Here is a 144,179-nt window from a genome sequence, read left to right as displayed (position 1 = left end):
ACCTAAACATTTAATTTATTTGCTTAAATTTGAATCAAATTAATTATAATGCAGACTAAGCTACAGGTATCAGAATTCAGGAGCATCAGGGAGTAGGCAGAAGCGTGTGAAGTTGTCATTACTAGGGAGAAAGTGCCTGAGAAACTGTAAAGGTCTGAAGGTAGATAAGTCACTTGGACCAGATGGTCTATACCCTAGGATTCTGAAAGAAGTGGATGAAGAGATTGTGGAGGCATGGTTGATAAGTTGAGTTAATAAACTGTAAGACCATAAGATATAGGAGCGAGCAGAATTAGGCCATTTGGCCTATCGAGTCCTATTCACCATTTCATCATGGCTGATCCATTTTCCCACTTAGCTCCAATCACCTGCGTTCTCCCTGTACCTCTTCATGCCCTGACTAGTCAAGAATCTACCAACCTCTGCCTTAAGTATACAGAAAAACTTGACCTGTACAGATCCACAGTAGCAAAGAATTCCACAGATTCACCACGCTGGTGATAAAAAATATTCCTCCTCATCTCCATTCCAAAGGACTCCCCTCTATTCTGAGTTTGTGTCCTCTGGTCTTAGACTTCCCCCACCATAGGAAATATCCTCTCCACATCCACCCTATCTAGGCCATTCACTATACTATAGGTTTCAATGAGGTCACCCCTTATTCTTCTGAATTCTAGTGAGTAGATGCCCAGAGCCAAATATGACTAGCCTTTCAATCCTGGAAGCATTTTCGTGAATCTCCTTTGAACCTTCCCAATATCAGCACATCCTTTCTTAGATAAGGGGCCCAAAACTGCTTACAATACTCCAAGTGAGGCCTTGCTAATGCTTTTAATGCCACAATATTACATCCTTGATTTTATATTCTAGTCCTCTTGAAATGAATGCTAACATTGCATTTGCCTTCCTCACGTAAATCCTGCACGAAGACTTACAAGACCTTTTGCACCTCAGGTTCCATCTGCCACTTCTTTGCCCAAATGGCCTAATTCTGCTCGCTCCTATATCTTATGGTCTTATGGTCTTACAGTTTATTAACTCAACTTATCAACCAGATCAAGATCATTCCAAATAACTACTACTGAAACACCAGATATTAATTCTCAAACCTCCCCAGTAGCTTTAATGAAGTTGGCCTTTGGTGCCATATTTGACTCTGATATTGAACTGATCTTCAGAACGCCATAATTCAGAACACTAGTTTAACAAACTAAATCTGTCCTGTTTTGGATTGGAAATTATAATGTATCTTTTCTCTTAGTCTTTTTTTTGGCTGTACTTATACTGTGGAAGCTGACTGTGATTATAAAGCCACCAGCAGAGAACAGGGTTATCAAACTGATCTATTTTCAGCAGTTTGCTTTGTCTTGTAGTTAATTAGTAATGGACAATCAGACTTCAGTGATGCACGTATACCGAACTATTTTCTGACTGTAAATAAGTCTACTTTAGTTAATATGTTAAACCATTCAGTTGCAGAGCATAGTGCCATTCCAAAATCTAGAAACTGGACATGTGCTGGGATTTTCATGAGCACAGCAAACCAGAAGTTCCCATGCACTGTTCTAGGGGAATTGAACAATGAGCGAGGTACCTGAGCATAATCAGTCATGTAAAGCTCCACAGTCGATGAAAAGTAGATCAAATGGTTTTAATGTATTTCACTACCTGAAGGATCTGGAGGTGAAGGTGTCTCTGCAGCTGAGACTTTACACATCATGAATCCTGTGAGACTCAATGCTATATTTGCAGCCGGTGATCTGACATTGCATCAAACATATCTGCAATGCACCATTTATCAAGGCTGACAATTTTGTTTAATGCCCCATGGGCAAATGTTTCTTTTAAATGTAAGAAGGATTTTGGCTTGTCCAGACTGGTAGGTTTACAAAGTGTTGCCTTCATGTTGTTATCAGCACATATAGAAAGTGCAATGACTTAGATCTGCAAAACATATGTATCCAATAAGTGACCAGAGGTAAATGAGTGTGCACATAAACCAAGATAATCTAGCAGACGACATTCTGTTCAGATGGAGGAAATCCTCTGTCTTTGCTCCTTTTACCACTTGAAAACTAGTTGCTGGGTGTTTCTGGTAGATATGGGGCAACAAACACAAGTCCTGTGGGTGCAGATGTGCAAGTTCCAATCTCAGAGATCTGACAGATCAATTCACAGGGCAAAGATTTCTCCATGGAGACCATTAGGTGCATTCTCTGGTTTGGTAATCAGCAACAAAGACAGCAGAACGAATAGTCTTAGTTAGAACTGGGAAACTATTTTCTGAGAATCTGTCCTGTGCTTGCTCAGCAGAATACTAAGTAGCTCCTTAATAATTATGTAACAGTCCAGAGATGTTAATGTGTCAATGAACACAGAGTTGATCTTTAGGGACTGCAGCAGTGAAAAGGATGCCTCCCCTTTAACAATGATGACTTCCTTCAATAAAATACAAAGAAGACAATCCCTGGTGTCTGCATGTGGATTTTATGCTTAATGGTCAACTTAAATTTGCATCCAAAAGCTCTCCACAAGATCTCATGCTATGGCCCTTCTCCTTTGTTTCTTCTTCCTAGTCAGATGTGAATAACAAACCATCTGATAGCATGAAAGATTTATTCCCACATGGCACTTGTTAATGATGGAATGCAGACTTTCTCTGTGCATGTGATTTTGTTGAAGCAGGACACATACAAAAACTGAATTCATCAGATGAACCTGGAGGAATTTTATCTGGATGTAGGGCAGACGAACTGCTGGATGAACTCAGCAGGTCGGGCAGCATCAGTTGAAAGAAGCAGTCAACGTTTCGGGTCAAGACCCTTCATCAGGACTAAAGAAGGAGGGGGCAGGGGCCCTATAAAGAAAGTGGGGGGAGGGTGGAAAACCAATCAGAGGAAAGATCCAGGGGTGGGGGAGGGGAAGCAGGGAGGGGATAGGCAGGAGAGGTGAAGAAGGAATCTAATGGGAAAGCACTATGGGTAGTAGAAGAAGGCAGAGTCATGAGAGGTGATAGGCAGCTAGAAGAGGGGACAGTGAAGGTGGGATGGGGGAAAGGAGAGGGAGGGAATTACTGGAAGTTGGAGAATTTAATGTTCGTACCAAGGGGCTGGAGACTACTCAGACGGTATATGAGGTGTTGTTCCTCCAGCCGAAGTTTGGCCTCCTCATGGTAGTAGAAGAGGCCATGTGTGGACATATCCAAATGGGAATGTGAAGGAGAGTTGAAATGAGTGGCAACAGGGAGATCCTGTCTGTTTTGGTGCTCGATGAAGCCATCCCCCAGTCTGGGTCAGTTCTCGCCGATGTAGAGGAGGCTGCACCGGGAGCACCAGATGCAATAGCTGACCCCAACAGACTCATAAGTGAAGTGTTGCCTCACCTGGAAGGACTGTTTGGGGCCTTGAATGATGGTAAGTGAGGAGGTGTAGGGACAGGTGTAGCACTTATGCTTGCAGGGATAAGTGCCAGGTGGGAGATATGTGGGGAGGGACGTGTGGACCGGGCATTCGCAGAGGGAATGATCCCTGTGAAAAGCAGTGAGGGGTAGATGTCCTTAGTGGTGGGGTCCTGTTGACGGTGGCGGAAGTTGCGGAAGATAATATGCTGGATCCGGAGGCTGGTGGGGTGATAGGTGAGGACAAGGGGAACACGGTCCCTGTTGTGGTAACGGGAGGATCGCGTGAGGGCCAAAGTGCGGGAAATAGAGGAGATGCAGGTGAGGGCATCATTGATGACGGCAGAAGGGAAACCATGATTCTTAAAGAAAGAACAAAAGACCTTTCAGTGGTGAGCTACAACTGGAGTTAGTTTGCTGAGGGAATGGCTAATGCCTCAATGTCTCAACATCTTCACCTCTGAACACGTGCTGTAGTGTACCCTGTGTGCCCATCTTTCCAATATTAACCCCTTCTTTTATAGAAGGTCTACAATGCTGAGTGCCTTTCATTTGAATAGAAGAAGGTCAAATCTCTCAGTTATATACATTATCATAGAAAATAGGTGCATGAAAATTTGAAGAATCATAACAGAGGCAGAGATTGGGTTGACAGTGGCAAACTCAATGGGAAATGTTTTAGTATGTTGTAGAACAGAAATGTTGATGGAGTGACAGCTGTGTGCAAGACGTTCAGTGTTGCAAGATTTTGATACTAATAGCAGAGGAAGCATTAAAATATTGTTGAAAAACAACATATTTCTTACAGTATTTTTAACAGAAAGCATTTGCATTAACTCTTGAAATGATCAATGACGCAATTTAATAACAAGGTAAATTTCTAACCTAGAACTTACTGTATATCATTTTAGCCCTTTCAGGATTTACATTAGGTCCTACTTCTTCAAGTGTTATTTAAAAAATAAAGGGATGTTGTTGATCTGTGACAGAATTTGCTGTATGTTAATAATAATGATTTCATCATAAGGGTTGAAATGATACTATGACTAATCTAGATTAGCCACTGATTTATGGAAAACAAGCTTATGATTTGATAAGTGGAATTAGTTCCAAGAAGAAACATAATGGAATGATGGTTGCACACTCGGAATGAAAGGGGCAAGATTACAGATACTCTGAGAAAAAATTGTTATTACTTTCACACTAATTACTTTCTATTCTAATTGCCGTCAGTAAGTTAATTGTATGTTCTGGCTCCAGGTAGTCACTATAAATCCAGGGAAATAAATGTTGATTTTCATTTCTATTTCTGCAGGCAGTGATTTCCTACTGAAGAGCAGTCTCCATTTCATCCACAGCTCACTAGTGATAGAAGACAGGATATTTGATCAAAGGAAAGTTGGGTCTCGTTATATCAGTTCAATTTACACATGCACTGTTCCAAAGGTCACTGAGCTTCACAAGGAATGAGAACCCTGGACGTCCTTCTGTTTCGCTCAGTCATTGCTATGATCCTACCATTATCTCAGCTGAAACTTAACTCAGCACAGATCAAAGATCGAGCCTTTCTGAACTGCGTGGTGTCGTACTCAGAGGGAAAACACAAGTAGCCAGGAGAATCTGAGGATTTTATTTCTGCTGCTGGTAAAATTGTTCAAATGATGTAAGGATAACTGTGAAATCCAGTTCAATTACCTCGAGAGCTCAGCTTAGTGTGATTAGCATGGTGAAATTTTACCATTAAATAGCTACTGACTATGTTTCAAGTACCTCATCCGTTTAACAGGAGAAATACATTCAGATAAGCTCTGTTATTGAATAATAATCAAAGTGACAAAATCAGTTTTGGTATTTCTTTCATTTCCATTTATTTCTTGCAGAATCCTGGCAAGCACATGGTGAATTATATGGACTGCTAATGTTATAGTTTCCTTTTGTGTCACTGCAGCAGTTGCCTTGCAAAATGGGACATGAAAGCAAACAGAAGTGAAAGAGATAAATGAGTATCTGTTTGGTGTGGGAAGAACAACTTGTTTTCGACTTGGTGTGTTTTCCAACTACACTGGTTAGCAAAATAGAACTGCAATTCAAAGTTGCTGAAAAAATGTTTTCCCCTTGTCTCTCTATTTTAGCTGTAATAATGCAGTACCCTGAGCATTATTGGACATAGCATTATTAGCATTGTTATAGGGGGATTGCTATTATATAGGGGTAGCTTATACTTGTTGTGAAGTAAGCATGCCCTGGTGTGCAGAATGCACAGCATCCTGATGAATGGGTGTACTGTATATTTTCTGACAGTATGAGAATATCCATGCTTCAGCTGATTTCTTTAAAGCTCCAAGCATATACGCCTTGGTCCTCATTAACAACAAGCACAAAGAAAATTCCCAATGGTAGATATCTAGCTACGACATAGCAACCCAAGAAGATCTGAGCAGTAATAGGCCACTTAGTCCCTTGCATCTCATCTACCTTGCAGCAAGATCGTGCTTTGCTGAAAGATAAGTACCAGGGACTAAATCAGATGTAGGGCTGATCTACAATTTGTTCCAAGTATCCTCTTATCCACTTTTGCTCCATTTCTGTTAACATCTTTGGTTAGCAAAAATCTCAAAGTGACCTGCAAACAGCAGTGCACACCCTCCCCGCTCCCTGCCATTCACATAGAGTTGCTTCTTAAGTTCTATTTCTGAATGGCTTGACTCTAAATCTTACTCTGTGTCATCCAGTCTGCACTTCAAATAGATGAGATTGTGTAGGTGGACAGCAAACATCATTCATCCAAATATTTAGAAGAGGTTAGGGACATTGCTGCAGCAATTCTGAAACATCTTCTTCCATGTAGATTCCATTATTTTCTGTTACTATTGATCAAATAGCACCCACAACCTCATTGCTGATGTCCTCAGACCACCCCAGTTATCACCACCCAATGTCACTGATCTCTCCACATACAATCATCACTGTACCCTGCCTGCTTTATGTGTGCTCTAAGATCCCGATTCCCACCAGCTTAATCATCCCTATCTCCCATGGGATCCCACCACCAAGCACATTCGTCACTCCTCTCCACCTCCTACTTTCTGCAGGGATTGCTCCCTATGCAACTCCCTTGTCCAGTCATCCCTCCCCACCAATCTCACTCCTGGCACTTACCCTCGCAAGCAGAGCAAGTGCTTAACCTGCCACTACACCTCCTCCATCACTACTATTCAGGGCGCCAAACAGTCCTTCCAGGTGAGGTGACACTTCATTTGTGAATCTGTTATGGCCATCTACTATGTCCAATGTTCCTGGTATGGCCTCTTGTATATCAGCGAGATTCAATGTAGATTTGGAGACTGCCTTGCTGAGCATGTTCTGTCCACCAGAAAAAGCAGAATCTTTCTGTGACCACCCATTTTAATTCCACTTCGCATTCCTATTTTGACATGTCCATCCATGTCCTTTTCTACTGTAGTGATGAGGCCACACTCCACTCAAGTTGGAGGAGCAACATCTTATATTGTCTGGGTAGCCTCCAACCTAATGGCATGAGCATTAATTTCTCGAACTTCCGGTAATGCCCCCCACCCCCCTTCCCCATTCCCTTTTCCCTCCCTCACCTTATTTCCTTGCCTGTCCATTGCCTCCCTCTGGTGCTCTCCACCTTTTCTTACTTCCAGGGTCTTCTGTCCTCTCCTTTTAGGTTCCCACTTCTCGAGCCCTGTATCTCTTTCACCAATCAACTTCCCAGCTGTTTACTTCACCCTTCCCCCTGCCAGTTTCAACTATCACCTTGAGTTTCTCCCTGTCATGCCTCCATCTTTTAAATCTACTCGTCTATTTTTCTCCAATCCTGCTGAAGGATCTCAGCCTGAAACATCGACTGCAGTCTTTCCATAGATGCTGCCTGGCCTGTTGAGTTCCTCCAGCATTTTGTGTGTGTTGCTCAGATTTCCAGCATCTGCAGATCTTCTCTTGTTTTTTTTTATTGATCAACCCTTTCACCTATTGTTGTCTTCAAAGTTCAAAGTAAAATTTATTATCATAGTGCATACATGTCATCACATACAACCCTGCAATTCTTTTTCCTACTGGCATAGTTACAAATCTATAGGACAGCAAATGTAAACAGATCAATGAACAACAAACTGTGAAAATACCAAATATAAGTAAGTAGCAATAAATAACAAAAGCAGGAAATAACAAGATAAAGAGTCCTTAAGTTAGACTATTGGTTTGTGGGAACACCAGAAGTAGAACAAGTGTAGTCATCCCCTTTTGTTCATGGACCTGATGGTTGAGGGGTAGTAACTGTACTTGAACCTGGTGGTGCGAGTCCTGAGGCACTTGTACCTTCTACCTGATGGCAGTTTTGAGAAAAGGGCATGGCCTAGGTGGTGAGAATCTTTGATGATGGATGCAGCTTTTCTACGGCAATAGTTCATGTAGATGTGCTCAATGGTTGGGAGGGCTTTACCTCTGAAGTACTAGGCAGAATCCATTACTTTTTAACCTAATAATCTGTTTTTTCCTAATAACCTAAATTTTTCTCCTTCCTATCATCTCTACTCATCCTGCCTCCCTAAGTATTTCCACCCATATCTCATAGTCCTGAACTGTGCAACGCCAGTTTCCTCTCCTTTATCGTTACTACCACCTCCATCAGGTGCGCACACCCTCCCCCTGGCAATACTTGCCCCATTCCCATAGCCCTGGTCTCATTCTTGATCAGCTCACTTGTCCTACACCCCATTTAGTTTATAAATGCAATCTGTGATCTGCAGTTTCTGTAATGAGAAAGTTGGTGGAGTTTGTCTGAATTTAACCACAGGAGATCTTTGCTATCTGGCTGTAGCCTCGGGCACGATAGAACATTACACCAGTGGCCTCCGTACAAAAGTGGTACAGAGCCCTAGTGAGCCATTAGGCATGATGCAATTTCCAGTTTCTACTGATGTTCCCTGTTTCCCACCTTTCCCTTCACATAAATAAAGTCTCAACTCTCCTGAAGTAGTGGTAGTGACAAGATTTTCTGTGAACTAAAATCATCTTCAGAAAATGTCTCCCAAAAGTGCATGAATTTAAATCTGTGCTCAAAGCAGGATACTCACTACTGGTATGGAATCACTGTCACTGTCTGCAAAAAGTGTGACATTAAACACTCCCCTGAACTACAGTACCTGTTGCCAAATGGCAAAGGTTCAAGACTCTCTCATCTTCCTGCTTGTTTTTGTGGGAATAATTATGACATTAGTGAGTGAGACTACTAATGTATGTCAGTGCACGATGGAAGGCTTGACAAATAAATCCTGCTTTTATTTCCTTTGTAACATCCAATTGTATCAAAATTCAAAGCAACCTGTCAGCCAGTGACATTTAAAGCTATCCCTGTCCTCAAAATAGTTTCCAGGTCTGCTGCAAAGCATCGTGCTGACCTTGGTCTCTTTTGGATTTGATACTTTCTGGGTGGAGAAGCCCTTGCAAGTGTCGAAGGCTGATTTAATCAGCTTGTACCTTCTGTAGCAGTGGCTTCTGTCTTGCCCCAGCCTAAGCTAGAGGTTCCACAAAATTCAAAGGTTTGAGGAATTCACAAGGTTTCTTTACCGTTACCGTTTTGTTAGAAACACAGGCTGAAATTCAATAAATAAACCAACCTTTACGTTTTTATCACTCAGAATGGATGAAGATATTGAATACTAATTAATCTTGTCTTAACCTGAAATATTACCTCAACAGCTGTTCAGTCTGTAGGTATTGCCAAGCAGTTTTTCCTTATACTTTGGAAATTGAAAGGACTTGTAATAAAATTCTCTAGACCACAACAGGGTGTAAGAACCAGAAACGGCGTGGAGAAAAAGGGTGAGGATGTGGATTTGGGTAACACTGAATGAATGATTTTTGCATGTGTCTGTCAGAAGATAGCTAGAATGGATACAAATGACTGTTTCCATGGCAACGCTATCTATCTGATAAAATGACTGCTGTGAAAAAGAAGCTATTGAGAATTCCAAGCTCAGTTGTGGGATGGAAATGGCAGTAGGATTGAATCCCACACGGCACTGTTGAAATGGTTAGAGGTACACAGTCTACCCATGGCAAATGAAGAAACCATTCAGAGCAGGAAATGTGGAACATCTGAAGCAAATGCTGAGACAAGAGACTGGAGATTCTGGAACTGCAGCAAAATACCGAACAAGTAAATGCTGGAAGAACTCGGTGGAACTCACACATAACTCCACAAACTTTCTCATCACAGAAGCTAAGTACTGGAGGAAATCATGCAGCAACTCTGAAAGGGTTTGAATTGCCAATGCTTTGGGTTGAGACCTTGCACTGGGACTATCCTGATGCAGGGCCTAGAACTGGAATGTGAATGATTCCTCCTTCACCACCCGTCCTCCCCATCTTAATGAAGTTGCTCAACCTGCCGAGCTCCTCCAGCTGTTTGCTTGTTTTTTTTTTTTGCATAGATGAATGCTCAATCATAATTCAGCCCGGCAACATTTATTTTCTGGAAAATGCTAAATGATTTGTATCAAATAAAAATGCTCAGTTGCTCAACTGTGATAGTTTTTATTATTTTCTCCATTGTATAGTATAATGCCATAAGCCCATTCTTAAACTGCCACTTTTGCAGAAAAGTGTAATATCCAGCGAGATATTTAAATACTCCATTCAATTCAACATCAACATTCAACACTCAACACTTGAATTGGAATCCAAACACTTAAAATAAAATATCAATGCTTATCTCATATACAGAATGTGGTTGAATGCACAAGTAGGAAAAATTTAACAAGCCAAAACAAGCCTGAACAGCACTCAGTTGAAGTTTAGGGGCAAAAAGTAACCGTGTCTTCACTCAGGTAAAGGAGGAGGCTTTAAAAATCAATGCTTCGTAGCAGATATTTTGGAGCTTGAACAGCAGCCAATTGGAGTTCTGAGGCAAAAAGTAATGGTGTCTTCATCCAGGTTGAGGAGGAAGCTTTAAAAATCAATGCTTCGTAGCAGATTTTTTTGGGAGTTTGAACAGCCGCCAATCAGAGTTTGGGATTCATTAGCAAGGTCAAATAGCAAAAGGTGGCGCAAACAGAGCAGCCATTGCTGGAGTGGGGCAGTGTTAGAGTGGGGAGGCATTTGGCTCTGGCTCAACAGGCTTGGATGAAAACATGTGTGGGTGATGTACATATCTGGTAAGATGTTTTGAATTCATTGTTCACCTGTAAGTGTATAGTTAAGGCAGTAAGAATGGCTCCAGGTCCAGTGTATGGTTCTTTGTGTGAGATGTGGGAACCCTGGGTGAATTCCAGCCTGCTGGATAACCACATTTGCATCAGGTGCACTGAACTGCAGCTCCTCAGAGAATGTGTTTAAAAACTGGAGCTGCAACTCAATGACATTTTGCTCATAAGGGAAACTGAGGAGATAACAGGAGCTACAGGGAGGTGGTTTCCCCTAAGTTGCAGGAGGCAGGTGAATGGGTGACTGTCAGGAGAGGGAAGAGAAATAAGCAGCCAGCACAGAAGACACCAGTGGCTGTTTCCCTCAATAACAAGGATACTGTTTTGGACACTGTTGGAGAGGACAAAACCAAGGGAAGCAACAGCAACTGAGTCTCTGGTACTGAGTCTGGTACTGTGGCTCAGAAAGGAAGGTGACAGAAGAGGAATTCAGTGGTGAGAGGAGATTCAGAATCAGAATCAGAATCAGACTTTTATCGCCAAGTACCTGTGCACATACAAGGAATTTACTTCTGGCAGATGTTGTCTCTCTGCTCATAACAATAATAATGATAAATATAAATGAAAATATAGATTATACATACAAGTAGTGCAATCCAAGTAATAGTTAGCCAACAGTTAACCGGCAGTTAACTGTTCAGCAAAGTGACTGCAGTAGGGAAAAAACTTCTCCAGTGCCTATTAGTCTTAGGCTGGAGGGATCTGAAGCGCCTACCAGACGGAAGCAGTTCAAACAGTCCGTGCGCAGGATGGGAGGAGTCCTTTATGATGTTCCCTGCCCTCTTCTTCAACCTGGAAGAGTACAGGTCCACAATAGAGGGCAGGGAGGCTCCAATGATGCACTCGGCAGTCCTCACTGTGCGCTGTAGTCTGGTTCTATCCTGCTTGGTGGCGGCTCCAAACCATACAGTGATGGAGGTGCACAGGACAGACTCAATGACTGCAGTGTAGAACTGCAGCAGCAATTCCTGAGCCAGACCATATTTCCTCAAGAGCCGCAGGAAGTACATCCGCTGCTGGGCCTTCTTCAGGATGGAGCTGATGTTCTGCCCCCACTTCAGATCCTGAGAGATGGTGGTTCCCAGGAACCTGAATTTCTCCACGGTGAACACAGGGCTGCCGAGGACTGTGAGGGGGGACATAACGGCGGGATGTCTCCTGAAATCCACTATCATCTCCTTTGTCTTGAGTGTGTTCAGCTCCAGATTGTTCCGACTGCACCAGAGCGCCAGTTGGTCCACCTGCTGTCGATATGCAGACTCATCACTGTTCTGGATGAGTCCGATGACGGTGGTGTCGTCTGCAAACTTCAAAAGCTTCACATAGAGGTTGGAGGAGGTGCAGTCATTGGTGTAGAGGGAGAACAGCAGTGGAGAGAGGACACGCCCCTGGGGGGCGCCGGTGTTGGTGTTTCTCCATAGTTAGAGAAGTAGATAGGAAAGTGTGTGGGCACAATAGAGAGAGCCAATATGGTATGTTGTGTCAGGGACATCTCAGATCAAATCCACGCCATTCTAAAGGAGCAGGGTGAACTGCCAGATGTCTTCATACATATTGGTACCAAGGACATAGGAAGGAAAAGAGAAGAGGTCCTAAAGAGAGAATTTAGATACCTAGGTAGAAAACTGAAAAACAGGACGGGTCTCGGTCCAAAACGTTGACCGTGCTTCTTCTTATAGATGCTGCCTGGCCTGCTGCATTCCACCGGCATTTTGTGTGTGTTGCTTGAGGAGAATGTTCTTCAGCCAGAGGGTGGTGAATCTAGGAATTCATTGCCACAGGCGGCTGTGGAGGCCAAGTTATTAGGTATATTCGAGGTGGAGGCTGATATCTTAGTCAGGATTAGTCAGGATTAGTCAGGATGTGAACGATTTGGGGAAAAGGCAGTAGAATAGGGTTCAGACAGAAATGGATCACCATGATGAAATGGTGGAGCAGACTGAATGGGCTGAATGGCCTAATTCTGCTGCTATGTCTTTTGGTCTTACAGTTCTAAAGCTGCACTAGCTGCCCAGATTACCTTTAATAAATAAACACCTTCCACTGGGATCATTTTAAAGCATTTACCTGAATGTAATTGTATGGTGAACAAGAACTTGTATCAGTTGAAACTGAAGTGTTATACCCAGTTCACTTTGCAACTCTGCCAGATTAGTGGAGCATTTCACTCTAATAGTTCTTTAGTAAAATCTGAAGGGAAGTAAAATCCTCAAAGTGATTGCAGTAGACTAGACTTAGAAATGATGACAAAACTATGATAAATTTAACTGGTATCATTATTCCTTTCTGTTAACCAGAAGCTTATTTTTTCAATTTACTTTTTCTCCAATTACTTCTTCAACAGAGATAAGGAGGCATTTCTTTAGCCAGGGGATGGTAAATCTGTGGAATTCATTGCCACAGAGAACTGTGGAGACCAAGCTATTGATTATATTTAAAAAGGTTAGTGAGAACATCAAAGGTTACGGGGAGTAGGCAGGAAAATGGGATTGAGAGGGAAAATATGTCACCCATAATTGAATGGTGGACGCCTTGATGGGGTGAATAGCCTAATTCTGCTCATATGGTCTTTCTTAGGCTAAATGGAAATGTATGCTTGTTAATTTCCTCTTTTTGAGAGGGAAGAATGCGATAAATATACTTACGAGGAAGAGGGTGTAATCTAGGAATATTCTGATAGGGTTATAAGTGGAAGAATTTAGTTAGAAAGTACTAACATTAAATAAGTTATCATGGTGTGCAGCATCCTCTTAAATCTAACCTAGTAGTTTGCCAACTTAACTTGTAACATTATTTAAATAGTTGTTCTTTAGTTAGCTAATTTTCCACGTGTATTTATTACTATTCGAACAAGCAAGGCTCTGTTGGCATTCCTCCTTGGTGGACAAAACCCATCTTAGAATGAGTTCAGAACTATCATCATACATATCAACAAGGACAGCAAACATCAAATGCTTCTGCCTTTGCAAAGATTAAAAGCTGAACAGTGGCAGATGGTCGCAGAATTTAGATCAGAGTTATAAAATGTCTGATCCTCATTAAAAAGCATCTAGATGCAGATCCCTGAAATTGTTCCAATGTATGTCTAGTGCTATATGAATGGTTAGTTAAAAGAGTGGAAGAAATCAAACATATCCCTCACTGCATTACCGTCATATGTCATATAATAAACCTATAATTATTCTGTTTTCCATAAAACATTAAAAATATAAGATGGCCTTTATATTTATTTTTATTAGTCCTTGCATTTTGTAGAAAACAGAATCTGAATATATCCATTTTATAAGACCCTTCTTTTTCCCTACCTGCACAGTTTCAGCATTGGATAAAAGTCAATTTACAACCCTACAACCTAGTAAAACATTATGGTGGGTATTTTCATTGAGCTATGAGGGAAAAGGGGGAAAAAAAAGAACATATTAGAAATGGGTGCTGACCATATAGTGTGCAATGAGATATTTGCTCCTTTCCAACAACTGAGGTGGACACTTATTATGAAGCAATAGGAGGTGACATCCGAAGATGGCCAGTTACTGGCTGCTGTCAAGCATCAAATTATTATCTTAATTCCCTGGCAGCCAACTTGTTAAATACTATACAACCTGTTTTATCTATATTTAGTCACATCGTGCAGATATCATTGGTTATTCCACAGATGGTTTAAGAATCAGTCTTATTGCAGACAAATTTAGATAGATTTACTTCTATGAAAAATATGAATGAACCAATTAGGTCTTTATGAAAATCCAGTAATATTATGGTGACTATTTTTATTTTATGCATTTGTTCATTGGATGAGGACGCCACTTGCAATTCTGGTAAGTTTTCCTGAATTGAGACAATTCAGAATAAACTGCATTGCTGTTGCGGTCAAATGAAATCCCTTAGAGATTCAAAGTACAAACCAGGTAAGTATGGAGATTTCTTTCCCAGAGAGGCTTCAGCGGGGCTGATAGGCTTTTGCAGCAATCCACTAGTTTAGTGCTTACCATTACTGAAGATAACTTTTTATCTTTATTTCCAGATTTTTACTTGAGTTTAAGATATTGGAATTGAATTTAATTGAATTTAAATTCCACAGACCCCACATAGGAATTCAAGTCTCTCAGTATCTGTATCAGTGGACCAGAACCCTGACAACTAGCCTGGGATGACCCCAGTGGACTCTACATTTCTAATTCTAAATTTATTGACTTTTGTAAATTTAAATTCCTTGCTGTAGTGGTGGTACTCAAACCCACCTTCAAAGAATAATCCAGGCTACCAAATTCTAATTCATTAACTGAACAACATGTTATTAAAAAGAAACTAAAATATCATAATATGATAAAATCCCTTAAAGGTTCAAGATTCAAGATTGCTTAATGTCATTTCCAGTACACAAGTGTAAAGGAGAACAAAATAATTGTTACGCTGGATCCAATATGGCACAAAAAAACACAAGATACAGAACCCAATAATAAAAACTACAATAAATATAAATAGATAAGACTGCTTACATACATAGATTGGCTGTAGAGTCGATAAAGTGACACTAGGCACAGGATTCCTTGTACATAAGGAGACTGACAGGAAAGGATCAAGTAGTGGTGGCAGGGGATGTGGAAAAGTGGGTCATTGATGGCGGGTTGGCTGGTGCCAGTGATGCATTGGTCAGTTTTGACTGCACGTTGAGAGCCTTCCTGTGCGGTTTCCGTACCATGCAGTGATGCAGCATGTTAGGGTGCTCTCTACTGCACATCTGTAAAAGGTCATGAGTATCAATCTGCATTGTCCACACTCTTCATCCTCCTCAGAAAGTAAAGGTGTTGGTGAGTTTTCCTGATTGTGCAGACTGTGTTCTGAGACCACGAGATGTTTTCTGAGATGTGCACCCACACAAGTTTGAAACTGTTGCAGTTCCTACTACTGTGCCACCATTGTAAAGAGGGATGTGATGGTGTGAGTTTTTCAGAAGTCTCCTGAGGTTATTTGCCTGGTGCCAGGCCTTAAGCTCTCCTACCTCCTCTCTGTCGAGCATTTCATTGTTGTTGATAGTGAACTGTTGTGTTGTCAGTGATCTTGACAATGTGATTACTCGGGTGTTTGGCCACGCAGTCATGTGTGAGCAGACTGTACAGCAGTGGGCTCAGCACACAGCCCTGGGGGTGGGGGACACCAGCGTAGAGGATACTGAGGAGGGAGGAACAGTTGTGCATTCTGATTATCTGAGGTCTGTTGATCAGGAAGTCCCACACTCAGTTGCACAGTGGAGCATTTAGACCAAAGAGCAGGAGTTTCTTCACCACCATCTGTGGGACATCAGTGTTGAATGCTGAACAGAAATTTAGAAACAGCATCTGACATGAATGTTCTTGTTTACTCAGTGCGTCAGGACCCTGTGAATGACAGATGCTATGGCATCTGTCGCAGAGTGGTTCTGTCTGTAAGCATAGAACCATAGAACACTATGGCACAGTACAGGTCCTTCAGCCCTCCATGTTGTGCCAACCCATATCGGTGAGTGTCCAATGTGGCAGGAATGGGGTTTTTGACGTGTGCCATTATCAGCCAATCAAAGCTCTTCATGATGATTGGTGTCAATGCCACCCAGCGGTAGACATTTAGTTCTGAAGGTGTAGAATTCTATGGCACAGAGATAATGGTGGCTGGTTTGAAGCATGTGGGGACAGCAGCCTGGATAAGTGAAGAGATCAGTGAGCTGGTATGCACACTTCCTGAGTACTTGGCCTGGGATATGTTTTGAAAATTTCAGGAAAATAAATTATAATGGACATACCCTGATTAAATTTTTAGCCAAATTATTTTGATAAGCAGTAGTCATGAGTCGATGTTTTCCGATGAAGTTGTCTACTGATGGGTCCTCATGTGGCTGTAGCAGCTGATCCATGATCCACATGTCCTAGTACAGTGTGGGCTCGAGTAAGTGGTGGTTATGTTTAGTGGTTGGGTGTTTTGGTTTGCCAGGCTCTCCTTTTGTAGCTGCCACTTGTTTGTGACACAGACAAGGTTGTTCTCATGTGGTACATCTCCTTTTTTGATAAATAACACTTATTGAGATGGAGCTTGTTAGTTTGACAAGTAAGACTTATGAATCAGAACGTCGGAGCAAGAAGGCTGTGTGTAAATGGCTAAGGATTTCTGCAGTGAAGCTGTTTTACTACTCAGGGTAAAAGAGAGGCAAGACAGTCAGGAGTGTGACATCAGCCAGTAGAGTGGGAAAGGTTTAAAAAGAAGATTGCCATATCCAGCGGGCAATGTCAGAGCGGGCAGTGGAGTGAGAGATAGAGCTTTGGCTGAACGGGTTTAGGCAGTAACAGAACAAGGCGAGGTAGTTTCAACTGTGTTAATTGCGGAAAGGAAGTAGTATGTGTGTGAGGCTAGTTTTCTGTGCTTGGTGTGAGATGTGGGAAGTCCTGGAGTCTCCCAGCCTCCCAGATGGCCATTTCTGCACCTGTTGTGTCGAGCTGCAGCTCCTGAGAGACCAAGTTAGGGAACTGGAGATGCAGCTCGATGACCTTTGCCTGGTCAGGGAAAGCGAGGAGGTGATAGAAAGGAGTTATAGGCAGGTGGTCACACCAGGGCAATGGAAGACAGACAAGTGGGTCATAGTCAGTAAGGGGAAGGGGAAGAGTCAGATACTAGAGAGTGTGGCTGTACCCCTTGATAATAAGTTCTCCTATTTGAGTACTGTTGAAGTGGACAGCCTAACTAGCACAGAGTCCGGCCCTGTGGCTCAGAAGGGTAGGGAAAGGAAGAGGAAGTGGGTCAGACAGGTAATTCTGTGGACGCAGGAAAGAAACTTGGATAGTAGTTTGCCTTCCAGGTGCCAGGGTCCAGGATGTTTCAGATCAGGTCCAAGATATCCTGCAGTGGGAGGGAGAACAGCCAGAGGTCGTGATACCTATTGATACCAATGACATAGGTAGGAAAAGGGAAGGGATCCTGAGAAAAGACTACAGGGAGTTAGGAAGGAAGTTGAGAAGCAGGACCACAAAGGTAGTAATCTCAGGATTATTGCGTGTGCCACTTGACAGTGAGGATAGGAATAAAATGAGGTGGAGGATAAATGCCTGGCTGAGGGATTGGAGCAAGGGGCAGGGATTCAGATTTCTGGATCATTGGGACCTCTTTTGGGGCAGGTGTGACCTGTACAAAAAGGATGGGTTGCACTTGAATCCCGGGGGACCAATATCCTGGCGGGGAGGTTTGCTAAGGCTACTGGGGAGAGTTTAAACAAAATTGGTGGGGGGGGGGGGTGGGAACCGAACTAATGGGGCTAAGGAAGAGGAGGCTGGCTCACAAATAAAGAAAACTTGTAGACAGTGTGAGAGGGAGGATAGGCAGGTGATAGAGAAGGAACGTGCTCAGACCAAAGGTTTGAGATGTGTCTATTTTAACTCAAGGAGTACTGTGAACAAAACAGATGAGCTTAGAGTGTGGATCAGTACATGGAGCTATGATGTGGTGGCCATTACAGAGACTTGGATGGCTTAGGGACAAGAATGGTTACTTCAAGTGCCGGGTTTTAGAAGTTTCAGAAGGACAGGGAGGGAGGCAAAAGAGATAGTGTTATGGCTGCAGAAAAGGTGGACGCCATGGAGGGATTGTCTATAGAATCTCTGTGGGTGGAGGTTAGGAACAGGAAGGTGTCAATAACTTTACTGGGTGTTTTTTTATAGACCACCCAATAGTAACAGGGATGTCAAGGAGCTGATAGGGAAACAGATCCTGGAAAGGTGTAATAATAACAGAGTTGTCGTGATGGGAGATATTAATTTCCCAAATATTGATTGGCATCTCCCTATAGCGAGGGGTTTAGATGGGGTGGAGTTTGTTAGATGTGTTCAGGAATATGTAGATAAGCCTACAAGAGGAAAGGCTGTACTTGATTTGGTATTGGGAAATTAATCTGGTCAGGTATCAGCTCTCTCATTGGGAGAGCATTTTGGAGATAGTGATCATAATTCTATCTCCTTTTCAATAGCATTGGAGAGAGTTAGGAACAGACAAGTTAGAAAAGTGTTTAATTTGAAAAAGGGGGATTATGAGGTTGTCAGGCAGGAAATTGGAAGCTTAAACAGCTGTTCTCAGGGTAAAGTATGGAAGAAATGTGGCAAATGTTCAGGCGATATTTCTGTGGAGTTCTGCATAGGTATTTTCTAATGAGACAGAGAAGTTATGGTAAGGTACAGGAGCCGTGGTGTACAAATGCTGTAATAAATCTAGTCAAGAAGAAAAGAAAAGCTTATAAAAGATTCAGAGAGTTAGGTAATGTTAGAGATCTAGAAGATTATAATGCTAACAGGAAGGAGCTTAAGATGGAAATTAGGAGAGTCAGAAGGGGCCATGAGAAGGCCTTGGTGAGCAGGATTAAGGAAAACCCCAAGACATTCTACAAGTATGTGAAGAGTAAAAGGATAAGACATGAAAGAATTGGAATTATCAAGTGTGACAGTGGGAAAGTGTATGGAACCGAAGGAATTAGCAGAGGAACTTAAAGTATACTTTACTTCAGTATTCACTATGAAAAAGGATCTTGGTGATGACTTACAACAGACTGAAAAGCTTGAGCATGTAGATATTAAGAAAGAGGATGTGCTGGAGCTTTTGGAAAGCATCAAGTTAGATAAGTCGCCAGGACCAGATGAGATGTACCCCAGGCTATTGTGCGAGGCAAGGGAGGAGATTGCTGAGCCTCTGGCAATGATCTTTGCATCATCAATGGGGACGGGAGAGGTTCCAGATGATTGGAGGGTTGCAGATGTTGTTCCTTTATTCAAGAAAGGGAGTATGAACATTTGGAGAGTTATAATATGATTAGGAATAGTCAGCATGGCTTTGTCAAAGGCAGGTCATGTCTTATGAGCCTGATTGAATTTTTTGAGGATGTGACTAAACATATTGATGAAGCAAGAGCAGTAGATGTAGTGTATATGGATTTCAGCAAGGCATTTGATAAGGTACCTCATGCAAGGCTTATTGAGAAAGTAAGGAGGCATGGGATCCAAGGGGACATTGCTTTGTGGTTCCAGAACTGGCTTGCCCACAGAAGACCAAGAGTGATTGTAGAGGGGTCATATTCTGCATGGAGGTCAGTGACCAATGGTGTGCCTTAGGGATCTGTTCTGGGACCCTTACTCTTTGTGATTTTTATAAATGACCTGGATGAAGAAGTGGAGGGATGGGTTAGTAAGTTTGCTGATGACACAAGGGTTAGAGGTGTTGTGGATAGTGTGGAGGGTTGTCAGAGGTTACAGTGGGACATTGATAGGATGCAAAACTGGACTGAGAAATGGCAGATGGAGTTCAACCCAGACATGTGTGAAGTGGTTCATTTTGGTTGGTCAAATATGATAGCAGAATATAGTATTAATGGTAAGACTCTTGGTAGTGTGGAGGATCAGAGGGATCTTGGGGTCTTGACGCTCAAAGCAGCTGTGCGGGTTGACTCTGTGGTTAAGAAGGTGTATGGTGTATTGGCCTTCATGAATTGTCGAATTTAATTCAGGAGCCGAGGGGTAATGTTACAGCTATATAAGACCCTGATCAGACCCCACTGGGAGTACTGTGCTCAGTTCTGGTCGCCTCACTACAGGAAGGATGTGGAAGCCATAGAAAGGGTGCAGAGGAGATTTACAAGGATGTTGCCTGGACAGGGGAGCATGCCTTATGAGAATAGGTTGAGTGAACTTGCCCTTTTCTCTTTGGAGCAATGGAGAACAGGTTTAAGGTTTTGGGGAGGAGGTGCAGAGGAGATGTCAAGGGTAAGTTTTTTACTCAGATGGTGACTGCATGGAATGGGCTGCTGGCAACAGTGGTGGAGGCCGATATGATAGGGTCTTTTAAGAGACTTTTGGATAGGTACATGGAGCTTAGAAAAATAGAGGGTATGGGTAAGGCTAGTATCTTCTAAGGTTGGGACATGTTTGGCACAACTTTGTGGGCCAAAGGGCCTGTATTGTGCTGTAGGGTTTTCTATGTTTCTATGTAATACATATGGTGTCAGTGTGCAGCAGCAGTTAGTGTTGTTGTTACCTGCAACCTGGGTCAATCTTGACTTTGGGTGTTTTTTTATGTGGAGTTTGAGCATGTTGCATGTGGTTACACGAATTTCCAATAGGTACCCTAGGTAATCTGGTAAGTTAAAGAAATCCTGTACATTATGCCCTAGTGTGATTAAGTGGACAAAAAGCATCAGAAAAGAGTCAATAAGCATGAGGGAGGGAATATGCTGAAGTAAGGAGACAGTAAGTAAGGCTGTTACAATTGTTCTTTTAAAAGCCAACATGGACTCAATGTGCCAATTGGATTACTTCTGTCATTATAGTTAACCCCTTATGTCACTAAGAATTTCAGGGTATCTGACTGATTCAGTTATGTGACTGCTTCATAAGATGGTTAAATTAGATGTTAGTTCAAGTGATTTCCTCATGATTGTGAGGGAGAAGACTAACAAATAACACACTCAGACTGAATGTTTAAATGTTGAACTCGTTGTTCTCTTATGGATAGTAAAGCTGACTATTAACAGTTTTGTCATCTACGCTAATGGAAAGTTTGGCCAAGAGGAAGTGAGTGATGTTGGGATGGTTCAATGAAACCATTGTGCTGATATACCCACTGATCCAAGACTTTACAATTGGTTATGCTGACAGGATCAATTAAATCTCAGCAAATATTTTGCATCAGTGACTAAATATGTGATAATTGGAATGTATAACACAATGATTATTTCAGCAAGAATAGCAAATCAACCAACAATTGTAAAGAGAAAAAAAAACATGTTAAGTAACCCAATTTCTAGTGAAAAAAAATCAAATAAGTTGTGCAAAAGTTTTAGAAAATATCAAAATAACTGACTACATATAACTTAAGGCAGAGGTGTGAGAAAGTATTGTTCTAACAATTTTTTTGATGGGCAAGTATTGTTTGATAGACCTTCACTTGTCTCAGGGACTTGTTGGAAATGCCAGCTACCATTTCAATTCCTGATACCTTCCAGATTTTCTCTGATAAAATCATTTGGCCATGACACATCTTATTATACTACTGACCTTTTGAGGAGACTAAGCTTTCAATGCTTGACTAATGGCATTGTAGATAGTGGCCTGTATTGATCCGTGCTGAGAAAGGACTGAAAAAAGATAGGCTCCTTGTGTTGTAACTTAATCTCTAACTGCAATCAATTTAAATGAAGATTTATTCCTGCATAGAGTGACTAACATAAATATTGTATTTTCATACTTAAAACACTTATAATACTGTAAGTAATCAATCTGATTAATTAAGGCAGAAATAACACAAGGACTTAAAAAGCCTTACATGTATGATATGAAAGGATTGCTTCTATCAACCTAAAAGTAGTCATTTCGAAGTGGCTCGTCATAAACACAACAGATTTTGAAGGCACTGGAAATCTTGAGCAACACAAAATATTAGAGGAATTCAGCAGGACAGGCAGCATCTATAGAAGGGAATAAACAGTTGATGTTTCTGGCTGAGACCCTTTATCCTGACTGCAACGCAAGGGGACAGAAGCCAGAATAACAAGGTGGGATGGCGTGGGTGGGGTGGGGAACGAGTATAAGCTGACATGTGATCGGTGACACCAAGTGAGGGAGAAGGTGGGCAGCTGGGGGAGGGGATGATGTAAGAAGCTAGAAGGGGATAGGTGCAAGAGATAAAGGGCTGGAGAGGAAGAGTTCTGCTAAAAGAGGACTGTAGACAATGAAAAAAGAAATGGAGGAGGGGAAACAGAGGGAGGTGTAGGCATGTGAGGTGAAGAGAATGGGTGAAAGTGAAACCAGAATGGAAAATAAAAAAAGAAGAGGATTGGGGTTGATTACTGGAAGTCTCCATCCAGCTTTTACTTCATTTTTACTTCATCCCATCTCTGCCAAACACTCACCTTCCCTTCACCTGGTTTCAACTATCACCTACCAGCTTGTTCTCCTTCTCCTTCTCCTCCTTCCTACTCTGGCTTCTGCCTTCTCTCCTTATGGTTGTGATGAAGGGCCTTAGCCTGAGTGTTTGTTCCCCTCTGTAGAGGCTGCCTGACTTGCTGAGGTTCTCCAGCATTTCAAAGCAGCTAACACAATTGTTGCCAGCTACGTGTTTCAAGTTTTAGTCATAACGGTCCAGGACTTATTCATTAGTAATTTAGTTCAGTAATAGAGAAATCAGGCAGGAGGTGCTGTGCTATATTGAATAAAAATAATTAAAGTCAGCCAAGTTCTAATTTTGTTTCAGTTAATATTTTATAGGTGAATGTAACTTTTCATTTAATGAATCTTAAGTACAGAAGAGAACATTTCCTTTTAAATTTGAGTTTTCGGTGAAAATTACAAACTTGAGATAAAAGTTTTCTTAGCATAAGTTGTTCAGCTGAAAATATTAAAACTATGTTTTGTTCAAGAAATTGGCCCATAACTATTATGTGATTAGAAGCTTTCAAGATCCTTTGGTAAGCACGAGACCAGTCAGTGAACTTCAGTACATACAAGGGCTGACACTAATGATTTTGGAGATGGACATGTGGCATATCATCTTTAGCTGTCCTTTGTATGGTCAGTGATTTAAAATAAGCACAGAGGAAGAAAAACAATGCCTTTTATTTAATATAACGTACATGCAATCCTTCTAAACAAGCCCTCTACCTGCAACAGAAGGCCTCCAAAGGAACTTTCCTAAAAAGACAATTAGTAAAACTCCACAACATCTGTCTACATTTCCATTTTCATTGTTCATGTCTGGTTAAGAACCTTTTTTGCACAGCGTATTTCCACATTTACTGTATTTCATTAGTTTCAATTATATTCCCATTTCGTAAATGACCTGGATAAAAATGTAGATGGGTGGGTTAGTAAATTTGTGGATGATACGAAGATTGGTGGAGTTGTGGCTAGTGTGGAAGACTGGAAAAGAATACAGCGCAATATAGATCAGTTGTAGATGAGGGTAGAGAAAAGGAAGATGGAGTTTAACCCAGATAAATGTGAGATGCCGAGCCTTGGTCGGACAAATGCAAGGAGACAGTACATTGCTAAGGGCAAGATCCTTAACAGTGTTGCTGATTAGAGAGATCTTGGAATCCAAGCTCATAGCTCCTTGAAAGTAGCGACACAGGTCGATAAGGTGGTTAAGAAAGCTCATGGAATACTTGCTTTTATTAGACTATGCACTGAATTCAAAAGTCAGGAGGTTATGTTGCAACTTTATAAAACTCTGTTACAGCTACATCTGGAGTGTTGCGTACAGTTCTGGTTACCTCAATATAGGAAGGATTTTGATGCTTTGCAGAGGGTAAAGAAGTTTTCCAGAATGCTGTTCGGTTTAGAGGGCAAGTGCTATCATGAGTTGTTGGATAAACTTGGGCTTTTTTCTCTGGAGCTTTGGAGGCCTAGGGGAGAACTGACAGAGATTTACAAGATTATGAAAAACATAGATGGAGTGGGAACACAGAGTTTCTGTTCATGCTTTGATGGTGAGAGAGGGTATGTTCAAGGGGGATGTGAAGGGTAATTTTTTTTACCCAGAGTCACAGATGCCTGGAATGCACTGTCTGGTGTAGTGGTAGAGGCAAATACATAAGAGGTTTTTAAGAGACATTTGGATAGCGACATGGATGTAAGGAAGATGGAGGGATATAGACATTGTGTAGATAGGAGAGATTAGGGTTTGGGTGTTTTTGATTTGTCTTTAGCTGGTTCAGTGCAACATTATGGGCAGATGGCCTTTTTCTGTGCTGAACTCTTCTATGTTCTCTGTTCTATTATGGGGAAAAGGCCAGAGAAAGGGGTTAAAAAAGTCAGCCATGATTGAATGGTGGATCAAACTTGATTGGTGTAATGGCCTAATTCTGCTCCTACGTACATCTTATTAATTATTTTAATTAGCTGAGTTCTCATTGCTGACAACATTTGAGATATTTTATTTTTGTCCTTCGTTTCTAATTTTCAAACTCGAAGTAAATAATCTACTAGCATTTATACTACCTGGACCTTGGAATGTTGAAGGAAAATGTAATACCATTTCCATCAGAAACAAACTCATTTAGTCTGTAGGAGCAATTATGCGACTCTAGAAGGCATTTATTCTGACAATGTCAATTCAATTCAACGTCAAGAAAGGATATTGTCATTACCCATTGGACTATAAAATATCAATTTTTCATTCATGTAATGACATGCAAAGATAGCATAACTGACTACTTCTAAGCTATTAGACCTAAGAGTCCACAAATCTGATCTGAGAGCCCAATCTTTTGTTTATAAACCACCTCAGGAGATCCATGAGGGGTTGTGTTGATACCTATTCTAGATCAGCACTGTGGTGCTGTGCTCTCTTGCAGTTTCCAGTTGCTCATCTGAGAAAGGTGTTCAGGTTACCCACTATGTAAATCAGGGGCTTATTTTCTAACTGGACATCCTTCAGTGACATCAATATGCTGCATGCAAGCTGTGCCCAGTTACATCAGATGCAAAAAAAAACAATATAGAGTCATGAAAACAGTGATGTCATGAAAATACAAACCTCAGCCAAGAGAAGCAGGAATATGTTCTGACTCTTCTTTCAATTGTCTCCCTAGCCAAACGTAACATTCTCTCCATTGTCTGTCTACCCTGACAAGTCTTGCCATCTAACTCACCAACAGCCTCTGGATTAGTTGCAATAAGGCTTGTTTGGTATAATCATGCAGTTGGCATTGGCACACCAAACTTCCCTGGCATTTCCCCTTTAAGCAAGTGATATGTTCAAAACACTAGCCTGATTTAAATTCAGCCTTTCAGTCCTTCTGTCACTTGAACATGACTTTTATTGTTAATTAGACCAAGTTGGTGACTGAGGTATGTCTGTTCCAATGATTATCTATTGATGTTGGTGAGCATAAGAAGGCAGGGCTAAGAGCTTTATGGAAGAGAAAAATGACAGTGTGAGTAATAAGATTTAATGAAACAAATTAATCAAATGTTTCCTTGTGTAGGAACTAATCTGTCGTAATGACAGTTGTTTTGTATGGAATGATTAAGTTGGAATTTAAAATCAATGAGATGATAAACCTATGACTTTGTAGCTAATTGACTTACTGATCAATTTAAGAGTAAAACAATGTCCTGCACGCCCAACACCTTCTTAAGTACATCATAAAACTTTATGCCTTAGAGTAGCATGGCACACTGACATTATGGACATATTTAGAACCTGTCAGTTTATTTCCATTACTATTTCGATCTATATGCTTAATTTTTAGCAAAAAACAGAATGCTCAAAACACTCAACAGCTCAGGAAACTTCTTCATTGAGAGAAGTGATTTGGTTCCAGTGAAGTGTGCATTGAGAATTTGATACTTCTATAAACTGGGAAAAGGTAGAAAATAAACAAGTTTCATGATACGAGAGATGTAGAGAGGGAAAAAGAAAAAAAAGAAATAGAAACCATGGAAGGTGAACAAAATCCTGCTGGAGAGAGAAGAAAATCTTCTTCTGCAGGCACATCTATTGCTGCAAGAAACCTTTCAGTTACTCTCATTAGTGATAATTCATATGAAATGATGGTCCATTGTAAAATTCTCACAAGAACATAAGGAATAGAGGAAGGAATAGGATCCTGGCTTGTTAGGGGACATTCTGGATTTATGTAAAAACATAATTATGAATTAACTAAAAATGAGAACCAGTCTTCAGGAATTAAAACCTGTACCGAATTCAACTTCACAACTGATACATTGTGGCTTGTGAAACCAGTCATTGGGTATAGGACATTCTGAAAATGTCCCATTGAAACAAAGAAAATAAATGAATGTTTCTGCTATAGTACATTGTATAAAAGGTTTGTCCCTGCCACTTGATGCATAGATCTGTTTTGTCAGGTAACCACCTTCTTAGTAGTATATTCAGAAAGCTATCATTGAACACTATAATAAGAAGAGTATATTTTGGGTGTCTGGAGTTTGACCTCAAAAGGCTTATAGAACAAACACCAGTATTAAATATTCAAAGGGATTCTATTAAATGGGATTTGCTACAATTGTAAATATGTAATCCTGTAAATTTACCTGACTGTATTCAAAATGTTTGAGTTAAGTAGGTGATAGTAGCAATTGAAATCGTAACTAATCATTTATTGTTACCTTTGTATTGAAGACGCATACACCCATTGAGATATCTTTTGGGTTCTCCTGGACTCACTCCTCAAGATTTGATGTATGAATAAAGACTTTTAGACATTTAGTGGCCACTTTATTAAGTACACCTGTACACCTGCTTGTTAATGCAAATATTTAATCAGACAATTACATGGCAACACCCCAATGCATAAAAACATGTAGACATGATCAAGAGGTTCAGCTGTTATTCAAACCAAAAACCAGAATGGGAAAAAAATGTGAATGATTTTGAATGTGAAATGATTGTTGGTGCCAGACTGGGTGAATTAAGTATCACAGAATTCTTGATCTCCTATGATTTTCATGCACAACAGTTTCTAGAGTTAAAGAGCATAACTCGAAAAACAAAAAAAAAATCTAGTGAGTGAAAACACCTTGTTAATGTGAGAGGTCAGAGGAGAGTGGTCAAACTGGTACAAGCTAATAGGAAGGCAACAGCAACTCAAATAACCAAATGTTCTGTGCTTTTGTTGCTGCAGAAGAGCATCTTTGAACACACAACACATTGAACCTTGAAGTGGATGCAAGGTTCAGAAGACCACAAACGTACGATCAGTGGATACTTCATTAGCCATTGGAGTTCCGTAATAAAGTGGCTACTGAGTGTATAAAGTGCAGTTCCAGTTTCCATGTGCTCAATTTTAGTTAGTGGCAATGTGGCTGTGGTGAACTACATATACCTGTCTGGACATGCCCCCCCTGCTGACTGCTCCTGTGGCTCCTCCCACAGACCCCTGTATAAAGGCAATTGGAGGCCCTGCTCTTCCCTCAGTCACCAGGATGTTGTGTGATGGTCTCTTGCTGCTGATGGTGCTTTCTTCCAGCTAATAAAAGCCTACCTCAACTCACATCTCTGAGAGTGATTGATGGTGTATCAGTGGCCCACTGGGCCTAAAGAACCATTCAATATGATTCTAGTTGATCTGGCCAGTATCAGCTCTACCTTTCTGCCTTTTCTCCATAGCCCTTAATTCCCCTTCTGTGCTAAGATCTATTCAATTGTGTTTTAGTTATATTTAATGAAGATGGTTAAAGGATTCTTTACCTTTTCAATCAAAACTAACTCAGTGAATGATGTGATGAAGGGAAAAATCATTGGTTCATGTCCATTTACATACAAGAGCAAAAGATGCGCACAGAATGAAACTAATTAAATTTCTATCGACAATTATTCTTAGGCTTCATTAAAACTAACCATCTGAGACATCAGTCAGCTTTCCGACTGCTGTGTATTGGCAATGCTCAGAGGAAGATCAACCAGCTCAGGTTTTGGCAGTAATCCTCCAGTAAGTCTTAGAATCAGAGACCAGCTTTTGCACTCAGTTCATTCCCTTCTCTTCAGAAGTCCCCATTGATCACTTTAAGGACCACTTGCTAAATGATTATAGAGCTCAAGTTGTCTGGAGGTTGAGACCAAATTTTTGAGCATAGATTCTTAAACTGCACTTGAGTATTTCATTATGTGGTATCAATATTCCTTGGTGTATGATGACTCAATTTGTTCATCCATTTCTCTTTAAATAAAATATATTGGAAAATACATGTCCAGCAAAATTTATGACTGAGAATTTGAAAATAATTTTAATACATGTGGAAACATTTGTGCCTGTTGAATGGATGGAAGAGTGTCAGGTGTAGGGAACAGATGGTTAGTTTTATCCTGAGTAGGAAAGGACGTTAATGACTGATAATCTGGTGGCATAATGGTAGAAATGCTTTGTACTTCACTTCTAATCGGCACCAGACACTTCTTTTTTTAAATTCCGGCAGCCTTAGAGGTTCTGATTTTAAAAGAGAAATACGCCTGATTCCCAGGAGTTCATTATTGAGTGTATCAGAGTCCTGCCAATCTAATATAGGATGTATCTATATTCCCATTCAATCTGGAGCACCTTCTGCTAGTGCATATTAACAAAAACAAGGTTCAATTTTTTGAACACCTATCTTCGAAGACCTGCAAATGATAAGCAAAGACACCTTAAATACAGAACGCTGAATGCTGCTACGCTGAACAGAGCCACAAAACGAAAGGCTGTAAGACTTCATAATGGTTATAGTCAGAGTAATCCCCTTCCTATGAGACACTGCACACAATGTGCTTGGTTCCAATAAGAAACATGACAGATTTGTAAGCTGCTATTTGAATCCAATTTTCACATGGGATTTTGCCACCAGAGTGCCAGTAAAACAGAACAGAAGATTGTAATGAACAGCTGCTCATTGGAAGCATAATTTGTATTCTAAGCCAATAATTCTAATACATGCTCAATTTCAATTGGATATCAAGTGCATTTATAATCCCTTTTTTAAATGAATTTCTTTTAATTGGGGATGGTGGTAGAGGCAGAAACATTAGGGACATTTAAGAGACTTTTAGACTGGCACGTGGAAGAAACATGGATGGCTATGTGGGAAGGATGCTTTTGATTGATCCTGGAGTAGATCAGAAAGTCAGCACAACTTTGTGATCCAAAGGATCTGTACTGTACTCTATTCTATGTTAGTAAGAGGTTCACACTATAGAAAATTTATGTTATTGATTTAATTTTATAAAATATAATAATTTAACTTCAGGGGTGATTGCTGTATAATATTAAAATCCATAATATGTAATCAACTTATACAAATGCACCTGTGAATACAAAACTATTTGTTGACAAATCCTAATCATAACCTAAATGTCTGCAATAGGTACACTTTGCATATTTTCAGTTGAATGGTTTAATAGATCCATCATATCACGCCAGGGAAGCAGTCTGAGACTTTCCTCAAAGCTGGCAAGATCAGTCTCTGGTCTAAAGTGGTATGTTTCTCTGTTAGGTAGTCATAATATTGGCAATGGATTAATCCAGCATGGATTTCATTTAAGAAAATTCAAATGAATTAAACTTTTAAAAATCCTTTTAAAAACTTTAGTATCTTCTACCCAATGAAATGGGAAGAAGAAAGAGTGACTCGGGTGGGTTAGGGTGTATGGTTATGTTGGCTGCTTTCCCGAGGCAGCAGGAAATGCAGAAAGCACCAAAGGAGGAAAAGGCTGGTTTTTATGATAGACTGGGTTGTAATAAATAAAGTTAATAATTTTTAGATAGCCTTTTTATTTTGATTTGTCAACTATAACAAAAATCATGAATATATTTCAAAGCCATTGTTTCCCTGTAACCCCTTTATAAGATTTAAAGTTTTGATTTGATTGAGTTGTTGAAGAAGTAACCACAAAAGTCAATGAGGGCATGGTGATAAATGTTCTATTTGGAATCCAGTAAGGCCTTTGATAGGCTTCTGCAATGATAGGATATATTGTAAATTAGATTGCATGGGATCCTGTGAAATTTGGCTGTGTGGATTCAGAACTTGCTTGCCCACAGATGACCAAGGACGACAGTATATAGAAAAGGATCTGCCTGGAGGTTGGTGCAAGTGGTGTTCGACATGGACTGCTTTGAAACTTCTGCTCCATGTTAAGTGGTGTTCGGCATAGAACTGTTCTGCAATCTCTGTTCTTCATGATTTTTAAAATTTACTTAGATGAGAAAGTGGAAGGGTGGGTTAGTAAGTTTGCGGATCACATGAAGATTGGTGATGTAGATAGTGTAAAAGGTTGTTGTATGCTACAATGAGACATTGATAGGATGCAGAATTAGGCTGAGAAATGATAGAATGGTATTCAGTCCGGTAAAAGGTGAGGTGATACACTTTGGAAAGTCAAACATGAAGTCAGAGTACAAGGCTAATGGCAAGATTCTTAGCAGTGAGGAGGAGCAGAAGGATCATGAGGCCATTGTCTATAGTTCTCTCAACATTGCTGCACATTTTAATAGGATGGTTAGAAGTTGGCCTTCATTACTCAGGGGATGGGTTAAGTTCACAAGTCACAAGGTAATATTGGAGCTCAATATACTCTGATTAGAACACACAGTTTCTTTATTGTAGAAAACATGTGGAAGCTTTAGAAAGGGTAAGGAGGAAAATTACCAGGATCGTGCCTGGATTAAAAAGTATGTCTTATGAGGATAGGTTGAACGAGCTAGGGATTTTCTCTTTAGAGCAAAGGAGGATGAGAGATGAATTGATAGAAGTGAACAAGATGATTAAGAGGCATAGATAGAGTGGACAGCTCACACCTTTCCCCAGAACAGAAATGGCTAATCCAAGAAGGAATAATTTTAAGGTGATTGGAGGAAAGTATAAGGGGATATAGTTTTTTTTTATATAGAGAATGCATGCAACACACTGCCAAAGGATACCGTAGAGGCAGGTACATTTGGAACACTTAAGAGGCTCTCAGGTAGACACATGGAGAAAAGAATTATGTATGGCCATGTGGGAGGGAAGCTTCAGAATGATCTTGTAGTAGGTTAGAGGTTTGGCACAACATTGTGGGCTGAAGGATATGTACTCTGATGATTGCTCTATGTTTTAATGTTTACTAACAATTGTGCAATGTTTCTTTCCCAGTGCAGTGAAATTGTAATTGTTATTATATGCAAACTAGGTCTCTACAGATCACCAAATTTAATCTACAACAGGCTCTCTTACTTTATGTTACCATGCAGGAAAAAAGATTGATAAAGTTATAACAGGACCTCAACAACTTTACTGGAGCTAGAGCTAGACCTGCAACACTTAAGCACATCAGGCAAGTATATCCAGCACTGCTGCAGTACCACACTCTGCTCTATTCATTTCAATGGGATCACTGACTTTCATTTATCAAATGTAATGGTCAGTGCTTAATGTTTCAATTCAGTTAAGTGAATGTTAATGCTTGTAATTGATTTGCACAAATTGATACTTCTATTGGGAGTCATTTGTTTTTCGTATGTCCCTGATTATCACATGGGGAGAGCGGAGAAAGGCCTCTGGTACCACAAGATGTCTGAAGGCAGCTCAAGGGATACGGCCTCAGTGTGAGCAGCCCATGTTTTAGCTGCAGAATGCTCTGCCTTGTGGAGTAGCCCAGCAGAAATACCACCTGAATATTATGATCAAGGCCAATAAATTTACATGCGACTGCAGGCATCTCACAAAATGCATCGCAAGTCTGGCCAAGCACAATGTGGTCCGTTGAGTCAGGTTCAGAGCGTGAGCATTTGTACTCTGCACTGTGTATACTCTGAGGAGGTTACTGAAATGTGAGCTATCAAAAGTCATAAAGAGTTGGAGAAATCAAGGTAGTTGGGTGCAGGAGGTGGAAAATGATATGGTATTATCCATGTCTGGAATATCTGAGTAGGAATCACATTTTATTTAACCAATATTTTGGAAACATCTAGACATGAATTGTGTCATAAGATGCTTTATTAGTCTCTTCTTTCAGGAGTTCCCAAACTTTTATATGCCATGGGTCCCTGCTATTAACTGAGGGATCCATGGACCCCTGAATGCTGCCTCATCTCTTGCTGACAGCACTATTTGCTTGGCAGACAAAACTGTATTGTGATTGGTCTTAACTAGTTTCTGCTGAGTCTTTTTTGCCTGTTCTTTTCCAAATTTGTAAAGTGTTGCAAGATATAGCAGGCATTGTGGTCAGGCTGTGTTCGTTAATACAAACCACTAAATATCTACTTGAAGATACTAACAAAATATTCAACAATACTGGGCTGTTCCAGTAATGCAATTGCTTAGTTAAAGACCAAAAAAACTGTAATGTTTAAATTGACAGGATTAGTATGAGAATCAGGTTTAATATCACCAGCATAGATTGTGGTTTATTGTTTAGCAGCAGCAGTACATTGCAATACATGATAAATTACAATAAGAAATATACATATATATTAAATTAAATAAGTAGTGTGAAAAGAGAGAGAAATAAATAAATAACTTGTTAGGTACTGTAAATGGATTCATTGTCCATTCAGAAATCTGATAATGGAGGAGAAGAAGCTGTTCCTAAAAAGTTGGGTGTGTGTCTTCAGGCTTCTGCAACTCCTCCTTAATGTGAGCAATGAGCAGAGGGCATGTTTTGGGTGACAGAGGTCCTTAATGATAGATGCTGCCTTTTTGAGGTGTCACCTTTTTAAGATGTCCTTGAACACAGTACCATGCTAAAGCTGGCTGAGTTTACAACATGCAGTGGCATTTTCTGAAACGGTAGTGTCCGTATCAGATGGTGACAGTTAGAATGCTCTCCATGGTTTATCTGTAGAAATGTACTAGTTTTAAGGTCATATACTGAGAGATTATTTCAATTCCTACTTCAAAAATGTATTTGAAAAATTAATTTGAAAAATTATAAAAAACTGAATGAAAAGCCACCAGCATCAATGATGATGAGAAAAATTCTGGAATTTTGGATAAAAATCCTGTTCATTAATAAATGAGATTCTGCAGATGTTGGAAATCCAGAGCAAAACACATGAAATGCTGGTGAAACTCAATAGCTCTCATCTGGAGAGGCATAATATGATTAGGAATAGTCAGCATGGTTTTGTCAAAGGAAGGTTGTGTCTTACAAGCCCTGATTGAATTTTTTGAGGATGTGACTAAAGACATTGACATTGATGAAGGTAGAGCAGTAGATGTAGTGTATATGGATTTTAGCAAGCCATTTGTTAAGATACCCCATGCAAGGCTTATTGAGAAAGTAAGGAGGCATGGGATCCAAGATGACATTGCTTTGTCGATTCAGATTTGACTTGCCCATAGAGGCAAAGAGCGGTTGTAGACGTGTCATATTCTGTGTGGAGGTTGGTGACCAGCGGTGTGCCTCAGGGATCTGTTCTAGGACTCCTTCCCATTGTGATTTTTATAAATGACCTGGATGAGGAAATGGAGGAATGGGTTAGTAAGTTTTCTGATAACACAAAGGTTGGGGGTGTTGTGGATAGTGTGGAGGGCTGTCAGAGGTTACAGTGGGACATTGATAGGATGCAAAACTGGGCTGAGAAGTGGCAGATGGAGTTCAACCCAGATAAGTGAGAGGCGGTTCATTTTGGTAGGTCAAATATGATGGCAGAATATACTATTAATGGTAAGACTCTTGGCAGTGTGGAGGATCAGAGGGATCTTGGGGTCCGAGTCCAAAGTACACTCAAAGCTGCTGCGCAGGTTGACTCTGTGGTTAAGAAGGCGTATGGTGCATTGGCCTTCATCAACTGTGGAATTGAATTTAGGAGGTAATGTTGCAGCTATATAGGATCTTGATCAGGCCCCACTTGGAGTACTGTGCTCAGTTCTGGTCACCTCACTACATGAAGAATGTGGAAAGTACAGAAAGGGTGCAGAGGAGATTTACAAGGATGTTGCCTGGATTGGAGAGCATGCCTTATAAGAATAGGTTGAATGAACTTGGCCTTTTCCCCTTTGAGCAACGGGGGAATGTGTGGTAATCCATGTATATCTGTCTGGACACGCCCCTCTGCTGACTGCTCCTGTGGCTCCTCCCACAGACCTCTGGATAAAGATGATTGTGTCACTGCAGCTCCCACAGTCTTCCAGCATGGAGATGGTCCATTTTGCTGCTAATAAAAGCCTTTCAGTATTTACTCTACTTCCAGTTTTTTTGAGCTATTGATAGTGCATCAGGATGAGAGGTGACCTGATAGAGGCGTATAAGGTGATGAGAGGCATTGATCGTGAGGATAGTCTGAGGCTTTTTCCCAGGGCTGAAATAGCTATCACTAGAAGACACAGTTTTAAGATGCTTGGAAGTAAGTACAAAGGAGATGTCAGGGTTAAGTTTTTTATACGCAGAGTGATGAGTGCATGGTACGGGCTACTGGCGACGGTGGTGGAGGTGGATACAATAGGGTCTTTTAAGGGACTCCTGGACAGGTACATGAAGCTCAGAAAAATGGAGGGCTATGGGTAACCCTAGGGGGTCCTAAAGAAAGTATATGTTCGGCACAGCATGTGGGCTGAAGGGCCTGTATTGTGCTGTAGGTTTTCTATATTCTATGTAGCTCAGGCAGCATCTATAATGAGAAATAAACAATCAACACTTTGGGCTGCGACCCTTAATCCTATTAATTCATAGTTTTTAGGATGGAAAGCTTGGAAGGCTGGAGCAGTTTGACTTGCATGTGACTCCAGACCCACCAGTGGGGGGTTCTCAACTCTCTGCAAAGTGGCTCAGCTCGAAAAACTACTAGCGATGGGCAATAAATATTTGCCTTGTTGGACAACATCCATGTGTCTAGTGAAAAATGTAATAAATGTGTCAGTTGCAAATATAACAAACATTGCAGATATGGTGGGCCTAAGGTTGAGAAAAGGAGGGAAGGTGGTGAATAATATGATAATCAAGCTGACTACACTGCCATAATGTTGTTGCTGGTGTGGTTTGATGCACCATCAATAACTCACTCTGAGACGTAAAGGCGAGATATCGGATTTTATTGACTGGAAGAAGGAACAAGCAGTGGTTGACCACCATACTACATCCTGGAGACTGAGAGCAGGGTTCAGGCCTTGATCGCCTTTATACAGGGGTCCGTGGGAGGAGCCAATCAGCAGGGGGCGTGTCCAGACAGGTATATGTAGTTCACCACATTCACCCCGCCCTTTGTTTTAAAAAAAGAATAGGCGCTCGTGAGGGGTGGCATTGGTGGACGTACATAACAGGGAGTGGATAGAGTGGAGTGCCTCGGGGAGGACCTCCTGCCATCGAGAGACCAGCAACCCTTTTGACTGAAGGGCTAAAAGTGTGGCCTTCCACACTGTGGCATTCTCCCTCTCCACCTGTCCATTTCCCTGGGGATTATAACTCATGGTCCGACTAGTAGGAATGCCCCTAGCTAGCAGATAACAGCGCAGCTTGTCACTCATAAAGGAGGACCCTCTATCACTGTGGATATAGCAGGGATATCCGAACAGAGTGAAGAGCTGGCGCAGGGCTTTTATGATGGACGTGGTAGTGGTGTCGGGGCAGGGAACGGCAAAGAGGAACTGTGAGTATTAATCGATAATATTGAGAAAATAGACATTGCGGTCTGTGGAGGGAAGTCAACACTCAGTCGCTCAAAAGGGTAGGTGGCCTTGACAAGTTGCGCCGTTTCAGGACGGTAGAAGTGCGGTTTGCACTCAGTGCAGATTTGGCAGTCCCTGGTCATCGTCCTGATGTCCTCCAGGGAGTACGGCAGGTACCGGGCTTTCACGAAATGGTAAAATCGAGTGACCCCGGATGGCAAAGATGTGCATGAAGGGCGTATAGCTGGTCGAGCTGTGCGCTGGCACACGCTCCCCGGGATAGGGCATCAGGGGACTCATTGAGTCTGCCAGGCCGGTACAGGATGTTGAAGTTGTAGGTGGAGAGTTCTATTCTCCACTGCAAAATTTTATCATTTTTGATATTGCCCCGCTGTTGGTTGCTGAACATGAACGCAACCAAGCGCTGGTCGGTCAGCAAGGTGAACCTTTTGCCGACAAGATAGTGCCTCCAGTGCCTAATTTAGCTTCCACTATGGCCTGGGCTTCTTTCTCCACCGCGGAGTTCCGAATTTCAGAGCCTTGAAGGGTATGAGAAAAGAATGCTACTGGCCTGCCTGCCGGATTGAGGGTAGCAGCAAGCATGAACTCGGAGGCGTCACTCTCTACTTGGAAGGGATTGGTCTCGTCCACCGCATGCATCGTTGCTACTCCCCAAACCCGACCACGGCTGCGGTCAGGCGAGAGCCTGAGCTGTGTTATTTCTGCGGACTCGAAAAGCACCCCTGAAAACACTGCCCAGCCCGAGAAGCGACTTGCTCCAGCTGCGGGAAGAAGGAACAAGCAGTGGTTGACCACCATACTACATCCTGGAGACTGAGAGCCGGGCTCAGGCCTCAATCGCCTTTATACAGGGGTCTGTGGGAGGAGCCACAGGAGCAGTCAGCAGGGGGCGTGTCCAGACAGGTATATGTAGTTCACCACAGTTTATCCAGCTAAGTCTTCCATCAGATCCTGACTTCTGCCTTGTAGATGGTGGAAACCATTCATTGATCATCTTTTTCATCTACAGAGCCATTATCAGACATGCCTGTCTTTGCAGGGGACTCCCATGTCTGATTTCTGGAGTGTCTCAATTTTATTCATTGACATTTAGTTCAACGTGCTGCCTAAGGTTTCTTAAATCCTCATGTTTTTGAATTTGTGATTTGAATGTGCATACACTTTAGGGCCATCTTTATTGTAGGACAGTGGAAATTGATCGTAGTCAATTGGCAGCTCATTTTATCCCTTTTTGAAATTAGACTGTCATTTCCATGTCAATGACCCCTATTGTTCAAAGTCCAAAGCAGCTTTCCCCTAAACCCCACTGATAGATTCCTGAATAAACAATTATATGCATTATAAGCTTTAACTCTATGCCAATTGAAAGAAAAGAAAACAAAATATATTTATTTATCAAGAGCAGTCAACAGTATTTAAGTCAGTTTTATTTTTTCTACCTTTTTTGATATCTATCAAAACTCAGTGTTTTGGAAGTAATGCCCTGGATTTGATGACCTCTGCAACCAGAAAGCAAACAGAGCAAGTGATATGAATTCACGCTGACAGCTGTACAGTTCTTTGAATAATGCACTATTCTCAAACTGATACTTGAGGTGATTTATTGGGCCCTAATAAATCACTACTATGAATTACCAATTCTTACATCTATACTTCCAAATAAGCTTCCATGGAACAAGAGAAACAGACTCTTAATTTGAGAAAATAGTAAGAACCTGATTAGACGGCCATTAGGAACGTGCCAGCATTTTGGTCTAAGGAAACGTAATTTTTCAGTGAAATAACAATATTTGTCAATTTTTGTTTTCAAATGTTTTCTACATCTCATCCGCACTCACTATAAGCACAGATGTAGCACAGAGCTGTGTCCTTACCCCTGCTCTACTGTCCTTATACTTATGATTGTGTGACAAAGTATGGATCCAATGTTGTGTTTAAGTTTGGGGACGAATCATCATATTGGAGGGAGATTGGATATCTGGTTGAATTGTGCCACAACAACAATGCTTCACTAAACATCAGCAAAATCAAAGAGCTGATTATCGAATACAGAAGTAAGAAGACAGTTTTCCATGAGCCAGTCCTCAGTTGGGGAACAGAGCCAGAGAGAATCAGTACCTTTAAACACTTAGCATGATCATATCAGAGGGTCTATCCCGAGCTCTGTACATAAATGTCATCATAAAGAAGTTTGTATAGATTTGTCATGTCACCAAACACCTCGAAAAATTTGTATAGATGCACAGTGGAGTGTATCTTAATTGGTTGCATCAAGTCCTAGTATGGAAACACCAATGCTCAGGAACATAAAAGTCTACAAAAAGTGGAGCACACAGCCCAGTCCACCACAGACAAAGCCCTCCGCATCACTGAGCACATTATTTAAGGAGTACTGCCACAAGAAAGCAGCATCCATGATCAAAGAACTTCACCACCCAGACCATGCCCTCTTCTCATTGCTAGCATCGGGAAGGAGGTACAGAAGCCTGAAGTCCCACATGGCAGTTTCAGGAACATTTAGTACCCAACAATCTTCAGACTCCTGAACCAGTATGGACAACTTCTGCTCTGAACTGATACTATGCCCTACTGATTCATTTTCAAGGACTCTTTACAACTTAGGTTCTCAGTATTATTTTTATTTGAACAGTTGGTATTATTTTGATTATTGGTTGTTTGACAGTCTTTTTCTGTTGATGTATAGTTTTTCATAAAATTCTATTGCAAGAAAATGAACCTCAAGGTAGTATATATGTACTTTGATAATAAATTGACTCTGAACTTTCCATTTAGTAAAATATGATATCATGTATGATGGGGTTAATTTGAAAACTTGACAGTGAAGTACAACTAGCAATCCACTTTAAAACTTGGCTTCACTATTTTCTCAGGAATGAGGATGATTTGCTTCTACTCTAATTACGTATGTTATGTGGTCATTGATGTGGGAATAGCAGACTCTTCTACAGATAGGGCAGGTGATACCTGATGTGGGTGGGTGAATAGTTTCCATGGAGGTGTATCCCTTCTGTTGTTTACGCAAATCTTCTGTGTGCACCTTCAAGATTCTGGACGCTATCCCAAATGCTCATCCCTCACTTTGAGAAAACATGGACCAGGGATTACCAAGACCTAGTGCAAATGTTGCATTTAAGGAGGCTTTTAGAATACCTGAATCTCATCATTTTTATTTTTCAGAACTCACAACTGTTAACCTGCACCAGAATGTGGTCCCTTATCTTTAATGAACCTCAGAATGGTTATGGCCTAGTTTATCATTTCGTAATTGGACAAGTGAAATGATATGACGTGATGCAGCAAGTATTGCATATATTGAGGAAGTAAATACCTGCCTGACTGTTAAACCCATAGCTGCAGAAAACAATGCAGCCGGTATTGAGAAACACATGTTCATACCGATCAGCAACTTTTAGTGAACAAAATATATGGTACTTAGTGGCCTTGAAACAGAAAGAGAAACACAGATTGTATGGCTGCATTGAACACATGAGGAAGAATACATAAACAGCAGGCACTGTCATCTCCTGGAAGAAAGAGTGCAACAGTCAAGTGAACTGCTTTCTCTCTATACTTTGCTATTTGTGATGGTGTTGTTTCATTCTCTCTCATCAGTGGGCTCTGAAAGGGACACAGATGCAGCAAAAAATTATTTATTTCAGGAAGGAATTTCATAAAGCAAAGTCTGGCAGCTTCAGGTTGTGCAGTTGAAATGGCAAGAGATGAGCCAGAGAAGAGCTGGCAATAATCAGTGTACATATCACTACTCAAACATTGAGAAAACTTTAAACAGAAAATATTAGTATCAATTTTATTCTTTTTAAGTTTATTGTTAGGATTAACATTTTATAAATTATTACAATTAATGATATTCTCAAAAAAATAGTCCAAACCCACAAATACTACAAAATCCCTGGTTTCTTCTGATGTACTGAGATGTTTTCATTCTCGTCCAGGATTAAAAATTACTCTTGACCTTACACCTTCCAACATCTCACTAAGCAACTAGCCTACTAAGATCATAGGAAGCATACATGGTCAAATATTTCTTCCTTAACATCCAGAAGGTACACCTAACTTACCAGAAATGCATTTGTAAAATGCATGAATTTTGTGTGTGTAGTCATTTTAATCATATTAGTTTCAGGAAACTGGCCACCTTCAGCACTGTAACTTTCAATTATATTTCCCAGACATTGATCAAAAGATTGATGATAATGTTACACTCCAGAAAAGAAAAGATTGCTGTTGAGACAGGAATTATCTGTGACTGCTGCAAAGGGTTCAAAAGAAAATTGGTCTGAGTGGACAAGTTCCCAGTGGACAGTCAGCATTGTGCTTTTTTCAGGACTAATTTTACAATCTAGTTCAAAAGAAAGTTGGAAGAGTTGTTGATGAGAGAAAGGGTGCATAGACCTGTCAGCCATCATTAGTTTCCTCAGTCTTCAGTAGATCAAAGGGAACTCAGAGGCCACTTCCTTTTAACCTGAAATTGTTTACAAGGCTTCTTACAAAAATATACTTCCTAACATTCAAGCAACGCACACAAAATGCATTTCCAGCACCTGCAGATTTTCTCTTGTTTGTACTTGACTTCCTAATGTTCATTCACCAGTCATTGTTTTCCCCAGTCAACACAATCACTAAAGGGAATCCTGTACCATTTCTTTCTAAGGGGGGTGCTGTCGTAGTCTAGTGGACTGACTGCTACCTTGCTGAGGCAAGCGGCAACTCTCAAACACCTCCTCTTACTTACCCCTTGGAAAGGAACTCACTCAGGACCATCAGGCCATTGTCTCCTGCATTATCACCAATCTCGTCAGCTTTGGAGATCTTCCATCCACTGCCATTAACCTCATAGTTCCCTTATCTCATACTGCTTGTTTCTACCTACCCAGGATCCACAAACCTGACTGTCCAGATAGCTGGTCCTCCAGGGATCTTATGTCCACTTACCTTGAGTCTATTTTATTTCCCTTGTTTTAGTTCATTCCCACTTGCGTCCATGACAGTTAATATGCTCTTGCTCTGTTCAAAACCTTTTAAATCCTTGACCCTGTTCATCTCATTTTCACCATGGATGCCCAGTTCCTATATATTTCTATCACTCACCAAGAAAGCCTTAAAGCTCTCTGATTCCTTCTTGACAACAGACCTGATCTGTTCCCCTCTATAACTACGGTCTAGCAGAACAAGTCCTTACACTCAACAATTTCTCTTTCAGTTCCTCCTATTTTCTCCAAACCCAAGGTGTAGCCATGGCCACCTGCATGGACCCCAGGTATGTCACCTTTTTCGTTGGCTATGTGGAACAGTCCATGTTCCAAGCCTTCCCTGGTAACACTCTCCAACTCTTTCCATGCTAGATTAATGACTGTATTGGTGCTGCTTCATGCAGCTATGCTGAGCTTGTCAATTTCACCAACTTTGCCTCCAACTTCCATCCTGCAATTGAAATCACTTGGTCCATTTCTGACTCCTCTCTCCCCTTTTTCAATCTCTCTGTCTCCATCCCAGGGGATAAACTGTCTACCAAAATCTTTTATAAACCTACTAACTACCGTTGCTATCTTTACCATGCTTCTTTCTATCCTGTCACTTGTAAAAATGACATTCCCTTTTCTCATTTCCTTCATCTCCACTGATCTGTTCCTAAAATGTGACTTTCCTTTCTGGAACATCAGGGATGCCCTTCTTCAAAGAATTGGGTTCCCCTTCCTCCACCATTGATGCTGTCCTCACCCACATCTCTTATCTCCCTCCTGGTAATTAGACCAGTAAGCAGAACATTTGCTACACTTGCCCATACACCTACTCCCTCATCTCCATTCAGGGCTCCAAACAATCCTTCCAGATGATGCAACAATTCATCTGCGAATCTGTTGGGGTTCTCTACTATATCCAATGTTCCTTATGCAGCCCCTTCTCCATTGGTGAGGCTCAAAGTAGGTTAAGGGACTACTTTGTCAAGTGCCTTTGCTCTATCCACAAAAGCAAGACTTCTTGGTAGCCAAACATTTAATTCCAATCTCTACTCCCTTTCCGACATGTCAATTGATGGCCTCCTCTACTACCACAATGAGACCACTCTCATATGGAGGAGCAACACCTCATATTCCACCTTGGTAGCCTTCAATTTAATGACATGAACATCAAATTCTCTAACTTCCATTAATGTCCCATCCCCATTCCCTCTTCTTTAGTTCTCCACTCTGGCTGTTATCTCATTTCTTCTCCTCACCTGCCTAACCCTTTCCTCTTGTGCCCCTCCTCCTTCCCTTTTTCCTATGGTCAACTCTTCTCTTCTATCAGATTCCTTGCTCTTTTGCCCTTTACCTTTTCCACATATTATCTCCCAGCTTCTCACTCCATTCCTCTCCACTATCTACCTTGCTTCACATATCACCTTCTAATGTATTTCTTCCCTTCCCCTATCTGTTTATACTGGCTTCTTCTCCTTCTCCTTTCAGTTCTGATGAAGGGGCTCAGGTCGAAATGTCAACCGTTCATTCTCCTCCAAAGTTGCTGGCAGACTCACTGAGTTCCTCCGGCATATTGTTTGTGCTACTCTGGATTTTCAGCATCTGCAGGATCTCTTGTGTTTAACTTTTCTTTCTATTATACTTATTTTCCATCCTGTAAAATCTCTTCCAGTACTGCCCACTGCTACAATCAGAAACACACCAACTACAGCTTTAAGAGTCTCTTGTTCACAGATTTCTTCTTGTTTAAGGGCAGCCAACAGAAAAACCAAACCACCTACTTAATGAGGACATCAACTGGGCTTTCTTAAAAGATGGTTGTAGACCTCATTGATATTTAAAATTTGAAGTCCACTAATGTTCTTAACACAATTGACTTGTGAAGATGTATCACTTTCAACAGACCCACTACATGTTGACCTATACTTCCAGAAATTACATAGGTCCTGCTTTGATGAAAAAAGCCCTAGGGAAGTGAACAACTGTCAAATATTTCTTCTTTAACATCCAGATGGTACGTCTACTATATCAGAAATTTATTTGCAAAAGACATGAATTTTGTATGTGTGGTCATTTTAATCATATTAGTGTCAGGAAACTGTCTGCTTTCAGTACTACAGCTTTAAATTATATTTGAGGGATATTGCTCACACAGAGGAGATACATTTAATATATGGGTTTACTGTCAGGGAATATCTATGCTTGGGGCCTTTGTGAAATGCTGTCTTAGAACATTTAGGCTTCTGGAAAAAATTCAAACTTGTTTTCAGGAAATGAAATGAAGATCTCCTGATACAGCTGCTAGGGTCTGAAATAAAATTGATCTGAGTCTCCAAGTTCCTAGTGAAAAGTCTACATTGTGCTTTATTGAAGACTGACTTTGCAAGCTCAGTCAGAAAAGCCAGTGTTGTGAAACTGGAAGAGTTTCCTTGTGTAGTAATAAACATCATTCAGTATTTGAGCTAAAGGAAACCCAAAATTCAAAGAAGTTCATCTAAATATCACCAGAAAATACGCGCTAATATTTCATCAGTTAAAAACGTACCAGAAATGAAAATAACTGGCATAAAAGGTGGAACAAGAATAATTAGTGAGTTTCAGAAATAATTCATTACCACCTCATTAATTAATAGGATTAAAGCCAAACTATTCATGAATAAAATAATTTTTCAAAAGGAATAACTAACTTAGAATTTTCACTGCTTGTAGGCTGTTGATTCAGTGCCAATTAGAATTTTAACAATTAAACACTGATAGTTTATTCTTAACTTGGGCCTTTGAGGAATGTAGAACAAGACCTGACTAATGCATGACATCATGTTGAGTCCTAACCTTAAAACTAATCATGCCCGGACTGAATGGTGGAATGGAGTTGAGGGAGCACCACTATGTCTAGACACAGTATTGTTGAGGAATGGTCTAAAAATGCAGAGCAGAAGTGAATTAAATGATAAGGTCCTCTGCTGCATGCAATTGTTAAAGTGAATTTTAGCTTAACTCCACCTGCGAAAGATAGGAAAGGTTAGGATATTCTGAATTTCAAGGAAAACGAACAGAAGACGCTCAGAGACCTCATTAACTTTAATAGTTGAAGTCTGCAACAGGGCTTAACTTTAACAGTGAGTGGTGGCGGTTAGACCCATTGCATGATTCAAGCCAACAAGTTAAAGGCTGCAAATACCAAAATGTCAAGAGAAGTGCTGAAGATAATACTCTCCTTTTAATGGAGTGTGAACCTGGAGGATTAAGAGTACTCCCTGTGGGCCTCAGCAGGACACATGGTCTTTTCTCAGTCCAGGTCAACGATCTGAATTTATTTCCATTCACTGTTCCCTCTCTGCAGCTTAATTGTTCACTCTGCCTCTTCCAATATATCTGCTCTCATCCTGTCTGCTCCTTCCTTCCTGTAGTGACCATCAGAAGGGTAGCAGAGATTATAGAACCACATAGCATTTGACCCATTTAGTCTATGGTGATCATTTACACTAATCCTTAGGTGATCCTGATTCAAGGGATTTTTGGAGCATCACTATGGCCTGGACTGTGACCAGTGCCAGGTGACCTTGATGCCTCTTCATGTATTGTCAAAGTGTTGGGGCCCTCTGGCAGCTAAAGACTCAGTGGCTAAGAGTATATGAGCAGCGCTGCTAATTGTTCATTGCTGATAATGGTTATTATAAGTTTCAATAGGTACATTTAATGTCAGAGAAATGTATACAATATACATACTGAAATTCTTTTCCTTCACAAACATCCATGAAAACAGAGGAGTGTCCCAAAGAATGGATGACAGTTAACCGTTAGAACCCCTAGCTCCCCCCTCCAATGCACAAGCAGCAGCAAGACCCCCACCACCCCACCAGCAATAAAGCAGTTACACTCCCCACCGAGCACTCAAGCGTGCGGCAAAGCATCAATAAAGACATGGACTTGGAGTACCCCAAAGACTATTCATTCACCCAGTAATTCGACATCCCACAGGCTCTCTCCCTCCCTAGTAAGGGAAAAAGAGATGTCCCCGCTTCACAGTGAGAGGGGAGATATTACAAACAACTGGCTGATTTACAATGTTAAAAGTCTGTTGTGTCGCTTTTTCCGAGCTCTGCGCCCAGAGAGCTCACACAGCCCACAGCAGCGAACCTGCTGCTCCTGATGTTCCTAATATGACACTTCAGTCACAGTCACCAGCCTCGAATCAGCCCGTTTCCAGAGCCATGGAAATCTAGCACCCTGAAGGTCATGTCCTTGGGATATCAAAAAGCAGCAGGTCCTGGGGCTCCGAGAGCAGGTCCCATTCCTAGAGTGTAAATCCAGGTCCGGGTCTTCAAAAGAACCTTGAAAAGGAAAAAAAGAGATAACAAAGACAGAAATAGAGCTATTTCTGAAGGTACAAGCAAAGGAGTCCCCATTTAGCAGCAGCATCACTTTTCAGATAACTTTCAGCTCGATTTACTTACAGTGAATCAAATAAAGAAGTCAAAGATTTGTTCTTTTATTTGATGTAGTCTAGATTTGTAGCTGTAGTTAGAAGTTGAATTAGAGCTTAAAAGTTAAACACAATTACTAGAGTTACTAATTTATTTGATCTTTAGATAAGAGTTAAATAAAGTCAGACAAACTATCAGCGAAGATGTGTCTTTCCATTGCAACTTGTTCCCTCGAGCAGAATGAAAAGAAACCTGATCTCTGTTTTGAGACACACTTATCATATTCCTGGTCCAAACCTACCGTTGCCATTAAGGCATCATTTGATTGCACGTTCAAGGCACCCTTGTAAAACTGAACTCAGTGGGTATTATGCAGAAAGCACCCCAATGTATGGAGTCACAGCTTATAAGATTTAAGATGGTATGGTTATTATCAGCCAATTATTCCAGCTTCAAAGCATCAGGTCAGAATCCTAGACCCAAAAATCTTCAAATGCCTCATCAATGTTCTTCCTTTTCTATTATAAGCTCAAAAAGGGAGGACATTTACTCATAATTGCCCACTGTTGAACTCCAATTGCAACTTCTCTGCAAGTAAATCAGTCCATGCTGTTACGATCCAGCAACAATGAATATATAATTGAGACAGGTTTTTTTTTATAACAAATAAAACATTTATTACACACTACTAAAAAAAACCCAAAAGTAAACAAACGACTAACTTAACTGGAAGTCGGCTGAGACACGGCAGCTCAAACAGTTCTTAAAGCGATAATGCGAAAAGTTCTTTAAAGTAGTATTGCAAAAAGTCCAAAATGATTTACACATTCAGTTAAGAGAGACTTTCCTTGGAACAATTAAATCCTCTTTTGCGACATTACTGCTGATCCCAGCCGGTGTGTCTTGCCGAGGGATTTATGATTGAAGGAAATAAAACGGTTTAAAGGCACTGACCCTTCCTTGGCGAAACTCTGCATCCGACTCTCTGCTCTTTTAGCAAAGCAGGAGTTATCGTGGACACAAGTTACTAATTCCTCGTACAAAGATTAAATAAAGGTTGAATCTGTTTCACCGTTGATATTAACTTTCCTTGATTTTCCAGCTTCCCAAATTTCGATAAATCTTCACTTTCTGACTGGACTTTAACTGGCAGTATTGTAGCAAAACTGCCGGCAATAACCTTTGACTTAAGGCAGAAAATAAAACTCCACTTTAAAACAAAACTCATCATAACATTGAATATACAGCGAAACGGAGTCACTGGTGAATTCAGCCATGGTCTGCCCCCAACTCACAGGGAGGGGTTCTCCTTTTATACCCTGTTGAAAAAAACTATCACATGACCTCTCACTAGCAGGAAAATGATGTCACTCTACCATCACAAGACCATTACCTCATGCCCAGCATAGCCTCAGTTACATCATGGTGATGTGACAGGCACAAGATATCCCCGGGTACATAACAATGCACACATACTTTGAGATCTAGAGGCATGGATGCAAAGTGGCAACTGATATTTATTCTTACAGCTATCTAGACTAAAACCATTTCCCACCCTGCCTCCTGTACAAATGCCACTCCCTTTTCCCAGCTCCATTATCTCCACTGCATTTGATCCCAGGATGAGGCTTTCCTTTCCTGGACATCAGAGATGTTCTCCTTATTCAAAGGTTGGTTCCCTTCCTCTACTATTAGTGCTGCCCTCACCCAGATTTCCTCCATTTTTCAAACATTTGGTCTTATTACATCTTCCCACCACCTTAACAAGGATAGAGTTCCTCTTGTCCTTATCTACCACTGTTACCTCTGTTATTTTCCACAACTTGCGCCATCTCCAAGTGGATCCTATCATGATACGTATCTTCACCCCCCTCCCCCCACCACCCTCCACTTTTGGCAGGGGTCACTCTCTGCCTGATTCCCTTGTCCATTTGTCCCTCCATAATAATCTCCCTTCTGGCACTTATTCCTGCATGCAGCCAAAGTGTAACATCGGCCCATTCATCTCCTCCCTCACCTCTATACAATGCCCCAGGCAGTCCTTCCAGATGAGGCAACACTTCAACTGTGAATCTGCTGGGGTCACCTATTACGTCCAGTGCTCCCGATATGGCCTTCTCTACATTAGTGGGACCCGTCGTATGTTGGGGGACTGCCTCGTCAAGAGCCTTCGCTCCATTTGCCAAACATTTTAATTCCGATTCCCATTCAGCATTCCACCATTTGCAGGACACAAGTCAGGAGCGTGATAGGGTACTCTCCACTTGCACAACTCCAGCTCACAAATGAATTAATATCTGGGGCAAGGCAGCCCAATTTATAGGTTCTGAACTGACCACCCTTCTCTCCTGTGGCTGTAGTGTGTACTGTCCAAAAAATGCACAGTCATTAACTGCCTCAGCTACTCTGACAGGATCCTCGATCCTTGACTTCCGTCCTTAAGAAGGGCAAGGTCACTATGAAGGTAGGAAGACCTTCATGGTGATATGTATATTGCCCCTCAAAATCACATGATACCATGATTTGGAAATATGCCGCTGAGTCTAAATCTGAGAACAATGGAATTGTCGCCAGTAGGACAACACTGATCCATTTTCTCCTCAGGAGTGTTACGAACCCCGTCACTTACCAGCAAAGAAAGAGAGGTCCATTGAAGTCTGCTGATACTATTTTTAACAGTATTTATTAGTAAAAGTACACAAAAATAATATCAATGCAAATATACAGATAATATATGTCGTCAATACTAAATCTAAAAGTGCAGGTATAATAATAATCAATAAGAAATAAGCTCTATTGTTGTCTAGGGGATAATGTATTGTCCGATAGAAATATAAAAGTCACTCAGTTCATGTGGGCTGCAGCCTTTGGGGACCACTGGGTTTGCAATGGTTGGAGAGAGAGAGAGAGAGAGAGAGTTTGAGAAACTTGCCGGCTTTCCTTTTATAATTTCGATCCGTCGGAGTCTCATTGGTGTGGCCATTCACTTGTGGCCTCTCCATTAGCTAAGCCATTCTTCCGTGGTGAGCCCGCCAATCCCAGGCAAGGGAAGGACGCACACAAGCCCCCCACCGGCTGTCGCTATTAAACGCTGTCACGGGATTTCTAGCGTTTCTCCTGGTGCGTCTAAAGGGGTTGTTCCCCAGACCCTCTTTTATCCTTACTCATGGGGTCTCAGGTGTCAATCAGGTTGGGATGATGCAATCCCTCAACCAGCCCACTCTGGTTCAATGAATAGTACAGTACTCAATACACAATTCCGTCTCCAAGACAGAATAGCCGTTATCAGCGGTTTTGTTTCGCTGAGGCCAGGAGACATTCCAAACCTTGTGGATTCTCTCTCATTTCCTGGGTCCCAGACCTGAATTAATAGCGATCTTGCGATTCTCAAAAAGGAGGGGGCCATTTGGTACCCTTCGACCCCTCAGAGTTGCATCACATTCGTAACAGGAGTAACAAAGCACTGACAATAAATGAGGATAGATGCAAAGGTAATGCTATAGAACAGAAGGCAAATATTTAGAGCTCAGTTGGCATAAAATTCTTGTCACCACAGTGCAGGATACTTGTGGAAGCATGAGAGGATGAGGAGGATTTAAAGAAATATAAAATTATGGAATTATTGTTGCACAGATGGTGCTGGCACCTGATAGAACAATGTCATCAACTCAATTGCCAAGCTCTTTCTCCAATTCCTGCTAATTATTCCCTATCAAGTAAGAGGTGTACAACAGCCTTTCCTGTTTTGTTTATGTTCTCTATCAGGTGTTCTTTTAATTCCCCTTTGAAAACACTGTTGATTATGTTTCCTCTCTTTTCCTTGGCAGTGAATTGCATTTCTTTCTTAATCTCAGAGTGAAGATTTTCCTTATAATTCCCACATCCTATTTCCATTTGTGAGGAAGGGCTGATGAGATTATAGCAGTTACAAGGAGAGACTGGCTGGGACAAGGTCGTAAACTTTGAAATGAAGGAAACCTAATTGTATGAAATTATAAATTGAAAAGAAGGACTTATTTCCCTTTACTGAAATAACAGTGATGCAGTGGGGGTTAGGTGGATCTAAATTACTTTTGGAAGGAATATAGAGGCTTGATAAGTAATGGATTCACACAGGAAGTACAGTGGAGCCAAAAGCTCTCACTACGTTTAAGATGTACCTGATCAGCAGTTGAAGAGTTGTAGTCTATGCAGTCAAACACCAAAGGACAACGTGCCTTAATCACAATATTCTCTTTTGCCTGGTGTAGGTATAATGGGCTGAATATCCTTCTGGTAAGTCATATGTTGTTATAATTCTATGATTCAATGCAATTGTGTGTAAGGGTATGAAAGTGCTGTATCTTTTGTTCACTTTTTAATAACTGTTATTTTTTAATTAACTGATAAATTTTTAATAGTTTTTGAATATTTTTGACTATTTTTGAAGGTCAAAGTCATTCAAAAACATGCTTTGTATTTAAGTATTTGCGAGCTGGTTTTAAGCAGCTGTCAGTTTTTCTCAGCTTCTTTTGGGAATGTATTTGTCTTTTTCCCATCATCCTTTTCCTGATTGTGCAATTCCTTACATTTCAACATTAGACTGGCGTGGTAGATTTCTGCAAGTTCATAGAAACAAGCTGCATAGATCACAGAGAATTTCTTGCCACTGGTGATTTCTTTGTTCTGTATGTCCTACAGGAGACTGTGGAGAGCTCATGCTGACAGGAAATTCTAGGCCAAGGATAACGGATTGCAAAATGCTGGGAGTGATTGCTTCCATGAGAAAAATGAAAACATATTTTATTAAGTTTTAGCTAGAAGTTATATCTCATGTAACTTATTTACAGCAGGTAAGCGAAAAACCTGCTTCATTTGGATTTGTATTGCAAATTTTACATTATACACCATAGAAAATTATATTGGTTTCAGAACAACAGCTTGGAGAACAGCAAACCACTTAAATGTAGGCAAATATGATTTGTTCATCTATGATAATGACTAACATGTTTTCTGAACTTAATTCAACTGAACAACTCCTGCAACCATTACTGGAACAACTACTGAGTATGAGATATACAAATTAGAAAGTCAGCCTCAAACATCAAAGGAACTGCCCTGAAAATAGGTGAATTCTAGAAATTGGCAAGATCACACCAACAAAAAAGCACCCATAAAATTAAAAGTTAACAGTGAATTTCTATTCTGTATTGGATCATTTTGTTCTGAGTTATTAGCCTAGTTTAATATCTACTAGAAATAGAACATATATTACAAAATTTCAATACCATTCCATTACCATGGAAGTTGTTTTGGATAGCATTTGGGTATGCATTATTTCACTGCTGTTTATTGAATTACTTGTGATTGTAATCACTTTATCAAGGTGTCCACTACTTTTAAAGATCTGTGGAATCCTGCATTCCTTCATTTACTGAGTTTTCTAGACCACCAATGGTTTCATATTGTCCAAGATTCCCTTTGTTTGGAATGAAAATGATCTGTGAATAAATGAAAATTAGTGAACAGATATAGGATATCAGTTTTCCAAATTAAACCAACAGAAGCCATTTGTGTGGAACCAAGAATCATCAAGACAGCTACAACTTTAAAAGCTATAGCCAATGATCTCATCTCCTACCTAATCCATTCACGTTAACTGGCAGAAGTACTGTGGAAACTGACTGCCCAAGGAAAGAATCAACTTCATCCATTGTCTGACATTTCTTGAGGCCTATCTAACATCAGATCAGCTTGTCAGTGTCCATCTGATGCTGGGTTCGCTTCTCAAGAAATGTTTGGTTCAGAACTCTGCCTGTGGGTCTAGGCAACACCCTAGACTGGTTCTTGGAGTCCTCGCATTGACATAATTTGGAATGTCAGGTACTTAGAAGTTCTGTTACAGGTATAGTGGGTTATAGACTTCTGGGGTTACCATTTGTGTCCAAACCTCTGTTCTAAGTTTTGCTGTTGCTTAAGGCAGACATTTGTATGTGAACTTGAAGGATTCACAGATAAAGCTGGTGCTATGAACAAGGAAGGCAATGTGGTCTGGAATGTTCATACTGGCCAAAACAGAGCTTCAAAAATTGATCCAGCTGTTGTTCTGCAAACTCATAGGTTATGGCACATGAAATGTTCATCCAGATATATTTCAAATACATTGTGAGTTTTTGTCCTAACTTTCAATCAAAGAACTCACATGGTTTGGAGAAACATTTTGCCTCAAGTCTAACCCTTTAACCTATTGATTTAAATCTTTTCCCTTTCTACTAAGAGAATAGTATTTACCTCGTCACCCTATCCTGAGTCATTGCAATTTTGTACATCTGGCTTAATATCTTTCTGAACCAATGTGTAATAGAAACACAAGGTATCTTATTTGATTTAGGAATGAATTATAAGCCAAATTCAGTCAAAAGCTAACCAGTTGTTGCAGATTTATGCAACTTCGATGACAGTGATTACCTCCATTGCCGCATCTTCATTAGAGGAAAGAATACCCGTGTTTACATCCACTGGCCTTCCTTCAATAAGTCTGCTAACTCAGCCACATTACCTCTAGCGAATGATCGTTTTATACGATCCTGCAATGGCTGGAAGTTTTTACAGATTACTTTTCATTGAAACTATTCCTGAAACTCCTGAAGTTATGCACAGCTTTTGTGTGCAACTTCTTTTTAATCTAGTTATTAATTAGAACAAAAATCAGCCCAATTTTTCAATTTGATTTGTTGATTTTTCTGTTGAGATCTGTATATAATTCACAAGGACACACTGCCAAACATACTTCACTTAGAATCACATATCATCCAGTCTCAGTACCACCCAAGTTTATACTAACTGAAGCATTGGTTCATTCATTTTCTGACAGCTGAAGAGGATTTCATCAGCCAGATGTACTGAGAGATTTCCAAGATCTTGTTGTTGAAGGACATTTTCACAATATCTGGTCACTGATCATACTAATTTCAACAGAGCAGTATTCAGAATCATATGTAATTACTGCTCTAAAGTCTCTACAACCATCTCACTTATGTAAGTAATTTATTATTTCAAGAGTATAAGCTAGAATTTACAAGCAGAGTCCAGAGACAGTATAAGAAACTGTAGACTGTTTATACAAATATCCGTTTCTACTCTTTTTGAAGTAATGCCAAGAGACTACTTGTTAATTATGATGTGACTATGAAGTAAGCAGAATAGGTTTTCATTCTCAAATAAATCATACACTGACAGATTTATGGAGTGTGCGCTTTCATGCAGTAAAATGTAAACTGACAGATGTTCTCTAAGAAATCAATCTTTCTTGGCAATTGCTCCACATTTTCAGCTTCTGAACAATAACTGTTCCAAGGTGGGAAAGTCCTCCAAAATTTTGTTTGTATATGTGTGTGTGTGTATACAAGAGAAAGATCCTGGAGTGCCAATGGTGACCTCTCCTTTGAGGCTAGGAAGAAGTGTTCCTGCTATGGTCCAAAATGTGCAATCAATGGGGAATGACTTTAACCATGCACCAAAAGAAAAAACTGCATAAAAACAACAGATGCATAATGTAAGAACATGAAGTAAAAGGAAATTAAGAAAATTATTGCAGTTCTTGTACTTCAACACTTTCACCTGAGATACTATTTGTCGCCCTAATTGTTTGCTCCAGCTGCATGTTAAATTTGTGTTCAAGGACTCCCAGTTGTTCAAAGTCTCATTATATTTTTAAAAATGGCTTTGTGTATCTATTTTATCTACTAACGTGGATGACTTCACATTTTCCCACATTATATTCCATCTGCCATGTCTTTGCTCATTGACTCAGCCTGTCTATATGCCCCGAAGCTTCCTTGCATCTTTTTCAAAGCCCACACCGCCACCCAGCATGGAAGTAAGCCAGGGTGAATCATGCCAGGAAATGACAAACAAATATTCAGAGTGACACAAAACAATCCAGAAATAGTCATTATCATATGCAACTCCGGGTAAAGCAACTTGCCAATTACATGACACCTCAAATAAAAAACATTTTGCCTTTGAAATTCTGGGTCATTTATATTCTATTGTGGGACACAGATAACAGGATAGTGAACAGAAAATATATCATGTTTGCTTTATTTTCCCCATGTCTATTTCCACTCATTAGTTTAAAAGAAAACGTTGGCACTGATTGAATATGTCATAGAGTAATGCAACATGAACATATCCTGTTTGGACCAACTCTTCCAAACCAACCAGGCTACCCACCAAACTACTCTCATTTGCCTGCACTTGGCCCATGTCCCTCTAAACCCCTCCATGAATAATGTACCTACCTGAATATTTCTTAATTCTATGACTGTCCCTTTCTCAACCACTTATTCTGGAAGCAATTCTGTACTTGCATCACCTTTTGGTTCCTCACATCCCTTTTACTTCTTGCACCTCTTTCCTTAAAACGATGTCCTCAGGTTTTGAGTTCTTTTTTGGGAAAAAAGACCTTGTGCATTCACTCTATCTATGTCTGTCATGATTTCATACGTACATCTCTACAATTTCACCTCTTCAACGTCCTATCCAACTTTGCAACTCCTCCCTCGGAGTGTCAGACACCCTGAGCCAATAGGCTGGTCCTGGACTTAGCACGATTAACTTATTATTGTTTAATTATTTATGGTTTTATATTGCTATATTTCTACACTCTTCTTGGTTGGTGCGGCTGTAATGAAACCCGATTTCCCTCGGGATCAATAAAGTATGTCTGTCTGTCTATATGAAGTCCTAGCTTTCCAATATCTGCCTCGAGCGCGGGCAGCATTGTTCTAAATGTTCACAGATTGATTTTTTGAAAGGTGCTTTGATAGGTACACGGATAAGAAAGGTTTAGAGGGATATGGGTCAAGTGTGGACAAGTGGGACGAGCTTGGATTGAGTCAGCATTAAATTATTTAATGAGCCAGTTGAGCTGAAGGTCCTCTTACTGTGCTGTATAACTCTTTGACTCTATGTCATTCCTATTACATGGTGACCAGAACAGTACATAATACTCCAAGTGCAGTGTCACCAATACCTTGTACAACTGGGATTCAATGTTCCAACCCCTGTGCTCAGTGCTCTGACCACCTTATCCACCTGTGCTGCCACTTTCAATGAACTATTAAAACAACATGAAAATAGACCCTTTGGTTTTTTCTTCCCCACCTTCTCATCAACTTCCAATCATGAACGGTAATTTACAGTGGTAAATGAACCTACTAATCTGCACGTCGTTAGGATGTGATGGAAAACCTGGGCACCCACAGGAAACCCACTACATCACATTTAGAACATGCCAACTTCACACAGACAACACCCATTCCTCTGGCACTCTGAGGGAGGAACTCTACTATTGGCATTCATTTTTAGCATACCACAAAAAAAGACACTAGCTTGGAGAAAAGAATTAAGAGGGAATTCTCCTTAATGGCAACTTCACAGTGTGACATAATGATTTGAAGTTACCATTTCTGGTTAAAGTAGTACTGAGTAAAAGGTAACAGGATTGGAGGGGCAAGAACTAAACTACTGCCAAGTTTCAGCATGCTACCTTAATCATACTGATTTCTATATCAACTCAATGTAATACTGAAATCTGCTTGATATATTAGTACCGTTGTCTTGTTAACTACACAATTTACCACCATTAAAATGAATTAAAATTTACAATTATTATTATTATTATTAAAAATGCTGTAAGGGAAGGGAAAATATGGTCTGGCCTTTGAATTTGTTTGCTAATGGTTAAATGAATTAAATTATTTAATGAGCACTATCTGAGGCAGTAGACTAGATAAATTCACAATACCATAACAGCATATTGGACATCTATGGGGTGGAATTAGTTCTGCAATGTTAGCTGTTTCAACTTAGATCCTGAAAAAACAAAGTTAGGAAAGTTTCAAGACATGCATTATTTACATACACCGAATGCAATAACTTAATGTAAAAGGAGAACAGGTCCATTAATGCTTATCACGTGCACAATTTTCTCCAAGCTCCAGCAGTGCCAATACCTGGAGGAGTCACGTAGTTCAACTCCATCAGATGTTTTACCCATAAAGGAGAACTTGGATATAAATAATGCTAAAACCAATCTGCGTAAGGAAACATGATAAATACTTCTACCTGCATTATTAATTTCAGCCAAAATAATTTCCTGGTGTCTGTATTGAACAAATTGCAAATATTCCTAATGATATGGTAATTTCAAGTTAATAAATGGAATCCATTTTATCCATCTGATCAGATCCTTTGCTTGAATGGTTTTGCAGTTACTTGTGAATACACTTGCTCTGATTATATTTCATTCTACTCTAGTTGGAAATTACTGAAACTTTTCACTTTCCTTGTTCTGGTATTTTGGAGCTGCATATCACACCTGGTTATTTAACGCCATTATATATGGCTAGTGATATTCCTTGTTACAAACACCTGTAAATACCCACTTGGTGCGTATGTCATCCTAGCACTTTGCATTCTGGCATGATAAAGACAACATAATTAAAATACACTCCAAACAGAATTTCATGTAATTCCATTTGCCACAAATGCAGTGATTTGGTCCAATCTTTCAATGAAGCCAATGCTAAATGAAGTCAAATTTTCTCCTTGAATAACTTGGCACAAATCCTTTGCTCTCTACTCATTCACTTGCTGTTCTCCTGCCAATTACAGGATGAAAATCTCAACCTTCCTGTAATGCAGCAATAATAAAAATTGAGCCTTAGTTTAAAGAACTAACACATTTTTTGTATTTTTATTGTAATATTGAATTACAAATATATTGGTCATTAAGTCATACTTGTAAACCTTTTTAAAAAATAGTTCTTCTTGGTCAAGATGATCTGTACTCAACTGTACATTTTCATGCAAACATATACAAGTCATTTATATTCTGTTCAACAACTGTTTATAATCATTATTACCCAGTGTGAACAGTTTGTTCTCTCACTGCTCAATCACTTCATTCTGAAATAATACTTGGAATTCCAACAGAACTTTATTGATGTCAAGATAAACGTGGAAAATGCTCGTAAAGTTAAATGGATGTCTGACAGTTGTAAAATCAGGCGAACACAAGAGGAAAATGAAAATTATACCAACAAACTGTGGAGTGAGAGCGCCATTAAACAAGATATCAGAAATAAATATAATGGGCTTGTTGACCCTTAAACATGAACACTTGCAAACATAAGAAAATAAATGCAGTAAGGAAATCCATCATGATAGAGTTCCAAAAATGTGTAATATCTGATTCAAAACCTTCAATTTCAAAAACCAAGGTAAATGTAATTTGTTTTTTGAATAAATTGTACATTGAAGTATTAGATATCACTGCTCTGTAAAAGAGACTAGCCAAAATGATATTGGGATTGTCTCATTTAATATCTGTGGAAGCCCTGACTGTGTTTGACAGAGTTCCCAGTTTCATTTGTGACTGATTCTTGTTATTGGGCCCTGAGAATGAAGCACAAGCTGTTCAAGCATTGATATCAGACTTCTGGCTGGAATGAGCCTAACTCGTGGCATTTCACATGATTTTTACAGAATCACTGGATTTATTCCAGCTCTCTATAGCAAACAGTTCTCAGAAATCCACTCACCATCTGCCATTCCACGTCTCATACAGTCAAACTTTGTTGATCCAAGATGAGACGAAAAAATTACTCTCCCTCTGTAATTATATTTGGTGTACCACATCAGTCTTCAATGCTGTATTCCATTCTTAATCATTCCAATTTTAAAAAGTTACATCAATCAATCAAATGTTCAGAGAGTTCTGAGAATCAAAATTGCAACCAGCAAGGACGCACGCATTTGCAATCAGACATACCTTACATCAATTTTGAGGTATCCCTTACCGCCATCTGAAGTAGGAGTCAGGCATGATGAATTCCCACGTATGCGGACTAATGTCTGTCTCAGGTCTACATTGTAACATCAAGTACGGTTATATGTAGCCTGCTCCTATATTCCAACCCTAAGCCCAACCTTCTGATCCAAAGTCAGTCGGTGTTCATCTCCCACATGTTCAAGTGGGTCACGTGGCCCTTCATTACATTTTTCTGTCCTCTCAGTACTGACTTGTATCTGCATCTAGTTCATAATTCCCATCCCAGTGTGAACGTGACTCCGACTTGCAGAAATGTGATCGATTTTTAATGGCCTTGATAGACCTTTTCAGAGGACACTAAAGTTTAGCAGAATTTGTGGCTGGACTATAAAGCATGCCTTATCAGTGACACCCATAACCTGCCAAAAAGTAAAATAAAATCTTTCATCTAATTAATATCATCAAGGTAAAATTCTTTAGTACTTTCCATGGGAATAAAAGCTGGTTTTGGTAAAATTGTGATCACTGAGTTTGAGTTATTTGTGATCAATTGATTTTTTCTTATACTGCAACCTTTATATCCACAGTACCAGGCTATATTGTTCTGACAAAACAAGTTTGATAAATAACATCAGCTTATTTCCCCTTAACAAATACTCTGACTAAACTTCAGTACAATCTGGTTGCCCAAATACTGGATGATGTATAACACACAATAATTCTTATAAGGAGATGATGTTAGGTTTTTCTAGTTACTGAAGATAAAAGTAACAAATAATGCCTACACCCAGTCCTCCATTCAAAATGCTGGTTGCTGATGGCTCAAAAGAACATAAAAATAGAAACAAGAAATGTTTTTAAAACCTTTCTTGTCTTCTCCACTGACTGGCCTTCTACCTCAGCATGATATACTTTTCAAACGTTCTGTATCTTGACCCTCTATTCATATCAATTTCTGTCTTGAGTATACTCAGTAGCTAAGCCTCCAAAGCTAACTTGGGTAGATAAGTCAATAGATTTATTACCCTCTGGATGAATAAACTTCTTCTCATCATGCATTAAAAGGCCAACTCCTTGATTTGAGGCTGTGACCTTTCTTCCTGGGCACCACAGCTAGAGGAAAAGTCAATTCTGCATCTACCCCATCAAAACTGAAATATATTTGAAAGGTGGTTCATCCTTAGATTTTTGAAACTCAGGAGAACATGGATGATCCATTCTCTTTTCCTACAAGCGCACTATACCAGGACTCAGTAGCAGCAAATGCTAACTGTGCTAATGATACTTCAAATGGAATTTCAGCATGCTTCTGTGGAATTAAAGAAAGACTTCTTTATGTGGTTTCTCACGAAAAGTCAATGACTTGAAATTTCAACTTTTTTCTCTCTTGCCTAACCAGCTGATGGATTCCTACTTTTATTTTGACTTCCCAGCATCTGCAATTTACATTTTACTTATTTTGTTTAGACATAATTGTCTTTAATAATTTAAAAAAAAATTAAGCAACTATTTTAAAGCATTATAATAGCTTTATAAATTTTTAGGAACCTTCACTTTTAGTGTATCTGTTTCTGATATTTAAGTGTTAAAAATACTTCACAGTTTGATCAAGGTTGAAGTCTTTCATTACTCTGGCCTCCTGTTATATCTATCTGGGGTAGGACAGTGTACTACCTGAGACACTGCTGAAGCCTCATAATCACTCACCTGCTTCTCAGCCAGCCTGTTTGATTCTCTGCACAAGATGGAGGTAGGTATAAGCAGATGAGTCTGTGTTTGATGAGCTAAGTTCATCTCAACTTGGCCAGAAAACGAAACAAATCCAGCCCCAAAGGAAATCAGACATAAAATAATTTCTAGGAACTTACAAGGGCTCCTTCGTAACTTTCTCGTAAGTACTGCAAAAAGGGAATACACTTTGATTATTTGCTTCCTTTCCAAATGATTTTTCTAGATAAAGCATAGAACTGTATAAGTGTATTATCATCCCCTCCTTCTCCATATACTAACAGTTGTTTATTCAAAAATCCCCTTAATATATAAAATAAGGTGAATGTCATTGTGTCTTGGATATAATTCTGGTGTTGTAATTAAAAGATGAAAGGATTTATGAGCATTTTCTGAAGGAGATGCACACATTAACGGTCTGAAAACATCAGAAGACCTTTGAATTCAGCTGTTGAAATTCATCTTGTTTCAAAGGAAAATTTGGACCACAATTAATCAGTACGGCAATTACTTTCAGAAACATTGCAAATTATGTATTATTCATGCCCCTCTTCAAACTACATTGTTTGGAAACAATTTTTTTGACTGATATCAAGACACTTGCTTCTTGTAAATAGTAAGTTCAAAGCGTTGTAAATACAGAGAAGTGTCAAGCAAAGTTCACTTTGAGAAAAACAGAAGTCACACATTGTTAGAGAAGGATTGTTTTCATTAGCTTCAAATCAATTTGTGACAGGATCTTTTGACCCAACTATAAAGAGAATAAAATATGCAATTGAAAGCAAATTACATCCTTTCCTGTGTCAGGATGGTAAAGAACACAGTCCAAACCATGCTTCAAAGAACCAGGAAGTTGCCCTGGTAACATTTAGTGCAATTGTAAGTACATTTTTTTAAAAATCAAGAATGACACAGTATTTTAAGATTGCTTTATGAATCATTGTGTAAATTGATTAAAGAATAAAACTCTTCCAATTACTAGAAAAAATATCAAAATATAGCTGAGAAAAAGGAGTTTTAGTTGGTCAAAAAGATTATATCTGCAACTGATCTAATTTAGCTCTATTTTAGTCATTTGAAACTTATTTACTTACTGCCTGTTATTCTGCTGGTGTTTAGGGCAGCAATGAAGGCCCCTAAGAAGGAAAAGGGAAAATCGGATGTGTCAGTATTACAGTTGAACAAAGGGAACTATGGAGCTATGAGGGAGGAACTGGCCAAGGTTCAATGGAACAATACCCTAGCAGGGAAGACAGTGGAACAAAAATGGCAGGTATTTCTGGGAATAATGCAGAAGGTGCAGGATTGGTTCATTCCAAAGAGGAACAAAGATCCTAAGGGGAGTAAGGGGCGGTCGTGGCTGAAGAGGGAAGTAAAGGGCAGTATAACAATAAAAGAGAAGAAGTATAACAGCAAAGATGAGCGGGAAACTGGAGGACTGGGAAGATTTTAAAGAGCAACAGAAGATAACAAAAAAGGCAATACGCCAAGAAAAAATGAGGTACGAAGGTAAACTAGCCAAGAATATAAAGGAGGATAGTAAAAGCTTCTTTAGGTATGTGAATAGCAAAAAAATAGTTAAGACCAAAATTGGGCCATTGAAGACAGAAACAGGTGAATTTATTATGGGGAACAAGGAAATGGCAGATGAGTTGAACAGGTACTTTGGATCTGTCTTCACTAGGGAAGACACAAACATTCTCCCAGATGTAATAGTGGCCAAAGGAACTAGGGTAAAGGATGAACTGAAGGAAATTTATATTAGGCAAGAAACAGTGACAGGAAACAAAGAGTAATGTTTAACGGGTCCCTTTCGGAATGGCAGGCTGAGACCAGTGGGGTACAGCAAGGTTCAGTGCTAGGACCGCAGCTGTTTACAATATACATTAATGATTTAGATGAAGGGATTAAAAGTAACATTAGCAAATTTGCTGATGACACAAAGCTGGGTGGCAGTGTGAAATGTCAGGAGGATGTTATGAGAATGCAGGGTGACTTGGACAGGTTGAGTGAGTGGGCAAATGTATGGCAGATGCAGTTTAATGTGGATAAATGTGAGGTTACGCACTTTGGTGGCAAGAACAGGAAGGCAGATTACTATCTAAATGGAGTCAGGTTAGGAAAAGGGGAAGTACAACAAGATCTAGGTGTTCTTGTACATCAGTCAATGAAAGCAGGCATGCAGGTACAACAGGCAGTGAAGAAAGCTAATGGCATGCTGGCTTTTATAACAAGAGAAATTGAGTATAGGAGTAAAGAGGTCCTTCTGCAGCTGTACAGGGCCTTGGTGAGACCCCACCTGGAGTATTGTGTGCAGTTTTGGTCTCCAAATTTGAGGAAGGACATTCTTGCTATTGAGGGAATGCAGCGTAGGTTCACAAGGTTAATTCCCGGAATGGCGGGACTGTCATATGTTGAAAGATTGGAGCAACTGGGCTTGTATACACTGTAATTTAGAAGGATAAGAGGGGATCTGATTGAAACATATAAGATTATTAAGGGATTGGACACACTGGAGGCAGGAAGCATGTTCCCACTGATGGGTGAGTCCAGAACTAGAGGCCACAGTTTAAGAATAAGGGGTAGGCCATTTAGAACAGAGGTGCGGAAAAACTTTTTCACCCAGAGAGTAGTGGATATGTGGAATGCTCTGCCCCAGAAGAGAGTGGAGCCCAAGTCCCTGGATACATTCAACAGAGAGTTAGATAGAGCTCTTATAGATAGCGTGGTCAAGGGATATGGGGAGAGGGCAGGAACTGGGTACTGATTGTGTATGATCAGCCATGATCACAGTGAATGGTGGTGCTGGCTAGAAGGACTGAATAGCCTACTCTTGCACCTACTGTCTATTGTCCTCCATCTCTGGTCATGTTCAGGACTTCCTTCATCGTGTCAGCAGCCTCCTCTTAGTTTTCACTACTGTCAGTCATGCAAGTTCTCAGTGGAGACTCAGGAATACCATTGCACTCACATGCAGAAGGATTTTTCATTGCTGTTTCCATAACTATTTTGTTTTACCAGTCAGGGTTGTTAGCCCTGAGCTGAACCCCTGAACCTGGATCACTCTTAGTCTGGCTTCTGTCCTTTGACCATGTTTGGTATGGGAGACCCTACCAAGAGCCAAAGCATAAGAAAGCCCTGACTCCAGCCAATATAGCTTTCCAGGTCACTAAGGGACGCACGCCTCCAAATCATGATAAGGTTGTGATGTTCTTCAAGGAGTAATTGGAAAGTTTCACTCTTATGTCAATGAAGGTCAATGGTACCTCATAATTGTCTGAATATTCTTGTCCATTAATAAATAACTATAGAAGCTACAGATTGTTATGTGTTTCTGTTGTTTAGAATGGGAAATAAATATTTTATTGAAGGTAATCATCTTCAAACTCTCCATGGTGCAGATATGTTTCTAACATCAAACCACATGGATGCTTTTAGTAAGCTAACCTATGTTACAAAAAAAAAGTTACTACTGTAGTTTTATCATAGGGAAAATAATGAGGATTGTTGTGAATGATTTCTTACATTTCTTTGAATTGGAGTGTTTCTAAAAGAGTGTCTCCTGCAATAGTATTTAGTTTTTTTGCTTCAAGGGGAAAAATAAGTCTTGTTGCTGAGACACCAGAAGAAAGAATCAGTAACGTTTGTTTATAATAATGCTATTTAATGCACACGATGCTAATACAAAACTTGTTAGTTGTACTTGTTTGATTTTTATACTTGTTATTATGAATCTATTCTAACAGAAATTTTAAGAACATTTTTAAATAAAATTTTCTTTTGATTGTATTCACTTGCATCTTATTTTCCAGGTCATTGCCTATTCAGACTGATTCAATACACACAAAATCTGATAACCTGGTATTTGATAACTTGATTATTTGGAGGTCTTAAAGTTTCGGCATCCGGATCACAATGTGATAATTCCTGCTCCCATTAAACACATGGGACCTGATCACAGTCTTCCCTTTAAATAAACTAAAACCTCATTTTCAACATGGTAGAAACTCACCTTTCAACACACAGGGGCTTTGTTGTACATGCTCCCTTTAAAACACTAAGGTCCTCTTTCTCACATTTCCTTGAAACTCAACCTGTTCTTTTTTCTACACTCCCTTTAAATGTACCTGGCTCACTGGAAAAATAGTATACCACCACATAGGTTCTAAAAAATATGAATATAAAGTGTTTACGGATATCAATTGACAGAGTTTTACCCTATCACGTAGGAATGGGTCACAGGTTATCAGCTTTTGAACCCCCTTTTTCAGCCATGCCATACCTTTATTAATTTCAATATTTTCTCAACCCCTTACTATACTTATGCAATTAACATCACATGATAAGTCAAGATAAGTCTGGATTCTGCCAGTGATACCTGGCTTTACCGGAGAATGCATTGCTTAACTTGTGAAAGACTACATTGTTCTACAACGGGCACTCTAAGAACTCAGTTTCCTTGTTGAATGGTTTTCAGATTCATCCTGCATTTAATTCTAAGACTCTTCACCCAAGGGCTGTACAAGGCATTCTATATCCACTTGATTCTAGAGAAGATCTATATGAACGCTCTGACTATTACATCTGTCTATCTAGAGAAACTTTCCATTTGCATACAGCATCAGACAAAGTTTAAATATGTAAATTCAAGAAATAACTGATAGCACTTTATAATGGCTCTCTCATAGTTTTCATTTGCAATGGATTATCTTGAAGCTTCATCCAACTAATTTCAGTCAGTGTAAATGCACAGAAGACAATTGACGTTTCCTGTGGTAGACAGTCTGGTGATGTTTGTGAACATATTACATTTCAAACAATCTTTATTTTCTCATTAATACAAGGTATTAGATCTCCATTTCTTACTTTTTCTTACAATTTTATTGTAGTAACAAAAGAAAAAACTGCTTTTTTCTACTTCACCTCCTGTTGTCATGGAAACTGCAACTGAATCTGTACTAAATGGAATTATACTTCATTATTTAGGTAACCCACTATTATAACTCCCACATAAACTTCTACACCAATAATGAGGATTTCAAATTTAAGTGAGAAGTGTTTCTATGACAGTTTTGCATTTTTGTGATAAATGAACAATGAACATTTGGAGATGAATTAGGTCAACTTCACCTTTATACATTGTTATCAATGAATACTTTGACAGTAGAAGGAATACTTGAATTATAAAGGTACATATATTTCCACAGTTATTTAAAAGATCCAAAACAATGTCTGAACAATTTCAGCACTCTATAATTATTTAAATTTTTTTTAGTAAATATTTATATTCAGTAAGATTGGTAGTAAAGTTAATGAACTTATCCATTTACCTTCCCAGGGAATATTAAATATTGTTGGGATATAAGATTGCATGCAGAATAAAATTCCTCATGCAGTGATTTGATAATATGTGCTCATTCTTTAAATATGCCTTATTTTGCATTAAAGAATAACTGATATGGAAAGGATCATGAAATTCAAATTCATGCAGTTGTATTATTCTTATGCCACTTAATGGCTTGTGTATATCAAAGGATTCATACAGTAGGATTACAAGTGCTTGTGTTCATTTCAGCAAGGACATTCTGAAGAAGTTGAATACTTTTTCAACATTCAACAGTGCTTACCATTTTTACACATTGTTCTAGAGTTACAAATTTTAAACATCAGTCAGAGAATACAGCACATCATAGTCAAATGAAAACTGACTACTTATCTCATTCAGGAAAACAAGAATTGATATTTAATATGAAATAATATCCCCTTCTAGAAAATGGGGATTTGGGATATTAATTCATTAATTATGTATTTGGCTATTTTGTTTGCAATGATGTCTTCTTCACTGTATTTTAAGACCATTTTAATGGGAGTGTGGCTTCTTATACATAACAGTGTGGAGGTGGGACCACCATGGTTCACACATCTGAAAGATGATTTCTCATTTGCAAGGTGCTAAAGGAACAAGCACCCTGCATTGGACAGATATGGAAAATAGCATTGTCGTAGCTCTTAGTAACAATGTGAGAGACTCTTACAGACAGTTACAGCATTCCAATGACGATTCTGCAGTAGGTTACTGGGATTGGTGAAACTTTGGTCTGGCAGAGTTAGAGTGATGGCTTGGTGGACAAAATATCTGTCTGCTCTCAGGATGATAACCTCACCATAGCCTGCCTGAAATTGCCCTAGCTGCTGTCTTTTAAAGACCCAGCTCAGATTGCTGCCAGTCATGCTGAGAGGCTAAAGATCAACAAATCAGGGCTTCTGTGTTCAAAACTACTCAAGATTCCTATGTATGAACATCTATTCACCTGCTATTGACTTAGCAGTACACCAGAGTACTGGAGCAGTCTCAGGCACCAGAGGATGTAAAAGATGAACTATTTGGCAGGTTACACATTTTGCCACATTTTACCACAGAACTTTTTATTTGGATGGCCTGTTTCGTGTTGGTTTTTACTTTGACAGTGTGGTCAAATGGTTGATGAGATGTTGGGCTGAGGAAGGGTGAGAGGCATTCAGCTTACATTACAATTGATTGATGTTTCTGTAGATAGCAGTGTTCGAAACAAGCAGACTTGTTTGCTTCTTTCTTTCCTTTTCTTTCTTCCAATCAGATGCTTATTACAGGGCCATTGGCAAAGGCCCTGCTCTCATGCTGACAATGTTGTTCATTACAGAGCAGGCAACCACTAATCCTGAGCTTAGTCTGACAAGTAATCTCCCCTACAATGGCCCAAACAGGAATATAGTTGTTTAAGCATGTTAGTGGTCGGATTATTTTAACAGATGATGAAAATGTTGTCACTGCTGCCAAGAAATCAGCTATTGATCCTCATGACAGATATGACAGATTTCGTAAGTTTGATCTTGAGTGGTTGGAGCTCCTTCAGACTGAGGTGATGTATGTAGTGAAGTATGCACTCAAAGACATTTTGTGGAATGGGGATCTGGCAGTCCTCATGAAGCCATGCACTGTCCTCGGGTTTACCGCCATTGACAAAAGGAGAAAATCTTCTCATTGCTCACATCAAAGAGAATCAGGGTGTTCAGTTATGTAGCAATGGTTTGCAAACAGAGATGTTGGAAAAGTTTCCAGTTTCAGCTTGGATGGTGGCTGGCCGGTTTATGAAAGATATATAAGAAATAGAAGGGTTCCTTCTCTCCTTTACAATTTCAGTTCTGCTCAGACAGGTGGACGGATATTGATAGATTTTTTTACATCTCAGTGGAATCTCAGGAATTTGTAGTTTGCACAGGAAACTGGTGCTGAGGTAAAAGGCCAACCATATTCTTATCACAAACAAGAGAAAATCTGCAGATCCTGGAAATCCGAGCATCACATACAAAATGCTGAAGGAACTCAACAGGCCAAGCAGTATCAATGGAAAAGAGTACAGTCAATGTTTCGTGGCCGAACCCTTTGGCAGGAAGGTTTATATTCTTATTGAATGCTGGAGCAGGCACGAGAGATCAAAGAGCTAACATCTGCTTCTGTTTCTCTTACTCTGCAGTTTCCTTCTGTTTGTGCCTGGTGACTGATTTTCCACCTTGATGTCACATCCAGGATTTTCATCCACACATGTGTAGCCTATGAAAGGTGCAGACCACTAGAGGCAGCAGTGAGTTTCAGGATCTTGTGGAGACTGTGTCAAAGGCACTAAGTCTGCCTGAGGACATTCCAACTCACAGAGTCTGCTGCTGAAAATGAACTTCAGGTACATCTCATATAAACATTGTACTTACCAGGTTCATTTGGCAATGGCCCCCTGCCCCTCCTAATTCCTAGCCAACACCCTGTCGACTGAACTGTAAATCACCTTTCACTGACCTATCTAAGAAAGTCTGACCCCTCTACCAGATCCCAGAACAACAACTCCATCTTCTAATTCCTGAACACTAAATCTCACCTCCAATCCTGTCATCCAATTCCCCGTCATGATCCTGGCCTGATAGGCTGACCACCCAGGCATAGCTCAAAGTAACCTACTTCTGATGACAACCCATCATCTTCCACTGCTGATCCTACATCATCCCCAACCCTAGACCTCCCTCGCCAACTAGGGCTGCACCCAATCATGTTGTGCCCCACCCAAAATTACCAGTACATCATGTGGTTTGCAGTGGTGGGATACTCAAAGGACAAAAAAAAGCCAGACACAAGGCGTGTGCTATTGAACAACCTGGGACTAGTACATCATTCCATTTTGCAGTGGCAGGCCTCAGATGGTTTGGTTGTTGCTCCACTGAGCATGGCTAAAAATTGTGCAACACACAGAAAATGTCAGAGGTACACAGCAGATCAGGCAGCATCAATGGAGAGGAATAAACAGTCGACTTTTCATACTGAAGCCCTTGATCAGGACTGGAAAAGAAGCCATTATAAGAAGATGGGTGGGGGGGGGGAGGAAAGAAGAAGTACAAGCTAGCAGCCAATTTCTGAACCAAGGTCAAGGACAAAGTGGGTAGTGAGGGCGGTGGGTAAAGTAAGAAGCTGGGAGCTGATGGGTTGAATAAATAAAGGACCGAAAAAGGAAGAATCTAATAGGAAATGATAGTGCCCAATGAGAGAAAGGGAAGGAAGAGGGAGATGAGAGAGTAGTGACAGGTAGGTGAGTAGAAGGGATAAGCAGAGAGCTGGAATGAAAAAAGTAGAAAAGGGAAGGGGGGAGAATTTCCAGAAGTTAGAGAGATCAATATTTATGCTATCAGGTTAGAGGCAACCCAGACAGAATATGAGGTGTTGCTCCTCCAAACTGAGAACAGCCTCAGGCTGAGACCAATAACTTGTAATGACTAGTGTCCACAGAAATCTTGTGCTTTGCAATTTTATACCCAGTGACAACAATATGTGCTCACTGAATTTTATATATACATGTACACATGTTAATAGCTCACAAAACATTGTCAATAAGAACTTTGATTTTATTTTGCTCCTGTTCATCTGCCCTCATACAAAACATACATGGCAGCCCGGTAGCAGGTAATGAAGGATTTTGTCACCAGAAGTTTTGCACACAATCCATATTTGATTTGCTTGTTAAATTACACTTGAAAAAGTCAAGTTTTCAAACTCTCCAGCATTGTAACAGTACATGCAGGTAACACCAGTTTCTGTATTGTACAGAAATGTTTCTTGTAGCTGCACATTCCTGACCTCATGAGCTTGCAATGTAGCAGTTTCTACTGTTTCATTAAGCCATTCCGTTTTAAATGAACTAGCAGTTCTTTTGCACTTCGCGCTGTTTGGTTCTTTGGAATTCCACATAGTGAATCAATACCTAAAAACAGTATAAATGAGCTGGTTCTAAAATCTGCAGACAAATCATCGCAAACTCCATGATGCAAACACCATCTGCATTGGAGACCGGAGGAGAAAATGTGATTGTGTATGATCGTGAAATACACTTACCGTGTCAACGAGGTCGAGGACGACATCCTTTTGTGCACACACCTTAGAGGGGCCATTTGTGGGGACCCTTCACCACCGTTGATGTTGTCAGATTTCAAACATTATTTGTCCAGGTGCAGTTAAAGATGATAGTTTCTTCCTATCTTTGGTGCTGTCATTACATTTTAAATCACCCTTCATAAGACAAGTTACAGTTTTGGCATGTTATATTCAGTTACTCAAAGTATTTCCTTATAAGTGATCTTACGTGACTACGTAGTAGTATAATGATTGCTTATTGAAGGTTGGTCCAGTTTCTCTCCACTTTTACTGCATGGCATTCCCAAATCAGTAGTCCCTCTGCTCAACTCTCTCTTACACCCATTATTGTGTTGTTAAGCACAGCTCAAACACAAACTTGCTGAAATATATAAATTTGTTAGCGGAATTTCAGATGATGATGAGGAGGTGTATAGGTGCGGGTTAGATCTGCTGGTTGAGTGGTGCCGCTCAACTTGCACTTAACATCAGTGAGAACAAGGAACTGATTGTGGTCTTCAGGAAGAGGAAAGTGAGGAAACACACACCAGTCCTCATTGAGGGATCAGAAGTGGATAGGGTGAGCAATTTCAAGTTCCTGGGTGTCACTATCTCTGAGGGTCTATCATGAGCCCAACATATTGATGCAATTACAAAGAAGGCAGTATTTGATATATAGCCTGAATTAGTATGTCACCAAAGACATTTACAAATCTTTACAGATGAACCGTGGAGAGCATCCTAACTGGTCACATCACCATCCGGTGTGGAGGGGCCACTACACAGGATCAAAAAAATCTTCAGAAAGTTGTAAACTCAGCCAGTGCCATCATGGGCACTAGCCTCCCCAGCATCGAGGACTCTTTCAAAAGACAATGCCTCAAAAAGGCAATATCCATCGTGAAGGACCCCATCAGCCAGGACATGCCCTTTTCTCATTGCTACCATCAAGAAGGAGGTACAAGTGCTAGAGGTAAAAACTCAGTGTTCCAGAAGCAGCATCTTTCCCTCTGCCACAGATTTCTGAAAGGACAACGAACCCACAAACACTACTTCAGTATTTTTATTTGTCTTTTTGGACCATTTATATATTATTTAATGTAATTTATAGATTTTATTATTATGCATTATGCATTGCAATGTACTACTGCTGCTGCAAAACAACAAATTCATGATCTACAGTTTGGCAGTGATGATTCATCTGATTCTGATTCAGATACAGCCCAGTCCATCATGGGTAAAGCCCTACCTGCTATTGAGCACATATACTGTGAATGCCCGAGACGCATGAGAAAACTCTATTAATATGGCATGTTTGATATGTGATGGTGCTGACCCAGTCATATTCGAATTTGACAGAGGATTCTAATAATACTCCAATATACATATAATACACTTTTTTAAGATGTTAAAATAAAATTTCCAGTGAACCCAGTAAGATTAAAAGGAATTGGTATTGAAATTGTTTTATTATTTTTACATAATACACATGTTTCCTATGGTGGGAATATCCAGCACTAGAGACCACAGCCTCAAAATTGAGGGACAACCTTTTAAAATGGAGGTAAGGAAGAATTTTTTTAGCTTGAGAGTGGTGAATCTGTGGAATGCTCTGCCACAGACAGTGGTGGAGGCCAAGTCTATGGGTATATTGAAGACAGAAGTTGATAGTTCAGAGGTCAGCCAGGGCAGCAAAGGATATGGTGAGATTGAGTGGGATCTGGGATCAGCCATGATGGAATAGCGGAGCGGACTCAGTGGGATGACTGGCCTAATTCTGCTCCTGTGGCTTATTGTCTTATGGTCTAACTCCTTTCTCATGCCCCTGTAATTCCCTTTACTCCAGTGTAATGCTGATATATCTGACTTTAGTTTCTCCATCTCAAATGTCAGGGTGAAGTTGATCATATTATGATCACTTTACCCCAAGTATTCTTTCACCTTAACCTCTCTAATCAATTCTGTGTCATTGCACAACATGCAATCCAGAATAGCTGATCCCATGGAGGGCTCAGTCAAGATTTGCTCCTGCTCTAAAGAGCCATCTCGTAGGCATTCTCGAAAGTCCCCCTCTTGGGATCCAGCACCAACCTGATTTTCCCAATCTACCTGCACATTGAAGTCTTGAATCACTAATATAACGTTGACCCTTTGGTATGCAGTTTCTATCTCCTAATGTAATTAGTAGGCCAAGTCCTTATTACTGTTTGTGGTCTGTATACAACTCCCATCAGATTATTTTTACCTTTGAAATTCCTTAGCTCTATCCACAATGATTCAACATCTTCCCACCCTATCTCACTTCTTTCTAATGATTTGATTTCATTTTTTACTGACAGAACATCGCTGCCCCCTCTGTCTTCTTGCCTGGCCTTTCAATACAATGTGTATCCTTGGATGTTAAGCTCCCAGCTATAATCTTCTTTCAGCCATGACTCTGTGATGCCTACAACATCATACCTGGCAATCTGCAACTGTGCTGCAAGTTCATCTGCCTTATCAGGAATACTGTGCACATTCAAATATAACACCTTAGGTCAATTATTCACCTTTTGTGAATTTGTCTGTCCTTTATGTTGCAGCTCATCCTGTCAACTACAGTTTTGCTCTATCAACAGTCTCTCCTCATTACACATTGTCACAGTTTGTAAACTAGCTATCTCATCTGCAGGAATATTGTCAGCCTATTATACGTTATATTTTGCATTGGAACATTTTCAGCTTAATGTTTTCATTCCTTACTTAGTCCGAGTTCTTACTGCCTCCACAACCTCTCTACTAACTGTTCTGGCACTGTGGTTCCCATCCCTTGCAACTCTAGTTTAAATCCCGCTGTGCAGCATTACCAAGTCTTCCCACTAGGATATTAGTCCTCCTCCAGTTCCGGTGGAAATCATCCCATCTGTACAGGTCCCACCTTCCTTGGAAAACAGCCCAATACTCCAAATATCTTATACTCTCCCTCCAACAAAAACTTCTTAGCCACATATTTAACCATATAATCTTCCTAGTTCTGGCCTCACTGGCATTTGGCATGGATAGCAATCCTGATATCACAGCCCTGGAGGTTCTGCCCTTTAACTTGGCACCTACCTCCTTAAACTCCCTATGTAGAACCTCATCACTCATCCTACTCATGTCATTGGTACCTATATGGACCATGACTTCGGGTTTTTCACCTACCTGCTTAAGAGTGCTGAGGACTCGTATATTCTCGTCATTTTGAAATTTGCCTTTCTTACCACTGACTCACCCTACAAGTTAAACTTCTGGGAATTCTTCACAAGGATTCTCAAGTCCCCATGCATCTTCTGCATTTTCTCCCCATTCAGAAAATAGTCTAAGCCTTTATTCCTTCTGCCAATATACATGAGTGTATACTTTCCTACACTATATTTCATCTGCCACATATTTGCCCATTCTCCCAATCTGTCTAAGTTCACATGTACCAAAGTGCAGTGAAAAGTTTGCTTGCCTACTGTTCATACAAATCATATCATTATAAATCGCTTTGAGTTAGAGCAAGGTAATAAAAAACTAAAAATGTAGAACAACATGTAACTGCTGCAGAGGAAGTACAGTACAGCTAAACAATAAAGTGTAAAATCATAACAAGGTTGATTGTGAGGTCATGGGTCCATCTTACTATACCGAGGAACCATTCAATGGTCCTATAACAGCAGGGTAGAAGCTAACATTGAGCCTAATGGTATGTACTTTTGTATCTTCTGCCCAATAGAGTGAAGAAATAAGAGAATGTCTGGGGTGGGTTTCTTCATTATATTGGCTGCTTTACTGAGGCATTTAAAAGTGTAGATAAAGTCCATGGTGGGAGGTTGGTTTCCATGATGTCCTCAACTCTCTGCAGTCATAGGCAACACAGTTACCATGACAGTAATTATGTATCCAGATATCAATGCTTTCTATGGTGCATTGATATAAATTAGTGAGGGTTGACAGGGACATCCCAAATTTCTCTAGGCTTTCGAGGAGGTAGAAGCATTGGCGTGCTTTCCTAGCATGGCATCTTTTTGATTGAACCAGGACAGGCTATTGGTGATGTTCACACCTGGGACACTGAAACTCTCAGCAATATCAACTTTGACACCGTTAACATGGACAGGAGCACATGTATCACTCCTAACCCCCATCCACCTATTCTTGAAGTCAATGACCAATTCTTTTTGCTGGCGGCATGATACTGTGTTATTAAGCACTCAGTCACCTTCCTGTACTCCAATACATCATTATTTGAAATATGACGCACTATGGTGGCATAATTTGCAAACTTGTAGAGGGAGTCAGAGCAGAATCTGGCTGCACAGTCATGAGTGTACAAGGGATACAGCAGGATGGCTGATTCTGCAAACCTGTGGATCAGCAATGCTTAGGATAATCAAGGAGGAGTTGTTGTTGCTGGTCCTTATTGATTGTGATCTGTTGCTCAGAGTCCTGATAACTGGATAGATAGCACAGGAACTGGGGTCCCAATAAGTGGACAGCCTGCATGGCAAGCATCATTTGGCAAGCCAGATGTTGAACCATCCAGATGTCCTAATAGTTTTACATCATGGAAAAACTTTTCCTGACACCCAAATTTGTTGATAAGCTCACTCTATGACCCTACACTTAGATTTTTGATTAATTCATATTGGTATCAACAGGTCAAAGGGGCATTCAGCTCTAAGCATTGGCATTGGCTTCCAACCATTATAGCTTGTTGCAATCAGTAGGTGAAAGGAAAACATACTGGACTTGCAAACGTATGGACTTGATTTGCTCAGTTACCAACAAGCTGTGGATAGGTGGATCTGAAGGATTCTGGAAATAGGAATCAGAACAGCAATTTCCATTTACATTAGAGAATATTTCACTTGAACCTCTCTTCCAGCTTCACCTTAATGGCAATGGTTTGTCTACAGATGGGCCACTTCCTCAGCCCACACAAACACATCATAAACCTTGACCAAAATTCCAGAAATATGAAAAACTGGAGACCTAGTGAAATGGATCACTAATTCCATTGATTAGGTTTAAACTAAAGGGAATAAATAATTTGTGCTAGATAATCTCAATTTTACAATTACTTCTAAAATTTGGGGGACATGACGATTGTATAAGAGGTATCTGATGCTGCTAATTATGAACAAATTTATTAGGGGATAGAGGGTAGCAGTATGATGTAAACATTGGCTTGGTTTGACGTTTTATTTTAGTACTTTTAACTTTACTTGATATAGTCTGGAAACTTCAACTGTTTGGTCATAATAAGACTACTGCAGCTAATTAAATACATGATGTTATTTGGAATGTCAACTGTGATTTTGATAAATTGGGCTTTCTTCCTTCCTGTCCAAAAAAAAAATATACATTGTAAATTTGTCCACCAAAAGTGTGCCACTCCGTTAATCCTTTGCCAAAAAAACTGAAATAGGAATGGTATTGACCAAAGTAACAGCCATGTTCTCTGTCATGATAATTCTCTAGTAAAATTACTCTATTGCTATATAGCAGATACTCTTGAACAAGGATCAATAACATCAGCAGCAGCCATTACACTCTATTGCTACTTAACCAAACAAATTGAAATAATATACCTGTCAATCAAGTTATTTCTGCGTTAATTACTGTGTAAAAAGGTAATGCATAATTGCTCAAATAAAGGCATTCATTACATGCTGAACTGATTTTAGATAGTTTACTTTTAATTGCTATAATGGGATAATAATCTGAAATTTCAGTAAATTTCTAATTGATTTATTCAGAGTGTGTGATGTGTATCATCAGTTATTATCATTTAGGGATTCTTCATGTTGAATATTTAATGTAGAAGTAAGAAAATTAAGGACAATATTTCAATGCAAGGTGTAACTTTAACTGAGGCCTGGTACTATTCAGACCATTGTCATATTAAAACATTTATGATGCTGCTAACTCTGCAGATTACAAAGCAGATACTGTATCAGCTGACATTTATATAACAAAGGCATCTTCAAATATATTTTCAGATGTATCAATGACACAACTAGTTATAGATTACAGCTTCATATCAGATTATCTTAAATGCACTTCATGTTTAATGTACTGGATTTTTAATCAAACTGTTAAATGTCAGAAGAAAACAAATTTAATTCGAAAACAATGTTTCTATTTAACCTTCATAAAAGTTATGGTTAAAAGTTTTGCACAGAGGTGAAAAATATACAAAACAAATGGCAGTGTTTCACCATTTGCCATTCCCTTCTGTATGAGAAAGTTTTCTAACCCTCCCATTTCCAAGGGTCCACAAATGCATTTCATTATTTCTGGCCAGGGAGAAACAGGCAGAGCAAGCATATGCCTTTGTGAAGATTCCATAAGGGGCAACTTGTGCTTTAGTCTGTTTCTAGGAGGATTTTGTGAATAGGGGGCCTGCACTAGACCACAAGTGTGAGGTGTTGCAGATGTTTGAGATGGGAAGTAGTCAGCGAGAGACCCTGGTGTGAATGATGGCAGTCTCATGGGTTACAAGAGATGTGACACCATCATCCTGGTTGGAGTGTTCTGCCAGATATTTGCTTCACTAGCTTTAAAGTAAATTACATTGAAAGGTGCGCCAAGATTTATTTCCCCCAATATTGAACCAATATAAAGTTCAAAGTAAATTTGTTATCGAAGTACATATATGTCACCATCAATAACTCTGACATTCATTTTCTTCTGGGCATACTCAGTAAATACATAGAATACTAACCATAACAGATTCAAGGAAAGACCACAGCAACTTGGGTGTTCAACTATTCTGCAAAAGACAACTGTGCAAATACATAAAGAATGAAATAATAATAATAAATAAATAATCAATAAAGATTTAAGAAGTATATTTAGAAGTATTGCCTGTAGCCCACAGAACGTCACTGTGGTTCACTGGTGCCATTGTAATAAGTACCAGTTGTATTGTGAAACATTGGGCAGAATATAAAAACTGATGTTGAGCAAAAGCACAAATACTCTGTTCAATGTAACATGTAATATATAATGTATATTATCAGTTGTTAATGATCATTGCCATTGATTGTACTGTTTTAAGGACTGTGTCATATAATTAATTGCTGCCTATGCTGTTGCACTACTTCAGATGTGGAAGGATTCAGTGCCTGTCTCTTTGTGCAGAACAAGTCACAACAGGAAAGGTTGTGTGATACTGCAAGTTCTTTTTCTACATTTTCTGAAGTATTGTAGCTTGATCAAAGGGCCTGTGCCTATAATGAGCAATGTGATTCAATCCAAAGAGTATATGATGGAACGAACAAAACCATTTGACTAAATTGATCTACAGACAAGCAAACTTGGAGACAGTGGAGGGAAGAGTTCATACAGGGCAGACTGAAGTTGTTATTATATCTCAAGGATTATAAGGATTGGGACTATACCATAATGTCCTCAAATGAGACACTAGAAAATGCATTTGATGGTTTATGTGCCCATTACAACTTACTGAAAAATCAAAGGGTTTCCAATTACCAGTTCTTTCCTCACAACCAGGAGCAAAATGGAGCCTATGAAATTGCTCAAATGAACCAAGAGTTTTTGCCGATTACTGCAATTCTACAGAATCAAAAGGTTCACTGAGTAAAGAGCAAATTAGTTGTGAGATTCAGAAGTTCAGCCTGAGAAACAGATAATGCAAGGAAGATAGTTCACAGGAGAAAAATGCTTTCAAATGTGCCAAGATGTAGGGTTGTACAAAGCCAGCATTGGATGGATCAGCAGGAAGTATAGGGTGTGACGAACATGATGAAAAGAGAAAGCTCAACCTGGGTTGCTTAAGTATTTCAGGTTCTGTATGAATGGTTGGAAAAAGAAATGCCCTGCTTACAGAGAAGGTTGTATGATTTGAACAGGAAAGTTATCCCCTCCCCCTCTCCCCTTCATCTTTCCTCTGATTGGTTTTCCACCTGGCACCTCTAGGTCCTACCCCCTCCCCTATCTCTATTACTGGGCTTCGGCCCTCTCTTCCCCCCCATTCCTGATGAAGGGTCTCGGCCCGAAACGTTGGTTACTCTTTTCTCACGGATGCTGCCTGACCTGCTGAGTTCTTCCAGCGTTGTGTACGTATTCTTTGATCCACAGCATCTGCAGTTGTATTTTTGTGTTTTAAGTCATTTCTACAACTGTTGTGTAAGGGAATGGGCATTACAAAGCCACAGTGGGAATGACAGGCCCTGCAGGATCAGAGATTAGGAGCGATTCAGATTTCTAAGAAAGATTAATTCTATGAAAGGAACTCCCATTGGATATACAATATCTATCCACTATACTGGTGTATGTGCAACCAGTGACGTTTCTGCTTGGCTCAGTAGCAACAAGTGATGTCCCCTGAAGAAAGTCATCAGTCTCAAGGCAGAATAGTTAAAACTAACAGATCATCTGCTGTTAACAATTCTGCACTAAAGGTGCTCTCTGGTGAACCCTAATTATCAGGAAAGCCACAGAGATGCCACAGCTATACATAGAAGTCGTGCTGCACAGCAGATGGGTCCGATAAAGCTACAGCCTGGCAGGACTGTGAGGATGGTTACAAAGCAAGCAATTACTTGAGCTGTGCAATATACTGATGAGTATGCAGATGACTTTCATGGGAGAGTAAACCAGAAACATAAAGAGTTGATGGAAGTCAAGTAGTGGTGGCTCCAATCAGTCAGGCACAGAACTAATGCAACAATGTTAAAGATCTGCCTTGACCATAGAATTCAGAATGCAGTAAGGATGAATCCTACACCAGACAAAACTACAGATAATGAAAACGGCACTGCTGAGTTTGATCACAACCCAGGTCAACTAAGAAGATGGAAGATGAGGACAACCCCACCTGGAGGAACAGGAGCATTTCCAATCAGATTACCAAAGAGATTTGATAGACGGTAGCAAGTTTGAATATAGCAGAGAATGCACAACAGGCCGTGAAGAGTAGGAAGATAACAGCTCAGAAGGAAGTCCCTGGAGAACTGCAACTAATTAGGTCCAGTTGACCATTCATCAGTTTAAACATTAGGAAGACTTTATGCCAAAGTTAAAAGTTGTTTTGGATATTTGAAATTTTCCTTTCCAGTATTAAAACACGTGTAACATCTATTGTTAACAATTACTGCTGTTTTAAGGTTCCATTTTGGGATTGCTTCATGTGACTAGCTGTTCGGTGTTTTGCACTATATTTGGTGTGTAAAGTTATTGATCCATCTGCCTCTGTGAAGAACGTCATATTAGGAATACATGGGATACATGGATGTTACTCCGGTTGGCAATCATTGTGATTATATTGTATACATTAATGATCTGAAAGAAAGGGACTGAGTGCAGTGAATCTAAGTTTGCTGATGATACTAAATTGGGCGGAAAAGCAAATGGTGCAGAAGATACAGAGAGTTTACAGAGAGATATAGATAGGTTAAGTGAGTGGGCAAGGGTCTGGCAGATGGAGTACAAGGCTGGAAAATGCGAGGTCATCCACTTTGCAAGGAAAAATGAAAGAGCAGATTATTACTTAAATGGTAACAAAATTGCAGCATGCTGCTGTGCAGAGGGATTTGGGTGTGCTTCTGCATGAATCACAAAAGGTTAGTTTGCAGGTGCAGCAGGCTGTCAAGAAAGCAAATGGAATGTTGGTCTTCATTGCTAGTGGGATTGAACTTAAGAGCAAGGCTGCAACTGTATAGGGTACTGGTGTGGTCACACCTGGAGTACTGTGTGCCGTTCTGTTTTGATATCCTGGCTTTGGAGGTGGTGCAGTGGAGATTCACCAGGTTGATTCCAGAGATCAGGGTGTTAGACTATAAAGAGAGATTGAGTTACTTGGGACTGTACTTGCTGGAATTCAGAAGAATGAGACAAGATTTTATAGAAATATATAAAATTATGACAGGGATAGTTAAGATAAAAGCAGGAATGTTGTTTCCACTGGTAGGTGAGACTAGAACTAGGGGACAGAGCCTCAAGATTCATGGGAATGGATTTAGGACAGAGATGAGGAGGAACTGCTTTTCCCAGAAGGTGGTGAATCTGTGGAATTCTCTGCCCAATGAAGCAGTGGAGACTATCTCAGTAAGTACATTTAAAACAAGGTTGGATAGAATTTGACATAGTAGGGGAATTAAAGATTATGGGGAAAAGGCAGTAGGTGGAGATGAGTCCACGGTCAGAACAGCCATTAGCTTATTGAATGACGGAGTGGGCTACTCCTGTTCCCGTTTCTTATACTCTTTTGGAACAGGTGTGCTGACATTATATATTTAATAACTTTTCCCTCTAGTTAGAATTACGTTGGATGGGAAGATACTGAAGTTTTTGTGACTCTTGTTTTTCCAATCCTAATATCAACTTCACAGGTTTTGAAAAGAAATCACACAAAAAAAAGTTTCAATCATAAAGATGGCTTCCAATGAATGGATTAGCTTATATCCCATGGCAAATCAGTTTAACTGTTGTGAGCATGTGAACAAAGGTGACCAGCAACTCAGAAGTGAAACAATGGAACTGTCAATGTGATATCTGTCTGCAAAATACCAGATTTGAAATGGATGATGAAATATGCAGAGCGCCTCAAGGGCAGTAATGCTGTATCTCGCTCATACAGCTATTTTTGTTTCTCAATCTCACTTCTCATGCAAAGAATAAATCATCATGTGACTGCATTGTTTCATCACTGCAACCTGCTCTTTTGATTGATGACTTCTGTTCATTTGCAAAAGCACTTAAGTGTGTCATTTTACAGAAATAAAAAAATGTGTTTTGGGAATTCATAGCATCTTAATACAACATAACATTGAAAGTATTTCTGTGTGCTTAAATAAATGGTAGGTTCTAGATGTGGTTTCAGCCCTTTTAAGGGCACTACACTGTTTTGGATGTATCACACTTTAGTTTAGCCTGTACTAAATTAAAAAGATAAAAAAATAGAAATTTTCCTGTATTACACCTAAAATCTATCACACAAAACTCAGGATTTCTGTTTATGTTAGACTATAAGATCGTAACATCTAGGAGCAGTTTTAGGACATTTAGCCCAGTGAGTCTCCTCTGCCATTCAATCATGGATGATCCTTTCTTCTCCTCCTTAGTCCCACTTCCCAGTCTTCTCCCTATAACCATTGATGTCGTGTCCAATCAAGAACCTAACAATCTCAGTTTTAAATACACCAAACAATCTGGCCTCCACAGTTGCTTGTGGTAACAAATCCCACAAATTCACCACGCTCTGGCAAAAAAAAAAAATTCTCCGCATCTCTGTTTTAAATGGACACCGTCTATCCTGAGGCAGTGCCCTCTTGTCCTAGATTCCCCCACCATGGGAAACATTCTGTCCACATACATTCTGTCTCGGCCTTTCAACATTCGAAAGTTTTCAATGACAGTCCCCTCATCCTTCTGAATTCTAGTGAGTACAGATCCAGAGCCATCAAACATTCCTCGTATGATAACCCTTTCATTCCTGGAATCATCTTTGTTAACCTCCTCTGAACCTTCTCCAATACCAACACATCTTTTCTTAGATGAGGAGCCCAAAACTGTTCACAATACTCAAGGTGAGGCCTCTTCAGTGTCTTATAAAGCCTCAGTATCCCATCCTGCTCTTGTATTCTAGACCTCTTGAAATGTATGCTTACAGTATGTTTGCCTTCCACACCACTGAATCTGCAAGTTAACCCTTAGGGTGCTCTGCGCAGGGGCTCCCAAGACCCTTTCCCTCTTTGGTTTTTGGATTTCCTCCTCATTTAGAAAATAGTCTGCACATTTATTTCTACTACCAAAGAGCAGGGCCATGCATTTTCCAGCATTGTATTTAATTTGCCACTTTTTGCCCATTCTCCTAATCTGGCTAAGTCTTTCTGCATCCTTCCTGTTTCCTCACAACTAACTGCCCCTCCATCAATCTTTGCATTATCTGCTAACTTGGAATCAAAGCCATCTATTCCATCATCTAAGTCATTGACATACAAGATAAAAAGAAGTGATCCCAACACCGACCCCTGTGGAACACCCCTAGCCATTAGATAACAAACAAAAAAAGGATCCTTTTATTTCCACTCACTGCTTCTAACCAATCAGCTAATGCTCTAACCATGCCAGTAACTGTCCTGTAATACCATGGCTCCTAACTTGGTAAGTAGCCTCATCTGTGTCACCTTGTCAAAGGTCATTTGAAAACCCCAAATATACAACATTCTCTACATCTCCTTTATCTATCCTACTTGTAATCTCTTCAAAGAATTCCAACAGGTTCATCATGCAAGATTTTCCTTTAGGGAACCCATGCCAACTTTGTCCTATCTTGACCTGTCTCACCAAGTACTCCATAACCTCATCTTTAACATCTTCCCAACCCCTGAGTTCAGGCTAACTGGTCTATAATTTCCTTTCTGCTGCCTTCCTCATTTCTTAAAGAGTGAAGTGACATTTGCAATTTTCTGGCTCTCTGGCTCCATTCCAGAATCCAATGATTTTTGAAAGATCATTACTAATGCTTGCACAATCTCTACCATTTTCTAGGATTCAGAACCCTAGGGTGCAGTTGAACTTATGTACCCTTAGATCTTTCAGCTTTTTGAGTACTTTCTCCCTTGTAATAGTAACTGCACTGTCATGGTTCATTCCTTGGCCACCAGACTCCAGGTCTTCCGGCTGTCCCTTCTTTCATTTGGGCTTAATCATAGGCACCTGATTCTTATCTTGGGCTGGAATATAAGTGGTCCTGGGTTCAAGTGCAGGTGTGGGTTTGTCTTGTCAGTATCCTGTCCTTGCCTCTGTGGGGTAAGTCAAGCCATCTTTGCTGTTACCCTGAGGCTGGACTGTTCCCTTCCCCTCCTCTTCTTTCTGCAACCCATGCCTGAAGCCTTGCCTGCAATGTTGCTTGTGTCCTTGCCTGTATTGCTGTCAAGTTCAGCTGGTGGAGTAAGACTGGAGCCTTGCCATGCCAACAGAAAGAACTGTCTATTGTTGAGCTTGGAACTGTTTCTTTGTGTCCCTGTGTTTAGTGTCTGTGTATGAGTCCTGGCCCTATGTCCTGCCCCAAGGAGAGGTCCTTACTCTATGTAAAGCCCTGGCCCTATGTCCTGTCCCCAAGGAGAGGTCCTGACTCTATGTAAAGCCCTGGCCTTATGTCCTGTCCCCAAGGAGGGGTCCTGACTCTATGTAAAGCCCTGGCCCGATGTCCTGTCCCCAAGGAGAGGTCCTGACTCTATGTAAAGCCCTGGCCCTATGTCCTGTCCCCAAGGAGGGGTCCTGACTCTATGTAAAGCCCTGGCCCTATGTCCTGTCCCCAAGGAGAGGTCCTGACTCTATGTAAAGCCCTGGCCTTATGTCCTGTCCCCAAGGAGGGGTCCTGACTCTATATTCTGTTGTTCCTGTGCTACAGTCCATGCCTGAGGCTCTGAGGAGGTTTCCAGTCCATGCCTGAGGCTCTGAGGAGGTTTCCAGTCCATGCCTGAGGCTCTGAGGAGGTTTCCAGTCCATGCCTGAGGCTCTGAGGAGGTTTCCAGTCCATGCCTGAGGCTCTGAGGAGGTTTCCAGTCCATGCCTGAGGCTCTGAGGAGGTTTCCAGTCCATGCCTGAGGCTCTGAGGAGGTTTCCAGTCCATGCCTGAGGCTCTGAGGAGGTTTCCAGTCCATGCCTGAGGCTCTGAGGAGGTTTCCAGTCCATGCCTCAGGCTCTGAGGAGGTTTCCAGTCCATGCCTCAGGCTCTGAGGAGGTTTCCAGTCCATGCCTGAGGCTCTGAGGAGGTTTCCAGTCCATGCCTGAGGCTCTGAGGAGGTTTCCAGTCCATGCCTGAGGCTCTGAGGAGGTTTCCAGTCCATGCCTGAGGCTCTGAGGAGGTTTCCAGTCCATGCCTGAGGCTCTGAGGAGGTTTCCAGTCCATGCCTGAGGCTCTGAGGAGGTTTCCAGTCCATGCCTGAGGCTCTGAGGAGGTTTCCAGTCCATGCCTGAGGCTCTGAGGAGGTTTCCAGTCCATGCCTGAGGCTCTGAGGAGGTTTCCAGTCCATGCCTGAGGCTCTGAGGAGGTTTCCAGTCCATGCCTGAGGCTCTGAGGAGGTTTCCAGTCCATGCCTGAGGCTCTGAGGAGGTTTCCAGTCCATGCCTGAGGCTCTGAGGAGGTTTCCAGTCCATGCCTGAGGCTCTGAGGAGGTTTCCAGTCCATGCCTGAGGCTCTGAGGAGGTTTCCAGTCCATGCCTGAGGCTCTGAGGAGGTTTCCAGTCCATGCCTGAGGCTCTGAGGAGGTTTCCAGTCCATGCCTGAGGCTCTGAGGAGGTTTCCAGTCCATGCCTGAGGCTCTGAGGAGGTTTCCAGTCCATGCCTGAGGCTCTGAGGAGGTTTCCAGTCCATGCCTGAGGCTCTGAGGAGGTTTCCAGTCCATGCCTGAGGCTCTGAGGAGGTTTCCAGTCCATGCCTGAGGCTCTGAGGAGGTTTCCAGTCCATGCCTGAGGCTCTGAGGAGGTTTCCAGTCCATGCCTGAGGCTCTGAGGAGGTTTCCAGTCCATGCCTGAGGCTCTGAGGAGGTTTCCAGTCCATGCCTGAGGCTCTGAGGAGGTTTCCAGTCCATGCCTGAGGCTCTGAGGAGGTTTCCAGTCCATGCCTGAGGCTCTGAGGAGGTTTCCAGTCCATGCCTGAGGCTCTGAGGAGGTTTCCAGTCCATGCCTGAGGCTCTGAGGAGGTTTCCAGTCCATGCCTGAGGCTCTGAGGAGGTTTCCAGTCCATGCCTGAGGCTCTGAGGAGGTTTCCAGTCCATGCCTGAGGCTCTGAGGAGGTTTCCAGTCCATGCCTGAGGCTCTGAGGAGGTTTCCAGTCCATGCCTGAGGCTCTGAGGAGGTTTCCAGTCCATGCCTGAGGCTCTGAGGAGGTTTCCAGTCCATGCCTGAGGCTCTGAGGAGGTTTCCAGTCCATGCCTGAGGCTCTGAGGAGGTTTCCAGTCCATGCCTGAGGCTCTGAGGAGGTTTCCAGTCCATGCCTCAGGCTCTGAGGAGGTTTCCAGTCCGTATCCAAGTTGTAGCCCAGGCCCTGAATCCTAGTCTTGTCCAGGGCTGGTGTCTGTGTCCAGCTATGCATCTCCCTGCTTTTGCTTGCTCTCTCTTGACCTAGGCTCTGTGTTCCTGCTCTCCTTCAACCAAGTCCAAGTCTGAGCTTCATGTCCTTGTCCTGCCCCCATGTCCAGTCCTCACCTGGATCTGGAGTTTGAGCCTGAGTCAAGACCCAGGTTCTGGGTCCTTGTCCAGTCTCTGGCTCGGAGTCCTTGTCCAGGTTCCTAGTTCCTAGTTCCTTGTCCAGCTCCTACTTTCCTAGACTAGTCTTAGTCCAGGCTCTGTATCCTAGTCTCGTCCAGGGCCTGAGTCTTTTCCAGTGATGTTTCTTCCCAACTTCCCTTGCTTTCTTGATACACCTAGTCCTTTCCCTAGTATTTCAGTGTCTCTGTCTTGCAGTTGGGTCTGCTCTCAATGCACACCATATGACAGCACTTGCTTCTCTTCCCTTACACCTTCAACAACTGCCACACAGCTAGTGTCTTCCACAGTGAAGACTGATGGAAAATATTCATTTTTTAAATACGCAAAAGCTTTTTCTATCCACCTTGATATTCTTTGCCAGCTTGATTTCATATTTCATCTTTCCCTCCTAAGGGGAGGCTTTTAAAAGCTTCCCAAACCTCTATCTTTGTACTAATTTTTGCTTTGTTGTATACCCTTGCTTTTGCTTTTACATGAGCTTTGACTTCCCTTGTCATTACTATTTTGCAATTTGAGTATTTCTTCATTTTTGGAATACATCCATTCTGCACCTTCATTTTTCCCAGAAGCACATGCCACTGCTGCTCAGCTGTCATCCCTGCCAGCTTCTCCTTCCAATTTAACCTGGACAACTCCTTGCTCATATCGCTGTAATTTGCTTTACTCCACTGCAATACTGCTATGTCAAAGATTACTTTCTTCCTATCAAATTTCAAGTTGAACTTAATCATATTGTGATCACTCTCCAAAGGGATCCTTCACCGTATGCTCCCTAATCACCTCTAGTTCGTTGCATAACTCCCAATTCAATATAGCTGATCCCCCAGTAGGCTCAATGACATACTGCTCTAAAAAGCCATCTCGTAGGCATTCAACAGACACATTCTCTTGAGATCCATTTCCAACCTGATTTTTTCCAATCAGCATGTTAAAATCTCTCATGACTATCATAACATTGCCTTTTTGACATGTCTTTTCTATTTTCCATTTTAATCTGTGGTCCACATCCATGATACTGTTGTGAGGTCTGTGTATAACTGCCATCAGGGTCCTTTTACCCTTACAGTCTCTTAACTCAACCCACAGGGATTCAAAATCTTCCCATCCTATGTCACATCTTTCTACTGATTTGATGCCAGCAGAGCCATGTCACCTCCTCTGCTGAACTTCCTATACAATGTGTAACCTTGTACATTTAGCTCCCAACTACAACCATTCTTCAGCCATGATTCAGTGATGGCCACAACATCATACTTGACAATCTATGTTAGTGCAACAAGATCATCCTTGTTTCTGATACTCCCCTGTGCATTGAGGTATAACACTTTGAGTGATGGATTTGCTACCTTTTTTGATTCTGCATCCTTAATGCACTGATACTCACCCCGATGGCTGCAATTTTGTCCCATCATCTGCCTGCCCTTCCTGACAGTCTGCCTGCATGCAATCTTTACTTTTTAATTATCTGTCCTATCCTGAGCCCCTTCATTCCGGTTTCCACCCCCAATGCCAAAGCAGATTAAACTCTCCGCAACAGCTCTAATAAACCTGCCCACGGGAATACTGGTCCCCCATGAGTTCAGGAGCAACCAGTCCTTTTTGTACAGCTCATACCTCCTCCAAACAAGATCCCAGTGATCCAAGTACCTGAAGCCCTGCTCCCTGAATCAGCTTCTGGTAATCCCCAGTATGAAATGCTGACTATATGGATCTATCAGCATATTTTTGGGAGCTGGTCTCGTCTGATCAAATGGAATGAATGGCTGATCTAGGAGGTAAGTGACTAGCAATAACAATAACCAGTTATGATAAACTGTGCCAGTGGGGGATGTGGTTGCAATTTCTGACAGTGAAGAAATATACATAAAGATAAGCACCATAATTGTAAATATAATGCAATGGCAAACACATAAAATTAATAGATTATATTTGCATTCCAATTTCTAGACAAATAAAGCAAACAACTTGCACTCAGCCACGGCCTGACAAAGAGGAAATGAATGATTTCTTATTGTTGTAGTGTGAATATTGAACAGGATATTTAGCTCCCTTGTGAATAATATCATAAAACCACAAAAATGGTAACCTTTTATATCACTGAAAGAAATCAATTGTGAACGTGCCTACTCTATGCCAGAGTATTGAAAAACTAATTCCACTGCCCTGCAATCCCCTCCCTAAGTTGTATTCACTTCTGTTGAAGTATTTAAGCAATTTTCCATTAAAAGATGCAAGAAGCTGCGTGGAAAAAACATTCTGCGTTGAAAAATTCCAAGTGCAAAGGAATATCTTGATGCCTCTCTTCAACACGTGGTTGTCAGTGGCAAACAGTTGTAGTCACTTATTCCTCAGTCAGCAGAAAGTATCTTTCTGTATAAAAACTTCTAATTTTCAAGAGGCAAAAGCCCCTTCTTGATCTTTTCTGAGTATAATAGCCCTTTCTTCAGAATTATGTTTTATAGTTTCTGGTACCATTTGGTGTATTCTAATACACTTACTAGCTCTAATGCCCATTCAATAATAGAGTACTCTTTCAGTAGTTTATTTTGTCTTTCTATTACATGTAGTTTATTGTTTCTTTATTATATTTGGTGTGTTCAATCTTAATTCTGTTAGATTAGTTTATGTATTTAATTGCATTGTATTTCAATCAGTAGGTGTCTCTGTTAATCCTTTAGTATCTTTCCAATGGATATGTATGCTCTTCTGTTTACCTTTCAAATTGTGAAAATATTTGAGAAACAATGGAGAAGGCTACCTCATTTGTTTAGTAAAATTATTATTGACTAGGCAGAGATAAGGGTCCATTTGACTGAGATTTTGAAGGCAGTAGACAACATGACTGAAATGTTTAACAGTAACTCTTCATAGCTGCTGAAAAGTTCCAATGCAGCACATCAACTTGAACCGATAAGAACAATGCACATATAGAATCAGAATCATGTTTATTATCACCGGCATGTATGTCATGAAATTTATCGACATAGCAGCAGCAGTTTTTATGCAATACATAAAAATAATAATAACAGATCAATCAATCAATTACAGTATATATAAATTGAATAGATAAAAAAATTGTGCAAAAACAAATAATATACATTAAGAAAGTGAGGTAGTGTTCACGGGTTCAAGGTCCATTTAGGAATCAGATGGCAGAGTGAAAGAAGCTGTTCCTGAATTGCTAATTGTGTGCCCTCAGGCTTCTGTACCTCTTAGCTGATGGTAACAGTGAGAAAAGGGCATGCCCTGGGTGCTGGATGTCCTTAATAATGGATGCTGTCTTTTTGAGACACCACTCCTTGAAGATGTCCTGGGTACTTTGTAAGATGAAGCCAACTAAATTTATAACCCTCTGCAACTTCTTTTCTTCCTGTGCAGTGGACCCTCATACCAGACAGTGATGCAGCCTTTCAGAATTCTCTCCATGTTACATTTATAGAAGATTTTGATTGTATTTATTGACATACAAAATTTCTTCAAACTCCTAATGAAGTATAGTTGCTGTTTAACTTAAATGACTGGATCATCTAACCATCAGTAACTGTGCTGTTGATTTATCAACAATTCGTTGATTGAAGCATATGGAATAACATAATTTACATAAAAAATACACAAAGCAAAACATTTTCACAAACAAGATGACCACACTAGGAGACAGTACTGCAGATAATACGACCAAAATCCAATGATAAGACTGTGAAGGATATGAACCATTTTTCTCTGCAAATTTTAAGAGCTATCTCTCAGCAAAGGCAGGTGTCAAAAATAAAAGTCTCCAGTGTGGTCAGAGCATCACCGCTGCCTTTTCCTGACAGAGCCTTAGACCTGAAATGTAGTCCCCTATTGAGTGACAGATCTCTGCCATTCCTTGTGCTTTAGAAATATGGAGAACCTACAGAAGAATCCTACAGCACTGGAAAAGTACCTTCAAAGTCAATCTTCCAATATCCTCCAAGTCCAATGGTTGGACAAGCCATTGTCGGTGACCCCGCAAAGCCTGACACCACTGCTCTTTGTAATCAATGCACCTTAGTCGATGGGTCAAACTCCAAGCACCAGATGAAGGAGCAGACAACATCTCAGGTTTCCCAGTCAGTTACCACTCCAATAAAATTTCATGATCAAGAAAATCTATGGGTCTTGCATAGGATTGTTCAGCCAGCTCAGAACTGACAGAATAGGAATGGAGGCAAGACATCCTCAATCCCTTGGAACTGGCTGAGACAAAAGAATGGATTCAAAAGCATTATGTTTGCAATAAAATGAGAGAACTCTGACTTTTGCATCTTATTCTATGTGAGATACGTCAGTGGAAATATTGCAGCTAAGAATTTTTAAATAATTTAAGTCTCTGCCAGAATTTCTGACTTCACATGATTGCATTCTGACATTTAAAAGAAGCCATTATAGAAAAAGCCCGCTTTCTGACAAGACCTGCATAAATCAATTACTATTGTTCTAACCTACCTGATTCAAAATTCTGTTATAGTACTTATAAGCAACTGATTAAGATTCCATACAAGAGACTACAGATATCAATACAATCTGCATTTCTACAGAAATAATATTCATTTGCATGAAATATTAATAAAATGCAAAATTGTTTTCATTTGTTGTGTATAAAGAGCAGTGCTATTGAGAAGCAGCAGAAAAATGTTTCAATAAATTTTACCTTTAGAATCAGTTTACTTCCATAATATAAAGACATTGTCATATTGCCTCAGTTCTTGCATTGCTATAGAAGTGGATATTTACTACTTGGACATCATGGTAGTGTAGCCGTTAGCACAATGCCCTTACAGCTCAAGCCAGAGTTCAGTTCTGGTGTCCTCTGTAAGCAAGTTTGTACGTTCTTCCCGTATGCATATGGGTTACCTCTGGGTGCTCCAGTGTCCTCCCACAGTCCAAAGGTGTGTCAGCTAGTAGGTTAATTGGTGAATTGTCCTGTGATTAGGTGAGGGTTATATTAGTGTGTTGCTAAGCAGCATTGCTCAGTGGGGAAGAAGGGCCTGTTCTGTGTAATATGTCTAAATGAATAATAAAAACATAGATTAATAATGTTGACAGAAGTGCCATCAACAACAGTCAAAGTTAGTATGGTCATTTGTTTGGAACAAATGATGTTTTGACTCCATTTTATGTAACATAGAATAAAGTGAATGGGCAAGCCAGTAAACCTCCGGTGCTTTGTATTATTATAGTCACACTTCTGAGACTTCTACTCAAAAGTGGCTCAGTCCCCTGAAAAGGTGTTAAAGAACTCCTATGGCACTTTTGCCTTTATAAGCTGAGGCATTGTGTTCAAGGTTCAGGATGTTATGTTTCAGTTAGGATGCATCTGGAAAATTGCATTCAATTCCAGAATGCAACACGAAGGATGGGGAGGTTTTAGATTTCCCAAGACACCATCTGAATTAGAGTGCAAGTGCTACAGGTGGAGGTTGAACAAGCTAGGGTGGTGGTCTTTGGAGAGGCAGAAGCTGAGGGGAGACCTGAAACAAGTTTATAAGATTGAGAGACATCAATAGAATAGACAGACAGAAAGGGTTGAAATATCTAAGGCGGGGTGGGGGGGGGGGGGGGAGGGTGTAAGGTTTTTTTTTTCCGAACAGTGCCTGGAATGTGTTGCCTGGGAGTTTAGTGGAGTCAAATACAATGGAGATGTTTAAGAGTATCTTAGTTAGACACATGAATGTGCACAGAATGAAGGGATATGAGCATAGTGTAGGCAGAAGAGATTAGTCAATTGTAATGTTTAATTACTGGCTTAATTAGTAAGGCACCATATCATGGCAAAAGGGTCTGGTTTTGTTCTGTACTGTGCTTCTTATAAATTGGAACTTAACATATGGAGTTAAATAACAGAGTGTAATTGTATTAATGATGGAAGAAAATCATAGGAGATTAAATTAGGAAAAGTAATGTTAAAATTGATACCTAAAGATAAGTGGAGGAACCCGAAGTTAACGCCATGTGCGTTTATTTTTAATGGTCTAGACTATGATAGAGATAGTAAAGTCTCAGTTGGAATGCAATTCAATTGAAGAAAAGAGATCAATTTCTTACCAATATAATTGATAACTTCAGTCATCTTCACTTGCCCCATCAGTGTAAAGATCCAACAACCATCTCATGTTCTCAGTATTTATTGCTTAATGATTTATTATTATTTATTTCTTTTTGTATTTGCATTATCTGTTGTCATTTTCACACTGGTTGAATGCCCAAGTTGGTGCAGTCTTTCACTGATTCTATTATGGTTATTATTCTAGTTTGGATTTATTGAGTAGGACAGCAAGAAAATGAGTCTCAGGGTTGTATAAGGTGGCTTATATGTATTTTGGTAATAAATTTATTTTGAACTTTGATAAATTAAGATTTCATAGTTCAAAGTACACATACATATGTTACCATATACAGGTTTCCTCTGCAATCTGAAGGTAGAGCATTCCTATGAAACAGTTTGTAAATGGAAATGTCGTATAGCGAAGAAGCAATTACCATTAATTTACATGGGAAAAATTTGTGAGTGTTCCTAGACCTAAAAAATAACATATCAAATCAAACCAAATAACACATAATACCTAAAATAACACTAACATAGTAAAAGCAGGAATAATATGATAAATATACAGCCTATATAAAGAAGAAATATAAATATACAGTCTATATAAAGTAGAAATATTGAACGTACGGTGTAGTTTGTAGTAGTAGTCTGTGGAAAGCGGCCAGTGAGTGAGTGGGCCAGTGAAGAAGTGGAGATTTGAGGCTTTGACTCAAGAGGCTTCGACGAGAAGAGGCTGAGGACGAGCTTCACTCCAAGTGAGGTAAGACCGGGTAAGTTCCTTTCAAAGGAGAAAGTTTCAAAAGTTGAGGCAAGTATTGGGTAGGTCATGCAGCAGAGATCGGCCCTCTGGTTTGTTCATTCTGCAGCAACTGGGAAATCAGGGATACTTCCAGTGTCCCTGACGACTATGTGTGCAGGAAGTGTGTCCAACTGCAGCTTCTGGCAGACCGCATTGAGCATCTGGAGCTGTGATTGGATTCATACTGGAGCATCCATGATGCTGAGAAAGTCGTGAATAGCACGTTCACACCGCAGGTAAAGGCTACACAGGCAGAAAGGGAAGGGGTGGCCAGTAGACAGTGTAGCAGTAGGCAGGTAGTGCAGGAGTCCCCTGATGTCATCTCCCTCCTAAACAGATATACTGTTTTGGATACTGTTGGGGGAGATGTCTCATCAGGGGAAGGCAGCTGCAGCCGAGTCCATGGCACCATGGGTGGCTCTGCAGCACAGGAGGGAAGGAAAAGGATTGGGAGAGCTATAGTGATAGGGGATTCAATTATAAGGGGAGTAGATAGGAGTTTTTGCAGCAGCAAACGAGACTCCAGGATGGTATGTTGCCTCCCTGGTGCAAGGGTCAAGGATGTCTCTGAGCAGCTACAGGACATTCTGGAATGGGAGGGTGAACAGCCAGTGGTCGTGGTGCACATAGGTACCAACGATATCGGTAAAAAATGGGACGAGGTCCTACAAGGTGAATTTAGGGAGTCGGGAGATAAACGAAAAATTAGGACCACAAAGGTAATAATCTCTGGATTACTACCAGTGCCACGTGCTAGTCAGTAGAAATAGGAGGATAGTTCAGATGAATATGTGGCTTGAAAAATGGTGCAATGGGGAGGGATTCAAATTTCTGGGGCATTGGAACCAGTTCTGGGGAAGTGGGACTGGTATAAACAGGATGGTCTGCACCTGGGCTGGACTGGAACCAATGTCCTAGGGGGAGTGTTTGCTACTGCTGTTCAGGAGGCTTTAAACTAATGTGTCAGGGGGATGGGAACAAGTGCAGAGAGACAGAGGGGTGTAAAATGAGAGTTGAAGCAAAAAGTAGTAAGGTGAAAAGTAAAAGTGGCAGGCAGGCAAATCCAGGGCAAAAAGCAAAAAGGGCCACTTTTCAACATAATTGCATAAGGGCTAAGAGTATTGTAAAAACAAGCCTGAAGGTTTGTGTGTCAATGCGAGGAGCATTCGTAACAAGGTGGATGAATTGAATGTGCAGATAGTTATTAATGAATATGATATAGTTGGGATCACAGAGACATGGCTCCAGGGTGACCTAGGATGGGAGCTCAACATCCAGGGATATTCAATATTCAGGAGGGATAGACAAGAAAGAAAAGAAAAGGAGGTGGGGTAGCATTGCTGGTTAGAGAGGAGATTAACGCAATAGAAAGGGACATTGGCCTGGAGGATGTGGAATCGATATGGGTAGAGCTGCATAACACTAAGGGGCAGAAAACGCTGGTGGGAGTTGTGTACAGGCCACCTAATGTGAGGTTGGGGATGGCATTAAACAGGGAATTAGAAATACGTGCAATAAAAGAACAGTAGTTATAATGGGTGACTTCAATCTACATATAGATTGGGTGAACCAATCTATATGTAAGGGTGCTGAGGAAGAGGATTTCTTGGAATGTATGCGGGATGGTTTTCTGAACCAACATGTTAAGGAACCAACTAGAGAGCAGGCCATTCAAGATTGGGTATTGAGCAATGAGGATGGGTTGGTTAGCAATCTTGTTGTGCGAGGCTCCTTGGGTAAGAGTGACCATAATATGGTGGAATTCTTCATTAAGATGGTGAGTGACATAGTTAATTCAGAAACAAAGGTTCTGAACTTAAAGCAGGGTAACTTTGAAGGTATGAGATGTGAATTAGCTAAGATAGACTGGCAAATGATACTTAAAGGGTTGACGGTGGATATGCAATGTCAAGCATTTAATGATCGCATGGATGAACTACAATAATTGTTCATCCCAGTTTGGCAAAAGAATAAACCAAAGAAGGTAGTGCACCCATGGCTGACAAGGGAAATTAGGGATAGTATCAAGTCCAAAGAAGAAACATATAAATTAGCAAAAAAAAAGTTGCACACCTGAGGACTGGGAGAAATTCAGAGACCAGCAGAGGAGGACAAAGGTCTTATTTAGGAAAAGGAAAAAAGATTGAGAGAAAGCTGGCAGGGAACATAAAAACTGACTGTAAAAGCTTTTATAGATATGTGAAAAGAAAAAGATTGATCAAGACAAATGTAGGTCCTTTACAGTCAGAAACAGGTGAATTGATCATAGGGAACAAAGACATGGCAGACCAATTGAATAACTACTTTGGTTCTGTGTTCACTAAGGAGGACATAAATAATCTTCCAGAAATAGGAAGGGACCGAGGGTCTAGTGAGATGAAGAAACTGAGGGAAATACATGTTAGGAGGGAAGTGGTGTTAGGTAAATTGAAGGGATTAAAGGCAGATAAATCCCCAGGGCCAGATGGTCTGCATCCCAGAGTGCTTAAGGAAGTAGCCCAAGAAATAGTGGATGCATCAGTGATAATTTTTCAAAACTCCTTAGATTCTGGGTTAGTTCCTGAGGATTGGAGGGTGGCTAATGTAACCCCACTTTTTAAAAAAAGGAGGGAGAGAGAAACCGGGGAATTATAGACCAGTTAGTCTGACATCGGTGGTGGGGAAAATGCTAGTCGTTTATCAAAGATGTGATAACAGCACATTTGGAAAGAGGTGAAATCGTCGGCCAAAGTCAGCATGGATTTGTGAAAGGAAAATCATGTCTGACGAATCTTATAGAATTTTTTGAAGATGTAACTAGTAGAGTGGATAGGGGAGAGGCAGTGGATGTGGTATATTTAGATTTTCAAAAGGCTTTTGACAAGGTCCCACACAGGAGATTAGTGTGCAAACTTAAAGCACACGGTATTGGGGGTATGGTATTGATGTGGATAGAGAATTGGTTGGCAGACAGGAAGCAAAGAGTGGGAGTAAATGGGAACTTTTCAGAATGGCAGGCAGTGACTAGTGGGGTACCACAAGGCTCAGTGCTGGGACCCCAGTTGTTTACAATATATATTAATGATTTAGATGAGGGAATCACATGCAGCATCTCCAAGTTTGCGGATGACACGAAGCTGGACGGCGGTGTTAGCTGTGACGAGGATGCTAAGAGGATGCAGGGTGACTTGGATAGGTTAGGTGAGTGGGCAAATTCATGGCAGATGCAAGTTAATGTGGATAAATGTGAGGTTATCCACTTTGGTTATAAGAATAGGAAAACAGATTATTATCTGAAAGGTGGCCGATCAGGAAAAGGGGAGGTGCAACGAGACCTGGGTGTCATTGTACACCAGTCATTGAAAGTGGGCATGCAGGTACAGCAGGTGGTGAAAAAGCAAATGGTATGTTGGCATTCATAGCAAAAGGATTTGAGTACAGGAGCAGGGAGGTTCTATTGCAGTTGTACAAGGCCTCGGTGAGACTGCACCTAGAGTATTGTGTGCAGTTTTAGTCCCCTAATCTGAGGAAAGACATTCTTGCCATTGAGGGAGTACAAAGAAGGTTCACCAGATTGATTCCTGGGATGGCAGGACTTTCATATGAAGAAAGACTGGATTTACTAGGCTTGTACTCACTGGAATTTAGAAGATTGAGGGGGGATCTTATTGAAACGTATAAAATTCTAAAGGGATTGGACAGGCTAGATGCAGGAAGATTGTTTCTGATGTTGGGGAAGTCCAGAACGAGGGGTCACAGTTTAAGGATAAAGGGGAAGCCTTTTAGGACCGAGATGAGGAAAAACTTCTTCACTCAGAGTGGTGAATCTGTAGAATTCTCTGCCACAGGAAACAGTTGAGGCCGGTTCATTGGCTATATTTAAGAGGAAGTTAGATATGGACCTTGTGGCTAAAGGGATCAGGGGGTATGGAGAGAAAGCAGGTACAGGGTTTTGAGTTGGATGATCAGCCATGATCATACAGAATGGAGGTGCAGGCTCGAAGGGCCGAATGGACCTATTTTCTATGTTTCTATGTTTCACTTATCAAAATCAGGAAGACAGTGAGCCAAAATAATTTTGGAGAAAAAAAATCGGCACATACACACCTATGCATGTACACACATGCGCAAACAACTGCCCGCACAAGGTTTCACAGTCATTGTAGTCTTTCTCGGGGTAAACACATGTATGAAGCGGGCGTCTTTGTAAAAGCGAAAATCCTCTTTGGTTAGCGAAAACAGGTACTAATGTAGGTCTTTTGTAATAGCCAGTTGTCGTAAGGCGAATGTTTGAAAAATGGGGGACACCTGTACTACCTTGAGATCATTTTCATGCACTCAATTACAGGTAAGACAATGGAATTTTATGAAAAATTATACATAAACTAAGACTGACAAACAACCAATTGCAAAAGAAGACGAGCTGTGCAAATGAAAATGATTACCAATGATATGAGTTGTAATAAGTAATTGAGTGTAGGCTCATTTCAGAGTTGCGCTGTGTGAGTCATCCTCAGCGGTTCAGGAGCCTGATGCTGGCACAGGAACAACTGTTCCTGAATCTGGTGGTGTAGCACCTAAGGCTTCTATGCCTGATTGTAACAGAGAGAAGAGGGCATGGTCTGGGTGCTGGGGGTTTTTGAAGATGGATGCTGTTTTCTTGTGGCAGCATTCCATGTAAATGAACACAATGATGGCTGTTATGTTTTGTAATTCCAAACTTATGACATGGTGGTACGATGATGAACACCATTCACATATTTTTACATGTAACCCATAATGAATTATTTGAATGAACATAAATGCTTAATTGAACAACATGTTTACAATATTACTCAAGCGTTATTGAAATATTAAATACCCAACACTCCTTCCTGTCTACTTTATAAACTCCAACTCAATTTAGAATGCATCTCAAATTTTATAATATTTCTTACTCCAGTGGGATAATGTCTTTCATGACAAGTGGGATCACTTTACCCGGCAGATGTGACTTGTGGCTGTGAAACAATCCAAGTTCTGGGCCTCCGCCATGGTGTTTGTAGGGGTTGATTCTGGGACTGCAGGAAGTGGTTCAAGAAGAAGAGAACCTTTCTTCTCTGACAATTGACTCTGCTGTCCTCAACTGACCACTGAGTTGTCTCCAAATTATATCAGATACAATCTCCACTGTGTAGGAGTGTGGTTCTGTTTTGTCCTTAATCTTTCCAAGTACCCACCTCCTGTCACCTCTGTAGTCCCTAACCAGGACTGCTTGTCCAGGTGTAAAGCATCAAACCTCTTTGTTTGAAGAGCCTTCAATTTGTCTCAGCTGCTTGTCCTCCTTGTTAGACTGGGTTTAAAGAAATTGAAGTGTGAACACAAGAAAGAACCCAGGAACAGCATAACTGGTGAGTAGTTGGTTGTGGAGAGTGCTGCATTGTGATATGCAAGGAGGAAATTGGTGAGCTTCTAATTCAGTGTAATGTGTTCTGTTGACATAGCTCACAGTGCATCCTCTAGACCAGTCTTTCTTAACCTTTTTTGCCTTGGAGGAAACCTTGAAATAATTTTTAGGTCTCGGGGATCCTCTGGATAAAAACTGTTTTACCTATAGCTCATAGTATGTTAAGTGTGATCACTAACTTGTAAATATAATATTAAATTAAAAATAATTGTGAATGCTCTTTTGAGTAGAGAATAAATCTTTAGCCAACCTTTCCTGTAAAAAAAAGATAATTAAGCATAGCTTACCTTTTTTGAAATTAATCTTTCTTTCTCTTTCATAAATGTTAAAAACTCATAAAGCAAACATAATAAAATCCTGTTAAATAACTAGCTTAAGCCAAAAATGGCATTTAATTTTCTAAAGGCAGGCTCGGTAGATTTAATTTAAATATAACTTGTAAATTGATTTAATTAATGCTATTTAAACATGAACATTTATTGACAATATTGAGTAGTGAAGTTACTAAAAACCATAAGCTGGTTTAGTTGTTGTTTAGTAAAGTTAACCATTTTTGTAGCATCATTGAGAACTTCCTTTTGTCTCTAAGAGTTATTCACATCAGCACCTCTCGATGAAGAAAGCCATGTGTTGTAACAACATTAGAATTTTCTTTTTTTTTACAAGAGAAACAAAACCTATCCATAGAGCCAACCATTGATTGGGCGCCATCAGTACAGATGCCAACACAATTCCTCTGAGACAGATTTCTTGTTTCCTGACATAAAGACAAAACACTAAAAATATCCTGGCCTTTGTTTGTTTCCGGCAGCTCTTTGCAACAGAAAAAGTTTTCTAGAATTTCACTATCTTTTACATATCTTACAAATGCTACAACATGACATTTATTGGTGAAATCTGTTGACTTAATAACTTGGATAGGGAAGCTGTTGTTTTTCAGTTTATCACTCAGTGTCTTTAGCATCATGTGACATTCCATCAATATGTTGACTTATTGTACTGTTTGAGTGTGAAATCTTTTCTTGTATCTTCAACTGTTATCTTGTCCTAGCATTTTACCAACTATAGTTTTACATGCTGCCATTATTAGGTTCTCACCAATTGTGTGACTTTTTCTTTTGTTGAGTAATAAGTTCTACTACTAAATAACTTGTTTCCTGGGTCTTTTTACTGAGTGTGACTTTACTAAGAAAGAGTTTACTCTGTTTTGAGATTCCAATGACCACTTAAAATAATCAGCATTTTATGCGTCATATGTCTGTGATTTGTGATTAAGTGTCTTTTCAACTTTGCTAAGCCATTGCTGCCTTTGTAAGGTATTTTCCACAGACTAGTAATAATAAATAGGATAACTTGGATCACCAATCCATGTAAAACATATTCATAAGCAGCATTCATTGTAAAGACGGATTTTTTATGTCCGTTGTTGAACTGGTGTAGTGAAATGACTCAGAAGATTGTAATAAAATATAAAAAAAAATGGCATAATAAATAATTAAATGAGAAAATCACAAAAAATATAAAAATGTCACAATACAAGTTTCTTCTAACTTACACAATCCATCTTTTGCAACATTTACACAACAGCAAGATGGTCAGCCAGCAGCTGAGTCACAGCATGTAAAAATTCCTCCTTTAGAATGAAAATTTCCCTCCAATTTTCTACTACACCGGTAGAGTTTGTTTGCTCCCATAAGTCAGTCAGTGGCACATATGGTGAATTTGGAGGAGACAATTTAGGAGGGCGAGGCTGGCGTCATAGCCCAAGTAGGATAAGTTAATTTAATGCTCAGAAAATACACTTCATGCTCCTCATTAACCTACTATTCTCCCCTATGTACAATACAGCATTCTCCAATTATCAACGTTATTATCAATTATCTTGTGTCAAAAACTGAGAATGGCCTTAAACAATTAAACACGGTCCTACTGTATGCTGCCATAACGAGCTGAGAGGCCTCTGATGGGATTGCTAACAGGGCTGCTCAGTCACTGCTCACCACTGTGAATGCTAGCATCATGCGTCACTCAAAGTTCAAACAACAATGATTATTTTTTAAAATTCCAATCTCATGTGGAACACCAGTTGAGAAACCTTGCTTTACACTGGTCAAAACTTTCCATCAGGCTATTTGTAGCTGGTAGGTATGGTGCAGATGTAGCAAGTCTTATTCCATCAGTTTTCAGGAATGACAAACTGTTTTGCAAACAACACTGGTCTGTTATCACTAAGTGTTCTGAAATACCAATCCTCAAGAAGTGGCTTCTCAGTACATCAGCAGTATGCAAGGCTGTAGTGGAGGATTTTGGGAAAACTTCTGCCCACCTTTTAGTGGCATCCAATACTACCAAGAAACTTGTGCCCATAAATTGTTCTGCAAAATCCACATGAATCCTCTGCCAGGGGAATGCGGGCCATTCCCAGAAGTGGAGAGGCACTGTTCTTGGAATCTTCTGAATGTATTGTTATCCCAAACAGTGCATGGCAAGCTGCTCAATCTGCTAATTTATCACAATGTGAGAAACATTTTGGACTCTTCTGCCATCTCCATCTATAAGTAGGCCTTAGTTAAGTCTATTTTGCTGAAGTGTTTCCCTTCAGAAAAGTTTTCAAAGATATCCTCTATCCTGAGCAGCTGGTATTGAAATACTTTCGGTACTGGGTTGATAGTGGCTTTCAAATCACCACAGAACCTTACAGACCATTTTTTCTTGGCTGCTGGGGCCACTGGCATCGCCCATGGGCTTCACTCAAACTTGAAAGTAATTCCTTCAGCCTCGATATGATCTAGCTCGCTGGCTATTTTATCATGGATGGTGCATATATTAAACTAGATGTCTTTTATGAAACTTGGGTGTGGCATTTTCATTTAACGCTCTCTTGGTCCTTGTATGACTTGTAATAGCCTTAGTTTTTGTAATGGGCAGGTTGATCTGACTCAAACTATTCGAGAGTCCAGGAGGTGTGGTAATAAATGTACAAGCCTAACCAAAGTAACTTAATTCCCTAATTTATTATTATCATAAAATAGCAAGCTCAAATAAACCACACAAAATACTACGTAGCAAGTCAACATGATATCCACAAAGATTTCAGTGCTCGTGATTCAGAGTCACTGTATGATTGTCTGTCGTCAGGGGAACACCAAATTTCACCTTGTTTGTGAAACTATCCCTGGGTTCTTGGCACCAGTTGTGATTTCTGGTTAGGTGAAGTCTGAAGAAACAGAAAAGTATTCCAATAAATGTGTTTCACAAGTGTAGAGTGACACAGAAAAATAAAAAAAAACTGGTTGTTTATTTGTTCTCTTGCCATGAAGTCAGCCTGGTTTCTTTCATTCATATAAGACATATTCATTAACACAGTGTTCAGCATACCCTTATAACTTAATTAGACACTTTAAGACACATTAATGGTAACTGCTTATCTAACAGTCCACCAATATTTTGGACCTACCATTCGTCAGACTTACAATAGAACACTGATATTACACATGAACGCTAAGTCTGAATCCAAAAAAAAAAGAATTTATCAAGCCAACTTGACAGAAACTAAGGCTATGTCCACACTAGACCAGATAATTTTGAAAATGCCGGTTTTGCGTAAAAATGATAGGCGTCAACACTATGCATTTAAAAAAATATCTCTATCCACATTGAAACGGAGATTTCGGCGACTCTCCTCCTCCTGCGCAGGACACATCTACCGAAAACAAGTGACATGTTTGGTGTCGAATCTCGCCATAAAAATGCACATTTGTGTAGTTACAGATTAGAAAACTTAAAATGATGGACAACCATTGGCTTTCACGCAGGAGAACTTAAAAGTAAAAAAAAACGAAAACTGGAGTGTACGGAGGCAACCGACAGAGTTCACGGACAGATCGACCTGGCTAACAACGAACATTGAAAAACTGACGAACTCTTTTGCATTAATAAAGCACCTTGTTAAGTGTATAAAACATGTCTGCATCAGTGTTATCTTGTATTTCCATACAATGTTGCATTAGGCTGTTACACATCTATTGTCAGAGAAGTACTTGCATAAATAGGTAAACCACATTCATACGAGCAAGGACTGAAAACGGCAAAGTGAGTATATTTATTTGTTCAGTAAGTTATGGATCGAAATATTTGGTGAGTACATTTTTAACTCTGGTGTCAGTTTCATTGCCTCCCGTTCTGAAATTGTTAGGTTGCGTTCAAGAAAACAATGAAATAGCACATTGCCGTCTGACAGCGTTTTCAGATTTCTCCAGTTACCCCGTCCACACTGATCCAGCCAATCCAGCATTTTCAAAAATATACACTTTTGAGAGCGTTTCTGAAAAGCTCAGGTTTCGGGGGACAAAAACACCATTTTAATGTGGACAAAGGGTAAAAACGAAGAGAAAAAGCTTCGGTTACGGATTTATCCAGTGTAGTGTGGACATAGCCTAAGAAAGAACCTAGCCTTGCTCTCAGATTGTCCAACAGATATTTATTCATTAACATGATAATGGTGCCTGAGAGTAAGAGAAAACTCAGCTGCCGTTAGCAAACATTTGACAGTAATATTGTTTAATCTGTACAGACACTTCACAAATATTACAGATATAGAGACCCCACATGCTTAGGTTTCAGAAAGAGTTAGACTGTCATTTTGAACTATTCAGACATTCATTCAATGTTCTACAAAATTTAATATAACTCAGTTTTCCAATGAACATTGATGTTTCCTTGAACATTAATGTGGCTTTCCAGTAACTTACTTAATTCATTTTCAGTTGACACTCTGTTGAAGGAGATGTGGCATGCAGTCGTAATTGTCTCAGCCAGTCAGGTTTTCACCACATACAAGCCCTATGTGGTTTGTTCATTGTTGTATTTCACTGTTAGTATTTTTCCAGAATAAGTTCTTGAGTATCTGCAGACTTCAGTTCAGTACCTTTGAAATGACATTCAAATTCATTTTGTGGAATAAATGAAACAGCTGAGCCAGTATTCAATTCCTTTTTAATTAATTTGCCATTCACTTCTAGTGTAAGCCATATTGCTTGTCTCCTGAAACGTTGACTGCTTGTTTCCACGGATGCTGCCTGACCTGCTGAGTTCCTCCAGCATGTTGTACGTGTTGCTTGTCTCCTGTTAGTTTTCACATGTAATCCTCAAGGCTGCCCACTTCTGGGCCACTCATCAGCTTTTTTCATCCACAGCATTTAGCTTAGTGCTCTGTTTGAAACTGCAACTTGACTTTTTATCTTCTTCTCTTCCTCAGGCAGCCCATTTATATTTGTCTGCCTGTCATGCTCTTTGTATGTGTCCTACTTTGTTGCATTTTCTGCACAGTTCTTTAAATCTCCACTGGTCTGGTGTATGTGAGCCCCTGCCACAATGGTGACATAATTTGGGTCACAATCTGGGTCCATGGGTCCATGGATCCCTCTGTTAATGGTGAAGCTCCATAGCATAATAGAGGTTAGGAACTCCTGCTTTAGATATCGCAATTTTGCTCACATTCATTTTCATTGTTGTACTTCAGTTAGGAGTCACTTTTGAATGCATTCCTTTGTGATTCCACGAACTAAACAATCTCTTAGTGCATCATGAAGCCCATTACCGAACTGACAATGCTCAATCTCCTCAATTCAGCTGTGTACATTGAAATGGACTCCCCTTCATTTTAATTCTAATGTTGAAACATAAAACATTCTGCAATCAATAATGGTTGTGGTTCTAAATGTTACTGAATTGCCTTCATGATATCAGCAAAGTTCATAGCTCTTTTGTTTGAAGCTGTTAAACTTCAAAGTAAAATGCATGCCTTTAAATTCAATGCACACAGCAAAATTGACACTCACTTTTCATTGGTTATTTAATTTGCTTCAAAATACTCAATTCACACAGTATATAATATCTAGATCTCTTGTTCTCTTTTTTTAAAATTGATGATTATTATTACCTAGTATGCACTGCTTATGAACCCATGAATCTTGTCTGTTTTTGTGCCTTGTTTTATACATGAATGTCTCACTCCTTATGACAAACATATGCTGCAAATTTTTTAAAACTCGAACATTTCACTGTGCTTTTTTAACTTGAATGTTTCGCTGCACTTTTTATAACTGGAAAGTGTGCTTCAACAGGTAGGTAGCTGCCTCTCGTTCACTTAAAACTTCCTCCTCACCATAGTTATGGTTTGTAACTCCAAAATATAGAAACAAATTGAAATGAGAAGACAGAGCCAGGAACATGTGTACGTTAGTTTCGTTTTTACTTTAACGAGAAGACATGCATGTATTATGTGTTGGCACGATGGCCTATGCTATTCACATACTTTTACATATAACCCACAATTAGATATTTATATGACTATATAACAATTACAGCACGGAAAAAGGCCATCTCGGCCCTTCTAGTCTGTGCCGAAAGCTTACTCTCACCTAGTCCCACCAACCTGCACTCAGCCCATAACCCTCCATTCCTCTCCTGTCCACATACCTATCCAATTTTGCTTTAAATGACAATACTGAACCTGCCTCTACCACTTCTACTGTAAGCTCATTCCACACAGCTACCACTCCCTGAGTAAAGAAATGCCCCCTCGTGTTACCCTTAAACTTTTGCCCCCTAAGTCTCAACTCATGTCCTCTTGTTTGAATCTCTCCTACTCAATGGAAAAAGCCTATCCACGTCAACTCGATCTATTCCCCCTCATTATTTTAAATACCTCTATCAAGTCCCCCCTCAACCTTCTACGCGTCAAAGAATAAAGACCTAACTTGTTCAATCTTTCCCTGTAATTTAGGTGCTGAAACCCAGGTAACATTCTAGTAAGTCTTCTCTGTACTCTGTCTATTTTGTTGACATCTTTCCTATAATTTAGTGACCAGAACTGTTCACAATACTCCAAATATGGCCTTACCAATGCCATGTACAATTGTAACATTACATCCCAACTCCTATACTCAATGCTCTGATTTATAAAGGCCAACATACCAAAAGCTTTCTTCACCATCCTATCCACATGAGATTACACCTTCAGGGAGCTATGCGCCATTATTTCTAGATCACTCGGTTCTACTGCATTCTTCAATGCCCTACCACTTACCATGTATGTCTTATTTGGATTATTCCTACCAAAATGTAGCACCTCACACTTATCAGCATTAAACTCCATCTGCCATCATTCAGCCCACTCTTCTAACTGACCTAAATCTCTCTGCAAACTTTGAAAACCTACTTTATTATCCACAACACCACCTACAATAGTATCATTTGATACTTACTAATCCAATTTACCACTCCATTATCCAGATCATTAATGTATATGACAAACAACATTGGACCCAGTACAGACCCCTGTGGCACACCACTAGTCACCGGCCTCCAACCTGACAAACAGTTATCCACCACTACTCTCTGGCATCTCCCATCCAGCCTCTGTTGATTCCATTTTAGTATTTCAATATTAATACCTAATGATTGAACCTTCCTAACCTTCCATGTGGAACGTCAAAGGCCTTACTGAAGTCCATATAGGCAACATCCACTGCTTTACCCTTGTCAACTTGCCTCATAACCTCTTCAAAAAATTCAATAAGATTTGTTAAACATGACCTTCCACGCACAAATCCATGTTGACTGTTCCTAATCAGACTCTTTTTATCCAGATAATTATATATACCATCTCTAAGAATACTTTCCATTAATTTACCCACCACTGACGTGAAACTGACAGGCCTATAATTGCTAGGTTTACTCTTAGAACCCTTTTTAAACAATGGAACCACATGAGCAATACGCCAATCCTCCAGCACCATCCCCGTTTCTAATGACATTTGAAATATTTCTGTCAGAGCCCCTGTTATTTCCACACTAACCTGCCTCAAGGTCCTAGGGAATATCCTGTCAGGATCTGGAGATTTATCCACTTTTATATTCCTTAATAATTCCTTAAACAAACAAGAATGCTTAAAGAAACAATAATTACAATATTACTCAGATATTACTGAAATATTAAAGACGCTACAGTGGGGAGGGCTTTGCCTGTGATATCTTGAGTAATTCTGTGTAGCCAAAGTTCAAAGTAAATTTTATTATCAGAGTACATACATGTCACTAAATTCAACCTTGAGATTCATTTTTCTTCGGGTGTACTCAGCAGATCTATAGAGTAGTAACTATAACAGGATCAATGAAAGATCAACCAGAGTGCAGAAAACACCAAACTGTACAAATACAAGTATAAATAAATAGCAATAAATAATGAAAATATGGAATAACAAGATAATGAGTCCTTAAAGTGGGAACAGTGTTTGTGAGAACAACTCAATGGATGGGTAAGTGAGTGCAGTAATCCCCTGTTGTTCAAGAGCCTGATGGTTGTGAAATAGTAACCATTCTTGAACCTGGTGGTAGTAGCAAGACAAGTGCATGGCCTGGGTGGTGAGGATCTCTGATAATGGATCCTGCTTTGCTGCCACAGTGTTTCATGTAGATGTGCTCAATAGTTGGGAGGGCTTTACCTGTATCCACTAACTTTTGTAGGATTTTCCATTCTAAGGCATTGGTGTTTCCATACAAGGTCATGATACAGTTAGTCAATGCAGTCTCCACTACACATCTATAGAAGTTTGTCTAAGTTTTTGAGGTTATGCCAAATTTTCAGAGCCACCCATGGAAGTAAAGACACTGCCATGCTTTCTTCGCAATTGCATTTATGTGCTGGGTCCAGAACAAATCCTCTGAAATAGTAACACCCAGGAATTTACGGTTGTGAACCCTCTCCACCTCTGATCCTCCAATGAGGACTGGCTCATAGACCCTTGGTTTCCTTCTCCTGAAGTCTTCAATCAGTTCCTTGGTCTTGTTGACATTGAGTGAGAGGGTGTTATTATGACACCACTCAGCTAAATATTCAATCTCTCTCCTGTATGCTGATTTATCATCACTGTTGATACCAGTGGTATCATCAGCAAATTTGAATGTTATTGGAGTTATGCTTAGCCACACGATCACATGTGTAAAATGAGTAGAGCAGAGGGCTAAGCAGACAGCCTTATGGTGATGGAGATATTGTTACCAATCTGAACTGACTGGAAATGAGGAAATCCAGGATTCAATTGCACAAGGAGGTATTGTGGTCAAGGTCTTGGAGCTTAATGATTAGTTTTGAGGATGATGGTATTAAATGCTGAGCTGTAATCAATAAAGAGCATCCTGATATATGCATCTCTGCTGTTCAGATGTTCCAGGGTTGTGTGAAGAGCCAATGTGATGGTATCTACTGTGAACCTATTGCCCCTATAGGCAAATTGGAACGGATCTAAATCACCTCTCAGGTAGGAGTTGATATGTTTCATCACCAACCTCTCAAAACACTTCATCACAGTGCAACAGGACGATAGTCTTTCAGGCTGGTCACTAGGCTCCTCTTGGGCACTCGTGTAATTGAAGCAGCTGTGTAGCACTTTGCTAAAGTGTGTGGTTAAAGATATCAGTGAACAGACCAGCCAGTTTGTTAGCACAGGTCTTTAGTACATGGACAGATAGCTCATCCGTTCTGGGTGGTTTCCTTAGAGTCACCATCCAAAAGAGAGCCTGTGCATTAGCTTCAGACACTGTGTTCAAAAGATCATCGTGAAGTTTGGGGGTGTGCAATGGTTCCTCCATGTTCTGATGGTCAAAGCGAGCACAGAAGGCATTGAGCTCATCTGGAAGCAAAGCCCTGCTATCTCCCATGTTGCCTGATTTAACTTTGTAAGAGTTTATAGTATTCAAACCCTACCACAGCTGTTGAGCATCCCTTGTTGATTCCACTTTGGTCTAGAATCTCTACTTTGCCCATAAGATGACTTTCTGGGGTTCATTCCTGCACCTTCTGTAGCATTCTTGGTCTCTGGACTTGATGGCCTCTGATCTGGCTCTCAGCAAATTTCAGATTTCAGGTTCATCCAGGGCTTTTGATTGGGGAAAACTGAATGATTTAGTGGGGGGACTCTCACCTACAGCTGTTTTAATAAAGTCCTTTGCAACCCTGCTGTCTTCATTCAGACCACTAGATGAGTGCTCTAGATGAACACAGCCCAGTATACTGACTCAAAGCAATCCTGTGATTGTTCTTCTGCCTCCATTACCACCTCTTAATTGCCCTAATCTCTGGAGCCTTGTTTTTAGCTTGTCTGTATACAGGTGGGAGGAGGACAGCCAAGTGATCCAATATTCCAAAATGTGGTCTAGACAAGGAATGGAGGTATTTCATATCTTTGCGTAGCAGTAGTCTAGTATGTTGGGACCTTTGGTGCTATAGGTTATGTGCTGGTGATAATTGGGCAGGGTTTTCTTCAGAGACCTGGTTGAAGCCTCCGAATAAAAACTGTCAGTGTCACAATGGGCTGTCAGGATTGTCCCCAAATCCACCCAGAGTAGTTATATTAATAAAGTAAGATGGTTCAGGAACTGCATTGGGATCATAGTAGGTAGAAATTTGTGTCTCAGACTATCACATTTACCGCAGAAGCAACCTAGAACCCAAAAATGAGGAATTGTTGGCCAGCTGACTCTTGAGGCCAATCATACACCAGAGAAAAAGGTGCAGCAGCAATATCCTCATCAGGGCTCTGGAACTCTTTCTGACCCACTAGTGCATGGACATGTGATTTGCTGAAGGAGGATGACACCAGAGGAAAGTAAGTGAATGGTAAAATGAATCAGCCTTGATCAGCAACTATGGAAGTGCTAGTGAATTACCATATATCCATTTGTACAACATGTTCAAAGCACCTGATTAATGTGGGAATACAGAGAAAAACTGAGAGGGGTAATTTAATTGATTGTGTGAATCAAGAGCTTGCACAGACAAAGGTGAAGTAAAGATATTATGTTGGTTAGGCAATTCTACAATTAAGGCATTTGCAGATTCGGACAAGAGTCACAAAGGAAGCATGGTGCCAGGATGGAAACATCTTAAGATGGATTGAAGAAAAACTCAGAAAGGTGGGAGAGGATTCAATCATTGTAATTCAAGCTAACAAAGTATTAAGAATTAGACAGTAGCTTGACAAATAGGATCTAAAGACTAACCCTGGCACTGGGTGCAATGCATCTGCAAAGTCATTCTGTGTTTGAGACGCGTCCTACTTCAGGAGTGCTTGACAGCAGTAATGGGACATAAAGGAAACCAAGAATCTAATGACCTTGGGGTGCTGAAATACAACCATTACAGAATGAGGATAAGAAGGTAAAAGCAACCATTGAGAGATACAAGGATAGTAGAAATGATCAAACATTGGAGAAAGTCAGATCATAAAGGTCTATATTGGAGTAACTCAGAACAAAAAGATAAACTAATCATTAAAACCAAAATGGTACAATTATTAAATTTAATAATAATAATTTATTTTAAAGCACTGATGTTCCAACATGCACAATAATTACAACAAACTGTAAGACCAGTAAGTAATAATTTGTGTAAGTTTCAGATATAGCAGTGATAAATAACAGGCTTGGCAATTACATATTGTATAGTGCAATACAATTAGGAATGAGGGCAAGAAACTGATCTAAATAAAGCACATAATGCCTGTAGACAAGAAAGGATACAATTGACAGCAAAATAAATATAAACCATTTTTTAAATACTGAATGATGCTCTATGGGTATCCAAGAGGTCATCCCATGTCCTTACAGTTAAAGTGAACCTTGTAAATAAATACATGGGCTGCTAGGAGTAAATGGCATGAAGTTTATCTGAGTTAGATTTGAATGTGATTTGTAAATTTACTTAAGTAATTTGTAATTATTTTTAACACAGCATTGTAGCATACACAAAATGTCTATGATTTTTTGAAGAATTTGAATTTGAAGAGAATTTGAAGATTCAGAAGAATAGTAGAATCTGTTTTCCTCTGGTGGAAATAAAACCTCTTAAAAGCTCACTCTGCAGAAAAGGGAAGCAATGTTTGCAGTTTTAACAGATCTCTAGACATGCACTCTACTCGATCTCCTAGGTGATGTTTTATGCCCTGAATAAGTCCCCCAGATATCAGAAGGTCCCTACAGAACACTGACACCAGCATGTTTATTATTCAAGACATAAATTATTGTCTTGATTGCATTGACTCTTTTTTATATCTCACAATTACCATGGCTAGTTTGTGTCGAATGTAGTGATAAAGATAGAATATTGGACCCTAACTTTGCTCAGGTGCAAACATCCATCTTCTATCGGTATCCCATTATTATTTTATGCCAGTACAATACATGTCAGACTTGTACTCATCCATGCATGTAGAACCAGGTTTAATCTCATTCAATGTATTTTCCTAGTCCAATAGGAAGGAAGCAGCACTGGATTTGGCTTTGAGAAAAGTAGGACTAGCATAATGCACAAGCTATCAGCAACTACAACATGACTTGGCTTAATGTAATTCTGGAAAGGGTATAGTTATCTTAGAATATCCAAGGTTAAAATGCTTAACTGTAGCAGAGCTAATGTCAGTGATTTAAATAAGGCCCTGACAGAGACTTATTGGAAAAGCTGATTACAGAAATAAAGCAGTAGTTGCAATGAAGGACATAAATACAGAGTGTATTTCAGGTGGAAGCTAATCATTCTGCATTGTAGCTGAAGGTGCAGCTTTCCATATTAATGCACCCTGTAAGTAGAAGTTAAAATAAAATAGTTCTTAAGAAATGTTCGGAGCAAGATTCCATTAGCGATCAAAAAAATTATGAAGAATACAGATAAGAATTGAGAAAACAGATTAATAGAGAGCAATAAACAGAAATATAATACAACTTATAAATATGTCTTTGTGAAGAGAATCTTTGGAGGAAATTCTTCAAGTGGTGGCAGAAAAAGCAGCTAAATTATTACTTAAGTACTTTGCATGTCTTCACAATAGAAATTAATGACAGTGAAGGCAACAGTAAAATTGAAAATGGACTTTATGAAAAGGATCAAAGTAATCAAAGACACGTTATCAAGTTTATAAGCACTGGAATTGTGATTGCTTGACCCTTATGGAACACGTCCACGAATGCTGAAAGAAATAAAAGCATTAGGTAAATGATCATTTTTACTTCATTGAATGGACTGTGTACTGCGTATTACCTTTCAGTCTTCAATGAATACAGGATTAATGCTTGAGGATTGGAGGAATGCTAGTACTATTCACTTCAGGATGGAGCAGACCGATGAGCAACAGACCATTTGTTAATTTTTAGTGGACCAGTTATTGAAATTCATCATCGGCGATGAAATGAATATTCATTATGAGAGGCACAGTGAATTAGCATTGATTTGTTCAAGTCATAATTAATTTTATTGAGTATTTTGATTAAATGCAGGGAAGATCAATCAAATAGAGTTATCAATGCAATTGGAATCTATGAAATTTTAGCAAGTATACGACAAGTGTCACAGAAACTTAAAGGAAACATGAAATGGGCATATAATCACTGTAGCTTGGGAGCCTAGAACGAGGGCTATCCACTTGACTGAATGTGCCTTGTGAGAAGGGGTTAAGTTCCTTACCCTGAGGTTTGGAAATTCTTGGAATTCTGCATCCCTGAGGATTTTTTTTATATTCACTTTTTGAGCACCTCAAGGTAGTGAGGTTTCTTGAATACAATGGAAATCAGAGCATATGGAGATAGCTTGTAAATTTGGATCAGGTTGAACCTATTGAAGAGCAGGGTTGGCGATCCGCACGAGCTACTGCTCCTATTTGATGTGTTGTTATATACTCAGGCGGAAACCAGTGGAACTAGAGAGAATTAGCCTGTGTGATACACAATCCAGCTGACAGAAAGAATGTTGGTGTAGGCAATAAAACAGTTTACAGTGGCGTACTCTACAACTCACTTTGGGATCTACTGTTTTTTGGCATTTTCTGAATGTTCCAGACTCATTGCACATAGCAGGCATAATGAAACTTGGCAAAATTATCAATAAGGGTGAACTAGTTACAGGTTTTATCCATTCCAAAAGATAGATAGTAGTTTTTAACCATTAAATGTAATGTTCTTTTCCAGAATGTTTCACCAAAAATGAACAAATTTTAGCAGGAATGAATGAGAAATTTAAAATGCAACTTAAGAGTGCAAATCAAGTTTAGATAGTCTATTGTGTTTGTTTAAAAACATCACATTGTAAGTAAGCCCAATTACATATACTGTATCTTTATCTCCCCATGTCAAATAAATCAATATTGTGGGCTTCCTCTATCTGCACAAATTTGTAATTTTAAAGGATGGCCTTCAAATTAAGCTATTTTAATGTATAAGAGTATTAACAGATTGCTTTTTGAAAGGTTTTACTCTTAACTTTGCTGTATCAGATTACTATCCTCGAATGCAATCTGTAGACTTATATTCACTCAAAAATGGACCAACATACATGTAGTAGATTCAAAGAAAAGTATTTAATATTTGTAATAAGCCCATTAGATGGCAATTAATATTCTTAAAAAATGTCAAGGAATATGGAAGCAAATCTAAAAATATTTAAAAGATATCACCCAAAACAGTTGTCTCATGGAAGACTTGGCCTGGTGATATATAAATGAATTTGAGCAGATATATGACAAAATAACAACAAAAACATTTAATGCAAATATAAACATGAGGAAACCTGCAATCTCAGGAAATCCAGAGCAACATACACAAAATACTGAAGGAACCCTGCAGGCCAGGCAGCATCTGTGTGAATAAACAATGGCCTACATCTCAGGCCAAGGAAGTCCTGAGAATGGTTCTTGGCCCAAGATATCAACTGTTTGTTCATTTCCATGGATGTTGCCTGGCCAGTGGCATTTGTCCAGCATTGTGTTGTATTTAATGTAAATGTAATTTTGAGCACAATATGTTCCTGAAGCTCTGTAGTACCCTGAATTGAAATTTTGCCAAAAGATTTTAATTTGTATATTATAATCTATCAATTTTTCTGTTTAGAGATTTTATGATTTTTATAAAATTGAAGTATTTGGAGGCAATATTATATGGAAATATGCTTTATAACATCTACCTAATATACGTTCTTTAAAACAAGTGAACACCTAAAACTAATTTTACATAAATTATACTACTTATGTGACAAGTTGAAAAGTTAGAACAGAGTCCTACAAGTTATGATATACTGCAGAGTCCATTAGTCCATGATGCTCCAACAGTTTTAATGCCTGTTGAGTAATCAGGGGAAAACCACAGAAACAGAGTAATATTCATTTCTGAAGGTAGGATACTAGACGACTGAACAGAAATGCAGAATAGCTTTTAAATGTAAAAGGTAAAGGAATATTTAAAATTGTGTGAACATGTGTGGGCCTGTTGGAGTTCTTATTTCTTAATGAAACAGAACAAATTCAGGAACATCATAATAAGAAAATTTCAACTATTTGATTTGGTTTCTTTTGTCTCCCAGGGCGTCATTCTTAATCTTTAGTTTCCTGAATAGATCAGCTACAAGAATGAAAAGTCAGAATCAATTTTAACTCCTCAGTATCAAACTGATGAACTCAAACTAGATAGATATAGCGAAAGAATGGTCAGCGATCTCATTCTAAACCATTTGATTTTTCCTGTTGCTAAATGAATTTTCTTGACTGCAGTTACTATACATTTTATATTCCTTATTCCAATGTGCTTTTCATTATCCAAATCAGGAGTGGTCCATCAATTGTAACCAAGTGGCAAGTCAATACTAACTGTTAGGCTAGCATTCAGCTTTTGCCATATAAATTATTTATACAAGCTATGAATACAGCAAGTTAAGAGAGATGGAGTAATTAGATATTTTTGGTATTATTCCTGCTAATTTTCCAAAATATAAAATATGGCCTACCTTGTGTTCATTGCATGTGAATTATTATTTCTAGGCAGAAACCACATCAGAGAATTTAATAAACTCTTATTAAATAATTTACGTTTTGTCTTGATGTTGTCATGGAAGTATTGCTGGGTTAATTGATCTCAGGTAATGTTCTTAATGTGTGAGATTTTTCAGTTGGGTTTCCAAATCCACTTGTAGCTTGAACTAGGAAGTTGTACATAAGAAGATCACCAAGTGACTTGTGATAGAAATATTGTTTCGAAGGAAGAAGGGGAACAGAAGGGAAAAATGGAAAAAGTATAAATAAAGAAAATATTAATTTTTAACTTGACATCCTTGCTTTTAATATTTAATGCTTATATAGGAAAAAGAGGTATGTTTATACTGAATGCCTTGTTTATTGTGCTGAGATAATATAAAGCATGAGAAATAAAAAGCAGGCCTTTTGATTTCTCATGGCATGCACTGCACTTCTACAAGATCTTGGAAGATCTTTTTTCATTATTGCACTCATCATTAATTTCCTTAATATTTGTAGCTCTCTATTTTGAATATACTCAATGACTGAACCTTTTTGGGGGGTGAATATTAATGATTTATTATACTCTATTGAAGGCATTTTTTCCTGATTCATGTCCTGAACAGTTTACAGTTTCTTTTGAATTTATACCTCTTCATTCAAATCACTACACTGATGCAACTGGCAAGGTATGGCATTTGTAACTTGGAACCTTCCACCCCAGTACCTCAAATAGTCAGAGTCAAGAATCACATTAAGTCCCAGAAGTGCAAATGTTTGAACCAGAAATTAATTATAGAGACTCACTGCTGAGTACAAATGTAAACAAAACTAACTTCAATGATTGAGACACTAGAGATTTTGAGCATGCCGTGAGCTAAGTGTAATCTTAAATAAGAAATTAACACTTGTTAAAAAGAAAATGCACTGCCCGCCGCAAGAAATGGATTCCGTCTGATGTTAATACATTATTACTTTAAATCATGAGAGTTTCTCCCATGCATGCGGTGGATAAACTCAAATGATGTTACATATGAAAGCATTGGGTGTTATAACAACTAGCATTGATCAACTATTTTCAACAACCCTGAGTCCTTCCGTTCTGGGTTCATTGACACTGAATGGTTGTCTTGAAGGTTTGAAGGATGACACCTGTGATCATATGTGAATCATGCAGTGATGTGAACTTTGTAATGGTCACTTTGAATACTGAACGTCATAAGAACTTTGTAGTTTGTGCTTCAGGAGAATTGTTTTCCCAGGTGACAATAAAGTGGATCTGAACTCCACATGCCTCTGAGGAACTTTCAACTGCTTTTCTTCACTTCATAATTCTCATATACTTTAGATGCCGATCATATATCTTGTAGGGTACCTCTGCAGACACATGCACATAGCTTGTGCAATGATATTCACTGGCTTCCTACTCAGATTTGTTAAAGAAATATCAGGATATTCCCTTAACTACTCTTTCTTTCATATTGTGTGGGGCCTATCAGCAGCAGCAACTGAACTCGACGAAGGAGTGCTTCTCACAGGTCAGAGGCGGTTACTTAATACAAGAGCTTCAGGGGCATGAGTCCATTGTGCAGGGCCTATCAACTGAGCTCAATAAACTAAATAAAAGTACAGAGGGATAAGCGGAGCGGCCATTGTCTGGAGTAGGCCGGTGGCAAGAGTAGAAGTGACAAGCTTTGACTCTGGTGGACTTTTAGGTGGACTTCGTTTTTGGTTTTTCTTTGCATTTTTTTGAGGAATAGAGAGCTTGTCGGTAGGGTTAATATTTTGCTCTAGGTGTCAGATGTGGGAATCCTGGGAATCTTCTTGTCTCCCTGATGGCCACATCTGTACCAGGTGCACCAAGGTACAGCTCTTGAGAAACTGCGTTAGGGATCTGGAGCTGTGGCTCGATGACCTACAACTTATTAGGGAAAATGAACAGGAGATAAAGAGGAGCTACAGGAATTTAGTCACCTCGCGTCTGCAGGAGTTAGATAAGTGGGTGACAGTCAGGGAGGCAAAGGGAAGAGCTCAGATAGTAGAGAGCACCCCTGTGGCCATCCCCTTCAGTAATTGTCATCTCGTTTTGGATGCGGTTAAGTGAGATGACCTGACAGAGGACGACCACAGCGATCGGGTCTCTGACATTTGTATTGTGTGAGTATTCTTAGGTCAGAGTGCATATGATGTCAGGATGTAGGTAAGAAAAATGGGAGTCTGTTGAATGAACGTGGTTGTTCAATCTACAGTCGTGTTCGAGTCACGTCAATACTACATGGTGTCAGAAGAAATCGCGGAAAAAAAAAGGAAGAGAAGACACGTAAAAGCTGTCACAGTTACAGCCACTATCGAGTTTAAGCGTACCAGGTAATATTGCTGAGGACTGGAAAGTATGGATCCAGCAGTTTGAGCTGTTTTGCACCGCTGGCGGTGTAGCTGAAAAGACGGAGAAAGTGCAATGTGCTACGTTTCTGCCTGTGGCGGGGGCAGAGGTAATAAAGATTTGCAACATGTTTGTCTTCCAAGATGATGAGCAAGATAAAATTGAAGTGTTGAAGAAAAAGTTTCAAGATTACAGCAAACCGAGAAAAAACTTACTGTACATCTGACACGTTTTTCACGAGGGCTCAAGGACCAACAGAAACCATAGACGCCTATGTAACAGATTTGAAGAAGAAGGCAAAAGACTGAGTTCAGACAACTGAATGATTCTTTAAAACGCGACAAGATTGTATGCGGCATACGAGATGATCAAGTGAGAGGCAGGCTATTGAGACAGGCGGAGCTTACATTAGAAAATTGAGGTTTGCCGTGCCAGCGAGATCACATCAAGTCAGGTTAAAGTGCTTAATAAAAAGATTGACGTGCACAAAATAAAAACTGAAAACTGGCAAGAGTAGGACAGAGCCAGCTCCACAGGATGATCAAAAAGAAGTTAACTGTGTTATGAATGCACCACAGCTCTGAGGGGCCGAAGGGGTGGGGGAGCCCCCTCCTTTGTGAGAATTGCAAGAGCAGTATTGAGTTGGCTCAGAGGTCCCAGGAAATGAGAGAGACCTGGCCATTGTCTCCTGGAGACCACGTTTGTGGATTGGGGACTATGCTACGTGCAAGCCCTCGGGCAAAGTGGGCTGGTTGAGAGAGAGATTGCATCATCCCAACCTGATTGACATCTGAGACCCCGTGAGGAAGTATAAAAGAGGGTCTGGGGGGAACAACCCCTTCAGATGCACCAGAAGAAACGCTAACAATCCCGTAGTAGTGGGAAGCCATTTGAAAGAAGCCACATGCATTGGATTCCGTGGCTGGAATCACAGAAAACCGCTTTTAGCTAACAATGGGGAAACCCGCTCCCCTGATTCAACGGATTTGCTTCATAAAGACCCGGGCAAGTTTCTTTTCTCACCAATCTCTCTCTCTCTCTCTCTCTCTCTCTCCAATAAGTGAAAACCCAGCGGTCACCCTCCCGCCCCCACCCCCCCACGAAAGCCAGAAGCCTGCAGGAATTGAGAGTGACTTTTATAGTTCCATTGGACAATATATTAACCCCTAGACAAACGATCGAGCAATGTCTTATTAATGGTTATTATTAAACCCATGCTTTTAGATTGAGCAGTGACTACGTATATTATCTGAATGTTTGTATTAATCTTATTTTTGTGCCCCTTTCATAAATAAAGACTTTAAAAAATAGTACCATCAGACTTCAATGGACCTCTCTATCTTTGCTGGTAAGTGATCCAGTTACGGGATTTCGTAACAACTGCAACAGATGTGGTTATAAACATGGATACAGAAAATGTCCAGCCTTTGGTTAGATATGCAAGTTATGCCAGAAAAGAAATCACTTTGCAGAGGTGTGCAAATTGCAGGAGCACGCAAGGAAAATGCATGCTGTGGAACAGAGTGAGGGCAACAGTGACATGTTCATTGGCACAATTGAAGTGGAACAGGAGGTATGCATCAAGAATATTGACAGTGCAGAGATGGAGGATGAAGATGATTGGACTCAGATCTGATGATAAACATGAGGAATGTGACATTTAAGCTTGACACTGGGGCAAAGTGCAAAGTAATGTCAGCAGAAACATTCAACTCACTGCACATCAGAGGAAGACTGAGAAAATCCACCTGCAAGCTTGTTGCATATTTCGGCCTCGAGACAGCGCTATTGGAAAAGAAAACACTCACCTATGTGTACAAAGGACAAACACACAGGATAGAGTTTGAGATAGTACAGCAACATGTTCCAGCAATACTGGGCAAAGCAACATGCACAAAGCTAGGCCTGGTGAAGAAAACCTATGGTATTGAGAAAGAAAATGACATTCTCAAAGACCTTGCTGACTTGTTTTCTGGATTAGGATGTTTAGCAGGGAAACACCATATCCAGATTGATCTAACTATTCCACCAGTCGTGCATGCCCCGGGAAAGATTCCAGTAGCTCTCAAGGATCGAGTAGTGGAGGAGCTATACAGAATGGAACAGATGGGAGTCATAACAAGACAAATAGAACCGAATGACTGGGTGAATAGTATGGTGACAGTGGTCACAGAGAAAAAGATGAGGATTTGCATGGATCCACAAGATCTCAACCGAGCCATCAAAAGAGCATTATCCACTGCTCAGGGTTGAAGAGGTTGTCTCGCACATGCCTAAAGTGAAACACTTTTCAGTATTAGATGCAAATCAAGGTTTCTGACAGATCAAGCTGGATGAGGAAAGCTCCAAATTATGTACCTTCAACATGCCCATAGGGAAATATCATTTCCTGCGTCTACCCTTTGGGATTTCTTCTGCATCAGAGGTATTCCAGAGGTCAGTGGCACAAATGATTGAAGGCCTGGACGGGGTGGTCAACATCGTTGATGATTTGCTGATATGGGGTGACACGATTGAGGAACATGATCAGAGACTGAGGAAGATCTTGGAGAGAGCATATGAATACAACCTAAAACTGAGAAAAAGTAAATGTAAGATCAGAACTACAGAGCTCAAATACATAGGTCACGTACTCAGCGCTGATGGGCTAAAACCAGATAATGAAAAGGTCAGGGCTGTGGTACAGCTACCACCACCCAAAGACAAGCAAGGACCACGGAGGTTCATGGGCATGATACAGTATCTTGCCAAATTCATTCCCAGCTTATCAGAAGTCAGTGCTCCACTTCAAAAGCTACTAGAGAGCAACACTGAATGGCATTGGGAAGACAAACAAAAGAAAAGTTTTGACACATTGAAGCGGTTGGTTACCAATGCACCAGCACTCAAGTTCTATGATGTTAATAAACTGGTGACGATGTCTGTGGATGCCAGTTCGGAGGGAGTAGGAGCTGTTATACTGCAGGATGGGAGGCCTGTGTCATATGGATCACGAGCACTTACAGACTGTCAACGCTGATATGCTCAAATTGAGAAGGAATTACTCGCCATAGTTTATGGGTGTGAGAAGTTCCACCAATATATATATATATATGGCAAAGAAATCCAGGTTGACAGTGAGCATAAACCACTCGAGAGCACCTTCAAAAAGCCACTCCATCAAGCTCCTAAGAGGCTGCAAAAGATGCTTCTCAGGCTACAGAGGTACACTCTCACAGTCACCTATAAGCCAGGAAAAGAACTGCTCATTGCTGATGCTTTGAGCCGTGCTTACCTCAAAGAGCAAAAGGAAGAGTTGCTAGGAAGAGAGCTGGAGGTCAACTGGGTTACACCTCAGCTACCCATCTCTGAGGAGAAGTTGAACATGTTCAGGAAAGTGACTGCAGATGATCCTGAAATGCAAATGCTAAGAGACATAATGAATGGATGGCCAAGAGAAAGAAAAGATGTTCCAAAGGAAATGCAGAAATACTGGACATTTAAAGAGGAAATCAGCTATGCATCAGGACTAATGTTCAAAATGGCAAAACTCATCATACCAAACCAAATGAGACAGAAAATGCTCAACAGAATTCATGAGTCTCACCTGGGGATAGTGAAATGTAAAGAAAGAGCAAGGGACATTCTCTACTGGCCAGGCATGTCAGCTCAGAGGACATTGTGTCTCAGTTTGCAGTCTGCAATGAAAACAAAAACAGCAATCCAAGAGAGCCTTTGCTTCCCCATTCACTACCAGGAAGACCATGGGAGAAGATTGGCACAGATCCCTTTCATTCCAATGGTGCAGAATATCTCCTTTGTGTGGACTACTATTCAAAATATCCGGAGATCACCAAGTTAAGTGACACGTCCAGTCAAGGTGTCATTACCACAATGAAGTCGACATTCACAAGACATGGTATTCCAGATATTGTCGTTAGTGACAATGGTCCACAATATGCCAGTGGTGAGTTTAGAGGGTTCTCAGAAACTGGGAATTTCAACATGTTACTTCCAGTCCAGGGCACGCTCAGTCTAATGGACTGGCAGAGAACTGTACAAACCATCAAGAACATGCTCAAGAAGGCACAAAGCAGCAATGGTGACCCTTACATTGCTCTGCTTGAATACCACAACATACCGATTGAGGGTGTGGGGTTCTCTCCTGCGCAGCTGTTGATGGGACATTGTCTGAAGTCCAAACTGCCAACATCCACAACTCTACTGACTGCTAAAGGTAATGCTCAAGTACATGACAAGCAAAAGTACAAGCAAATAAAGCAGAAGTGCTACTATGACAGACATACAAGACAGTTGCCAGATCTGCATACAGGTGAAAATGTCAGAATGCAGAGAGGAGACTCTTGGCAACCAGCTGTGGTTGTGAACAGACATCAGCAACCAAGATCCTTCATAGTTCGCACGCCGGATGGAAGTCTATAGGAGGAACAGGAAGCATCTACTGAAGACAAGCAAGAGGGAATTTCCACATACAGATGCACAGGACATTTCCACATATACAGACATGGAAACAAACAACACCAAGAGTGATGCAGATCACAAAGACTCAGATGTAACTCGAGAGACTGACATTGATGAAGGACAAGCACAGTTGTGTTACACACGGTCTGGGTGTCAAGTCAAACTTCCAGCTAGATACAGAGACCAGATCTACCTACAGTCTCACACAGTTTGAGGCAAAGTCACACATGTTATAAGTTCCAAGGTGTGAAATAAAAGGTTTTATTAGTCTGTTAGTAAAAGAAAAGACACTGCTGTTAGTATTGTAAGATACAATGTAGAATACAGGATAAGAAGTTAGGATTTTTTTTAGTTTGTCATGGCTGTTGCAATGTAAGAAAGGCATACCTAGAGGCATTGTTTTGGTAATTCAGTGTTGTAAAAAATATATATATATCTTGAGAAGGTATTGTGTGAGTATTCATAGGTCAGAGTGCATATGACGTCAGGATGTAGATAAGAAAAATGGAAGTCTGTTGACTAAACGTGGTTGTTTAATCTACAGCGGTGTCCGAGTCACATCAATACTACAACACTGAGCCTGGTTCCATGGTGCAGAAAGGCAAGAGGAAGATGGGGAATGTGGTAGTCTTAGGGATTCCATAGTGAGGGGAACAGGCAGGAGGTTCTGTCAGCCTGATAGAGATACCCGCATAGTGAGTTGCCTCCCAGGTGCCAGGGTATGGGATGTCTTGGACAGGGTGGAGAGTACCCTAAAGGGAGAGGGGAACAGCCAGGAGTCTTGGTACACGTTGGTACCAAAGTCATAGTTAGAAAAAGGGAGGAGATCCTGAAGAAAGAACTCAGGGAGTTAGGTAGGAAGCTGAAAAGCAGGACCTCTAGGGTAGTAATCTCAGGATTGCTGTCTGTGCCATGTGCTATCAAGTGCAAGAATAGCATGATCAGGTATATTAATGTGTGGCTGAGAGACTGGTGTAGGGAGCAGGGCTCCAGGTTCCTGGAATATTGGGGCCTCTTCTAGGGGAGGTATGACCTGTACAAAAAAGATGGGTTACACTTGAACCAAAAGGGGTCCAACATCCTAGCAGGCAGGTTTACCAGGGCTGTTAGGGAGGGTTTAAATTAATTTGGCAGGGGGATGGGAATGGGAGTGATATGGTTGAGAAAGGGGAAAACAGAAATAAATCAAAGATAGCATGCAACAGAGATGATAGAAAGAACAGGCAGGAGATGAGACTTAATCACAACCAGAGGCATGAGTTACAGGGCAATAGAGATATGGTACAGTTAGAATAGAAAACAGGAAATATTGGATTGGAAGTGTTGTATTTGAATGCACACTGCATAAGGAATAAAATGGATGATCTTGAAATTCAGCTATAGACTGGCAAATATGACTTTGTGCCCATCTCTGAAACTTGGCTAAAGGATGGCTGCCATTGGGAGATGAATGTCCAATAAGTGTACCGGAAAGATAGGTTAGTAGGCAGAGGGGGTGGTGTGACTCGATGTATAAGGAAAAAAATATTAAATCATTAGAAAGAGATGACATAGGATTAGAAGGTGTGGAGTCTCTATGGGTTGAGTTAAGAAATGGCAAAGGTAAACGGTCCCTTAATGACGGTTGTATACAGGCATCCAAACAACAACTGGGATGTGGATTACAAATTATAGCAGGAGATAGAAAAGGCATATCAGAAAGGCAATGTCATGATATTCATTGTGGATTTTAACCTGAAAGTGGATTGGGGAAAACCAACTCAGTACTGAACCTCAAGAGGGAGAATTTATAGAATGTCTGTGAGATGGCTTTTCAGAACAGCTTGTCGTTGAGCCCACTAGGGGATCGGCTATGCTGGATTGGGTATTGTGCAATGAACCAGAGGTGATAAGAGAGCTAAGGTTAAGGAACCCTGAGGGAACAGTGATCACAATATGTTTGATTGCACATTGAACATTAAGAGGGAAAAAATAAAATCCAATGTGTCAGTATTTCAGTGGGATAAAGGAAATTACAATGGCATGAGAGGAGAACTGGCCGAAGTTGACTGGAAAGGGACATTTGCAGGAAGGACAGCAGAGCAGCAATGGCTGGAGTTTCTGTGAAAAACGAGGGAAGTGCAAAACAGATATATTCCAAATAAGAAGACATTTTCAAAGGGAAAGAGAACATTACCGTGGCTGACAAGTGAAGTCAGAGCCAAAGTAAAAGCAAAAGAGAGGGCATACAAGGAAGCCAGAACTAGTGGGAAGATAGAGGATTGGGAAGCTTTTAAAAACTTTCAGAAGGAAATTAAGAAGGTCTTTATGAGGGAAAAGAAAAACTATGAGAGGAAGCCGATGATTAATAAAGAAAATACTAAACGCTTTTTAAGTATATAAAGGGTAGAAGAGTTGAGGGTAGATATAGGACCAATACAAAATGACCCTGGAGATATTGTAATGAGAGATGCAAAGAAGGCAGAGGAACTGAATGTGTAAATTGCATCAGTCTTCACAGTGGAAGATGTCTGCAATATACTAGACATTCAAGAGTGTCAGGGAAGTGAAGTTTGTGCAGTGAAAATTATGTCTGAGAAGGTGCTCAGGAAGCTTAATAGTCTGAGGGTGGATAAATCTCCAGAACCTGATGGAATGCACCCTTGGGTTCTGAAGGAAGTAGCTGGAGAGGCTGTGGAGGCATTAACAATGATCTTTCAAGAATTGATAGATTCTGGCATTGTACCAGATGACTGGAAAATTGCAAATGTTACTCCACTTTTTAAGAGGGGTGGGAGGCATCAGAAAGGAAACTATAGTCTTGTTAGCCTGACGTCAGTGGTTGGGAAGTTGTTGGAATCAATTGTTAGGGATGCGATTACGGAGTATGTGGAGGCACATGACAAGATAAGCCAAAGCCAGCATGGTTTCATGAAAGGAAAATCCTGCCTGACAAACCTACTGCAATCCTTTGAGGAAATTACAAGCATGATAGACAAAGAAGATGCAGTAGACATGGTGGACTTGGATTTTCAGAAGGCCTTTGACAAGGCGCCACACATGAGGCTGTTTAGAAAGATAAGAGCCCATGGAATTACAGTGAAGTTACCAGCATAGGTGGAGCATTGGCTGGTTGGTAGAAAACAGAGTGGGAATAAAGGATCCTATTCTGGCTGGCTGCCGGTTACCAGTGGAGTTCCACAGGGGTTGGTGTTGGAACCGCTGCTTTTTATGATGTACGTCAATGATTTGGACTGTGGTATTAATGGATTTGTGGCTAAATTTGCTGTTGATACAAAGATAGGTGGAGGAGTGGGTAGTGTTGAGGAAATAGAGAGCCCGCAGAGAGACTTAGATAGTTTAGGGGAATGGGCAAAGAAGTGGAAAATGAAATACAATTTTGGACAGTGCATGGTCATGCACTTTGGTGGAAGAAATAAATGGGCAGATTATTATTTAGATGGAGAGAGAGTTCAAAATGCAGAGATGCAAGGGAACTTGGGAGTCTTTGTGCAAGATACCCTAAAGGTTAACTTGCTGGTTGCGTCAGTTGTGAAGAAGGCGAATGCAATTTCTGCATTCATTTCTAGATGTATAGAATGTAAGAGCAGGGATGTGATGCTGAGGCTCTATCAGGCACTCATGAGACCACACTTGGAGTATTGTGTGCAGTTTTGGGCTCCATATTTTAGAAAGGATATACTGACATTCAGAGAAGATTCACGAGAATGATTCCAGGAATGAAAGGGTTACTATATGAGGAATGTCTGGCAGCTTTTGGGCTGTATTCCCTGGAGTTCAGGAGAATGAGGGGGAATCTCATAGAAACATTCCGAATGTTAAAGGGCCTGAACAGATTAGATATGGCAAAGTTATTTCCCTTAGTTGGAGGGTCTAGGACAAGAAGGAATGACTTCAGGATTGAGGGATGACCTTTTAGAAATGAGATGCAGAGAAATTACTTTAGTCAGAGGGTTGTAAATCTGTGGAACTACTTGTCACAAGCAGCTATGGAGGCCAAGCCATTGGGTGTATTTAAGGCAGAAATAAATAAGTTCTTGATTAGCCAGAGCATCAAAGGATATGGAGAGAAGGCAGGGGTGTGGGAATAACTGGACGAATTGGATCAGCCCATAATTGAATAGCAGAGAAGATTTGATGGGCCCAATGACCTACTTTTGCTCCTAACTCTTATGGTCTTGTTTAAACAGTGGGAATGCTGGGCAGGATAGTTGAATGCTCATCTAGTGGGATGTGGGAAGGAAGGGAGATCTCCGGTCTCCCTGATGACTTCACCTGCAAGAACTGCATCCAGCTGCAGCTTCTTTCGGTCTGCCTTAAGGGGTTGGAGCTGGAAATGGATGAACTCCAGATCATTTGGGCCATTGAATGTTTGGCAAACAGGACAGACAGGGAGGCAGTTACACCCAAGGTGCAGGAAACAGCTAATTTGTGACCATCAGGAGGGGGAAAAGCGATGAGCAGTAAGTGCAGAGTATTGTTATGGCCATTCACCTCAACAACATGTACAGCATGCTTTGGCAGGACTAGAGAGCAGCAGGGATCACAGCAGGGGAGCAATGAGAGAGGGTTTCACTGAACTGTCAAAAGGAAAATTGTGTATTAGATACTTCAGTAATATTTGAGTAACATTGTAAATGATTAAGCATTCTTTGTTTATTTACAAAATTCATCATGCTTTATATGTAAGCACATCATTACACCACCATGTCATTTGTGAGTGTATTAGGAAATATATGGAAAATAAAAACTAAGTAGACAAATATCCTGCAACACACACAAAATGCTGGTGGAACGCAGCAGGCCAGGCAGCATCTATAGGGAGAAGCACTGACAAATATCCTGGCTCCCATGTTTTCCTTTCAATTAGTTTTTGGAGTTACACAATATGAAAGCTAGCTGCTACTTAATACACAGTGATTAATTAAAAAAAAAAATTCCTATCACCACCAGCTTTGGTTTAAACCCAGAACTGTATTTGTTTTTTTTTCCATTTATGGCCACTTATCAATTAAATATGCAAAAGAACACTGATGCACAATATTTTATTAACAGGTTTTGTATAATTGGAAGTACTGTTGATTCTGATTCAGTTTCCAGTCTGAGCTATTGTACTTTTGAGAGATGGAGCAACTACTGATGAAGATCTTGGTCATGGCTCTGTACTGAACCACTGAGGTGTAGGATGAAGCTAGCATAAACCCACGTTAATGAATCTGTTCATTTCTCCTGAGCTTCGGATTCATTTTTTTGCCATTCATCTCTATTTAATATCCCTTGAGCCTTGTACCTTCAGCGAGATGAAGACACAAACCTGGGATGACTTTATAATTAGAAGACTTCAGACCACAACTCGGTCAGAATTTTGTTTTATGATCATTTAATTTCTAACTTTTTGTTGCAGGGCTTTATTAAAATCAAGCTGTCCTACTTCTTAGTAAATACAATGCAGGCTTGGAAAGTGCATTTGGAGTAACCAGCGTGAATAACTGTCATGCATTTTAGATATAACTCTTTGCAACCACTGCACAATATCATGGAAGAAATGAGTACTGAGGGTAGGGGATTTAATGCCAATTGAGTGGGCTGCTTTTCTCAGTGTTGAGCCTCTGGTGTGGTTTCATTTTTCACTTATACCCTCTCCCTTTAGAACCATAGAACATTACAGCACAGTACAGGCCCTTCAGCCCTCCATGTTGTGCCGACTCATATAATCCTTTAAAAAAAGAACCAAACCCACACTACCCCATAACCCTCTATTTTTCTTTCATCCATGTGCCTGTCCAAGAGGCTCTTAAATACTCCTAATGTTTTAGCCTCCACCACCATCCCTGGCACATCATTCCAGGCACTCACAACCCTCTAAAAGTGTAAAAAAACTTACCCCTGATGTCTCCCCTAAACTTCCCTCCCTTAATTTTGTACATATGCCCTCTGGTGTTTGCTATTGGTGCCCTGAGAAACAGGTACTGACTATCCACCCTATCTATGCCTCTCATAATCTCGTAGACCTCTAACAAGTCCCCTCTCATTCTTCTATGCTCCAAAGAGAAAAGTCCCAGCTCTGCTAACTGTGCTTCATATGACTTGTTCTCCAAACCAGGCAACATCCTGGTAAATCTCCTCTGCACCCTCTCCATAGCTTCCACATCCTTCCTATAATGAGGTGACCAGAATTGAACACAATACTGTAAGTGAGGTCTCACCAGAGATTTGCAGAGTTGCAACATGACCTCTCTACTCTTGAACTCAATCCCCCTGTTAATGAAACCTAGCATCCCATAGGCCTTCTTAACTACCCTATCAACCAGCGCAGCGAACTTGAGGGATGTATGGATTTGAACCCCAAGGACCCTTTGTTCATCCACACTGTTAAGTAACTGACCATTAATCCTGTACTCAGTCTTCTGGTTTTTCATTCCAAAATGCATCACCTCACACTTACCCGGATGAAACTTCATCTGTCATTTTCCTGCCCAACTCTGTAACCTGTCTATATCCTCTTGTAACCTTCGAGAACCTGCAGCTCCATCCACAACTCCTCCAATCTTCGTGTCATCCACAAACTTACTCACCCATCCTTCCACCTCTACATCCAGGTCATTTATAAAAATCACAAATAGCAGGGGTCCCAGGACAGATCCCTGTGGCACTCCACTAGTCACCGATCTCCAGGCAGAATAATTTCCTTCCACTACTACCCTCTGCTTTCTTCCTTTAAGCCAATTTTTTATCCAAACAGACAAGGTTCCACTTATCCCATGCTTCATGACTTCCTTAATGAGTCTCTCGTGAGGGACCTTGTCAAATGCCTTGCTAAAGTCCATGTAGACCATATCCACTGCCCTACTCTCATCAATTTCTTTTGTTACCTCTTCAAAAAACTCAATCAGGCTCATGAAGCATGATCTTCCCTTCACAAAGCCATGTTGACTATCCATGAGTAGATTGTACTTCTCCAAATGCTTATAGATCCTATTCTTAAGAATCCTTTCCAGTCGTATGCAGACCACTGACATAAGACTCACTGGTCTATAGTTCCCAGGTTTCTCCCTATTACCTTTTTTAAACAAGGGAACTACATTTGTAGTTCCTCTGGCACCCCCTGTAGCCAAAGAGGATTCAAAGATCATAGCTAATGCTCCAGTGATCTCCTCTCAATTCCCACAACAACCTGGGGTGTATCATATCCAGCCCTGGAGATTTATCAATCTTGATGTTCTTAAGAAGGTCTTCTTCCGTAATCTCCACATTATCTCACATGATTCCAACCTCTAGGATGTTATCCATTTAGAGCCTATTGACTTCAGTTTAGCCAGGGTGCCATGACGCCAAATGCTGCTTAAAGCTCAAGCGCAAACATTGTCATTTTACCTCTATAACGCCGCTCTCTGGTCCATGATCAGATGAGTTCTGGACCCAAGTGATCCTGGTAAAACCCACATCTGAATGTTGGTTATTGGTGAACGTTATCAATGATAGTTACCAATTCTTCACTAATTATTGTGAGTACATTGATTTGATGATGAAGAAGGCATTGAATAAGACAGCTTTCCATGTTATTAGGTAAATGCCAGTGTTACATCTGTACTGGATTGGCTTGGTTAGAGGCAGATAGTTCTGGAATGTACCACTGCTCAGATGTTCTCTAGACCCATGACCTTGGCCACATCCAGTTCTCTCAGTCAATTCCTGATATTACATGGAGTGAATTAAATTGACTGGGAACTGATTTCCATATTGATGAAGATTTCTAGAGGAAACCAAGGTTCACCAGCTATTGGATACTTCTGGCTGAAGATGGTTATTAACAGTTTAACCTTTTCTTTGGTATACACAACTTAGGCCTTGTCAATAAAGATGGGGACGTTCTGAGAAGTTCCTCCTCCCATTGGCTGTTCAGTTGCCCACCATGATCATGACTAAATGTAACAGGATTACAGAAATATCATCTTATCTGTAGGTTGTTAGATTGCTTTGTTCTGTTTATCGCATGCTGTTTTAGCTCTTTGTTAACTGCAAAAAACAAAATTGTTCTTGGCTTCAAAGGCATAGTGTTAGCAACAGACCAAACATGTATTGTTGAATGTCTCTTTAAATAACAGCTGTCACATTCAGCAAAGCTTTGTTTTCTCTCCATCAGTATGCTGTCATTGGCCATAGGTTTATTATTGTCCCATGTACCAAGATAAGAGTGAAATGTTTTTGCATGCCAATCAGCCAAATTATTCTATCTATAGCTACATTGAGATGGTACAAAAGGGAAAACAATACCAGATTGATACAACATCTTCCGATCAAGCTGGTGCTTGCGCACAACACTCCTTTGGTTGACATCTTCTGGATAAATCATGAAGCCATATGCTTCACTTCTTTTATGTCTTTTACATTTGTTTTTGTGATTCTGGAATTGTAGAAGCCTGTGATTTGCTATTTGGAGATCGCTTGGATGTTCCAGCACTCTGTAGTCTCCAAGTGGATTCTGGGAGGCAGAAGCACGTGCAGGAGCCTCATGGGGGTTCGGCTGCAAGCCAATGTTTGACTCCATTTCACTTACCAAAGTTTTCATTGTTCACTGATTAAAGTGATGAGGGAATTTGAAACATGGAGGCAAATGTAGAAGCTTGAAGATCATTTGAGTGCTTTAGTGCTCTGCAGTGTCAAAGAGGATTAGGAGAGATGGAGGTAGCGTATGTGAACTTTATGGCAAGAATGCTGCAGGATGGGTTGCAAGCCGCTGTTTGACTCCATTTTGCCAATTAAAGTCTCTATTGATCGCCGATTAAAGCAACGAGGGAGATTGAAGCACCAATGTAAATGCAAAGGGTGAGCACCCGCTGCCTGTCTTTTGATGGTATGCTACAGAGAGAGAAGAGTCTACTGCTCTACCCTGAGAGTGTTGCCTGGCTTGTTCTGTGCTTTGGATGTAGACTTGGACTATAGACTTCTTTGCAATCCTATAGTTTTTTTTATATTCTTGGTTTTTCACCTCATCTTTCTTGCTTGTTTCATGTGGGGTGGGGGATTTGGTGGGGGTTGATGTATCTTCTGTTTTATTCATTTTTGATACGGAAGGAGGGATTTGGAAGAGCGTGGGTTGCTGGGCCTGTTCTATTTTTGCTCATTAGCTTTGTGCAGGGAGGGTTTTTTCTGGGGGAGGGTTGATGATTGTGCTGCCTTTCTTTTCTTTCTTGGTTTTATGGCTACCTGGAGAAGAAGAATCTCAGAGTTGTTTACTTTGATGATAATAAAATGAACCTTTAAATACAGAACATAGTGTCACAGTTACGGAGAAAGTGCAGTACAAGTTATCAGTAAGATGCAAGGATTGTGATAAGATAGACTTCTATCAGCGAGTATAGAGTTCAAGTCTTTGTTTGTTGTTATCAGTGACTCCTGGGTCGATAGTTGAAGCCTGAAAGTTGCTCGGAAGTCTGGAAGTGCAGACCTGATTGATGGAAATCTGCAAACCTTGGCAAGTCCACTGGAGAAGTCAAAGGCTCAATGTTTGTGAATCCATGGATCTGTTGGGGTCTCTCCTAGAATTAGAAATATGTATATGTGTGGGTGGGTGGGTACGTGGGAGGAAGGAATAGGGTTTGCTATGCTGATGTTTCTTTGTCGCTCGGTATGTTCTGTTTTGTGGTGTTTTGTGTTCTGCTGAGCATGGCAGGCATGTTATGTTGGCATCAGAATGTGTGGTGACCTTTGCAGGCTGACCCCAGCACACCTATAGCTGTGGTGTCTGTTAATGCAAATGATGCATTTCACTGCATGTTTCAATATATGCATGACAAATGCATCTGAATCCAAATCTGACTAAGTGAATGGCCAGCAAAGTACTATAAAACCTCCTTCCACAAGCAATTCCAGGCAACTTTAGTGGCATATTGAGCCTTAACAAGAGTATGGATTGGGGGAATTGATAAAGAGAAGAGATGGGAGTTCTGAACACAGACATCTTGAAACCTTAACTAAGAAAGGTCAAAATGCCCCTTGGTACAATCCCAAACAGAAGTGTGCTTTGCAGATGAAAATTGGTGTTCCTCCAACACTACTAATTTATAGCCAATTCTATGTAACTTAACACCCATTGGTACCGTGATCCCTAAATCTCTGGAAGGATCTTTTTGACTTTTTTTCTAGCAAAAAACTACTTTAAATATTGTTAACGTCAGTAGAACTTTAACATTTATTTCCAGTGACATCGTCAACCTCACTTGTCTGAATAATAAAACTTCTCACATAAGACCATAAGACTTAGGAGCAGAATTAGGCCATTCAGCCTGTCAAGTCTGTTCTGCCATTCCATCATGGTTGATCCCGGATCCCACTTAACCCTATAGCCTTCTTGCTATACCCTTTGATGCCTTTACCGATCAGGAAATGATCACCTTCCACCTTAAATATAGGCCGGACTTGGTCTTCATCGTAGTCTGTGGCAGAGCATTCCACAGATTTACTATGCTCTGGCTAAAAAATTCCTCCTTACCTCTGTTCTCAATTTTGAGGCTGTGCCTTCCAGTTCTGGATATCCCACCATAGGAAACATCCTTTTAACAGCCACCCTATCTAGTCCTTTCAACATTCCGTAAGTTTCAATGAGATCCCTCATATTCTTCTAAATTAAGTGAGTACAGGCCCATGCTTACAGAAAAGATCAAAAGATTGAAAGAATGCAGAGAAAATATACAAAGATGTTGCCAGGACCTGAAGACCTGAGTTAATAAAGGAAAAGTTGAATAGGATCGGACTTTATTCCCTAGAGTGTAGGAGAATAAGGGGAGATTTGATAGAGATATACAAAATTGAGAGGCATAGATATGATAAATGCAAGTAGGCTTTTTCCACTGAGATTGGGTTAGGCTAAAATTAAAGGTCATGGGTTAAGGGTGAAAGGTAAAATATTTAAGGAGAACATGAGGGGAACCTCTTCACTCAGACAGTGCTGCAAATATGGAATGAGCTGCCAGTGGAAGTGATGGATGCTGGTTTGATTTCAACACTTAAGAGAAATGGATAGGTGGGGTATAGATGGCTAAGGGTTCAGGTGCAGGTCGACGGGACTCAGCAGGTTAATAGCAACACACACAAAATGCTGAAGGAACTCTGCAGGTCAGACTGCATCGATGGCTATCTTCAAGACTGAGAAGGAAGGGGGAAGATGCTGGAGTAAAATGGTGGGGAAAGGCAAAGGAGGTGTGAAGGTAATAGGTGCTCCTGCAGTTTCTGTGTGTTACTTTGGACTTCCAGCATCTGCAGACTTTTTTGTGTTTATCATAGGCAGATTAATAGTTTGGCGTGGCTGGAAAGAGCTGAAAGGCTGTTCCTGTGCTGTAGTGTTCTATGACTCTATGACTATATAACTCTAACAGCTTTGTATGACTAACCAATCATGGAGGACAGCATGTGTATAAATGTCACTCTCCATCAGACTTCATCATGATCATCAGGACTCCAGTATTTCTACTATTTTTTAATGTTTCTTTATTGTACATATGATTTTTTTATGTTCTGTCGCTGAGCAGCAGTGAACCATCTGATTGGCCTGTCAGTATTTCTGATCTGGCTATTGTTCACGATTGCACTTAATTAAAAAAAAACTGATTACACTGGTAAAAGGCCAACACTCTCACTGCATTTTTTGTCCTAGCTGAGACCTTGAACCTTAATGTGCTCTAATACAGAATTTGCACATCTATGGAAGTTGCAGTAAGCTAAGGATTAAGATAATGTCCAGGTATGGCTAGCTTACAGGTAGTGTGCCGTTATCTAGGCAGGAGAGGTCCATGAAGAGCACAGCTTGGGTTTGGAGCCTTTTGACACACCGAGGCAAGGTAAGTATACGGATGAAGAATCATTGGGTAACACTTACTATTGGTCTTTTAGTTTACTAATTCAGAAGTATTATTGGCCTTTAACATGTAGTAAAGTTGTTAACTCAACACTATTTTTGCTTGGGACATTCTGGAGTTTGGATTCAATTCTGGCACCATTCTGTAAGGAATCTCTATACATTCTCTCTGTGGAATGCACAGGTCCTCCCCTGGGTAGGTTAATGGTCATTATAAATTGTCCAATGATTAGGTTAGGGTGAGTCAAGGTTGTACAGTGGCTGTGGCGGCATTGCTTGAAGGGCCTACTCCATGCTGTATTGCTAAATAAATAAGTGTAGATTGTGGTGGTGGCATCCGTCGGTCTCGAGAGACCGTGGATCTCTGCCTAGAGTTTCCAGGGCGCAGGCCTGGGCAGGGTTGTATGGGAGACCGGCAGTTGCCCAAGCTGCAGGCCGTCACCTCTCCACACCACCGATGTTGACCAAGGGAAGGGCACTAGGACCCATGCAGCTTGGCACCGGTGACGTTGCAGAGCAATGTGCTCTTAAGTGCCTTGCTCAAGGACACAAACACGCTGCCTCAGCTGAGGCTCGAACCAGTGATCTTCAGGTTACTAGTCTGATGCCTTGCCCACTAGGGCACGTGCCTGTATTAAGTATGTGAGGAGCAAGAGGATAAGCCATGTGAGAATAGACCAATCAAGAGTGAGAATGGAAACATGTGCATGGAACCGGAGGAGGTAGTGGAGGTACTTAATGAATACTTTGCTTCAGTACTCACCAGTGAGAAGGACCTTGGCAATTGTGGGATGACTTACAGTGGACTGAAATGCTTGAGTGTACAGACATTAAGAAACAGGATGTGCTGGAGCTTTTGAAAGCTATTAAGTTGGATAAGTCACCAGGACCAGATGAGATATACCTCAGGCTACGATGAGGAGCGATGGAGGAGATTGTTGAGCCTCTGGTGATGATCTTTGCATCATCAATAGGGATGGGAGAAGTACCAGAGGATTGGAAGTTTGCAAACATTGTTCCCTTGTTCAAGAAAGGGAGAAGACAAAACCCAGGAGATAATAAACCAGTGAGTCTTACTTCAGTGGTGGGCAGGTTGTTGGAGAAGATCCTGAGAGGTAAGATTCATGAGCATTCATAGAGACATAATCTGATTAGGGATAGTCAGCATGGCTTTGTCAAGAGCAGGTCACACCTTACAAAGCTGATTGAATTCTTTGAGGATTTAACAAAACACATTGATGAAGGTAGAACAGTGGATGTAGTGTATGTGGATTTCAGTAAGGCATTTGATTACCATGCGAAGCTCATTTGGAAAGTAATGAGACAAGGAATCCAAGGAGACCTTGCATTCTGGATCCAGAATTGGCTTGACCACAGAAGGCAAAGGGTGGTTGTGGGTGGTTCATATTCTGTATGGAGGTCAGTGACCAGTGATGTTCTGCAGGGATCTATTCTGGGACCCTTCCTCTTTGTGATTTTTTTAATGACCTTGATGAGCAAGTAGAAGAGTGGGTTAGTAAATTTGCTGATGACACAATAGTTGGGGGTGGGAGGTGATTGTGTATAGTCTGAAGGTTTACAGTGGGACATAGATAGGAGGCAGAACTGTGCTGAGAAGTGGCAGATGGAATTCAACCCAGAAAAGCATGAAGTGGTTCATTTTGATAGGTCAAATTTGAAGACAGAATATAATATTAATGGTAGGACACTTGGAGGTATGGAGGATCAGCAAGATATTGGGGTCCGTAAAGCTGAGGACACTCAAAGGTGCTATGCAGGATGACAGTGTTGTTAAGAAGGTGTATGGTGTGTTGGCTTTCATCAACCATGGCGTTAAGCTCAAGAGCCATGAGGTAATGTTATAGCTATGTAAGACCTTAGTTAGACCCCACTTGGAGTACTGTGTTCAGTTTTGGTCACCTCATTTTTGGTTTTGGTCACCTCAGGATGTGGATACTATAGAGAGAGCAGAGAGGAGATTTACAAGGATGCTGCCTGGTTTGGAGAACATGTCTTATGAGAATAGGTTGAGTGAACTTGGCCTTTTCTCCTTAGAGCATTAGAGGATGAAAGGTGACCTGATAGAGGTGTATAAGATGATAAAAGGCATTGATCATGTGGATTACCAGAGGCTTTTTCACAGGGCTGAAATGGCTAACACGAGAGGGCATAGTTTTAGGGTGCTTGGAAGCAGGTACAAGATGAAAGTCAGAGGTAAGTTTTTCACACGGAGAATGGTGGGTGTGTAGAATGCACTGCCAGTGAAGGTGGTAGAAGCAAATACAACAGGGTCTTTTAAGAGACTCTTAGATAGGTACATGGAGCTTAGAAAAAGTACATGGGGCTGTGCGTTAGGGAAATTCTAGGAAGCTTCTAGACTAGAATACCTGGTTGGCACAACATTGTGGGTCAAAGGGCCTTTAATGTGCTGTAGATTTTCTATGTTTGCATGTAATACTTTTACTGCCGTAGGGTGATTGGTGATTGATTGTGAAAATAAGGAATTTGAAAATCCACAAAGTTACCGATTGGTCAATATCTGTATTCTCTAGTCACTTCTATATAAAAATAGCATTTAATTGTTCTGATTTTAGAATAGTGTGGTGACAGGGGCAATGTTGTTCCTCTTGTGTATGAATAAATAAAGAGTGTTTGTGGAGCAAGTGCTAGTTTTCAGAGTCCAGTTAATTGGTGACAACATGTGTGCCTGGACTGCTTTGCCCATGATATTCACTGTTACTCTCACCTTCCAAGTCTCAGATTATCCTAGGACGTTGCTGATTCCTGCTGCAGCAACACTTAAGGACCTCACTTATTTTCCCCTTAGCCTCAGAAACAGACAGAAAAGGCCTGCATTTCGCTGCATCACAAGCTTCCTTAAGGGGCTGGCATTCAAATATCGTCCTCATCTTTTGACAAGAAAACTTCTTGGCAAACTTCTTAGAGGATACTTGTTAAATCTTTATGTGGTCTCGTGCACACAAAAAAAAATGTCTCAGTGAGCACTGCCCAATTCAGCCTAACAACTGAGGAGAATCCTTCCATTCCCTGCCAATTATTCTGACATGCAATCATTAAACAGCCACACTCATGAAGCTGGAGCTGTGCTCCTCATATTCTGCTTTGTCTCAAGAGCTGTCTAAAGAGATCACATCTTATGGCTAAAACATGGGAACTACATTAACCTGCAGTAGATCTGTAGGAAACCTGTGCTGAACTTAATATTACGAGGCATTAAATAGGTAATTCTGACAATCTGCTGCATGAATTTGGAAATGAACATCATGATCTTTACAGAAGTCTTACAAACAGCATCAGTGTACCACAACACTGCTCTAATGCCATTTGTGTAAAAGAATGTTTAATAACATCTAGGTTAAAGTGATTTTTGATAAACCAAAGCTAAGCAGTACTTTCATGTCAAAAAAAGTTTCTTTACTGCCTAAAGTAGTCAAATATTGCCACGCTCCCCAATCTGAAACTCAGCAAGACGATATTAATAGAAACTATAGTGAAGAATATAAATATGAATTAAAATTACCATTTTAAACAGGAAAATATTTTAACCAGCTCTCAAAGACATTGTATTTTAATCAGTTTCAAATGTAAACCAATGGGAGATTTAATAAAAAACACAGATTACAAAGTTAAAAATTTTAATATCAGTTTACCCAGAGCAAAATTGGGAAATTGAGAATTCCACATCTGCTACTTGTCCACAGCTGTGCCTAAGATATACCCACTTTCTTTTATGACAACATTCTCCTTTTCCATTTATTATTTCTCAAGTTAATATGGGCTAAATCTGTTAAAAATGTAGTTGCAATGCCTCCACCTAGGTAAGTTCCCTTGGTAACAATTTGATGTTCTACATGCACTAAGCAAACTGAACTAAACTCCTTGGAGTGCACATCTCATGCAGCCTCTCATGATTGCAGAACACATCCTTCACAATCAAGAAAGTTCACCAACACTGGTGAAGAGAGCTGGTCAATGCACATCAATATTCTTAATAGTCTACAGGTCACCAGTGGAAAGATTCTGAGCTGCATCACCACATGGTATAGATACTGCACTGTGGCGGACAGGGAGGCTCTACAACAGGTAATCAAAACTGTTCAATTCATCAGCAGAACCAGCCTACCTGCCATCAAAGACATATGTACAGAAAGGTGCCAGAAAAAGGTCAGCAATGTATAAAGGATCCCACCCACCTTCCTCATAGACTCCTTGTCCAACTCCCATCAGGTAGGAGACTACATAGCATCCTTGCTAAGACCACCAGACTCTAAAAACAATTACTTTCCCTCAGCAGTAAGGCTGATCGATACCTCCATCCACTAACCCACCACAAAAGCACACACAAGATGCAGGAGGAACTCAGCAGACCATGCAGCATCTATGGAAAAGAGTAAACAATCAATGTTTCGGGCCGAGATGCTTCATCAAGACCCTGATGAAGGGTCTCGGCCCAAAATGTCAACTGCTTACTCACTTTCCTAGATGCTGCCTGGCCTACTGAGTTCCTCCAGCATCTTGTATATGCTGCTTTGGATTTCCAGTATCTGCAGGTTTTCTCCTGTTTGTGACTAACCCACCACCACTATTTTATTATTTCCTGCCAGAGTCAGCTTGTGTACAGACACTCCTGTACCTAGTGTCACAATGTGTATATACAATCAATCCATGTATATAAGCTATCTTATGTACTTATATTTATTGTATGTTTTTCTATTGTGTTCTTTATCTTATTGTGTTTTTCTTTTGCTGCATCAGAGCCAGAATAACAATGATTTCATTCTCCTTTACAGTTGTGTACTGGAAATGACATTAAGCAATCTTGAATCTTGAATGTTCCAGGATTAAAGAAGCTTGTTAACAATAAGGCAGCATCATGACATTTCTAGCCCTCAGAATCCCTTTTATGATTTTATTTGAAGTCTGTTAATGTTTAGTTCAGTTTTTATCTTATTCTTTCCAGCAAACTACATTGCAAAATCTAGAAGCCAGAAATCATTGCACTGTTTATATTCCTTGAAACATCTCACTAATTATTACATTAATTCAGTCCGAGTTGTTCTTATTAGTTGCAAAAGATTGTGTTACATATTGCTTAAATATCTGGGAAATTTTACAAAGAATTTCTGCTTATCAAGAGGATAATTTGAAACTAGGCAAGTTTTCAGTTTTAATGATGGTAACATCCTAAAAGTGAAATTTGAAGATGCTGTACTTCTGAATTCAAAACAGAAGATACTGGAGATGCTCGATCGGTCAGGAAGAATTTGCAGAAAATAAATCAGTTTTAACTCTTCAGGTCAAAAATGTGAGGATGAGTTAGAAATCAACCATATTTTACTTTGTTAAAAGGGGGAAAGATGGAGAGAAATAAAATAAATGCTTGCAAAGACCACAAGAGACCGAATGACACGATTGGTAGTGGTGTATTGTTGGATGATATTGAAGGCTTATTACAAATGAATGGTTTAACCAGAACCTTGTATGGCGCATTCCTGCTTCAACATTTTTTGAGGGTTCAAGGTGGTTGCCACAATTTGAAGGGAATGGAAATTGCATTTAGAAACACAGAAACAGAGAAAACCTACAGCACAATACAGGCCCCTCGGCACACAAAGTGGTGCCGAATATGTCCCTATCTTAGAAATTACTAGGATTACCCATAACCGTCTATTTTTCTAAGCTCCATGTATCTATCCAAAAGTCTCTTAAGAGCCTTATCATATCCGCCTCCACCACTGTTGCCAGCAGCCCATTCCACACAATCACCACTCTCTGCATAAAAAACTTACCCCTGACATGTCCTCTGTACCTACTCCCAAACACTTTAAACCTGTGCCCTCTTGAGGCAGCAATTTTAGCCCTGGGAAAAAGCCTCTGACTATCCACACGATCAATGGTTCTCATCATTTTATACACCTCTATCAGGTCACCTCTCATTCTCTGTCACTCCAAGGAGAAAAGGATGAGTTCACTCAACCTGTTTTCATAGGGCATGCTGCCCAATCCAGACAACATCCTTGTAAATCTCCTCTGCGCCTTTTCTATGGTTTCCACATCCTTCCTGTAGTGAGGCGAGCAGAACTGAGCACAGTACTCCAAGTGGGGTCTGACCAGGGTCCTATATAGCTGCAACATTACCTCTCCGCTCCTAAATTCAACTCCATGATTGATGATGCATACCTTCTTGACCACAGAATCAACCTGTGCAGCTGCTTTGAACGTCCTATGGACTTGGACCCCAAGATTTACTGGAAATCTGAAATAAAAACCTGCATGAATCAACATCAAACATTAAATTTACTGCCCTTGTTTGCCTGACCTGTTGAGTATTTTCAACCTTTTAGTTCAAAGTGAAGGTAAATTTATTATCCTAGTATGTGTATAGTATGTTACCATATGCCACTGTGAAATTCATTTTCTTGCAGGCATTTACAGAAAAAAGAATACAATAGAATTTTATAAAAGATTATGCATAAACAAAGACTGACCAACACAAACAAGCAAAAAAAAGACAAACTATGCAAATAGAAATAATACTGCGAACATAAATCCTCTGTATGGTAACATCAAGGAATTTAATGCTACTGATCCTCTCAACCTCAGCTGTATGGTCATGCTGACTTTCAGTGTAAGGTTGTTGTGGTGGCACCAAAGTTGATAGTAAAATCTATTATCAGAGTACATACGTGTCACCACATGCAATCCTGATATTTATTTTCCGGTGGGCATACTTAGCAAATCTATAGAATAGTAACTATAAACAGGAGAAAGTGGAGAATCGAAGACAACAGACTGTGCAAATGCAAATATACATAACTAAATAGCAATAAATAACGAGAGCATGAAATAACAGGATAAAGAGCCCTTAAAGTGAGATTATTGGTTGTGTGAACAGCTCAATAGATGAGTGTAGTTATTCATTCAAGAGCTTGGTGTGAGGGGTAGTAACTGTTTTTGAACCTGTTGTTGCGAGTCCTGAAGCACCCACACCTTCTACCAATCAGATTTTCTATATCCATCCTATATGCAGATTTGTCATCATCATTGATTTGGCCAACATCAGCAATGTCATCAGTAAACTTAAATACTCAATATCTGGTCATGCCTGTGTGGCTAAGCACTGCTCCTATGCCAAATTTGAGTTTAATGATTTCACCACTGCTGTAGACCAAATCAAAGGTGGTGACAAATCAGCATACAGCAGGAAGATTGAAAATCTAGCTGAGTGGTTCACAACAACAACCTCTTACTCAATGTCAGCAAAACCAATGAGCTAATTATTGACTGCAGGAGCAGAAAACCAGAGGTCCATGAGCCAGTCCTCATTGGCGAATCAGAGGTGGAGAGGGTCAGCAGCTTTAAATTCCTCAGTGTTCTCTTTTCAGCGGACCTGTCCAGGGCCCAGCTTGTAAGTGCAATTACAAAGAAAATACAACAGTGTCTCTGCTTCCTTAGGAGTTTGTGAGCAGTTGACATGAGATCTATAACTCTGACTAACTTCTATAGATGTGTGTTGAGGAGTATATTAACTGGTTGTATCACAGCCGGGCATGGAAACACCAATGCCCTTAAATGGAAAAACCGACAAAAGGTAGTGGACCTGGCCCAGTCCATCACAGGTAAAGCATTCACCACCATTGAACGCATCTACATGGAGCGTTGTCACAGGAAAGCAGCATCAACCATCAGGGGCCCCCACCATCCAGGACATGTTCTTTTCTCACTGCTGCCCTCAGGAAGTTCTGCTGTCCATGAAGTTCCCTCCCTGTTCTTAGGTCAAAGAGAGCATAAGTGACATTGACCTCATCTGGGAGCCAAACTTTGTAGCTGTTATCTGGATGTCCTTTGTTTTGTTTTGTGGGAGATATGGGCATTCAAGCCTCGCCATGGTTGCTGAGCATGCCTCTGTGATTTAATATTACTTTCGAATTGCCACTTTGTTCATGAAGTGGCCTTCCAGAGGTCATTTCTTGTACTTTCCCAGATGACCAGTTCTACGCTTATATTTTAATGTCAGCAGTAAGTGCTTGGCTAAATTTTTTGAAAGGTGTGATAGAACACAAAGAAAGTGTCCTTCAAATGAAGATCATTCTTCTTCACCTGGTGCTGAAAAGGGAAACAGTGCTTGCAATTTCATGATTAATTGATAATGGGAACGGAAGTCATAATGTAATGAAATGGAAACATAGGAAGAGAAATACTTTCATCACGCATTCTTTTTAATGTACATTTATCTGAATGGTGTGTTTATCTGAAAGATAAACACTAGAATAGAGAAGGAGGTCATTTTGAACATCTTGCTAGCCTGCCACAGCTATCAGACATTAACTAGTCCATCAGGCAACTACCCGTGTCCCTATATCTTTAATTTGAAAAGTCTCTTTTGAAACAAGTTGCCACTCTGTGCCATTAGAATTTGGGTCCAAACAGACATTTTACTTATTGATCCAAACATTTTTTTTCAGGATTAACACTTGAATCCATTATTCTGGCTGTTACTTGCTGACTTTGGTTCTGCAGCAACTAAAAATCTGTTACCTAGCTCGTTCAATGGTTCAGCCAAAATACCTTTGTGTACAATTCCCTGAAACAAACTATATATAGAGTTCCAACCCTGCATTACATTAATACTATCTTGAGACCTAAATCAGATACATTCTGAAAGTGCCTCTTTAATCTTTCTATGGACAGATAATAAAAAAATTTATGAAGATACAAACAGACAAAAAATGTTAAACTGCTGTATACTGCAGTGAGGAAATGGACAGTTGCATTCAAATTCACTTAATACATTGAGTTAAACATAGCATCAAAACAAAATTGAGGTCATGCTATGTTTCACTGCTTCTTTTGATCATCTTGTTTGATTTGAAGAATATAAATGAATTCTTCCACTTAGTTTTCTGTGTCTCCTGAGGGCCTCTTGCTGGTCTACACCCTGAGTAGTAGCTTGGCACCTCATTTGCAATTTTATAAGAGGGCCTAGATCATAGAAACATAGGAAACCAACAGCACAATACAGTCCATTTGGGCCAACGATACTGTGCTGAACATATCCTTATTTTAGAAATTACTGAGGGTTACCCATAGCCCTCTATTTTTCTGAGCTCCATGTACCTATCCAGGTGTCTCTTAAAAGACCCTATTGTATCCGCCTCCACCATCATCACCGGCAGCCCGTTCCACATACATTCAACTCTCTACCTAAAAAACTTAACTCTGACATCCCCTCTGTACTTACTTCCAAGCACCTTAAAACTATTCCCTTCTCTGTCAGCCATTTCAACCCTGGGAAAAAGCATGAGTATCCACATGATCAATGTGAGGGTAGCAGACACCAACAGAATCAACAAACTCATTCGTAAGGCTAGTGATGTTGTGGGGGTGGAACTGGATTCTCTGATGGTGGTGTCTGAAAAAAGGATGCTGTCCAAGTTGCATGCCATTTCGGACAATGACTCCCATCCACTCGATAATGTACTGGTTAGGCACAGGAGTACATTCAGCCAGAGACTCATTCCACCGAGATGCAACACTGAGCATCATAGGAAGTCATTCCTGCCAGTGGCCATCAAACTTTACAACTCCTCCCTCAGAGTGTCAGACACCCTGAGCCAATAGGCTGGTCCTGGACTTATTTCCACTTGGCATAATTTACTTATTATTATTTAATTATTTATGGTTTTATATTGCTATATTTCTACACTACTCTTGGTGCAACTGGAACGAAACCCCATTTCCCTCAGGATCAATAAAGTATGTCTGTCTGTCTGTCTGTCAATGCCTCTCATCAATTTATACACCACTATCAGGTCACCTCTCATCCTGCGTCACTCCAAGGAAAAAAGGCCAAGTTTACTCAACTTATTCTCATAAGGCATTCTCCCCAATCCAGGCACCATCCTTGTAAATATCCTCTGCACCCTTTTTATAGTTTCCACATCCTTCCTGTAGTGATGTGACCAGAAATGAGCACAGTATTCCAAGTGGGGTCTGACCAGGGTCCTATATAGTTGTAACATTACTTCTCGGCTCTTGAACTTAATCCCATGGTTGATGAAGGCAAATACACCATATGCCTTCTTAACCACAGGGTCAACCTGCACAGCAGCTTTGAGGGTCCTATGGACTCGGACCCCAAGATCCCTCTATTTCTCCACACTGCCAAGAGTCTTACCATTAATACTACAAGTATATTCTGCTATCCTATTTGACCTACCAAAATGAACCACCTCACACTTATCTGGGTTGAACTCCATCTGCCAATTCTCAGTCCAGTTTTGCATCCTATTGATGTCTCGTAAACTCTGCCAGCCCTCCACACTATCCACAATACCCTCAACCTTTGTGTCATCAACAAATTTACTAACCCATCCCTCCACTTCCTCATCCAGATAATTTATACAAATCACTAAAAGAAAGGAGTCCCAGAACTGACCCCTGTGCACACCTCTGGTCACCAACCTCCATGCAAAACATCACCCGTCTACAACCACTCTTTGCCTTCTGTGGGCAAGCCGATTCCCTTAGATCCCATGCCTCCTTACTTTCTCAATAAGCCTTGCATGGGGTACCTTATCAAATGCTTTGCTGCAATCCATATACACTACATCTACTGCTCTACCTTCATCAATGTGTTCAGTCACATCCTCAAAAAATTCAATCAGACTCATAAAGCATGACCTGCCTTTGACAAAGCCATACTGACTATTCCTAATCATATTATGCCTCTCCAAATGTTCATAAACCCTGCCTCTCAGGATCTTCTCCAATAACTTACCAAACACTGAAGTATGACTCAATTTCTACAATTGAGTCAACAATTTCCTGGGCTATCCTGGGCTATCTCTACTTACTTTCTTGAATAAGGGATCAACATCTCAAACCCTCCAAACCTCCGGAACCTCTCCCACCCTCATTGATGATGCAAAGATCATTGTGAGAGGCTCAGAAATCTCCACCCTTGCCTCCCACAGTAGCCTGGGGTATATCTCTTCCAGTCCTGGTGACTCATCCAACTTGGTACTTTCCAAAAACTCCAGCATATCCTCTTTCTTAATGTCTATCTGCTCAAGCTTTTTAGTCCACTTTAAGTCATCTCTACAATCGTCAAGATCCTTTCCTTTTCTGTTGTGAGTACTGAAGCAAGGTATTCATTATGTACCTCCACTATATCCTTCGGTTCCATTCACACTTTTCAACTATCACACTTGATTGGTCCTATTCTCTCACACCTTATTCTCCTGCTCACCAAGGCCATCTCATGGCCCCTTCTGGCTCTCCTAATTTCATTCTTAAACTCCTTCTTGCTAGCCTTATAATTTTCTAGATCTCTATCATTACCTAGTTTTTTGAACCTTTCGTAAGCATTTCTTTCCTTCTTGACTAGATTTTCAACAGCCTTTGTACATCATGGTTCCTGTACTCTACCATCCTTTCCTTGTCTCATTGGAACATACCCATGCAGAATGCCACACATATATCCCCTGAACATTCACCACATTTCTGCCATACATTTCCCTGAGAACTTCTGTTCCCAATTTATGGTTCCAATTTCCTGCCTGATAGCTTCATATTTCCCCTTACTCCATTAAACACTTTCCTAACTTGTCTGTTGCTATCCCTCTCCAATACTATGGTAAAGGAGATAGCCTATCTCAGGTAATTGGAGATAACTACAATATTGGAAGAGACAATATCAGGACACTGTCATTGCTGAGACAGACAAACTTATACATTATTACTTGTAATCTTTAGAAAAATATATTTAGTGATTTACCCAGTACCATTAAAACAATCCTTCATTTTTTTTTTACATCTGATTTATATCAGTGTTATATCAAGGTGCATCCCTTCAACAAATTTCTTTCCAGATCATTTTAGTGTAAAATTGATTGCTTCACTGAAACCACATATTTTCAAAATAAAAAAACACCTACTGTACCTCTATTCTGTATCATTTCATCTATGCTGAAACTTCCTTCTACACTATTGTTATTTATAAATTTGCACATTACAACACCTTCCCAGCTAAACTTTTGCCCATTTTGCATGTCACTGTTCCTGAGGAGACATTGGATTGTGCATAATTAGACGCTTGGCAAGGTCCAATAAAAAGCAGTTAGGTTTAAGCATTGTGTGAATGGGCCAGTGGTAGAGGTGGGGGGGGGGGGGGTTGAGGCTTGGGTTTATTGAGGCTTTAGCGTGGAGAGACTTAGGCTGTAGGTAGATTGTTTTCATTATTTATCCTTTCTTAAGTTTTTATTGTACATTAACAATAGTGGTGATGCTTCTCATGTGGGATATGTGAAGAAGGGAGATCTCTTGTGTCCTTGACACTGACACCTGCCAGAGTGCATCCAGCTTCAGCCTCTAGCAGAGCATGTCAAGGAGTTGCAGCTGATACTGGATGAACTCCGGATCACTCGGGAGTCTGCGGGTTTGATAGACGGAATATACAGGGCAGTAGTTACACCCAAAATGCAGGACACAGGCAATTTGTTGATTTTCAGAAGGGTGAAATGGGGAAGGTAGCCATTGCAGAGTATCTCTGTGACCATTACCATCAGCAACAGGTGTATCATGTTGGATATTGTCAGCGGAGGATGACCTAGCAGAGGAAAGCCATGGAGGTCAGATCTCTGGCACTGAATCTGGCTCTGTGCTTCTGAAGGGAAGGGGGTGAAGAGGAGAGCTGTAGTGCTAGTGGATTCATTGACTAGAGGAACAGACAGGAGGTTCGCTAGATGTGAACAAGATTCCCTGATGGTATGTTGCTTCCTGGGTGCCAGAATTGGGGACATCTCAGATCACATCCATAACATTCTTAAGTGGGATGGTGAGCATCCAAGGGTCATGATTCACTTCAGTACCAATGTCCTGGGGAGGATAGGTGACAAGGGCCTGCAAAGTGTATTCAGAGGGTTAGGTGCTAAGTTAAAGGATTGTGACCAGGGTTGTAACTTCAGGATTGTTACCTGTGCCACTGCTCTTGAGGCCAGAAACAGGAAGATCACAGAGCTTAACATGTGGCTAAGGAGATGGTGCAGGAGGGAGGGTTGATTTTTGGATCATTGGGCTCTCTTCCAGAGAAGATGGAACCTGTACAGAAAGGATGGTTTGTACCTGAACTGGATGGGGACTAGTATCCCAGTGGGAAGGATAGGGTGGGGGGGGGGGGGTTCAACTAGAGTTGCAGGGGTTTGCAGATTGCCAGAATAGATGGAGGAGTGGTTGTGGAGAAAACACGAGGAAATCTGCAGATGCTGGAAATTCAAACAACAACACACACACAATGCTGGTGGAACACAGCAGGCTAGGTAGCATCTATAGGGAGAAGCGCTGTTGATGAAGGGTCTCAGCCCGAAACGTCGACAGCGCTTCTCCCTATAGATGCTGCATGGCCTGCTGTGTTCCACCAGCATTTTGTGTGTGTTGTTGGTTGTGGAGAAAGATGTTTTTAAGCCTGCATATAAAATCAGGGTTGATGTGATGGAATGAATGTCCTGAGCTTCATATATTTCAATGCCAGCAGTATTGTAGGAAAAGCAGATGAGCTTAGGGTATGGACCAGCACCTGGAATAATGACATTGTAGCCATCAGTGAGACTTGGTTGCAGGAGGAACTGGTCTTGAAGCTCAATATTCCAGGGTCCCATAGACATGATGGAGCAGGTAGGATTAAAGGTGAAGGAGTGGCAGTATTGGCCAGGGAAAATGTCACAATAGTGCTCAGACAGAACAGGCAGGAAAGCTCACCTAGTGAGTCCTTCTGGGAGAAATGAGGAATAAGAAAGGTTTAACCATGTTAATGGGATTATATGGTATTATAGACCACCCAACAGAATTAAGAGGAGCAAATCTGTAGACAGATACCAGACTGTTGCAAGAAGCATAGGATTGTCATAATAGATGATTTTAACTTTCTCCATGTATTGACTGGGACTCCCATATTG

The sequence above is a fragment of the Hypanus sabinus genome, chromosome 2 (genome assembly GCF_030144855.1).
Source record: "Hypanus sabinus isolate sHypSab1 chromosome 2, sHypSab1.hap1, whole genome shotgun sequence".
NCBI lineage: Eukaryota > Metazoa > Chordata > Chondrichthyes > Myliobatiformes > Dasyatidae > Hypanus > Hypanus sabinus.
Note: the sequence above shows the minus strand (reverse complement) of the source record.